Source organism: Megascapheus bottae, chromosome 4 (genome assembly GCF_031878675.1).
Source record: "Megascapheus bottae isolate mThoBot1 chromosome 4, mThoBot2.hap1, whole genome shotgun sequence".
Classification (NCBI taxonomy): Eukaryota; Metazoa; Chordata; class Mammalia; order Rodentia; family Geomyidae; genus Megascapheus; species Megascapheus bottae.
In genome coordinates, this window is record NC_143512.1 from 80,272,879 (window position 1) to 80,379,301 (window position 106,423).

General features: G+C 49.8%; 1 protein-coding gene across 1 annotated transcript; it reads right to left on the minus strand.

The window, feature by feature from the left end:
• Positions 1-15,236: 15,236 nt before the first annotated feature.
• Ankrd33b (ankyrin repeat domain 33B) lies at positions 15,237-65,821 on the minus strand. The gene is made up of 4 exons (XM_090331182.1): positions 65,447-65,821; positions 39,969-40,098; positions 31,893-32,033; positions 15,237-16,039 (listed from the first exon to the last, which is right to left on the minus strand). The coding sequence occupies exons 1-4, from the start codon at positions 65,756-65,758 to the stop codon at positions 15,255-15,257; spliced, it is 1,368 nt and encodes a 455-aa protein (XP_090187308.1). The 5' UTR covers positions 65,759-65,821; the 3' UTR covers positions 15,237-15,254.
• Positions 65,822-106,423: the final 40,602 nt, after the last annotated feature.

The window sequence follows — 106,423 nt, forward strand, 5'->3', positions numbered from 1 at the left end:
GGCCACGCTGGAGCTGTGAGTGGCATCCGCATGGCCCTCCCACTTGAGCACCGCCACCAGGTCCTGTGTGCCCGTGGCAAGAGGAGGGACAGATTAGGCTAGAGCCAGCGCGCCAGGTGCCCTCTTCCCTGACAGAAGCCCGACACCTGCATTTCCTGGGCAGTGTTTGGTTCCTGGTGGTGGGTGTACAAGAAGCAGGTGTGTTGCTGGGTACCCTGTGTGTGTTCCTTCTCCATGTCATGCCAGCGGGACCCAGGTGGCTTTGGCGACTTACCAAGTGAGCAGCCTTCATCTGAGCAAGCAGTGCCCATCCATTCCGTGTCCATCATGACATCCAGAAGCATCCATAGGCCCTTTGAGCTCTGCAGCCAGGGTGGGGGGCAGGGGGGAGGGGGGGCTGGCCACGTGTTCAGAGGTGCATGCTCTGTGTGTGCCCAGCTGGACGGGGCGCACAGCTGCTGACTCTGGATCACTGACTGCAAGGTGTTTTCCTGAATGAGTTGCTCAGCCGCTGATTTCAAGAATAATGAGGATGATTAAAAACTCCCACATGTCTTCTCTTGGTTTGTTTTTCTTACATCTTACTTGGGATACCAAATGGTTTCAGAAATACAAACATGCACACGTGGTGGATATTTTCAAAGCTCATTTCCCACACATAAAGGTGAACAGTTGGACACCTGGCAGCTCAAGTGTAATCATCTACTGAAATTGTCAGCGAGCAGGAAGCTTAATACAGTGGATTGAAGCGTTATTACTTGGACCGGCAGCTGGCCCGGTGCCAGGCAGGCCCTGGGGGGACAGATTTAAAAGAGAATTATTCCCAGTAAAATCCACAGCTTTTGATATGCAAGACATTTGCTTGTATCAGAACGTCTAGATCACAGGAAGAAGACAAGAAAACAATTACAGCTATTAACCTATGTTTTCTAACTCGGCTGCATAGGTCAGGACAGGCCAGGTTGGAGACTTCAGTCCCCCAAAGCCCTAGCCTTTACCAGCCTCCCCTCTCCCCATACACATCACCACAGAGGCTGTCATTTGTAGCCAAGCATCCATCCTGGCTCCCATACCAGACTGAAGACACGTCGAGGGTCTCACTCATTTTGTGTCAGTGCTCCGAGCTGGGATAAATGATAAGTGATGGCACTGGGCAATGCCAAACAAAGAAGGCGCAGGACAACCCCGGAGCTCCTCACCTCTCTAGACACACCTGCTCATCCACGCTGGTGCCGTCATAACAGAGGACCACACACTGGCTTGAAGAGCAAGAGAACTAAACTGAAGGTGTGACTCGAGTGGTAGAACACCTACCTAGTAAGAGCCAAGGTCCTAAGTTCGGATCCCAGTACCTCAAAAGTTGGAAATCACTGTGACAGCCCCCCACAACCTTCAGAGCCTCTAAGGCGGGAAACCTGGACCCTTCTCCAGCCTTCAGCTGTCACCAGATTGCTGTTCTTTGGCTGGTCACAGTAAAATCCACTCTGGCTGTGTGGCCAGCTCCTTCTGTGAGTATCTGTGGCTGTTGTTCCTCTTCTACCTGCCCCAGACAATGGATCCATTTGTGGCTATGCCACTCCAGTGTGACCCCATCTACGTAAATGGTCCGCAAAGACCTTGTTTGCAAATACAGCCCGTCCACAGGTCCTGTAGCTCAGGACTTGAACGTTAATCTTGGCAGGGACACTGTTCAGCCCAGAACACTGCTAGAACCATGTGCTGGAACACCAAAACCCTGGCCCCCAGCTTACACCATGTGCTTAGCTATTCATGTAAGTAGCTCTTCAGAAATGAACTGAGATTTCTTATAGGGCCCAGAAGGCAGAAAAGACCAAAAGGAGACCGGGAAGGATGGGTACCAGACACAGAGACTGCCTGCCCCAGGGCCCAATGGCTTGTGATATTCGGCCACACACTTCCATGGTTGGTGAATTACAAGTGTTTCTGCTTGTTTTCTGTATGACCGTGCTCCATCCGGGGTTTGTCCTGTTCACAGATGGGGAAACTCAACCTCAATACCCAGCGCCAAAAGTCACTGTGAGTGCCAGGCACTGCTGGCTCACCCCTGTAATCCTAGCGACTCAGGAGGCTGAGATAGGACGTTTGAAGCCAGTCCAGGCAGGAAAGTCTGTGAGACTTTTTTTTTTCTCTTGGTCCTGGGGCTTGAACTCTGGGCCTGGGCACTGTCCCTGAGCTCAAGGCCACCACCCTACCCCTTGAGCCATAGCGCCATTTCCAGTTTTCTAGTGGTCAATTGAAGATAAGAGTCTCCCCTTCTTTAGTGCCCTGGCTTGCTTTGAATCAAGATCCTCAGAGCTCAGCCTCCTGAGTCGCTAGGATTATAGGCAAGAGCCACTGTGCCCGGCGACTCTGTTAGACTTTTATCTCCAATTAACCACCAGAAAATCGGAAGTGAAGCTATGGCTCAAATGGTAGAACAACAACAACAACAAAAAGAAAGCTCAGGGACAACACCCAGGTCCCAAGTTTAAGCATCTGGTGGGAGAACTCAGCAGTTCCTTACACAGACAGATGGGCAGGGTCCCATGTGGCCCAGCAGACAACTAGTGGTTTATCTTGGTGTCTCACTTGATGGAAGAATGTCAGAGATGCTGTGGGGCTCTGCTCAACATCAAGGGGGGGGGCTGTGGACCCAGAGATAGGAACAGACCCTGAGCTGAGGGTGGGGTATAGTCAGCTGCCTCAAGCTCAAATACCGACTGCAAGTTGTGCAAACACACTCATGATTGAACAATCTTGCCTGCAGACCGGTCCTTGAGCTTCCACAATAGCCCAGTGACCCCCTGTGAATACAGGGGTGAGCCACAAGGTAGGGGAGCTCCAGCATGAGCAGATACCATGCAGCCGGGAAGGTCTGTAATTCATTATTTTCTAAACATCTCTTTCCTGCCTGCACAGCTGCCATGCTGGTGAAATGCTGCTTTTTACACAACTGAAAAGTAAACTTTTTTTCCCCTAAGACTTGGTACCCTGCTGGCCTCTGCAGGATCAAAACAAAACCCGAAACCCAGGGATTTCACAAAGATCCATCGCCATATGCCGCTGAAGTGCAGGGACGGTGGGTGGGAGACGCCATGGGAAGCTGTGAACCTCGGAGCCCTTGAAATTTCCTCAAAGCAGATGTGTTAGCCAGCGTCCCCTGCTTCAAAAACCACAGGATTTGAACACGTACAGTTATGAGCCACTGTGTAAGGTTTTGAGGCCATGTACACAACCAGAGTGCCACATGACCTAAGACTTATGCACAGTAGAGCCCTTCTCGCTTTGTATTAAGTATGTTATGATGTCTGCAAGTAGCAAAGTCACCATCACATTTCTCAGAATGCAGTCCTGCATTTGCATTCTTGCACCCAAAGTTTTGTCTCCTGCCAAGTGCCGTGGCTCATGCCTATAATCCCAGCTGTGAGGGAGGCTTAGGCAGGAAAATCCAAGGCCATTCTTGAAACCTCATCCAAAAAATAACAACGAAAGCAAAACAAAGCTGGAGGTGTGGCTCAAGCAATAGCGTGTCTGCCTTTAAGTGTGGAGCCTTGAGTTCAAACCCTAATACTGCCAAATGAAGAAGTTGGAAGAAACCATCTCCTGCATGAGTGCAAGCTTCAGGGCCCTGACCTGAGGGAAGGCGTGGCAGGGAGTCTCCTCTTGCCCAGGAGGTCTGCCTTGGATCTGATGAGGCCCACCTGCTGTGTGCAGGGTAACCTGCCATACTCAAAGCAACCAAAACACCCTCCCAGAATTACTCAAGACAGAGTTTAGTCAAGTATTGGGGCCCTGTGGCCTTGACAAGGAGACACATGCACTTACCCCACAGAGGGGTCTTGCAGCTCCTCTTTTCAGGGTCTGAAAATATCATGGATCCATTTTGACATCAATCACAAAGTGTCTGCGTGGCTTCCCCCACGTTGTGTCTGGCATGGAACTCACTCTTCCAAACAGACCCTTTCAAATTCAATTAAGGACATTCGTGACAAGAGGAAATTATTTTTTCCCTTGATCCTCCTTCCCCAAATCCTAAGTATTATTGTAAATTCAACTGCCATGCTTTTGTACATTAAAAAAAAATCCAATTTGTCAATGAGGAAAAAAAATGACTGTGGCCCAATGTGAGATAATGAATATAATCTCAAGGATTCGGTCTTTACTCAGAAGACCTAAATGTGCTTTTTTGGTTCCGGGTCTGTAGTCATGCTGTACTACCTCCATCACATAAAAGAGAAAGTCCAACAAAATGCCCAACAAGGACTCTGTTTTCCCCAAGGAAGTCACTGGAACTTGTGTGTGTTGCTCCAGAGAAATGGCGAGAACGTTGGCCATCTTGGTTTTCCATTGACTGACATGGGTGACATGGCTCCCAGGAGCACGTGGCAATGTTGGGGGAGGGGACTCAGTGGTCACATGGGTAAAACCTGGGGTGCAGTGAAATCACCCCTCCCCAGCATGCCATCAACACCCAGAACCCTGTTCTAGAAGACTTAATGTAGCTAAACCGTCAAAGGCAGCAGTCCCTCCACCTGGAATCTTGAGAACACATTTCTGCACAGGGAACACAGTATGTGTGAACTGCTCATGCAGCCCACGCTCACGCACATTCATGTTCTCCATCGCTGGAGTGGAAAATGCAAGTGGCTGTGGTGAAGATTTGCTTGGGGATGCACTGGCAAAAGTCTTCTGGGACTTGGGGGAGGCATGTGACTGTTCTTAGGGAAGCTAGGATGAGCACACAGACCTGAGGATCAGCTTCTTGAGCTGCCTTAAAGAACAGCCTAGAAACCTCTTCCCACAATGAACTGATTTCATGTCAAACCCAACAGGATGTGGCCTGGACAGGTCCCATAGAGCAAGCAGCTGACACTGGCCCTGAGGGTGGGGCCTTACTTTGTTCTTGGTTGCATCCTCTCCCTTGGTATGGGTTCTTCTGGTGCATCCTCTTGACAGGCCTCTTCTGTCACAGAAGGCTGAGGGCCATGGAACTCAAGGCACAAATTCCAATGCCTCCTCTCTGGCTTCTGTTCTCCTCCTCCCAGCTTGCAGCCCTGTGATGTTCAGTTAGCTCACTCTCAACTGGAATGCATCACAGCCTAGGAAAGACACCTTCCAGGACACCAGCCACATCCAGCCACACAGTCACTTCCTTTATTACAGAATTCTACTCTTCCACTCTGTGCCAATTTCTCCTCTTCCACCCCTCACCTGACAACCAGGGTCAATTCCGGAAGCCTGGGGCGAGCCTCCATCTTGCTAAAACTAGAAAGACACTCTAAACCACCACCACTGAAAACAAGCAAAATCAACACTGGGCACTGCTGGCGAATGCCTGTAAGATCTGATGGTTGAGGCTCAAAGCCAGCCCATGCAGGAAAGTCCATGAGACTGTTATCTCAAATTCACTAGCAGAAAGCTGGAACGGGAGCTGTGGCTCAAGGGGTAGAGTGCCTTCATCAACAAGGTCAGGAACAGAGGCCAGGACTGCTGAGCACACATATGCAACATGCACGTGCACATACATACCTCTCAGACAGTGTTTAAGGGTCACCACAAACCACACTTCTATCAAGCACGCTAAGGAAATGACCTTGAATGATTGTGACCACTCACTGAACACAGGCAACAGCTTTGAAAGGTGCTAGGCTCACCTAATAATTGATGAAGTCTTTCAGACACTTATTGTCTGGACTCACAGCTGAAGTTATCTCCTGCCTGGTACTGTCTTCAGCTTAATAATAGGTCATGTAACTGTCCTCACAAATGCTCTTAGCACACCAAAAGGATCCCCCAAGATCTTAACAACAAAACCCTGCGACTATTACCTTGTAAGCACAAAACTTACTATTTATATATGAGAACCAGCATCAGTTCGCTGAGCAGGTATTTCTCCAAGGACTTTAGGTAACCTGAACATAGTGAGATAATGATAAATGGGCGTCTATTTACTTTGTTTAAGCCACATAAACTTATGCTACCTTTCATTAATCATGAGGGCACTGAACTAGATATTTCCTACTGGAAAAAAAATTCTGGGTTCAAATCATTATTGCTGGTAGTATTCACCACCATCCCCATGGCTAACATGTGGCAAAGCTTACCTGGATCTGACCCCAAGCTCTATGCTTCTCACTACCGATATTTAGAGAACAGAATAAATAAAGGACTGTGGTGGTCTCTCGGGGGGTTTGCCTAGCCTAGCAAGACCTTGTGTTTGATTCCAAGCATCGAAAAAAAAAGGGGGAGAAAGAAAGACACCCTGAGCTCATCTGGTTGAAGTCATACCAAATAGGGCCTCAAGGTTTTGAGAAACAACTAAATCCGGAGATGTGTGGTCCTCAAGCCTGAAACCCATGGAAGGAAGAAGGCTTTGGAGACTGGACTTACTGTGGGGAGCCCAGCTTCAAGTTCGAGGCCACTGGCTGTGCAGCGCCAGGCCCCTTGGTGCAGACCATGGGGCAACAAAGCTGAAGGAAAGCGCATGTCTAGAATGGCCCAGGTCCGAGAACCCCGCTGGAACGAGCTCCTGACCTCCTCCCTCTTCTTAGAAGCTGCTGTGCGTCTGCAAAGGTGCTGGCTCTTCCCCATGGCTGTCACACCCTCCTCACAGAGGGCCCCCTCCCTGCCTCCGTTTTCCACCAGGACGGTGAGGTACAGCTCCATGCCCATGCTGCGTCTTCAAAGAGGCTGAAACCCAAGGATGCGCCTGGTCTCGCTGGTACACTGCTCCCTATCCGTCCAGCAAGGCAGCTTGGCATCCAGAGCCAGCTTGGTGCACCAAGCAGCTGACTATCCTAGGAAGTCCCGTCAAGAACAAGGGCACAGAATGGGAAGAACCGGGGTCTCCGTGACAGAGCCACCACCAAGATGGCGCCGGGCAACCATGGGGACTTTGCTTGGAATGACATAAACCCTGAAGCACTGAAGCCACTCTTCCCTTGATCACCATAGAACAGTAGTGACTACGGACTTTGAGGCCACTCTGAGCTACCTCCCAGCATGGCCACTCGGCAGCATTGCCATGTGTGTCACAGTGTCCCCTGCACACGGGGATGACAGTCTCAGTGCTGCCCTGGGTGACATGTTGTAACATGTCCAGCCCACAGTATGCAGATACACTAATGGCAAGGAGTGCCATCACTGGGGCTGTCCTGTGGTCAGCATCCCAGCAGGAGAGGCTTCTTCTTGAACAAAGGAGAGCTTGCTCCCTGCTGGCCTTCTCCAGCTGCCTCACTGCAGAACCCCGGTCAGCCACAATGCCAGCTTTGCTGAGGGAGCCTGCCAGGTTTGAATGATAGACGCTCTTCCAGGAGGAGGGGGAGAAAACTGTCCAGAGCCTAGACATCAAGGATGCCCCCCCAAAGGAGCACAGAGACCCAGTGGGAGAGCTCTGGCAATGGCATCTATCATTCCTGTGTCCCTCCAAGCCCACAGTAAGATTTGAGTCATTGCTTCTGAGAGCCACCAGCACCTCATCTCCTTCTGGCCCTACTGCTCTCTGTGCACCTTTCATACAACCTGACGTTTGGCTCAGTGCCAAGGACCCTGCTGTAGAAACTGGGGGCTCCTGGCTTTCCCCTCCTTCATCCCTGAGCCAGGAGGCTAGGAAAACAATTGGCCAAGCCCTAAGACAGCCCCATTCCCCTTGGGGCTAGGAGGTCCTGACCTATGCCACATCTCGTGGCTATGTCTTTGTTGATGACAACGGCTGGCCAGGGTGGATGCTAGCACCAGTCCAGCTCCATTGGAGAGCTTGGCATGGAGGGGCCAGGCCAGCAAAACCAGCTGGGTGAGGGTGGGCGGGGTGGACTAAGTAATGTCTGTTGCCTGGGAGACCAAGTTCATCAAGTGTGCAATAGATTGATCAATCATCCAGCCATCCATGCCGCTGGCTGGATTTCAGGGGGCATGGGAGGGACCTCTGAGAAGGCTTGCGGACAGCTTTTCAGTCATCCTCCAAACCAGGCGGAGTGACTTCCAGCAGCCATCCTTCCTGCCTCTAACCCTGTGGGGATGCTGTCCTTGGTCCTGAAGACATGGAGGCAGATGCATCAAACATCCCAAAGGGGTCCTGGGAATGAGGCCAAGGCCCCCTCTCCACCTGCTAAGAACAAGCCCTAGTCCAGAGCATGCAGGGGCTGGCCCAAACAGGAGTAGCCTGAGTCCTCTCACAGGGAGACTTCTCTGGAGGAATGAGACTCCAAAGGCCTTTCCAAACTCACCTCTTGGGCTGGGAGTGCCTGTCTAGTATGCACGAAGACCTGGGTTCAATTCCTTGGTACCACATACATAGAAAAAAAAAGCTGGAAATGGTCTATGGCTCAAGTAGTAAAGCTCTAGCCTTGAGAAAGTCCAAGGACAGTGCTCAGGCTAAATTCAAGCCCCAGGACTGGCAAAAACAACAACAACAACAAAAAACCTCATGTCTTCAGAGCTATCCTGATAGGCTGGAGGCTGTGACTGCAGAGAAGAGATGGGGACTCTGAGAAAAGATGGGAAGAGAGGATTATTAATCAAGGTGCTGTGCACAAAGTCTGTGCTCAGAGGGCCCCTCTACCCCCCTCTCCCCTGCCAGGAGCTGTCCAGGTTTAGAATCCATGTTCACTGATTCACTAACACCGCCAAGATCACAAAGAAAGAATTTGGTGGGACTCCAGTCTCCTCCAGACACTCCCCTCACTGGGCTGAGAGGGTGCCTGCTGTCCTTTGGCTTGTGCATCTTCACCCCATGCACCTTTCTAGAGCCTTAAAAGAGCAAGGCAGGATCTAATAAAACCAGCATTTGGGGCCTGGAGTTTGGTCTAATGGCAGAGTGCTTGCCTAGCATGCACGAAGACCCGGGTTAGATCCCTCAGGACCACATACCTAGAAAAAGCTGGCAGTGATGCTGTGGCTCAAGAGATAGGGCTCTAGCCTTGAGAAAGTCCAAGGACAGTGCTCAGGCCCTGAGTTCAAACCCCAGAACTGGCAAAACAAACCCCAGCATTTTGCTGAGCTGATTCCACAGGTTGCCAATGTCATTTAATCTCTTCCTAGTCAACGACCAATTCCCTGCCCACGTGCCCAGTCTGAAATGTTGTAGCTTTAGTGACAGATACCCTCACCACACCAAAGGGCACCAGGCCACTTTCCTGTCCCTTGGTGGAGGATGTGGCTGGCAGCTGCTCCTCCAAGGCTTGCTTCAGGCAGTCTCCAGCCTCTGGAAACCAAAGCCAGGAGTTATGTGAGACCAATGGAGAATAGTCAATACCAACACACAAAGATAGGCAGGTACACAGACACACATACAGACAGACAGACAGACAGACACACAGACACACAGACAGACGAGAGACACAGGATAGATAGAACACAATTCTAGAAAGGTACGTAAATAAGCGTGTGTGTGTGTGTGTGTGTGTGTGTGTGTGTGTGTGTGTGTGTGTGTGGTGTGCACACATCTATGTCCCTGTTCTGGGGCTTCAGCTCTGGGCTCTGTTCCTGAGCTTCTGTGTGCAGGACTAGAAACCTCCCACTCCAGCCACACATCCACTTCAGGCTTTTTTGGTGGTTTATTGGCGGTGAGAATCTCATGGATTCTGCCTGGACTGACTTTGAGCTGTGATCCTCAGATCTCAGCCTCCTGAGTAGCTAAGATTATGGGCGTGAACGACTGGCTCCTTGCTTTTAAGTTGCCAAGAAGAAAATAAAATGAATTCTTAAATTATTTTAAAAGTTCTCCAAGGGCATATTTTTAGCAGAGAACTTGAAGAACAATACACATACTATGTCTTTGGATTCAATGGTTTTTTTCATTTTTTTTTTTTTTTTTTTTTTTTTTGGCCCCGCTCGCTCCGGCCTTGCTCGCTCCGGCCCCGCTCGCTCCGGCCACCACTCGGTTGGGCTCCGCTTGCTTGCTTTCGCTCTCTGTCGCTTGTTGCAGTCTCGTCTCTGGCACTTCCGGCTTGGTTGTGTCTCGTCTCTGCCACTTCCGGCTTGGTTGTGTATGTGGGATACCGAGGAATCGAACCCGGGTCCTTGTGCATGCTAGGCAAGCACTTTAACCGCTAGGCCAAACTCCCGGGCCCTTTCATATATTTTTTATTGTAATGAATAGAAGGGTTACATTATATTCACCAGATAGAAGGTGCATTACTTCACATACATTGAGAATTCAATGTTTTTTAATGAAACAAACGTTTATTTTGTGTGTACGTATATATGCGTATATAAATAAAACTACTGCAACACCTGAAGGATGCTGATCTGCCTATGGTAAGATCCTTTCTGGAGAAGGTGGACTGTGGATGATTGGGAGAGTATTTCTGGCTAATTCCCAATTGTAATTTCTTTAGGAAATTTCTTTACGAAATTCAGTGAAAATGTGAGATGACAACTTGTACCTCTTCAATTCAAATAAGTCACACACACACACACCTGGAAATTTTGATGCCCCATAAACCTAAGTTAATCCAAATACCACACTTCTGTACCAAGAAAATTGTTTATTTTGCAAGTGGTTTAATTATTTCAGCATTAATTTTCCCATGTCTTTACATCATTTTTAGCTTATTTAAAATATGACACAAGTTGTGTGTTGTCAGAAGTTAAAAGGGAAAACACATTCTTTCTGCCGGAAAGGATCACATTTCACTGGAAGATTAAGAACCTTGTGAATATCAGGAATTGAAGCTGCTGTCAGGCGCAAGGATTCCACGGTCCCAAGGTAGCCCTGAGGTCTAAATAAGAAGTCTCTTGTATACTCTGTAACAAAATGCTCACCTCAAAATAAAACTACTCAGAAATATGCACAGTTGTGTTCATATTAAACAGCTCTAGAGCATCCAGAAGCTCCCTGGATCTTTATACAAGACAGAGCTCTACATTCAGAAAACAGCTTCCGCCATGATAACCAGTTTGGAACCAGGTCTGCTGTGTCCGTGTCTTGTCCCCTCTCCACACCGCACAATTGCCTTTGTGAAAAACACACGGGCAATGCTGCACAACTACCTGCCACTGGAACAGAAAAGTCCAGTCAGGTGGCCTCTGCTCCTGCAAATGGGACCCAAAAGACTCTTTGGTTAGCAGGGCCCCCTGTGGGGTGCAGTGTCCTTATGGAGTCTTCCCAAACGTGGATCTAGTACCCCCAAACTACTGCTGGGGACTGTCTGGATACAACAGGAGCCTCGGCCTTCTTGCTGGGCAGAGGGAGAAATGTGCTTTCAGCACCATTGTTCAGCTGAGTACTAGAAAAGAGGTCAAATCAGATGACGCTGGTGGCTCACGCCTGTAATCCCAGCTACTCTTGGCTGCCGAGATCAGAAGACCATGGTTCAAAGCCAGCCTGGACAGGAAAGTCCATGAGATGTGTGCCTCCAATTAGCCAGCTAAAAACTGGAGGTGCAATGCAGTTCAAGTGGTATCTGGAATAAAAAAGCCAAATAAGAGCAGGAGTCCCAATACTGGCTGTAAAAAGTGGTCAAATCAAACCTTTAAAAAAAAAACTTCAGAATTCTTTTTTAGCTGCTCATTTAGTGAAGAATCATGAATCGAAGGGTACAGAAATGCATAGCTGATTGGTGTTGTCCAGGCGCACAGTGTACTGATGGGCAAATCTGAGAAGCCGGCAGTGGCACTGAGAATCAGCCTTGTTCTAGGTCCTTTGTAGTCACCACCGTGGCCCTCCATGCAATGGCTCAGGACCCTTGCTGGATCCTGGGCTTTGCTGTCTCACAAGATGTCACCACAGTTTATTCTCTAGCAGTCAGCGCTCCTCCAGGGCTGACCAGTCCAGGGAGGGAACAAAGGGCCAGGCAGAACCCACGCAGTTAACCACCTTGAACACTGGAGATTGTCCTAAGTTGTCCAAAACACCAGAGAAGACCAACTGTGTTCTTCTGCAAGAGCAAGATCACAGCCGTGCAGCCTGGACGCTGCACGCGAGACAACGGGCCACAGAGCAAACTTCAACTGGGAACACGCGGTCATCTCCCTTCGTGGAGAGTGATGCGGGCAGAGCATGGCTTCTGTCCGCAGGGGGTGCCACCTTCACTGCGTGGCACTGGAGACTCACCCTGCCTCCTCAACAGCCGAGGACAGCGGGCTTTGGCCCTCAAGCCGAGAGGCCGGCCCGTTTCGTGGGCCTCAGCCTACCCCCCGAAGCCTGGTCCCACTGCCAGCGATGGGCAGGGCAGCCTGATCCAGCCCCTCAGCACCCACAAAATCCCACTGCCAACCCGGCATCCCACACTCCCTCGTCCTGAGAGCCCACAGGGATCCCCAACTCAGGGGCGCCCCGAGCTGAGATGGAGGAGGTCGGGCAGTCCTAACCTTCCTGCCGAGGTGTGTCCTCTTGTCAGCAGCCTGTGGGCAGATTTAAGAAGCCGAATCCAAGGTCCATGGCGTCCCTGGGTGAACCACGTGGGCTCCTCGCATCCTCCTCCCCACGAGGAGAAAAGCCACAAGGCTGGAGTAACTGCCAAGGACGGGCAGCCCACCTCTGCCCGCAGGGGCCTTCACATCGGAGAGGTCACCTGGAGCCGCAGAAGCAGCTTCACCCCCTCTTCCCCGACCCCCCCCCCCCGCAGGCCATTGCACTAAGAGGAGAGCCTCGCACATGCGCACAAGACAGGTAAGACACATCATCTTGGAAATGCTCTGTCCAGTTATATCATAATTTGCACAAACACTAAAAATGTATTAAAATATACTTCCACTTCGCCTCCAGCTATATTTATATAGAAATCCCTGAGAAGGTACCTGTCGGCGTGAACTTTTCACTATTTACAGAGAATAAACACAGGTGTGTGACGCGGCCCGGTACTCCCGTGCTCACAGCGGGGTGAGGGCTGGCGCTGTGCTGACACCCCGACTCCTCACAGAGCGGCTGGGGAAGCCTGCTGCTCACTCACTCCTGGGGGCTGGGGGGACACACACTAACTTTGGGGTATGCCTTGTTTATCGACTTTTTTCGACATTGGGGCAGCTGGTGCCGGTGACAAGCAAGCAAACCAAGAGAAGAAAATCAGCAAGGAAGAAGGGGGAGGAGAAAGTGCCAGGAAAAGGGTGTGGCTGCAGAAGGGACACTGCCAGTTCCGCTGCATGGAAAGGCGTCACTGTCCCCAGCTTCCTTCTCGAAGGACACAGCTACTGGAGACAAGACAGCATGCAAGAAAAGCACTCACAAAGGACTGCAGTGGGACTGCCAGGCGTCCTTCCACCTGGGGACCGTACAGCCACCACATGTCTGTCACTCCGCAAAGAGGCAATATTGCTTCAGCATGGACAGTGTGCCGGATACTCAACACAGCTTTGTCCAAGAGACCTGACTCAGCCCCAGAGGTGGGCAAACAGCCCGCCTTCCATCCGCCCTCCCCGGCCAGGCGTGCATTGCAGCATCCACTTGAAAGTATCTGGCCAGTCCTGGTTCCCCTGGACAAGGCAGGGAAAAGCAGCCAGCGCTGGCCGCCCCATCACGAGATGAACCCCACATCTCACAGGTGGCCGTGGGCTACATTCTAGAGCTTCCAAAGCCATCTTCATTTTCAAACTGTGCATGTGTGACAGACACACGAAGACCTAGTTGGAATGTCACAATGCCACAGGGACAGAAGTAGACAAAAACCTCCCTCCATCCCAGATCCCTACGGCAAGGCCTGCCAAAGTCCTGTGCCTTGGAAATTGTGTAGTTAGGCTGGGGAGGAGCTGACCCCAGGGTGATTATCAAAGGGGAGATCTTTGGATTTGAGCCTGGAAGAGAGGGCCGTGGTGAGAAAGACCACAATGGGAGGAGCTGCCTCAAACAAATCCGCATAAAGCCCAGTGCATGTCTCTCTGCCTGTGTCTCACATGCTCAGCCGGGTCCACCGGTTTACATATTTCCACTCCCTTCCTTGCCCCTTTGCATCTTTACACGTTAAAGCTGTCCAGATTGGATTTATCTAAGAGCACATATATTTTTAATTCTGTATTTCCACTAACCATTTCTTAAATTGATCCCATTTTATTATGATTTTTTCTCTTATATCTAAGTTTAGTATGTTGAAGGTTTTCTACCCAGTATGCCTATAGTTCCTTGCTTAAAATGGCTTTTATTTCTAGCAATAACTGTGTATGCACTTTTTCATTACTATTGTGGCAATAGTGTTTTTTTAAAAAACTAAGACTTAACTGGGCATGGTGGCTCATGCCTATAAGTCCAGCTACTTGGGAGGTAGAGAACAAGAGGATAAAGTTCAAGATCCCAGTTTTGTGTGTGTGTATGGGGGAATAGGTATACCATCACCCCAGACAAAAGTGAACTCCTATCTGAAAAATAATGCAAGCACAAGGGGCTTGGGGTGTGGCTCTGGCAATGGAGCATGCCAGGTGCTGAGTTTAAATGTTACTAACCACCAAAACAATGAAACAAAAGTAGATGCAATAACTCCTGATTCTTCCATTTCATTTGGTTATGTCACCATAAAACTCCAAGTCTTCACGAACTGGAAGCAAGCATTCCATGTCACTCAGTCAACTTAGTATCAAAACCCTTTTGCCCATGTGCAGCAACACAAGAGCAACGCCAAGACCACGCCAACACAAGTGTGAGAGAACCCAGCATTCCTGAGCGCTCAAGAGATTACAAACACTGAGGGCAGAAACAGTATCTTTTGCACATGTGCATGTGTGTTTGTGTGTGTGTGTGCAAGTCCCGGGAGTTGGTCAAGGCCTTAGCTCTACTTCCAGCTTGCTGGCGGTTAATTGGAGATAAAAATCTCAAGGACTTTCCTGTTCTGGTTGACTTTGAACTTCCAGATCCTCAGATTTCAGCCTCCTGAAGAGCTAGAATTCTGGTGTCTAGCCAGAAGCACTATCTTAAACCAAGGATCTTCAAAACACATGTAGTAAAGTTGTCTTCAATACAAAGAGCCCCGTGATGAGTAAAGACATGCTGAAAATTGTTCTAATGGTCACAAATACAAAAGTAGGCCCCCAAAATGCCCATCCTAAGCTTCTTTTTTTTTTTTAAGCTCTTAACTGAAGTTCTTTAAAAGGAGACTTCCAGGCAAATTTCTCCCATTGGTGTGGTTGCTGAGGGAACTTTTCTGTTTTTTTCAGGCAATGGAATTTGTGCTATTCCCAGTTCCCTCTAGGAAGCAGCCTGAGCACCCCAATTCCTGTGCAGCTTGTGTGTGGGGATCGGGACAGACACCCCCGCCGCCTGCGTCCCCCCTTCTTCTGGCATCGGAGCCCCCACCCCCACCTCGGCCCTGTCTGCGTCCCAGGCCCCTTCACGTCCTTCTCCTCCAGCGCGGCGCCCGCTGCGCCCTGGGCACCTCCAGGGCCGGGCGCGGCCTTGCCGCCTCCTCCGCCCTCCTCTTCTCCTCCTTGGCCTCCTTGTAGCGCCACTTGGGGATCTGCAAGTGGGCGCTGTCCTTGGTGCTGGCCGCGCGCTCGGGCTGGAAGGTGGGCGCGGGCGCCTTGCTGATGCGCACGCGGGGCACCACCGGCCCGGGACGCACGCTGCCCCGCCGCAGGAGCTGCAGAGGCCGGAGGCTGGGCTTCCTGGGGGCCGGGACGCTGGCAGGGGGGCCCGCCGGGGACGGGCCCGGCTGCGCAGCGCCCTCGCCCCGGTCCCCGTCGTCCTGGGCGCGGCCGCCCGCGCTCTCCCGGGCTGCCAGGATCTCCGGCACTGCCCACCGCCGTCTCCCCACGCGCGGGGGGCTGTCGGGGCACACGGTCTGGCAGGCGATGGCCACGGCGGGGCTGCGCAGGCCGGTGGTCATCCGGACCATGTAGTCCAGCGCGCCCCCGTCCTCCAGGCTCTGCGGGCGCGGAGCCAGCGCCGAGCGCAGGAACCGGCGGAGCCGCTGCAGGCAGGTTTTGGAGGCCGCCGGCTTCCTCGCAGCCTCCGTGGCCAGCGGCCATTCCGGCCGGTATTTGTCCCCGAGCTGCTCCGGGCAGGGCCTCTCCAGCAGCCTCTGCATGAGGCGGGCGGCCTCCACTCGGCCCGTGAACGTGGCCCACTCCTGGGGCGACAGGCCTCGCCGCGGGTCCCTGGCGTTGACATCCGCCCCTGGAAAACAGAAAAGGCAAAAAGTGATTGCGGGGTGGAATCTCCTCTCCTGTCCTTTCGGGTGCCAAGATGGAACTTCCCAAACCAGCTGCAGGGTGTGCCCTGGCTCAGACCTGCCAAAGCCCGCCGGCCACCCCAGTCCTGCAAGGCCTGCTGCGTTTGACACTTGGTGCCCAGCTCAGGTGGCTCACGGCTGTGAATCCTAGTTACCTAGGAGGCTGAGATCCGAGGGCCACGGCAAAGCCAGTCCAGGCAGGAAAGTCCCCGGGCTCTCCTCTCCACTTAACCAGCAAAAGGCCAGATGTGGAGACATGGATCCAGTGGTAGAGTGCTGGCCTTGATCAGAAATGCTCAGGGACAGTGCCAAGCCGTGAGTTCAAGATCCAGAACCATTACACCCACCACCACCCCTGTCTGAAGTCAGCACCTACACGAGCTTGGTTTTCTTTTTAAGAAGTAAGACTCCATCGTTTTCCAAAAGCAGAGGGATGACTAGGAACTGGAATGGTATCCCAAGTTCACACCAACAATGGCCCTAGAATGTTCTGAAAATCTAGCATTAATAACCACATGCTGTCATCTCTTTGTCATCTCACTGGAGGGGGACTGTGTCCCTGGCTGAAGGCCCTTTGTGCCTTCCCCCTGCATGTAACCTGCCTTTGCCAGCCAGGGAGCTACTGCTCGAGAGACAAAGGCCATGTCTTATCCAATACTGGCCCCAACAGAATGGGAGGTGGGGGGCGGGGGGGGAGACAGGGCTGCCTGAGGCTCTGAAACTGGGATGGGAGTGCAGGGCCCTGACTCAGTCTCCTCCTCTCAGCTCAGGGCTCTCTCCACCCCAGGCACGGCAGGCAGGACAGTTAGCTTGCAGTGTCAAGGTGGCTAGAGCAGTGCACCCAGGGATTTATTCAGATCCTTCCCTAGGCCCGAAGCCATTTCATCCTTGACCCATAGTCAAGGATGTTACCTTCCAATGCAGATGGGCCTTGTCCAATCAGCTGAAGGTCCTGAGGTCTAAGGCTAAGGTTTCCTGGAGAACACATTCTACCTCGAGGCTACAGCAGAAACTCCTGTCCACAGTCCTTTTCTACAGATTCTAGACATCAGCTTCAAGAGCTGAATCCTTAAGATTTATCTCTCTCAATATGTACATTCTAACTCTGCTTCTGAGAGCCTTTTCCAAGTCAGGCTTGGCTTTGACTTGGTGAGATCTGCCCAACTCTCAATGTGGTAATATAGAAATAAATACAGAAGTGAAACACAGTGGATCTTAGTCCAATCCCAGGCCCATAGAGAATTAAAAAATGGTTCCAAGACTGCAGATTCCATTAGCCATATCTCCACTGTCAAAGCCATGTGGAGAACTAGGGCCAGGGGCGTCGTAGGAATGGAGTCCAGGGAGCCAAACCCACACCAAACCCACTGCACACCAACAAGGGGTCTGACCCACAGCAGCTGAGAGCCGGGAGCTCGGCTGCCCTCCAGCCATCCTCGGGTGGTGACCAGCTGCCTCCAGCTGCCTCATGGTCCCAGAGGATCCGGCTCACCTGAGCTCACCCCAACTGCTCTTGCTCTTAATGCCCTGACATGTTAAAGAACAGAGGTAATTATTTGGAACTGGAAATCAGGAGAAACTCATGAGCTCCAGTCTAATTTATAAACTCAGGAGGCAGTGAAAATGTCATTGCAAAAAAACAGATGACACATTAAACTTTAATTAATTGCACATCACTTTAAAAAAGGGACAAACTACAGAATTAAAACCTTAATGAACACAGTGTGAAAGAGACATTTTTCAAATGTTCATGGAAAACAAAAGGAACAGCTGTCCACAGCTCAACACACTCTCCGCTCTCCTTCAAGACACACTCCCAAGACACAAACACACGCAATGGAGAAGGGACAGACTGCTCTAGCTACAGGACAGCCTCTCTCCTGGTCGTCCTGCCACAGTTTTGTCTTCACTCCCATAAGACACCTGGAGAAGGGCAACACTGACACACAAAGCAACCCGTGACAAGGCTCAGCTGTCCCCCAACCTGAGGCTTCACAGGTCCTTCCCACAAAATGGCCCAGTACTGGCCGATGGTCCATGCACACCTCCCATCTGTGTTGTGTCACTGCTGCTTCATCATTTGTAACATGTACTACAGTGGAAATGCTGGGTAAAGTGTTGTTATAATGTTTAGGAGTCTGTAGGTGTTTGGTATAGATGCATTGTTTAAAAAACAAAAGCAAATGGAAGCTGTGCATCAAGTGGTAGGGTGCAAGCCTTGAGCAAAAACAGCTCAGGGATAACACCCAGACCCCGAGTTCAAGTCCCAGTAACGGCATTCGTGCACACTCACAACCTTTTATGTGTGGGTAGAACCCAACCAGGACACAGAGGAGGCCTCCACTTGCTGATAACAGCCAAAAGGATTTGGGAAACAGAGTGTCTGAAATGCCACCACATCTATCAGCTCCCCAAGAGACTAGGTGTCCTCACCTCCAACTCAGTACTATTTCACCCATGCGACAGCTCAAGCTTGGGCTCTTGTCAATGGGTGCACACACTGCCATGTTGAGTGTAGTGAGTTGTATGCACAAAACCTCTTATTTCATTTTAAGCAGCAATGTATAAAGCCCTCAACCCTGCACCATGACCCAAGGCTGGCCGACGTGGCCACACAGGACCCCTGCACTGCCCGGGGGGGTATCTATTACCTGTCACCATATCCCTATCTCCACTTGATGGATGCCAGGGCCCCCTGTCCACTGCCACAACTGATACCAGAGCCAAAATGTCCCCTGCAGGGCAACATCACCAAAGCTGAATCACCAGACTCATAATGATAGCCACCCCACAGCCCGCTACCCAGCCCCCAGCGGCCAAAGACCCAGAGTTTGGTCAGAAGGCCCCTATAAAGATATTTGCACCCTGCCAATATTTGGCGCTGCTGCAGATTCCTGCCTGAACTGCAGAGCAGAGGCTGAAGGTCTGGTGACTACTGAAGATGGGGACAAACTAAAGAAAGGTGGATGACAAAGAGGAAGAACCCAGTGTGTAGGAGTGGTGGGAGAGGGGGGTTCACAGGATTGAGGCCAGTTCTGAACAGTGTCTGCCCACCTGGAGACTTCTAATGAAATGAAAGGAAGCGATGAACTGGGCACTGGTGGCTCAGAGCTGAGGATCCTGGTTTGAAGCCAGCCTGAGCAGAAAAATCCAAGACACTCTTATCTCCCGTTAACCGGCAAAATGCCACGAGGAAAGGTAAAGCTCGTGTGGTAAAGCACAAGCCTTAAGAAAGAAAAAAAGCCAAGCAAGAGCTTGAGGCCCTGAGTATACACACACACACACACAACACACACACACACACACAACACACACACAAAATACCACACAAGAGCCCTGAGGGCGTAAACTGGGGATCTCCCACCGCATGCTCAACCTTCTTTGCTTTAACTGTTTTTCACGTCAAGGCTGGATGTACATCAGGGCAGGCCTGGACCTGGATCCTCCTATTTACTCTTCCTGCACAACTGGATCACAGGTTGGGCCCAACTTGCTTTGGGCTGACACGAGAGTCTTGAGTTTACCCTGGGCTGGCCTTGTACTTCCTGTTCGGTCTCCAAGTAGCCAGGATTATAGACATGTAGACATGGGTCACTGTGGCTGGCTAATCATCTGCTTGTTCTCTCTCTCTCTCTCTCTCTCTCTCTCTCTCTCTCTCTCTCTCTCTCTCTCTCTCTCTCTCTCCCTCCCTCCCTCCCTCCCTCCCTCCCTCCCCCTCTCTCTCTCTCTCTCTCATTGGTCCTAGAGCTTGAACTCAGGGCCTGGGGGCTGTCCCTGAGCTTTTGTGCTCAGGGCTGGCACTCTGCCATTTGTGCCACAGCTTCTGGATTTTTTTAGCAGTTGATTACAAGTAAGAATCTCATGAACTTTCTTGCCCAGGCTGACTTCAAACCAGGATCCTCAGACCTCAGTCTCCTGGGTAGCTAGGATTACTTGCGCCCCGCTCGCCTGTCCTTTGAAGCCACTGCCAGGTGCAGATTTCTGTTTTAGGCAGCAGAAGGCATTCCAAGCGAGGGCTAAAGGTGAAAAAAATCAACCTTCCACCATGTGTTCCCAGCAGTGCTTTCCTTGGGAATTGGGTCCATGGTCCCTCCCCTCCCTTGTCTCCGTCAGCCCCTCCCCAGGCCACGGACCCTCCAAACCCAGTGCAGACTAGCAGGGACAGGCCACCTTGGGACACAGCGGAGGATCCGTGCACTGCTCCCCACTAAGGAGCACGCAGGTAAGCATGGCAGCCACCAGCCGCTTCTCAGGGCATGTCTCACCAAGAGCTTTTTGCCAGACCATTTCCCTCCCAGCCACGCCTCTTCCTGAGGGTCACCTGTCAGAAAGAGACGGCCTTGTCACCAAGTCCCTGTTACAGGAGTGAAATGTTTGACTTCAGAGTTTCATTTCCTGTTGGGAGCCAGAGTGGAATCAAACTGTACCTTGATTTGCATCAGACAATGGCTTTATTGTTTTATTGTTTTCTGGCCTTATTCTGTTTAAATGACCTGAGATTTACCATATGAATGTAACAGCTGGAAGTTCCCTGGGTTTCAAGAAGGGATATAAGCCTGGAGTTGAGAATAAAGGAGGCTGCAGTTTTTTACCTGGGCTGCAGACCTCCCGGACCCGATGTGTTTGTCTCTCTTCTATTTTTTCCAGTCCCTGCCCCCTATTTCAGGAACCCCAATTTGGGGCCGGTAGGCCCCGGCAAGTGGCGCGCGAACAGGGACCCTGAAAATCTGGGACGAAGGGACCCTGAAAATCTGGGACGAAGGTGGAGGACCCCGCTGTGGTGAGTGACGCATCGTAGGACTATTAGGAGAGGATTTTAAGAGAGTGAGAGAGCGGGAGGCTGTATTGTCCAGAGTAAAAATTATGGGTCAAGTTAATGGCCGCAGGCTATATGTACCGGTCCTAAGAGGCATACTTGAAGCCCACGGAACACGGGTGGGACAAGGGCAGCTTGAGAGCTTCCTACAGTTTGTCGAGGAGGCATGCCCATGGTTTCCAGAGGAGGAATCCCTAAATTTAGAAACCTGGCCGAGGATAGGGAAAGGAATTCAAGATTATTATAGTGAATATGGCCCTGAAAAGACCCCAGCAGAGGCTATTACTTTATGGAGTTTAGTAAATGAATGCTTAGATCTTCGACATGAGAATGTTGAACTTAATCTTGAATTAAAGAACCCTTCTGAGAAACCTGAGGCTGAGCCGTATGCCGCAGCCCGAGAGAATCTAAGTGAGATTTTGAGAAGGGAACAGCCAGCAGATAACGAGTATAAGAGTTCAGGTTTGGATAACAGGAAGGAAAGATATGATGAGGACCGGCTGGCTACGGTGGAGAAGAAGTTAGAAGAAATCCTCCATCTACTATCTAAGACGGGGATAGTGCAGAGATCCCCCCCAGAAGTAGGAAACAGATATGAATCCCCGGCCACAATCTCAGCGGAATCTAATCCTTACCCCCTATTGCCACCACCTCCGGCTGCAGCCTTGCAGCCCCAACCCCCTTCTCAACTTTTATGCATGTCTAAAGGTCCTAGCAACAAGTGCCTCCTAACCAGCACTACAACCAGGCACAGTGCATCTCAACTAAACTTAGCTCAGGCTGCTAAAAGGAGGGAAGATATTTCAGGGCCTCGATGCTTCCCCATTTTAGTTGATCATGATGAACAAGTATACCATCAACCTGTTCCTGTTAAACTATTATGGGACTTAAAGAGTGCCTGTTCCCAATATGGACCAACTGCCCCTTTTACTCAAGTAGCACTGGAGGCCACGTGTGCTGAGATTTTATGCCCAAATGACTGGAAGCAGCTTGCCAGAGCATGCCTTAGTGGGGGAGAGTACTTATTATGGGAGACAGAGTTCACTGCACAGTGTCGAGCTAAAATTGAAGCAAATAGGGCTGAGAACCTGCCTTACAGTCTTGATCAGTTGTTAGGAGAGGGAACCTATAAAAACACTAAAGATCAATTGGGCTATGCAATGGAAGCCTATATACAAATAAATGCAGCGGCAAAAGAGGCTTGGAAAAAATTACCAAATTCTAACCGTAGTAAAAATCTAGTTGAAATTAGACAGGGACCTGATGAACCTTATCAAGAATTTTTGTCTCGATTGATGGAGACTGCAGACCTCCTAGTACAAGATGAGAACGCAAGGAAGGCTATAGTTAGACATATGGCCTATGAAAATGCCAACGCCGCCTGTCGGGCGGCTATCAGACCCCATAGGAATAAGGGAGGAATCACGGACTTTATTTCACTGTGTGCTGATATTGGACCCTCCCATGTACAAGGCCTCACTTTAGCCTCCGCTCCTCAAGGAAAGACTGTTACTAAATTTATAAAATATAGAGGTCAGCGGCATTCTCAGGCTGCTAGACCCCCAGGGCGTTGCTTTTCTTGTGGACAAAAAGGACATTGGATGGCGCAGTGCCCACGCCAGGCCAAGTTAGAGAAAGAAACATCACCTGGCACATGTGCACGCTGTGGTAAAGGGAATCACTGGGCTAAATATTGCAAGTCAGCAACAAATCGCAATGGCTGCCCGTTTTCGGGAAACTGGAGAAGGGGCCAGCCCCCGGCCCCACAAAACCATGGGGCAGTCCCTCCCTCTTCTCAGCCACAAGTACATCTTCTAACAACCCCCCAAGATCAGTCTCCGGCCTCTTCCGTGCCACCCCAGGCAGCGCAGGATTGGACCTCTGTTCCTCCACCTGCTCAGTATTGACCCCAGAGATGGGGACACAAGCTCTCCCCACGGGGGTCTTCGGTCCCCTTCCCCCGGGAGTGGCTGGATTGCTGTTAGGGCGAAGTAGCTCAGCCCTTAAAGGGATACAAATTACACCTGGCATAATTGACCAGGATTTTACTGGAGAAATCAAGGTTATGGCCTCTGCCCCGAGACATGTAATATCTGATCCCAGCAGAACAAAAAATAGCACAGCTACTGCTTGTGCCTTTACCTCCCGGGGAGACTGCCAATTCCCCATGTGGACAGAGAGGATTTAGATCTTCTGATATCTATTGGGTACAAAGCATAAAACAAGAGAGGCCTGAGATGACTATATTTATACAAGAAAAGCCCTTTAAAGGAATATTAGACACAGGAGCGGATGTGTCTGTAATATCTAAAAAGCATTGGCCAGCCCAATGGCCCCTGACAACCTCTATGACTTCCCTACAGGGGGTTGGGCAAGCAACTGACCCACAGCAGAGCAGTGCGATCCTTGTTTGGAGAGATGAGGAAGGGCACTCTGGTCATTTTCAGCCATTTGTCCTGGATCATCTGCCAATTAATTTATGGGGTCGTGATGTCATGGAAAAAATGGGAGTGTATATGTTTAGTCCTAGTGCTGAAGTTACTAAGCAGCTGCTTGATCAAGGCCTCCTCCCTTCTGGGGGACTAGGCCCAGCATCACAGGGAGGGCCAGAGCCACTCCAACCCCAGTCTCGCCCACCGAGACAAGGATTAGGGTATTGTGGAGCGAGCTAATGGATTACTAAAACATCAAATTTTTAAGATAAAGAAAGGGGAATTGTATTCTGCTACCCCTGTGAATATACTTAATCATGCTTTATTTGTTTTAAATTTTTTGAATTTGGACTTAAATAAAACATGAATAATTTAGCCGCTGTTCAGCGATTCTGGGAAAAAAGAGAGCAGCGTGCTTTTGCCTTAGTAAAGTGGAAGGATCCCCTAACTGGTGCTTGGCATGGACCCGATCCTGTTCTAACCTGGGGTCGAGGGCATGTATGTGTTTTTTCACAAGGAGAAAATGACGCCCGCTGGCTGCCTGAATGCTGCGTTCGGATTGTGGAGAGTGACAGTGACCATCCAAGCAGCGACTCACTGGGCCTACACCCCCAACCCTCCAGTGGTGCATCCTGCGATGTGGGAAGGACCTGAGTTATTTGTGCATGTCAATTGGGACTGCTACTGATCCACTTGTTCCACACATTCATATGAGCTGTGTTTCTCCTCCTTTTGCTATTATGTAGGGACCTTTTAATATATTCATTGACTCTACACAATTTAATATGTGACAATTTTTTTTTTTACAAATTGTATGCTATTGAGATAAAGGATTGTTCTTTTTATTTTGTCTTTATCATCCCTCTTCTTAATAACCTTTTTTGTAAAAGATGCCCAGGTGAAAAGCAAAGGCCTCCAGAGGTAAGTAGAAGTCGGCCGACCCCCTGTATGTCTGTGTTTTATTTTTTTATTTTATTTTATTTTATTTTTTAAAAAGGTGCACTGTGGGCCTAAAATAGAGGTCTGGGTGGTCAAGGGACGCCTTGACCCCCCCCCTTCCCTTCTGAGTTTCTTGTCGATAACAAGGCTTACCTGAGAGTCCCACCAGCAAGACATGTCTAAATCTAAAAATAACTGTTTGGTGAAAACATTCATCTGAGCTCATGTTTTTTGTGTTAAGTGTATCTGATTGAGTCCAATTTTCTTGTTATATGTCAGTGTCTGATTATTTAAAAGTCTCCGCTTCTCTGTCTTGTTCGTGTTACATATTTTTCCTTGTCCAGTTTTGTCTTTAAAATTGGTACCATTTCTAAGTATGGATCCTTATGGTTTTTCTGTGCGTACTTAAGCACACATCCTTGTTATTTATTTGAACATTTCTGGGCCTAGTATGGCCGCTCCCGCGTGTCTGCAGTTGTAACAAGCCCTGGAAAAATAAATTCCAGCTCAGTTGCCTTGCAAAAAGTTTTGTTTTGAACCTGGTTCTCACCTGCAAGAGTAAAATTGGCAAAGCTCTCTTGACACAAACTTCCGGAAAATGAATGGCCAATATTAATTTGCGCGCTTTAAGATCTTTGAGTATGAATGTGTGTGAATGAGTGAGTGAACATGTTCAAGGTTAAATTATCAGCATGCTGTATAAAACAATGGATAAATTTATACTTAAACACAAAGGCAATTGGGTAAATCTAAGCTTAAAACTTCAAGAAAAGTATTAGGTTTGAATGTTTTACAATGTCTCAAAGGATTATTACATTGTGTTAAAGAGAAATTGGTAAAAAGTATTTTTCTAAAGATCCTGAAATCTGCATTAAAAAAAAATCTGGTTTTGTAATACACAGAGCTGTTTACATTGTAAACATTGTATCCTGTTTAGCCCAGAGGTATTAGGGAATTTGGGATTTATTACCTTTAGTTAAAGTTTGGAGACATGTATTAGAGATTTAAATGTAAAATTGTTCATTAATGTCAAAAACTTTGCCTATCTGTCTTTTCTTTCAGACTGACACTGGAAGTCTGATGATAACTTTTGGTGCACTGATGTTTGTAATTCTTGCATTAGGGAAAAACTGTTATTTGAGTTTAAACTGTTGATGGAGTTCTAGGCAGTAATAATCTAAACTGCAGAATAAAACAAAAAGTCTCTTCAAAGGCAAAGGGAGTGACCTGGGCCCTAGGGGGCCTGGAGGCAAAGGGAATTCCTTCAGCCTTAAAGGTTTTTCAAATGCAAATAAAGACCAAAGTGTTAAGAGTTTAAGTTAAAAAGTGCAAAAGTTTTAAAGAAAATTAGAAATGGTTTCTGAACAAAATTTAAAAGTAAAGTTGTCCTAAAGTTTTGTTTCTAAAAAAGAAACAAGAAAAATTAGGACTATCAAAATGGTTGCTTAATTGCTATTTCAGCTTACTCTTGTAAGTTACTTTATAGCAATCTCCAGCAGGCCCATGGAGAAGGACAGCAGATCCTCATTCAGATGTAAGTTTGGCCCTCACCAAGTTCCAGGTAAGATCATGCTTGGAGACTATTTCTGAGTTGACCACCTTGTTGCTTCTAATTGGAGTAAAGTGGCCTTTTGTAGGACTCATTGATCTGAAAGCAGCAGCTTTGAGCCTGCCCGGGCAAAGCAAAGTCCCTGTGAGACTGTGGTGTCTAATCTGCCAGCAGGATGCTGGGACAAAGTTGCTTTGGAACTCGAAGTGGCAGAGTGCTAGCTCTGAGCTGAAAAGCTGGGGGGAAGCACTCAAGCACCAAGCTCGGGACTCACAGTGGCAGGGTGCTAGCCTTGAGCTGGAGAGCTGAGAGACAGCGCCCAGACCCTGAGTTCAAATACAGCAACCAACAAAGTGAAATGCCAATGGGATGTTTATCCCTGTGTGGAGAGACACCACTGGGACAAAAAGCCAGTGCTTGGATGGCAGAGATGGTGTCAGATCTTAGAGTCACTTGTGCTTGGCCATTCAAATTAATCAGAGCCGGGAGATCATAGAATAGTTTGTAAGCATGCCTTATTAATGCCGTGCCTTTCATAACTGGGCAGGAACTTGTCAATCTTTTGTGATAGTGGGTAGTTTAAAGTCCTAATTGAGCGAATTTTTTATTTTGACACCAGCCACAAATTCAGGAAAAGTTTGTGGATCTGGGGCTTGTGTCTCTATTAATCTGTTTAGATCTGACAACTGAAGCATTGTTAAGGTTGCAGAGATTTAGTTCCCCAGACAATCAAGAAAACGCCTTTGCAAATGGGTGCTAAGTAAGCTACACTATTGTAGCCAAAGATGGTTTGTGCAGTTGTTAAATGTTAAATATGATCTCTAGTTTGGAGCAAATTATTGTTCCTGATATCTAATCCTTGCAACCCCTTGATAAAACAGGCTAGGCTTCTTAAGGTCCCTGGTCAAGCACAGAGACAACGCCCCTGACTCAGCTTGAAGAAGTCACAGAAGCTGAATCTCTGCCCATCAATCCCCTTTAGATGAAGGGACCAGAGTCATTTTTGGAAAGTGAAACAGGATAAATTAGAGGTATTGGAAAGAGTAGAAATTGCACTTGTGTTTCTTTTAAAATAAAAACGGGGGATATGTTGGGAGCCAGAGTGGAATCAAACTGTACCTTGATTTGCATCAGACAATGGCTTTATTGTTTTATTGTTTTCTGGCCTTATTCTGTTTAAATGACCTGAGATTTACCATATGAATGTAACACCTGGAAGTTCCCTGGTTTCAAGAAGGGAGAGAAGCCTGGAGTTGAGAATAAACGAGGCTGCAGTTTTTACCTGGGCTGCAGACCTCCCGGACCCCATGTGTTTGTCTCTCTTCTATTTTTTCCAGTCCCTGCCCCCTATTTCAGGAACCCCAATTTGCTGCCGGTAGGCCCCGGCAGTTTCCTGCTGACCGAAGTGCTATGTTCTCAGTTCACGGGGAATCCTCGATTTCTATGAGCAGAGAGCAACGTGGTAACACTAACGACCTGGTCTTTAAAGGAAATTTCCGTCAGGGTTCAGGGCTGCCTGGACCAGACAGGACGCCTACTCTTGCTCCCCTCCCCTTCATCTGCTTTCTTTTCAGAACCACAGGAAGAATCCAGGTTTCTGCTGCTTGCTTGCCTGCCTCACCTCAGCTAGGAAAGCAAACCCTCATGAGCAAGTCTGCAAGCTGGCACCCGTTGGTGGGGGGGAGGGGCGGGTCACAAGCAGCCTCCCAGTCACTTCCTAAAATAGACCTGTCAGTTTGGCTCATTAATATTCCCCCAGATTAGTGAAGCCTTGCAGCCCCGCCGGGGTCCTTATCAGCACAGCTGCCTGAGGAGGAACCCAAACTCCCCAAGCCCTCCCCCCAATCAGAACCTGGTTAGATTTTTCATTAAAATCCTAAATCCTGATAGGTATAACATGATTTTATTCTCCGTGGAAAATGTAGATAAGTGCTGAAATGTGCCTGTTATAGAGTGTGGGGAAATCGAAGCACTTTAGGGCGGCTCTGACTCCATCACGCATTATTTCAAAAGGGAAGCTCCGAGAAATACAATGAAGGTGTAACTCAGAAATTCCACTCTGGTGCAGGAAAGCACTCCAGAATGGAAGACTACCGCACCTGAAAAACTGGAATGAGAAGAAAGCAAAGAGATGATATCGTTTTACAGATAGATTTGATAAATATCACTGATACATACCAATCCTTGTGTCTTTTGCTTTTGAAATGATCATAAAATGATCATTCTGCAGATAAAAGAATTGTGAATAGAGACTACCCTAAGAAAAAATTCTCAAGACCCTACTTACAAGAACAAACTGGGTGGGGTAGTACATATCTGTGATCCTGATGATGCAAGAGGAAGAATTGTGGACAGCCCAAGCAACAAAGAGAAAAAGGTAGAGGGAGAGAAAGAGAGGCAGGGGAGAGAGGTCTGGGAGTGTGGCCTAGTGATAGAGTGCTTGCCTAACATGCAAGCCCTGGGTTTGATTCCTTAGTACCACATACACAGAAAAAGCTGGAAGTGGTGCTGTGGCTCAAGTGGTAAGCCTTAAGAAAGCTCAAGGACAGTGCACAGACTCAGCCCCCAGACTGGCAAAAAAAAGGGGATACCCTATCTGAAAAGTAATAAAGCAAAATGGACTGGAGCTCAAGTGGCAGAGTGCTTGCTCGCCTGGCAATAAACAATAAAATAAATGAATATTCATATAGTACAGAAATAAAATAAAACTCACTTCTCTGGGAAGAGCTGTAGGCTAACCTAGTGGTGTCCATAGCCAGTGAAAATACTCTAGAAGTTAAGTAAGTACTCTGACCACAGCCCAAGTGGGAGATTCAAATGCTCCCCGAAAAGCACCTGTCCATGCATATTTTAGGCAAGAACATGGAACAAGTGAGAAAGGGAAAAAATTAAAGGAAGATACTCTGCAACTTTTCCTATTTAAATTAGTTACATCAGTGGCTCTAAGCTGGAGGCAATGGCCCCAGGGGATGTGTGGCAGATTGAAGGCACTTTTGGTTGTCACTAGAAGACAAGAATCCTGTCCCCACGTGCCACCAGTATCAAAGTTAAGAATTCCTCAACAAGCAAGCCTAAAGATCTCCTCACAAGAGACTCTTCAAAGAGAAAAACATTACTGGTCGCACAAACTTGCCAAAAAATGATAAGAATAAACAACCCAAACTGATGTGCAAGAAGATTTTATCCACAGCAAGGGGGCAGGGGAGGGGGTTGGGGAGGGCGGGGAGAGGGAAAGCATTCCGCCTCCCCTCTCCATCCCCATCTCTTCCCCAGGCAGGGGTACCACCTGCCTCACTGGAGCAGAGGCTGAGTGGAGGATGGAAAGCAGATGGAGGGAGCTGGAGGCAGGGTCCTGGCTCTGGATTGTTTCTGTGACCTGGACCACTCAGTACCAAGTACCCTATAGGCGTCACAGCAGAGGAAAGCTCCAGGCGGATGGATTCCAGACGTTTGATGGGGACAACCCTACAGGGCCTGGGGAGGGGCAACAGGGCCCAGAGTGGATATGAAGCTCCCCGAAAAGCTACATGGCCACAATGCAGTGGAATTTGCAGTTCCTGAGGGGAAGACAGGAAGATGGAGCCCTGTCCCTGAGCAGAGCCATGGTCTCAGGGGATCTAAGATCCCACAAAAGCCATCGAGGCCTCAGACCTCTGACATGCAGGGAAGGAGCCACAGGGATTCTGTGATTAGACAGCCAGACCAGAGAAGAAGAAAAATACTTGGTGACTCAAATTAACTTGATAGTCCAAACACACTTGATACAATGGATATCATACTTTTTTTTTGGTGAAAAAGTATATTACTTCTGGAATACTTGCTCATTAAATACGTCTTTTGAAGTATGATGTAAAAATCAAGGTTAATAAATTCTTTAAATAAAAAATAACCTCTTGGGGCCGGGAGTTTGGCCTATTGGTTAAAGTGCTTGCCTAGCATGCATGAAGACCCGGGTTCGATTCCTCAGTACCACATACGTAGAAAAAAGCCAGAAATGGTGCTAAGGCTCAAGTGGTAGAGCTCTAGCCTTGAGAAAGTCCGAGGACAGTGCTCAGGCCCTGAGCTCAAACCCAGGACTGGCAAAAAAAAAATAACCTCTTAACAAATAAAAAAATATATTACTGTGGGGTGCCGATGGCTCATGCCTGTAATCCTAGTTACTCAGTAGACTGAGATCTGAGGATCATGGTTCAAAGCCAGGCAGGCAAGAAAGTCCCTGAGACTCTTATCTCCAATTAAACACACACACACACACACACACACACACACACACACACACAAGCTCAGGGACAGTGCCCAGGCCCTGTGTTCAAGTCTCCCCCCCACTTAAAAAGCACAATACTAAAAACCAACACCCAATTATACTAGGAAAAGCAGACAGTGTACTCATTACCTTACTTATGTAATTGTAACCCCTGTTCATCATCACCTTTACAATAAAGATATATTTATGTTTAAGCAGATGGTGCCTCTGCCAACACAAAGACATCACTTAACCACCATTTAATTAGCTTCTTACTGCAACAGAACAGGCACGCCCAACAAAGAGGAATTTTAACCAAGTCCTATCTTCCTGTAGGGGCTGGTGGCACACACCTGTAATCCCAGCTACTCAGGAGGCTGCAATCTGAGGAATGTTGTGGCTCAAGGGGAAGGGTGGTAGCCTTGAGCTGAAGAGCTCAGAGTTTAACTGAGCTGGTACCAAGGTGATCCCTGATCTCAGTTCCAAGTTTGGAAGGACAGTCACTTAGCAGTTTATGATTGAAATCTATGGCCCTGAGAGTCTGAAAGTCTTGTCCTAGCGCAGTTCAGGGGTGTGTGAGAGAAAGATCAGAGCTCCTACTTTTGTGGATGGGGATGGGAAAGGCTTTCTCCAAGATAACAAGGACAAAGAGGCAAAGGGTTGGTGCCTGTGACCCAGCTTCTGCCCCCTAAAATTTCCACTCTGTGACTCATCAGAGACACAGAAAACTGCTACACAGCACCTTGTCGAGGAGCTCCAACCCCAGCAAACTGAGAGCACTCTGCTGGTCACCCCATCACCAACCCCAGCAAACAGGGGACAGCGTGGCCTGGCGCCTCTCCATCCCACAGCTTGTTCTCTGAGAATACATTCCCCAGAGAACAAACGTGAGCCCTGTTGGGAAGCATCTGGGTGAGCGAGAGGGGGCCTTAGGCCGGGCAAGATGGCTTACACTTGTTCTAGTTACTAGGGAGACAGAGGTCAGGAGAAATGCAGTTCAAGGCTAGCACTGGCAAAAAGTTTGCACGATGCCATCTCTGGGTGTGGTGATGAATTTCTAATGCACCCTCTACTACAGGAATGGCCCAAACAAAAGAAGACTACGAGAAAATCAACGACAGGCTTGGCAGCAGGGGCTCATTCCTGTTATCCTAGCTACTCAGGAGGCTGAGATCTGAGGATCGTGGTTGGAGGCTGTTAGGTCCTCCTGGAAGAAATGACTTCTTCCCTTCTCCTGAACTGTGAGGAGTTTCCTTTTGGCAAACCTTACCGAAGCCAGCTTGGGCAGGAAAGTCTGTGAGACTCTTATCTCCAATTAACCACCAAAAAGCCAGAAGTGGCACTGTGGCTCAAGTGGTAGAGCACTAGCCTTGAGCAAAAAAGCTAAGGGGCAGTGCACAGGCCCTGAGTTCAATCCCCTGGACCAACATCAAATTTAAAAAATAAATAGATAAAGTAAAATAATAATGAGGTGTGGCTCTAGTGGAAGAGCACCGCCTAACAAGTATAAGGACGTAAGTTCAGACCCCAGAAACAGACCCCAAGGAAACAATGTGTGCCAGCAGCGACCAATCCAGTGAACCTCTACCCCGGCCCCCAGCCACTCCCAGACACAGCCTGAAACCGTTTGCTTTGGGCTAAAACCAGGCTCCTCTCAGCAGTGACACTATTCTTGTTGCGCCTGCCAACTCCGTTCCGTTAGGGGTCTGTTGTATTAGAGGGGTGGCTGTTTGCCAGTTTTACAACCACAGCTTCATGTTCCTAGGGTCTGGAGGCTGTGCGGGAGACACAAGATGGATGGACGGACAGATGGACATACCTGCCAGCATCAGAGCTCGGATGCATTCGGTTCGGCCCTGCATGGCGGCTTTCATGAGTGCTGTGAAGCCCAAGACATTCCTCCTCTCCAGGTCAACACCCGGGAAGTAGTTCAACAAGTAGTTGGTGATGGTGGCGTGGCCTGAAAGAGAATTGTCCATGCATGTGAGTTCATGTGTCTATGGAAAGTGCTCACTCTTGAAAGGGAAAGGGGAAGGAGAGGGAGGGGGAGGGGAGAGAGGGAGGACAAGGAGGGGGAGGGAGAGGAAGAGAGAGGGAAAGGAAGAGGGAGAACATGATAGAGAGGGGGGAGAGGAGAGAGGAGGGAGAGAGATGGAAGAGGGGGAGGGTGCAGGGGATGGGGAGAGGGAGGAGGAGAGGGAGATAGAGACAGTGAGAGAGAAAGAGAGAGTGACAGAGAGAGATGCTGTGTCATCCACCTGGCCTGCCATCTCCTGTGCCCACTTTCCTTTTGGCTCCCCAGGCAGAATTCTCCCAGCGCCTAGAAGTGGGGAAGGCCGAGGCTGCTGCCCTGCCAGCCCTTCCTGCACTGCTGTTTCAGGGGGGCCACGTGGAAAGCGTGGCCCTCTGTGCCACAGAGGCAGGCAGGGAGAGCAGGCAGTGGCCCAGGGCCTCAGTCTCCCCTCCCTTACCCTCCCTTCCAAGCCAGGCAAGGCGCTGTTGTCAGCTCCCAGCAGGGGCTGCTGAGGCAAACAGATGCTACTGAGCCGAGAAATGCAGCACGGGCATGTGCACATGCGCGCACGCGCGTACACACACACACACACACGCACACACACACACGCACGCACACACACACACACGCACACACACACACGCACGCACGCACGCACACACACACACACACCTCAGGACTGCAGACACCCAATCCCTGACATAAACCTCAGCAGGCAAGAGTAGTCCCTGGATGCTATCGCTTTCTCCCCTCCCTCCTGTCCTGCCTCCCACCGGCTGGATTCCCCTCACTCTTCTCACTTGGAGGATTTGAGAGCATGGCTTAAATGGCCGCCTTCACCCACAGAAAACCCATCCTCAAGACCTGCCTGTGTCCCAGCACTGATCCCCGAGTCTGTCCCCGAGGGGGGGTACACTGTCCCCTCCTCAGTCCTCCCACAGCTCCTCTAGCCCGCCCGGCCCCCTAGAGCACAGTCCTCGCCTCATGGCCCTGACCATGGGGCTGGACAACACCTGACAGGCTGCTTCACCACCCTGTGGTTTCCAGCCACAGATGCCAGCAGCAGCCCAACCCCCCCTCCTGCCACCACAGTGAGAGCCAGCCACGTGTGCAGGCACTGCCACGTGTGCAGGCGCTGCCACGTGTGCAGGCGCTGCCACGTGCCCCCTGAGAGCCCCACCAGGGTCCCGGCTTCTGGCAGGCTGGATGTCTGTGTGTGGACAGGAAAGCTCTGACAGCGCTGGGAGATAACCCCCCACGCCTCCCCACCCCCTCCACACCTCCCTCCTCCACACCTCCCCACCCCCCCATGCCTGAGGCCCCATGGTGGGGCTCTGGGAACATCTGGGCCTCCACTCTAGCCAAGACCCACTGCACTGAGTGTCCCCCGGGGGACACAGCTGTCCAGACAGGAACCCCAAACCATTTCTGAGGCGCACCTCACATCCTGCTGTGGGGCCACTGCCCAAACATTCCTTGAATCCTGAAACTGCCTTAGCACCAGCTCTCCAGATAAAAACAGACAAGAGTCAGCCCTGGGGCTCCTCTGCAGTGTCCACTGTGGACAGCCAGCTCCGCGAGCTCCGGAACTCAACCAGGGTGGGGAAGCAGCAGTACACGCCAGCAAAAGCAGGTGCCACGTGGCTGGGATTGCTGGCTGTGGAACACGTGGGTTCCCATTTGTAGCAGCGCTTTCTGGGGTCACCAACAGCCCTTGGCCTCCTCTGTGGAGAGGGGGTGAAGGCCGGAGGTCAATGGCTTAACTGTGGTGGGTGGAAGGGAGAGAATCCTTTGATCTGTTTGGCTCTCCACTGCCAGGGAGCTGTTTGCCAGGGTCTTCGTGGAACACACGGCAACTCATTCAGAGCCATTTCTTTAACATGGGTGCTAGCGTGTCACCCGGGTTTTCTGCAGTGTGCTCCCTGCGCTCTCTCCCTGGTAGCATTCGCAGGCAGGGAAAGGAACACTGGACAATGCACCAGCAGAAGGCCCACTGCCCAGATCCGCTGTGCATCACACACCGAGTTCAGGCGAACGTGCAGACTGCAGAGCCCAGCAGTACTCACCCTCTGAAGAAATCACTCCTGCCTTCCCCTGGCTGTCCAGAAGGTCAGGCTAAAACTCCACCACGAGGTGACCCCGTGCAGTGGGAGCGGAGGGAGGAAGAGAGCCTTCCAGGAAAGTACGAACACTATCATTTCTTCTCAAAGGAAACATCACACATTACAACACCCATAGGTGTAGTGCAATGCAGTCAAGCTGGAGCCCAGCTCAAACCAGACATTAGAGAATGAAATGGGTGCCTGAAATTCCAAGAGAAGCCTTTGGTTTGGTTTGGAGTTACTGCTCTAGCAAGGGTTGAACTCAGGGCCTCCAGCCTGCCAACAAGGCACTTTACTGCCCCCAGAGAGCCTTTATTTATTTTTTTGGAGAGGGCTGCATAGTTTTGGCCATGCCAGCCTAGACCATGATCCTCCTTCGTCAGGGTATACGTGAGCACTACCATTCCTGGCTTGCCTGTTGAGTTGGGATTTTCCTCACTTTTTGCCCAGGCTGGCTTTGAACACTGCCCCACCTCCAACCTCCTGAGTAACTGGATTCCAAGCATAAAGCCACCATGCACAGCCTTTAGAGAAACCTTTCTAGAAGACAGTCTCCTAGCACAGACCCCAAGGACACTGCATCTCCCAGTGACCCTTGTTCTGCCCAAGAAGGGGTACAGACCAGACCCCTGGATTTGGATGCACAGCTTACCGCTGTGCCCAAGGGCATGGGCTCAAGTTCAAGTCCGAGGGCCAGAGGGGAGTCACGTGTTCCTCATCTGTAAGATGGCGAAAAACCACAGGAGACGCCTGTGTTCAAGTTCCCAGACAGATCTGGTAGCAGAAAAAACACTCAATGATCCACACGGCTGCTTCTCCCACGGGGGAGGGGGTGCAGGCCCACAGGTCCTGCTAGCTGCGTATGGTGACTTCTCTCCAGAGGGGGCGGTGCTGGGGCAGAGTGGGGTGGACCAGTGGCATCTTCAGGGCAGTTCCTCCAAAGTGCTCAGCCCGCCAGTCCCGAGCAATCCCACGAAACACATCACCACATCCCACGGGGGCCTACTCTACAATAATCCCGGCCCCCGGTCCCAGAGGCCATCCAACACGGGCCTCTGCCCAGTTAACCCTGGCTACCCCGGAGACCGAAGCCAGTGTGGAAAGAAAAAGATACGAAGCTCCATCTCCCACTAGCCAGCGAAAGGCCAGGCTGGAGTTGTGGCTCAAGTGGTAAAGAGTGTCAGCCTTGAGTGAGCACGAGAATATCAGCAAGGAAAACAAACCAAACCAAACAACAAAGGAAAACCAAAACAAGGTAGGCTGGAGAAGACAGACTAAGGCAGTGGGGGGGGGGGGCATGTGGACTTGGGGTGAGTAGCCAGAGGAGCTTGGGGCCTCAGACGTGCACAGAGGTCTTCAGCCGTGGCCCTGGGCAGGGAGATGGGGCAGTTGGTGGCTGCACCGGGAATCAGAGAGGAGGGAGAATCCGGCGCCTCGGCTTCTAAGGAAGGGAGTGGTCAAAGGAGGAGGGAAGCCAGACCACTCTGGGCACTGTCCCATCCCCAGGCTGTCTTGGGGCGCGCATGGCCGTGTGAGAAGGGGGAGGTTGTGGTATCCAGACCTGAAGGGGCTCAGTCCCCCCATCTGCGGTTCCTGGAGGACCACCCCCAAACTCCACTGGGGAGCACGGCTATCACAGCCTCACAGCATCCGCTCTCCCACCTGCTCCGCACAAGGAGCCCCTCCACTCCCCACGCTTGCAAGTACCTCCTCTTCCTCCTCTCCCATTGAAACCTTAGGGGATCTGCTCCACAAGGCAAGACCCAGGGCCACAAAAGAAAACACAGAAGATGCCAAGGGCTGGAGTCCTGGCTCAGCAGTTCTGTACCACAGGCCAGGCCCAGCCCTGAGCTCAGAGACAAAAAAATCCGAAAAGGAGACGAGTCCTGTCTCTCCTAGGCTGGGGACCCCTCCCCTGCGCTGTGTGGCCATTGATAACTGCAGATCTTCTCCAGCCAGCCTGACAGCCCACAGCACCCCCTCCCTGTGACCCCAAAGCTCCCCTGTCAAGGGAAATTCGAGTGATGGATGTCTGCAGGGGCAGAGCCAGCAGTGGGTGCAGTGCGCTAACTTGGGCTCCCCTCACCCCCGTGACTCAGCCCTCCCCCTACAAAGATTGGGCCCAAACAACCTCACTGCTCCCAGGAGAAGCAATGCCAAGAACACAGCAGTTCCAGCAAAAAGCCCTCAGGACAGGGTCACCAGCTTAGGCACAGCCATGTGCAGAAGAAGTCAAGATGAACCAACCCATCCCAGCCCAGACATGAGCAATAAAAATGTCTGAGACTAGACTGGGGGTTGTTTGTTATGCAGCAGGCTCCAGCCGGCCCACATCTTGACCTGCGATGCCAGTTCCCAACTGCTCGGGCAGTGAGGCCAGAGATTGTCCTCAACACTGACCACTAACCACGCTAGTCACGAACACCCAGGCCACAGGACTGACCCTTCCCTTAGCCATTCCTTCCAAAGCGAGCTCTTCCCTGTTGTTCCGGCCAGGCCAGGACCCCTGACCTTACCGACCATGGTCCTCCATTCTCCACTTAGAAACCTCCAATGGCAGGCACTCAGCAGTCTCTGGATGAGAAGTCTCCAGCTTTTCCCGAATATAAAGCTCATTCACTGGATGTTTAATGATCAAGCCATAAGCCACATCACTTGAGATTATGCAGACATCACCATAGTTCGCAGTGGCTCGTTCACCCTTATCTAGGATGCTTCCTAAGGACAAGCAAAATGTGTATTCCTTCCTCAGGGATAAGCAGACCTGATCTAAGTGTGGGAAAATGTGATAGAATCTATAAACACTTCACTGCTTTGAGTCACACTGTAGTTCCCCAGAGCCAGCCAGTAGAGGGCGCTGCCAGCTTTGGAAATCATTACATTCCCCCATTGTGGTGCAGGCCAATAGAGGGAAAGAGCTACAGGTGGGGGTACGGGGTGAGCCCCTCCTTCCTGGGGGGAAGGGAGCCAGGTGCCTGGGTCCAAACACCATAGCCCTTAGGACGAGTGTTGAGGAGCTGTGGGCCCACCACCTTTTCATATCTTATCTAAAACACTAGAAGCAGAAAAAAGAACACACTTTAAAACACTGTACCCCAATGCTGTATAGCACAGACAGCTCCCAGCCACCAGTCAGTCCCCAACACCCAGGTATCTTGGCCAGGGATTCGTTTTGCCACAGGCTGGGGAAACAACCCTGGCTGGATGTCTTCAGAACTCTGCCAGAAGCTTCGGGAACTATTTTCCTATCTTATAAGAAGGGATCGAGGCTGGGACCAGCCCCTCTTCCTGAGCTGCAGTGTGGTGTGTAGCATGGGCCCACCAAGGAAAAGTGAGTGAGTTCCTGAGACACCGGGCCAGGTCCTGATGTCACTCAGCCACAATGTGATGCCACGCACTGCCACCTTCAGAACTCTGCTGCAAGACTGGCGGTGTCCTCACTGTGGGAGCCCAGAGGACCCGCAGACCAGAGGCTGGCGTGGGGATGGGCAACACTCCACTGACAACAAGAAACACTGTGGAGCTGGAACAAGAAACATTGTGAAGACAGCGCTTTGCCAGGACGGCCAAGACACTGGGCCCTTCGGGAAAACTGCACGTCCCCACGTCATTTCCTGAGGGCCACTCACAGCTGGGGGAACCTTCCATCCTGATGGGGATCTGTACTTCAACAGGCCGCCCATGGCTCACGCCTGTCATCCTAGCTACCCCGGGGTCTGTGCCTTGCTGCCTGAATGCTGGCTGAGGGCCCCTCTGGGCCACCAAGATCTGCTGCGTCCTCTCAGTGGGTTCCCAGACCAGCACCTTGGCATCCCAGAACCCTAGAGATGCGCCCATTCTTGGAGCAATCCCAGGGGAAACTCCATGCTCAGCCGACATTGTATTCAAATGCCACAAGGAAGGCAGCTGCGGCCAGCCTCAAGGGGGCTGTGCAAAGAGGGGGGGCCCGGGTCCAGAGACAGGCGAGGGGTGACCATCCTCCTGTTCCCGCAGGGAACAAACCAGAGAAGGCTTTCGTTCTGCACATTTGTAAACAGACTTGAATGCCCTTCCCTCCCCTACTGCATCGTAAGCAGTTCTGTCCCCTGTCCCCTAGTTTGATTGGTGGGGAGGGCATGGAGATACAAGCCAGGGTTAAAACCCTGGCACAGACAGGGTGGGGCTGCAGACAAGACGGCTACTTACAGGAAGCAGGGTAGGATAACAGAAGCCAGTGGAAAGGAAAACACTTTAAAACAAGAAGGAAGAAAACATTACAGCCATGATTTCTTTTGTAAAAGACTAGAGGGGATAATAATAATAATAATAATAATAATAATAATAATAATAATAGGCATCAAATCACTAAGAACAGTAGGGGGTCCTCTCATCGTCCCATCACTGGTTACGTCCTCTGAGCTGTGAGCCTTGGCCCACAGGAGGGGGGCCAGCCTCCCAATCAGGGTCTTGTCCAGCCCAGACAGCTGAGCCTGCATCCACGGGGTCTGCTCCTGGCCTGCCTGCCGCAGGCCAGTGGGTGCACGCCACCTCCCCCAGGTGCTGAGGGGCCTGTGGGGAATATGCAGGGAAAGGCCAGGGTACTGCACTGATGCTGCTTCTTGGGGTGATGATGGTGCAGGGTCAGGAGACAGATGCTGCCTCAGCAGGGGCGTCTGCGGGCAGGGAGAGAAGAGTCCAACCAGCAAGCCCGTGAGGAAACACCCTCACGCTTTCCTCCCCATTTGCCCAGATTTCTCATATAACAAAACCCAGCGGAGGAAGGAATGTATTTGCCAGTGTTCACAGCTCTGCTGAAAGAGGTAGGGAATGATACAAAGACACGCTGAGCAGAGAAAGGGACAGACAGAAGTGAGGAGAGTGGCAGGGACAGGCCGGTTCCAGAGGAAACTGGACTCCTGGTTGGAGGTCAAAGGCAAGAAGGAAGCTAATTCCTAAATGGAACTCAGCCTTTGCCTCCCAAGTGCTATGACTGTAGGCATAAGCCACCTTGCCTGTCCAGATACTGTTTTTAAATCGTATTTTCCACAGATTTGGAACCTGAAGATACAAACAGTGGACTGCAATCTTTGTTATGTCAAAGGGAAGGAAAGGAGGCAAGAGGAGAGGAAAGAAGAGACAAAAGGGAAGGAAAGGGTAGAAGGAAAGAACGGGGAGAAGCCAGGTACTGTAATTCTAGCTATTCAGGAGGCTGAGAGCTGAGGATCGAGGTTTGAAGCCAGCAAGGGCAGAAAAGTCCCTGTTAAGACTTTTATCGCCCAAAAAAAAAAAAAAGCTGGAAGTGGTGCTGTGGCTCAATTGGTAGAGCGCTAGCCTTGAGCACAAAGAGGTTCGAGGGCAGTGAAGGGGGGAGGGGGAGGAGAGGGGAGGGACAGTTCTACCACAGGGGAGTTCCAATATACTTGGCAATGACATCATGTCCTGGTCTCCTGAGATAGCCAGGACAGACCCATGCCACATCCACTTGCAGAACTAACTCGCTCACTCGTCTAGGCTCTCTAAAGCATTGCCTGTGTTGCTTTAAATCTGCAGGTGAGGTGCTCAAGGTACCGAGGGGCTCTCTAGCCTGGCATCTAGGAGGGCTGTGGAGGTCTGGGCGAGTGTGCAAGCTGGCTGCTCTGGACCACCCGTCTACCCCACACCGAGCTCTGCCCGATGGGTAACAGCTGACCATGGCACTCAGGCCATCACCTGCTCCTCGCACCTGTCACTAGGTCAAGGCCCATGTCCCTGGCCCCTGGCAACCTCGCTCAGAGCCACAGAGCCTGCAGCCCATGCTTACCTGCCTGTGCAGCCGTGATCAGAGCTGTGTTCCCCTCGCTGTCCTGCCAGTTGACGTCAACGTGGGGACACTCTGCCAAGGCCACCACAGCATCCACAAAGCCGTGGTAGCAGGCAACAATGAGGCCGGTCTAGAAATGAAGAAGGGAAGCAGGTCACAACAAAGGTCCTGAGACACCCCCCCCCCATGCCTCCAGAGCAGGGTGAGCAGCTGCGGGTTCTCCCTGGTGCCAGGGGAGGGCAGAGTCTGGGTGGCTGCCCTGGCTGGACAGCTCCACAACCAGAGGCGGAAGAGCTGCTGCAGGCAACATCTGCACACCACTGAGTATGTGCAGCGGTGACACTGATGGGCTGTGCCTCCAGACCCCAGGAGCTAGGTCCCAGGGGGCTCTGATGATGATGAGCGGACATGGAGACAAATGGCTTGTCTGTGGCTGCAGGCCGGGAGGTGAGGGGGGTCTCCTCAATCTAGGGGTCACCAAGGACGGCCAATGGCTGGCTGACCGGGCTGGATTAAAAGAGTGCAGCTCAACCCCCGCCACTGTGACTGCTCCAGAACCGTGGGGCAGTATGGCTGTTATCTGAAGCTAAGATAGTTGTTTCTCAGGCCCAAGAACAGAGCTGGAAAGATGATGTAGGAAGCCGTGTGTCAACGCTGACTCTCCTAAGACTGAGTAGAGGGACTGGCTTTGTGTATAATGACAGTGTCTTCTCTATTGGCTTCACGTCATTTACTTGGGTAGATTTCCACACCAACTCTAGGGGGTGATGGTGGCCACAAGCGTCTGTCTGCTTGGTTCAAGTCCAAGTACTTCATTCTTTGGGGACTGACCATCTCCAATCCAGCACTCTACGCCAGTCTCCTCCTTGAGCACAGCCATTGGTCCGGGGAAGAAGCATGCGGCCTAACAGAGCCAATGAGAAACAAGGCAGTCCGGGCGGCTGCTACACGCAGAGTTGCCTCGGCCGCGGTTGGCAGTGCGGCAAACAGGGAGGTGCAGGGCCCAGCCGCCATGGTGCCTCTAGAGGAAGATGGTGGCTGGAGCCATCCCCAGGGAGGATGACCCAGTGGAAAGATAAGACACCCAGCCCCGGGGGCCACTGGAGGAACAGCTGGATCCAGCCTCAGCTGCGTGGGTTCGAGATTCCTCATTCGTGTGAGGTGATAACCCCTACATCTCTTTTGCTCTCTTTCCTTAAAGGGTTCATAGCCACAGCTCCTTAGAAATGGGTTATCACCAAGCACAATAGGAACCTTCCTAACTTACTAATGCACTCACTTGTGTAGCTCTGCGACAAAGGATGGTTTATCAGTTCCGTCGAGTCCCCCAGGAGGGCGGCACCAAGAGGAATGAGATTAGAACCCACAGAAGGGCCTCAGAGAGAGAAGCCTGTGGGAAGCCTGTGGGGTGCATGGAGAATGCCTGATGCCAGTGGGCATCACCCTATCGTGTGTCTTTGTGGGGTGATGAGTGCCTCTGTGGACTTATCTTCCTGCTTCCTTACAGCCTGCGACCTGACCCTCAGGATGGGGTCTTATACCTATAACCAAAACCTGCCTCAAGCAAACCCCTATGGATAGCCCCTTAAAAGTGGAGGATGGAAGCTGGGAGAGGTGGCTCACGTCTATAATCCTAGCAACTCAGGAGGCTGAGATCTGAGGATCAAGGTTCAAAGCCAGCCCAGGCACTAAAGAACCTGAGACTCTTTATCTCCAATTAACCATCATAAACCCGTAAGTGGCACTGTGGCTCTAGAGGTAAGGCAGTAACCTTGAGTTGAAGAGCTCAGGGACAACGCCCAGGCCCGGGGCTAGGTCAGTAGTCTTGAGCTGAAGAGCTTAAGGACAGTATCAGGCTCAGAGTTCAAGCCCCATGATGACAAAAAAAAAAAAAATGGAGGATGGAAAGATTCCTTCAGTTTAATTATGTCTGTCCATTCAACTTGTTCCTTGCTCTCATGGGCAAAAACACTATCACGTGAGCCATTTTTCATCCATGTCATGGTGGCTGCGGGGTGGAATCTGCAGGAAAGGGGCAGAGACCCTCCCCCCGAACCCACCACACCTTGAGCTCCAACTGCCAGCCTACAGAACTACACAAAGAAATCTCCACTATTTATAAGCCACAGCTGGCATGACTTCTAGCCACGGCCTCAGACAGGTGGGTACAGGGAGATGACAAAAATCAACCCAGGACAAGTACCAGAGAGCCAGGGCCACTGTCGGTCAGTACCTCATAGCGGGTGTCAGGTTGAAGTTCAGAGCAGCCCACAGTGGGCCCAGATTATTAATGAGCAGATCTGGAAAAAGAATGTGTTTTTGAGCATATACCCTCTAGCCCTCGTAGGACCACAAGTTCCAGGCCAGCCTGGGTGACATTGTGAGACTCTTAAAATAAATTGATTTTTCATGGCAAACCCTCCCTGCTACTTCAGTAAGACTCTCAATTGCTCTTCTCAAGCAAACTCACAAATGTTCCCATTTTTAACATTCTAGAGAATAACCACTAATAGTTAACACTGACATTTGTACCACAGTATAATCAACTCGATAAAAAGCTACCAGAATCTTCTAGCTCAAGCATCCTTCAAAGTGGCTTGTCCTATGTTTACAGTGCTGTTTTGTGGTCCTATAATTCCAAAGAGAGCAGCAGGTGGAGGGTCTGGGGCTGAGATCTTCGTAAACTGGAGTTTTCTAACCCTACCCTGCCGGTCCACAGCTGACTCAAGCACGCTGGGACCCTTCCGGGGCCATGCATGGCTCTTCTCTGGATGAATTTTTACTCTAATTTTGTATGATTGACTGCCGTACCATAAATAAAACATATTGAATACAATGGAACCTCTCTCCTAATTACTCATTTTTTTCATATTTACTACAAAAAATCAGAATATGCATTCTTTGCAGGCCATCCACTCCCCCAGTCTAACAGACACTGTCATTTGCAAACTTCCTCAGTTGCCAATTAACAGAGCTTTGGAATAAAGACCTTTTGTCTCTTCCAGGATTATGCCCGTAATCCTAGCTACTCAAGAAGCTGAGATACGACGATCATGATTGGAAGCCAGAAGGAGCAGAAAAGTCAATGAAACACTCATCTCCGATTAAACACCAGAAAGCCGGAAGTGGAGCTGTGGCTCAAGTGGTAGACCACTGACTGGCCTTGAGCAAAAATGCCAAGCAAGCACTGAGACCTCCAATTTCAGGCCCCATATGACTGAAAAACAAAACCAAACAAAACCCTCCATGTCCTCTTGTGAAGCCACGCTGGAAATAATCCTAGGAAATCCTCTTCTGTGTGGGTCCCATACCTGCTACCCAGGCCAAGCCTATTCCCAGGGCGGGACCAGGGCATAGTTCTGCACACCAAATGCCCGCGCCATCCTCTACCTGTAGGTTTTCCATGATCAAAAACACTTCCGTTCATTGCCACACATCCCATGGGAAGCAGAATTGTCTGTCCCCAGGAGAAAGCCACTGAGGTACCTGGAGTAGCTGGGTGACAGCTGGCTGTGACCCCTGTGGGGTACAGAACCTGTGCTTCCTCCGATCTACTCAGGCTTCCTCCCATCTTGCCACACCCAGCACCTCTGCAGTCTCACTAGTCCAATGCGTAGAAACGGCACATTCTTTTAAAACTGCATTATCCAGATCGCTAGTAAGACCCAAGTCTGTCTAGATTTCCTCTTTGATTAGTGATTTATTGGTTCCCTCTACCCTTTTCCTATTTGGCTTCTTCTTCATTGATCAGTCCAGATTCAAGCACTGTCTAGAAGAAATATACTGGGAACCACAAATGTCACTGAAAATCTTCTATGAGCACACTAATAGAAACAAGAACAAGGTGGGTGCTGTGGTTCATGCCCCTAACCATAGATATTTATAAGGCAGCAAGTGGGAGCCTGGTGGCTCAAGGCATAGGCAGGAAGTTCCCAAGACCCCCCCTCATCTTGACCAATAAAAAGCTAGGCATATGGCCAGGAGTTTGGCCTAGTGGTAGAGTGCTTGCTTAGCATGCACAAAGATCTGGGTTCAATTCCTTGGTACCACATACATAGATAAAAGCCAGAAGTGGTGCTGAGGCTCAAGTGGTAGAGCTCTAGCCTTGAGAAAGTCCAAAGACAGTGCTCAGGCCCGGAGTTCAAGCCCAGGACTGGCAAAAAAAAAAAAAAAAAAAGCTAGGCACAGTGGGACACATCTATTTTCCTTTAGTGTTCATAGGAAAATCAAGACCCAGGCCAGTCTAGGCAAGAAGTGAAGCCCTATTTAAAAACCTCCCAAAAGAATAACAATAGTTAAATAAGAAAAAGAACAAGTTAATCCTAATAACATATATCTATATATATATAATATTATCATTTCAACATGCAATCAACACAAAATCCAATGCTACATTTTACTTTCTTTGCTGTGGCTGAGCTCTTGGATGGACCCAAAGGTCCTGATTCCCACAAAGGGACTTGTGGTTACTTTCTCTGCACTGTCCACTTCATTTCTTCATTTGCCACCCAATTTTCCTTTTGTTGTGGTGGTGCTGGGACTGGGGTTTGGACTGCAGGCCATGAACTTGCTAGGAAGATGCTCCCCACCACTTGAACAGTACCACCGTTTCATCAGGGTCTTACACTTCCGTCCCCAACAGGCCTCAGACTGTGGTCCTCCTCCCCTCCAGCCTTCCAGACGCCCACCATCATCTCCCTTCATTCCCCCTCAGACTGTCTGTGAACCCTGATCCTCCCATGTAGCTGGAATTATAGCCATGTACCTCCTTTTATTGGGGAGTGGTCGTAGTGGGGTTTTCACTGTCCCACTTGAGCCACGACTCCAGCTCTGCCTGGGGGTGGGATGGTAGCAGTATGAAACCTCTCAAGATTGTCAGGAAAATGCGGGGGGGGGGGGGGAGCTGGAGGGAAGGATAAGAAAGTGCACAAAAAAGCTAGGTGCCCACGGCTCATAATCCTAGCTACTGAGGAGGCTGAGATCTAAGGATCAAGGCTCAAAGCCAGCCTGGGCACAAAAGACCTTGAGGCTCTTATCTCCAGTTAACCACCAGAAAACCGGAAATGGTACTGCGAGACTCAACAGGGTAGATCACGAGAGCTTAGGGGTAGCGCCCAGGCCCAGAGGTCAAGTTCCACAACTGACAAAAAGAAAAGAAACACGCAAAAAATGCAGATGCCCCGGGCCATGTCCTCCATCCGCTCCTGTCTTTGGCTTTGCTCCAGCATGGGAAAGATAACCACAGACCTGGGTGCGAGCAGAGGCCAGGGAAAGATGGGGAAATACAAAAGGGGAGGAGTGGGGGAGAGAGAGAGGAGGAGGAAGGAGAGAGAGAGGAGGAGGGAGGGGAGAGGGAAGAGGCAGGAGGGGGAGAGGGGGAGGAGGGGGAGGAGGGGGAAGAACAGCAGGAGGGAACAGGCCAGGGCTCTAATCACTAGCACTGCTCCCCGCCACCCATTCCTTTTCCTCTACACAGGAGGCTCACACCCGCTGTGTCCTTCTCAGGATTCGGCTGCAGGAGCTCTGATTGGCTTTAGGTGATGAAATGTGGGTTCAGATGACAGGCTGCGTGCTTGCAAAGCGTCAGCTGGGAGAGACGGTGCATGACTGTGCCTGTGTTGAGCCTGTGATGCTCCAAGAAGACAGCTCAGTCTGGCTGGGGACGAGGTGCCATCAGGCCATGGAGCCATGGAGCATAAGCACCTCTTACTCGAGCTACTGAAATTAGGTGTGTTATCACAATACACGCAGCCCATCCCATGTGCATGTATGTGCATGTGTGAATAGTGCGTGTACTTACGACCGCCACGCGTCCACAGCTGCCACTCCAGAAGATCAGGCCTTTAACACTATGTCATTGCAACGAGCGCTGCGTGACTTGCACTCCTCAAAAAATGAGGAGGTGGGCTGCGAGTTTGGCCTAGTGGTAGCGTGCTTGCCTAGCATGCATGAAAGTCCTGGGTTCAAATCTTTGGTACCACCTACACAGAAAAAAGCTGGAAGTGGTGTTGTGATTCAAGTGACAGAACTTGAGAAAGCCCAAGGACAATGCCTAGGCCTTGAGTTCAAGTCCCAGCACTGGTAAAAAAAAAAAAGAGGACTGTAGTTATGATCTATTCATTTCTTTTATGTGTATCCGTCCTTAGGTTTGAACTCTTTTTTCTTTTGGTGCTTAAATCCAGTCGCAGACTTTCCTGCCCAGGCTGGCTTTGAACTGCGATCCTTGGATGGTGGTAGCTAGGACTACAGGTGTGAGCCACAGCTCCTGGTCCTTCCTCCTGCTTGTTTTTGTGCTGGTACCGACGCATGAGCTCTGGGACTCACACTGTCACTGGACTTTTTTGTTCAAGACTTTTACCGACCTGCGCCTGTTTTTCGGTGGCTCATTAGAGAGAGAGTCTCATGGACTTTCCTACCTGGACTGGCTTTGAACTGTGACCCTCAGATCTCAGCCTCCTGAATAGCTAGGTTTGTCAGTGCCCAACAATATTTCCTCCTTAGCTGGCAAAGCAGAAGTCAGGTCAAGGATCCAGTCCTGTCCCTCTGCTTCCCAGGCAGGACCCACACACCGTGTGTATTTGCTGACTGGAGCGAGCCAGGGCCTGCCAGCTGGGCCGACGCTGGGGGCCCTGGGGCCAGGCTGGCCCAGGCAGCAGGAGCTGCAGGCTTCGTCTTGCTTCTACATTCCAGCAAGGAAATGAAGCTTCCGAGGCCCCTCAGTGAGGCCAGCGTTTACCCCAGACATGGGGACAGCCCGGGCTAGCTCCCTGCCCCCCCCAATAAACCAGGGGGCCTGAGAGCACCTTCCAGGGATTCATTTTCAAATAGGAAGTAGGTGGAAAGATCTACATCTGCAACAACCCCAGAGTATCCTGGTTCGTTAGTACATTCCAGGCCACTGCCAGGTCACAGGACTGGGGATGAGGGACTCACAGGTGAGGACAGGAAAGGGCTCCCGAACAGGACAAGTGAAAATGTAGTAACTGCAGCAGAGAGAGGATGGGGCAGGATCCCTCTGTGGGTGACCTTCTTGTGCGTATGTACTCGCACCTGTGTATCTGTGTGTGTGTGTGTGTGTGTGTGTGTGTGTGTGTGTGTGTGTGTGTGTGTGTGGAAAGAGAGAGATGGGAGAAAGGAGGGGGAGAGGGAGGAAGGTAGGGAGAGAGCTCCATAATCTCTAATCTGTCTAATCTGTCCTTCACCTCTACCTGAAGGCAGTCATGCTAGCACCCCCTCATCAGCCGCTCAGTCTGGGGTTTCTACCTTAGATGTACACAGTTAATACAACATGTCAAGAAAACAGAACTTCAGTTCTGTTCCTTAAATAAACAGTACGTACTGAAATGGCACAACAGCACAGGCGGAAGCTTGGGCCCTGTCTCCATACCATTCTGTGTCACACACAGACCTTTTGTCCTCTGGTGGTACTGAGGTCTGAACTCTGGTCCTCTTGTTTTTGCTGTGTTGTGTTGGTGTTGTAATAGGGTCTCCCTTCCTGCCTGGGCCAGCGCCTAGGCTAAGATCTGCCCAGTGACTCTTCAGTGGTTAGCGTTGAGATCTCCTGGATTTTTCTGTCCTGCTAGGCTTCAAACAGTGATCCTCTACTCTCCCACGCAGGAGGATTCTAAGTGAAAGCCATGGGGCCTGGCTGCAATATGCCTCTCCTATTTACTCCTCAGCAACTAACGCCTTTCCCTCTGCTCCCACACTGAAGATGTCTAAAGACGGGAAACCCAACTAGGCCTGCTGGCTCAGATTCTCCTCAGCCTCTCCCTGCAGCCAGGGCAGGATACTATGGCATAAGAAGACCTCCTGACCTCCCTCAGACCTGCTGGGTCCAAAGGCTAGGGGAGGAGGGTTCTTAGCCTGAAATCATGGCTGAAAACTCCAGTACCTCTTAGGCAAATCTCCACTGTGCATGGCTAATGTTGGCAATGGCCACAGCCTGCAAGACAGCCCAGGGGTGTCTGTCTCCTGATACTGGCCCCTTTGCCCATACCTTCCCTATCACTGGCTCTGGCAGATACCAGCCACCCTGCCCCCCAGACAGTGGGCAGCCCCGCAGGGTGACCCAAGAAGGGAGCCAGCAGCCCACACCAGCGGTGAGGAGGGGCTTTAGAAGGGGACACATCGCCACCACCAAGTCCTCCTGCAGTGGCAGTCAAAGTCTTTTCTTTCATTAGTGTCTATTAACTGCACAAAGGAGTTTCACAGTCGTATTTCCATCAATGTGTTTTAACCATTATTTACCTTCATCCAGTTGTTCCTGAGCCACAGAAACTATGGGAGAAAATCAGTGAAAACGTCCCTCCTGCCACCAGGCTATCCATGGGTACTCAGGTGCCACATCACGTCCTGAGGGGCCAGCAGCAGAGCCACACACAGCCTCCTGGGGCCTGCACAGACCAGCACGTGTCTCACATCTGTCCTGAGAACCAGCTCACTGCGCTACGGTCACATAAACTTATGTGGAGGGAGGTGATTATCATTACTACTGTCCTAATAATCATAGATACGGGCTAGCTGTTACGCATGCTAGGTGCCGTTCAATATAATAAATTCCCCAAACAGCTATGAATAAAACTTCCCTGTGGGGCACTAAACACAACTCATCTGTCCTTAGAAGTCATGAGAACATGGGCTCCCCACCCCCAAAATGTTCTTTTTGAAATTAAGAGGAAAAAAAGCAAAAAAAAAAAAAAGTTCCTAAGGCACAGTCATGAGAAGAGTATTAAATAGTAATATAAAGTAGAAGCAGATATACTTTAACCAACAATTCTTCAAACAGAATCTAACAATGCATAGAAAAAAGCAACAAGAAAGGGACCAGGATCTCAACAGAGACCATTGCTAACCAATGAAGTGATCTAGGACCTCTATTTTTTTTTTCTTAGTAAAAAGTACCATTTAATCATCAGAAAGTACAAAGTTTAGGCAATAAAAATTCCAACGAAGCTTCCATCTCCCACTTAATCTCACAGGCTGTGTGAAAAACCACACAATGAAATGAGAGCTAGAATTCAAGGCCTGTGCTCTTATTTGCCGTTTCTACTCAAGGCTAAGTGCTCTATCTCTTGAGCCACAGCTCTACTTCCAGCTTTTTGGTGGTTCAGTGGAGATAAGCGTCTCACAGACTTTCCTGACCAGGGTGGCTTCAAACCTCCCTCCTCAGATCTCAGACCCCCAGTAGCTAGGATGACAGAGCCACGGGTGCCTCTACAGCTTTCTTAAAGACAATGTCCTCACAAATGTTGGTTTACAGACGTGACCCATGGTGCGATGACCTCAGTGTCACATCACACAATGTGACGGCAGACATTTGCCTCATGGGTTTAGAGTGAACAGGTGTAGTCACACCCACCTAGACTTAGAAGATTTCCATAGAAATGTGTCCCCTGGAGAAGGGTCCCCCTAACCTCCAAACATGGGCCCCCTCTACGCTGGTGCTGCAGCGTACCAGGCCTGGCTGGGCACTGAGCAGACAAAGATCAGCACTGAGGCCCTTCCTCTCAGGAAGCTCCCTGTGTGGCAGGAAGTAAACAATGATGATACTCAATCAGCCTGGGATGCCTGGGGGGTGGGGGGGAAGATGGCATGGAGTCAGGCTGAGCCTTTGTGCTCAAACTGCAGAAAGATGCCCCCGGGGCCAGGAGGCAACATGGAGTGGCAGCAGGGATTGAGTCCTGGAGTCTGATGTGTCCTGGCTAGGGGGGACACAGGAGGAGGGTCCTGATTACATCTCAGTGGGGAGCTGGATCCCCTTCGTTTCCATACACCTGGCTCCAGGTGGGTGAGGCCAGCCTTGCCCTTTTTCTCTAGGCTCAAAATATTCTTTAAATATACACCCCCTCCCTGCTTGCTTTAAGAAAAACAAGCTGCCAACTCATGTGTGATCAGAGATAGAAATGACACGAACAAGTCTGACTCAGAGCCATCAGAGCAAGCAGCCGCAACCCGCCATCTCGGCTCTCTTCAGGATGTCTGCTTTGCAGGTGTTTATTAATGTCTCCTCACGTGATTTTTTTTAATGTAAAACAATTTAAATTATAACCTTTTCCAAATGTGAAGGTACCTGATACAATGATTCATCAGAGGGATGCAAAGTAAACCCACAGAGATACCACATGCATCCACCAGAATGGCTAAAATGAAAGACATTGGCAATACCAAATGTTGGCGAGGGTGTGGAACTCTGGGTTTCCCCGTGAGAGGGGGTGGAGAGTGGGGTCACCACCCTGGAAACTGGTACATGCACATCTTTATGACCCAAGAGATCCCCTCCAGATCCGCCCCCAACAGAAACCACACGGATGCCTACAGGAAGGTCCGAGACTGTACAGAAGGCTTGATGTAGAGGAGTTCAGTTGCAAATAGCAAGTGTCTGAATAAGCTGCTATGATGACACACACCTATAATCCCAGCTCACGGGACGGTGGGGTGTAAAGTGGGAGACTCGCGAGTTCAAGACCAGCCTGGGCTACACAATGAGACCCTGCCTCAGAGAGAGACAGACAAGACAGTCCAAATCCTGCTAGATACAAACTTAGGAAAACTGCTGAGCAACAAAAGAATACGTGACACACACAATAACTCTGCTGTACCTCAAACACATTGTCTTGAACTGCCCACACACCAAAAAGTGTAAACACACACACAGCAAAGAAGTGCAACACTCTTAGCAAATGCACCAGGGCCAGAAATCTAACAACCAATGGAGGAATGCACATGTCTGCAACGTCATTCGACGTGAGTAAGCAGTTCCTATTAGCCAGTGTAATTAACGCTAAGGGATGCGGGCATTTTGTTGTCATGGTTTGCTTTTTGTTTTTTCCTAGCCTGGATCCATCTGCCCCTCTCGAGGGAAGAAGCAAGGATCCCAGACTTCTCAGGACAAAAGCGCTCCATGGCCAAACCCTGCTTGAAAAACCTATCCACAAGGCCGGGCGCGGTGGCTCAGGCCTGTAATCCTAGTTAACTGGGAGTCAGAGGTCAGAACATGTCAATTTCAAGGGCTGGGGAAGAGTTCATCCAGCCAGTGGCAGGCTGTGGTGGTGTAAGGCTGTCATCCCAGCAACGTGAGGAAGCACAAAGAAGGACCTAAAGCGAGACCCTGTCTTGAAAATAACCAGTGTGGCTCGAGGGGTAGATCCTAACCCTGTGAATAAGAGCTTGTCTGGAAACGGGGTCTCTGCAGGTAATATTTTAGGGAAGTGGGGGCAGACACAAGAAAGACAACATGAAAGTGGAGGGATCCACCTTGCACAGGGGCTCTTCGCGTTGTCAGCCCCAGATGTGGGGGGGGATGGGCTAGGCTTCCCTCTGCTGTCACTGGACTTGGGGACTAGTGTAAAACTGTAATGCCCATGTGCAGACCACCAGTGTGCTCGGGGAGAATTTGCACACCTCCCACCCAACACCAGTGCCTCCCTTCTCTGCGCCCAACCCCACCGGAATGGCCCTCACACACACTGACCCCCTCCCTGCCTTCTCTCCTCTGCCCCCTCTTCTCCTCTCCAACGCCACACTCCTTCACAGGACAGCAATCCAGCTCTCATGTTTCCTCCCCCTTAAAAATGGCACTTCCTGAATGCCCCTCCCTCCCTCTCTCTCTGTCTCTCTCCACTCAGTGGAAAAGTCCAGAAGTCCAGGCTGTGCCATGCAGCACACAGAACATAGCTGGCTCCAGGGCACACTGCCCCCCCCCACTTCAGTCCCACCTCCCGAGCCAGGCAGGCACCCTCAGCCCAAGTCCAGCTCCACACACTGCCTGCACTGGAGCAGGAGACTCTCCAGGACCAGGCACTCAGTGCCTGCTGGAGAGCCCTCCAGGTCCAGGAAGCTCAGGTCCAGGAAGCTCCCTCTGCCTTGGGGGAGGAGGGAGGTTCCAGCCACACCTCCATCACAGTTATCTAAGCGTGATCTTACTCTTCACCTGGCCAGCAGTCCTGTCCTATCCTCCACTCACCAGAGGATATCTCTAATCTTGCCACCTGGCCCTGGAGCCACCCTCCCATCCCCCGACCTGTGGTCAGCGAGGTCCCCAAGGGCGCCCAGTCTGGCAGGTCTGCATTCCTGGCATCATCCATCAGTGAACTCCCTTCCTGTTACCTCATTTTCTGCCAGGAAGTTGTTATTCTTAGAGTCCTGCCTCACCCCAGCTAATGGAAAAAACGCCCTGCGGAGACTTGAGCATCAGCTCTCAAGGTCTCCCAGAGACCTTGAATAGCCTATGAGGATGGAAGGATGGGTGGATGGGTGGATGGAAGGATGGAAGAATGGAGAATGGACAAAGGCATGAGAACCAGCAAGCCAAAAGGACTCAACCAAGGATGTATGTGTGTGCATGTGCATGCGTGCGTGTATAATATTTATTTAGCTTGAGAAGCACACACTCTTACTACTTGAGCCACACCTCTGCCCAGAATTTTGGAGTGTTCCTGCAACAGGCTGTCCTGGCTACAAGAACTCCTGGCAGCTGTGCTCAGAGCTTGGCTCACTGCAGAGACTCATATTCTACCACCCCAGTGTACCAGAACAAGCAACCACACTGAGGTTCAGAGCCAGCTCAGTGCCTGGGTCAAACACCCAACAAGAGAGTTCATAAGACTTTTTTTTTTTTTTTTTTTTTGCCAGTCCTGGGGCCTGAGCACTGTCCCTGGGCTTTCTCACGGCTAGAGCTCTACCACTTGAGCCATAGCACCACTTCCAGCTTTTTTCTGTGTATGTGATACCGAGGAATTGAACCCGGGTCTTCATGCATGCTAGACAAGCACTCTACCATTAGGCCAAACTCCTGACCCCCTAAGACTCTTATCTCCAATTAACCACCAAAAAGGCAGGAAGTGGGAGCTTCGGCTCAAGTAATAGATCACTAGTAAAGGACAGTGTCCAGGCCCTGAGTTCAAGTCTCAGGACCTTCACCAAAAGAAAAAAGAATATGGGAACAGGTGCTCCAGAGGAATCAGCTGCAGGACAGTGACAAGAGCCACCTTCTCGGAGGCCTGGGACAGCTGAAAAAAAAACAGAAGGGTAGCCTTCTTCATCAGAGACATGGCGCCACGTGCCCTCTTCGGGGCCTGGTGCCCTCTCCAGGCTGACTCTCGTGGGGACTGGCTCTTCCTGATCCAGGTAAAAAGTGACACTCTCTAAAATAACCAGAGCATAAAAAAGGCCAGAGATGTGGATCTCTAGTTCAAGCACCAGCACCACGAGGAAAAGAGGAAGGAGGGAGGAGGGAGGAGGAAGGAGGGAGGGGAGAAGAGGAGGGAAGGAGGAGGAGGAGGAGGAAGAGGAGGAGGTCTGTAGCTATACACACTTGACTGATGCACTGAATGTTCCTTTGCATGCAAAACCGTTTCCATCCTCAGTGATGTTTGTTTGGCTTTTATAAAAATATAATCTGACCTTGCCATGCAGGAGTAGACTCAAAGTACCTAATCATTTGCATGGCGCTTATCCTTCCGACTCCCAGAAATGTCCTCTTTTCATAAACAGGACAACATGACTGATTGGAAAATGAACAAATACTTTGCAAATCATGCCCAGCACACACACACACACACACACACACACACACACACACACACACACACACACACACACACTGCTCCAGCGTGTGGGCAGCTAACATCCTGGAAGAAACCCCCTTGGGTGAGGCACAGCTGGGTGGCACACAGCAGAGTCCGTTAGTTCCCCATCCATGCATCTCCCCAGCTCCAGGGACCTGACATTCATGAGAAGCATTTGCACACGCAGATGGTGCCTGGCGTTACCATGCCTCCAGCAGCCCCACTGCCTCTGATTCATCCCTTTCCGTTCTGTTATTCCACTACAGGTGCTCTCCGCCATTCTCAAACCAGAAGCAGGGAAGTTGCCCGGGCGTCCACCAGCACGATTCTAACTCCCCAAACCATGGTGGGAGCGCAGTGAGGGCTGTGTGACCCCCATCCACAAAGGCGGGAATGTAACAAGAGGAGCTCAGTTTTGCTTTTTCTAAAAGAAACCGAGTTAACAGCTAAAGTTTTGCCAAAAATAAACAACAATACATGGATCAAAGCTGAGTGAAAGAAGCTAAGATAACCTGCAACAAGGCAGGTTTATAACTCTCATTATTGATAATACGAATGTTACCTGTTTCAACTTCTAGACTCAAAAAGCCTACTTAGAGAGTCTAGAATATGGCATTCATTGCACCACAGGAAAAGAGATGGAAGAAGACAGCATAGGACCAGGGATGTAACGGTTGATGGAGGGCTTGCCTAGTAATCAGAAAGCTCTGGGTTCCATCCCTCGCATGGCAAAAAATATAAACATTTAAATAAATAATAAAAGATAGTATGAGAGGCAGATAGGAAGAAAACGGTGAAGAGTTAAAAACGTCCCACCTAGCATAGGAGGAGTTGAGAATTATAGTCTAGAACTGGTATTACAGGAACCAAAGCCGATGAGGCGTCCACCTGCAATCCCAGCATGTGCCAGGCAGCAGCTTGAGTCTGAAGCCAGCCTGGACTATGTACCAATCTCTAAGCCACACTGGACTACCTAGGAATACTCAGTCTCAAAAACTATGTATTCTAGGGGCTGGGAGTTTGGCCGAGCATGCACGAAGACCCGGGTTTAATTTCTCAGTACCACATACGTAGAAAAAGCTAGAAGTGGTGCTGAGGCTCAAGTGGTAGAGTTCTAGCCTTGAGAAAGCCCAAGGACAGCGCTCAGGCCCTGAGTTCAAGCCCTGGGACTGGCAAAAAATATTTTAAAAATATGTATTCTAACGTATATTCATGCATATACATGCATTTATACAAAGCCTTGGGATAATACATATGGAAAACTATGTTAGGTTTCTCATCAGCAGAGAAGTGCCACAGAAGAAAGTGTGGGTGGCTGAAAGCCGAGCGGGCTCACTGCGTGCACAGGCAGTGGCGGGAGTCTGGGCAGCCTCTGTCACCCTTCCTGCTCTCACTGCAAACCACTAGGCCTGGCAAAAAAAAATTATGCTAAATGGACTGGGAATGTGGCTTAATGGTAGAAGGCTATGCCTAGCATGTATGAAGCCCTAGGATCAATTCCTCAGTACCACATAAAGAAAAAATAAACAAAAGAAATTCAAAGAAGAAAAATTCAAAACTCATGCTAAAAAGCAATTGAAAATAAGCAGTCACAATGAGTTTATACAAAGACACATTTAAATATCAGCAGAAGTGTATTAAATACCAACGTGAAGTACGAACAGTATTTTACTAAAATGAGTAGTGAAGAGCTGGTAAATGTATGTAAAATATAGACAGCCACATTAGTAAGCAAAGTAATATGAATTAAAATATTAATGAGACACCATATGCTCTGCCATAAAGATTATATTTCAAGACTCCACAGGAAAACAGATCCCTCACTGGACCAGAGCCATAGCCGTATAGGAAAGCAGTATGTTTGGATCTTCATCTCCTACCCTAGGCCAGACTGAGTCACTAAATCCACAACCATAAAAGCACTGGCAGAAAATTCAGATGACCACTTCCATAAACTTGGCTATTAAAAAGCAATCTGAAGCATGGCAGCTAGGCCAGAGAACAGTGAGAAATAAATAAATCAGCAGGGTCCGGTGGCTCACGCCTGTAATCCTAGCTTACTCAGGAAGCTGAGATCTGAGGATCAAGGTTCAAAGCCAGCCTGGGCACTAAAGACCTTGAGATTCTTATCTCCAATTAACCACTAGAAAACAGGAAGTGGCAAGGCGGCTCAAGGGGCAGGATGGTAGCCTTGAGCTGAAGAGCTCTGGGACGGGGCCCAGACCCATAATTCCAGCCCCACAACCAACAAAAAAAGAAAAGAAAAGAAAGAAATCTGACCAGACACAAATTTTAAATTTCTCAGAGAAACAGGCACAAGCCACCAGGGACTTGCACTTTTAACTAGGAGACCCTTCCACTAAGATCTACAAAACTGACTCCAGAACTCCCCCCCAAAAAGCCATCTGAGTCCTCAGACTTCTAAGACAACAGGGCTTGAGAGCCTTACCAAGAACTTTCATTCTCCTTGCCTTCCCCAGGAAAACACTCTCTCTCTCTCTCTCTCTCTCTCTCTCTCTCTCTCTCTCTCTCTCTCTCTCTCTCTCTCTCTCTCTTTCTCTCCCTCTCTCTCTCTCTCTCTCTCTCTCTCTCTCTCTCTTTCTCTCTCTCTCTCTCTCTCTCTCTCTCTCTCTCTCTCTCTTTCTCTCTCTCTCTCTCTCTCTCTCTCTCTCTCTCTCTCTCTCTCTCTCTCACACACACACACACACACACACACACACACACACACACACGCGTAGGACTAATGAGAAGGGAAGAGCCAGGTGACACTACAGGCATGGTTAGCGATCAGGGTCATTACTGGAGTCCAGGACATTTCCTGTGTGGTTTCTCATAGCAGAATAGGATTGGTGGACTCAAACAGCACACAAGATTAAGTAAGATTAAGTGTGGAAACTCAGGACTGTACTATTGGGTCTTGAGGAAGGGGAACAGGAAAGCTCTGGGTAGCAACTTCACCTCTAGAACATAAAGATAGAAATGGCATCAAAATGTGTTAATGAAGAATTATGTGCCAGGGGACAGGGCAGAAGGAGACCAAAGTAAATAAGACCATGAGTTATGAAAACAATTAAGGTACCTCATTCTACAAAGGGAAATTATTCTACAATGCACGGAGTTGATCAGGATAAGCCAGGTTATGGTGCAGTAACAGGTGATCCCAACTAGAGGCTTATATAATAGATGGCTGCTTCCTGCTCATGCTGCATGTCCAGTATAGACTAACTTTAGCTCTTTTCTATATTGCTTTCCCTGCTAGGGCCTAGGGTTACCGAGGAGAATTCACCTGGAAGATTGTGAGTCTTGAAAGAGGGGAAAGATGGTGCTGTAAGTCAGGCACTAGTGGCTCATGCCTGTAATCCTAGCTACTCAGGAAACTGAGATCTGAGGATTGCAGTTCAAAGCCAGCTGGAGCCAGAAAGACTCTAAGTCTCTTATCTCCAGTTAACCACCAGAAAACCAGAAGTGAAGCTGTAGCTCAAAGTGGTAGAATACTCACTTTGAATGAAATTGTTCAGGGATAGCATCCAGGCCCCAAGTTCAAGCCCCATGACTGAAAAAAAAAAATTCTAGGAAAACATGACTTGGGTCACTTCCTGCTGAATTGTTCAGGACAAGTGACATGGCCACAGGTGGCATGATGGGGACAGAAGTCTGGTCCTGCCCCAGGGAGGAGCAGGTGACTTATTCTATAACAATCCTACTGCCTGGATCCAAACTCAAGACCCCAGTTTCATGAGAAAGAAATATGATTAGTGTGCAAAGACATGGCTGAATCACAGTGCTATTTCTGAAATATACACCAGAAATACCCCAATGTCCACGGAAAGTCACAAGTTATATACATAAAAATATCCAGGAAACAGAATGTACTGTCGCATTTGCCAATGTAGAAAGACACCCTGACTTTGTTGCTATGGAGACAAGAGAGTTACATGTACCATATTAGCTGTCTCAAAAGTTATACCTAAAACATGTAATTACATTGAGATGATGCTTCTCTTTATCTTTTGATTTTACCTTTATTATCTGAGCATTTTATCACAAGGATAAAATCTGAATAATCCAAGGACCAACAAACCATTTCAATATTTTAAAAACTGAATGTTTAGTGTGAAAGGATACAGCAAAATGGGCTGATCTAAACACAAAGACTTCAGAGTTGACATGAGCTATACTAAAGTATCCACTGCATTATTTATTCTTAGAGCAAGAGTGCGGAAACAACCAAAATATCCTCAGATTTGCAGACAGCTATGACACCCGAGAAGATGGGCTTCAAAATTGAGATTCTCATATGGACATCCTGAGGCACACCTGTAATCCCGCCCTTGCGAGGATCCCGAGTTCGACACCACTGTAGACTACCTACCTAAGACCCAGTTGCAAACTAAAAAGAAGAAGAAAATGAAGTATTTCTGATGCAGAAATAGTCTAAGACTATGCTATTTAATAAAAGCAGAACCCCAAAACTGTATTTGTAGATAAGCAGGAACACATGATCACAGATATTTCACAGCACAGATCAGCCAGGAAAACGCAAAGGCTAACTCTCATTAACAGGATAGTAAAGGTGGTCTATTTTGTGTTCCTCTTTTTACACTTCTCTTTTTTCCACCATTTACACCCAGTTCTGTTAGGAGTAAAATGATCTAATAAACAGGACCATTCACTGTGGTCAGAGCAAAAAAAAAAAAAAAAATCTAAGGATGATTGTTAGAGTACAATCCCTCACAGGGAAAACACAATACCTTCAAAACCAGGCACACCTCTTATAACAAAACCTTCATACACCCCAACGTCACTGCTCCCTGAAATCCAGCAAAGGAGACATGGTCCCAAGCCCCAGCCACGCTCATTCTAAGTTAAAAGCCCAGGTCCTCGCCTGACGACTCTTACCTCTTAATAACTACCATGAGGCCAAAAGCAGAGCTGTGGCTCAAGTGGTAGAGTGCCAGACTTGAGCCCAAAAGCTCATCTAGGCCTGGCATCCAGGCTGCGAATTCCAGCCCCAGTAAGCAGATTAGAGAAGGCCTGCCAGGGGCCTGGAAAGATCCATGACATCTGAATCTGCTACAGGAGATGGACAGTCAGTTCTAAATGATGCACCTCCCTCCTGCCCAGCCCAGGGCCCTCCTCCAGGTGCTCCTCCATCCTTGGGCCTCCAGCTCCAAGCCTCCTCCACCAGCGCTGTGCACTGGGATGAGAAGACACTGACGGAACGCCCCTTCCGGTGAGGGCCAAGGTGGAGCCACACAGTGGTCAGACCTGACCGAAGGACCATGAGGCCGTGCCATCCACCCCACACCCCACAGGTGTACCCTCTTCCTGAGGGCACCGCATGGCTTCCTTGCCAGCCACAGCCCAGGGCAGTCTGGCTAGTTCTGGGGTCTCTCTGCAGCTGAGGGGAGCCTGGGCGTCCACGCTGGCAGGCATATCCACTCCACCAGGGGGCATGGAGGGGCTAGCCCTTGGGGACCCCAGCGAACCAGCAGCCCTCCTGCCAGCTCCCCAGCTGCTCTGCCCCTGCCTTCTGACTGTTCTAGAACATTCTACACTTTCCCTCCAGCTCCATCTGCCTGGAATGCTCTTTCCTAGACTGGAGAACAGCATGACTTTCTCTAATTCTGGGTCTTTACTCAAAGCTGCCTCCCTCAGCACCGAGGAGAAACTTCCTCATCTATGCCAGGATGCTGTGGGGAGCGCTTCCCGCCCTCCAGGGAGTGATAGCACGACCTTGACCTAGACCTCAGGGCCAGCAAGACTTTGACCTAGACGCCAGGACCCATCCCCACCCAGCTGCACAAACCTGGGCAGAACGGCAGTGCCCTCTCTGCCCAGCCAAAGCTCCAGTGAGCATCTCTGCTCATCAAGCTCTGTGTTCCACTCAAAGGCAGGCAGCGTCATGGGGGAAAAACATGTAATGCAAATCAGTTATCGGTTGGAATAATATTTCTTTTTTGTTTGTTTTTTTGCTTTTTGTGCCAGTTCTGGGACTTGAACTCAGAGCCTGGATGCATCTCGAAGCTTTCCTGCTCAAGGCTAGCATTCTAGTAGTCAAGCTACAGCTCCACTTCCAGATTGGTGGGCTGTGGGGGGGACTACTTATTGGGGAAAAAAGTCTCATGAACTTTACTGCCGGACCAACTTTGAGCCATGATCCTCAGATCTCTGCCTCCTGAGTAGCTGGGAGGAGAGGCATGAGTCACGTGTACTAAGAAGTCCTAATACCTAACTTCATCTAAAATCTCCAAGAAGGAGCTGCTGACACACGGAGCCCCACAGCTGAGAGCCTTCTCCAGACTCTCACAAGGGCGCAAGAGCACGTATGGGCCCACTCATACACATGCACAGACACATGTGTGCATGCACACACAATATACATGCATGCGGGGACATCCCACCTCTGTGTTACTTCTCGACCTTATGTGAAACCTATTACCTTTATGCAGCTTAACCAGGTCTTTACATTCTTTTAATTCAAAAGAATTAGAGCCAAGCACCAGTGGCTCATGTTTATTGTCCTGGACAATAGATCTGAGGATCTTGGTTCAACATCCTACGGTGTCATGATTTAGGATTCCAGGGTCTCAAGAACCTGATAAACAGGCAAAGAAATGGCACCATATACGCCTTGATCGCTAAATGATGTCTAATTATTTTCATATATACAGCTTAAAACATATGTTGAAGAAATTCTAAGTACAATCTTAAATAACTCGTGGGTTAAAAAAATAATGTAAATTAGAATAAAAAGTATTCTTTATCAGACTTCAGGGGAATTTCCTGAAGTGAAGCTGCAAGAAGAATTATAAAAATTATAAGACAAAGCCTCAGGAAGGAAACCAAACAGGAGGGCTAAAAGTGATAAAATAGCAAAGATTACAGATCCAGATTAGATAAACAGCCCAAAATCATAGAGAAAATCAGTATATAATAATAATTAAGCAAAGGGTAAGAGGAAAATTCTGGAGCAATCTTATAACATCTGTAAAACTTAGGAGTAAGCTGCCTATAATCATAGCTACTCAGAAGGCTGAGATCTGAGGACCTGAGGATCAAAGCCAGCCTGGGTGTGAAAGTCCATGAGACTCTTATCTCCAATTAACCACCAGAAAATCAGAAGTGGCGCTGTGCTCAAAGTGGTAGCCTTGCGCTGAAGAGCTCAGGGACAGCGCCCATGTCTGAACTCCAGTCATGGAGTTAAAGCCCCATGATTTAGGAGTGTTTCTGGGGAGAGAGGGGGAGAGGGAAAGGGGGATAGAGAGGGAGAGAGAGAGAGGGAAAGAGAGAGGGGGGAGGGAAGGAAGTAGGGAGAGGGGGGAGAGGGAGAGAGGGAAAGAGAAAGAGAAACAGGTGGGGGTGGGGGGAGGGAGGGAGAGAAAGAGAGAGGAGGGGGGAGTTGCCACACCCAACTGGGGTAGTCAAGAGAAAATCTGAACCACTGAATGTCCATTAAAGAATGAGACCTTAGGGGCCGGGAGTTTGGCCTAGTGGTAGAGTGCTTGCCTAGCATGCATGAAGACCCGGGTTCGATTCCTCAGTACCACATACATAGAAAAAAGCCGGAAGTGGTGCTGAGGCTCAAATGGTACAGCTCTAGCCTTGAGAAAGTCCAGGGACAGTGCTCAGGCCCTGAGCTCAAGCCCAGGACTGGCAAAAAAAAAAAAAAAAAAAGAATGAGACCTTAGGGGCAAGTGACACATTGACACATGCCTATAATCACAGCATTCAGGGGGGGCTGAGGAAGAAGGATTGGGGGTTCAAGACTAACCCGGGGTAACACAATGAGACAAAACTGTAAATAAATGCTTGGGCTTCGCACGTGGCATCCTTTCCAAACAGAAGCCAATTTACACTCGAGCCTCTTCTGGGATGTGCTGCCAGTTCATCTTGGCTCTGACTGCAGGCATCAGTAACAATTAGGCCTTATGTTTATGAATAAGTAATGAGCGCCCAGAAAATGGGAAGGATTTCTTATCCTCGGGAGCTGTGACTGGGGAGCAAGCTCATGTTCAAGTTGCCTGCAGCTCCCCAGGGAACAGGCAAGACCCCCACCATCATGGTTTCTAATGAAAGAACCCCAACTCCCCCTCCTCCCAGTGGTCCTCTGTCCACTGTGGCTGGGGCCAGCCAGGACCAACTGGGCGAGGCACTGCAGGCATGGTAGCTTCCATACACAGTACAGCAGAGCTGTCCACCAGCTGCTGTAGGCTGATGGGAAGAGACCCAGCTGGAGGGCGCCAGGTCACAAGGTGGGGAGTGTGATGCCACGGACAGTGGATCCCTTACAAGGAGGACTGCAGGCACTTTGTCTTCTGCTTTGCTTTCACCCCCAAGAGATGAGCAGTTAGCTCTGCCACGAGCTGTCCAAAGGCCTTCGATGTCTTGGACTGGTAGGTCCAAAACCATGAACCAAAATAGCGCTTTTCTCCTTGCCAGGTAATGGCCTTGGGCATTTTGTTCTGGCATTGCAAAGCTGACCAGCACGTAGAGCACTGCTGTGTAAAAGCATGCCAGCCAGGCCCTGTGACTCTACTGTGATCCTAGCCACTCAGGAGGCCGAGATCTAAGGACTACAGGGCAGGAAAGTCCATGAGACTCTTACCTCAAATTAACCACCAGAAAGCCAGAAGTGGAGCTGCGGCTCAAATAGCAGAATTCTTTGAGCACAAAAGCTCAGGGACAGGGCCCCAGGATGGCTGTACACATACATACACACATACATACATACACGCACACACACACACACACACACACATGTTTTCAATGCACCAGTCAGGCAGCCATTGGTGGCTCTTGCCTTTAATCCTGGCTACTCAGGAAGCTGAGATGTGGAGGGTCACAGTTCAAAGCCAGTATAGGCAGAAAGTCCACGAGACTTGCTTTCAAAGTAGCAAAATACTGGACTTGGAACTCAAATGGTACAGTGCCAGCGGTGAGCCAAAAAGCCCAGCAAGAGCACAAGGTCCTTGGTAAAAGCTTCAGTCAATACTGGCACAAAAAGAAAGGAAGGAAGCAAACAAGCAAGCAAGCCTCTCTGCTGCAGGCTTGCAACATCAAGCTACGGTCAGAATAGAGAGAAACAGACACAGCCAGGTACCAGTGTCTCATGCCTGTAATCCTAACTACTCAGGAGCCTGAGATCTGAGGATCACGGTTCAAAGCCAGCCTGAGCAAGCAAGTCCATGAGATTCTTATCTTCAATTAATGATTCAGAAAGGCCAGAAGGGACAGCACCCACAGCCGGAGTTCAAGTCCCAGGACTGGCAAAAGAGAGGGGGAGGGGGAAGCGGGGAGGGGTAAGGGGAGGGGGAGGGGAGGGGGAGAGGGAGAAGGAGTGGGCAGACATTTACTGACTTCTCTGCCTAGAGCCCAGGCCACCCCAAGATTACCTGAGCAGACACCCTCAGTCCTACCCCAGTGTTCTCTCTATGCACTGTCCACCGCCCCTGTCCACTCTAGAGCTGACCCATCCATCACCACAGGCCTTGTCCCATGCTGGCCCTGGGAATGCTCAGCAGTCCTGGCCCACGTGAGCCCAGAGTTTCCGCACCAGCCAGAGGCCTCAGTGCTGCACTAAGGAGCCCGTTCTGTGCACACGCAGGCTGGGCCAGCTCACGAGCTGCGTGCAAGCTGCCCTCCACCACAGTTTACACAGCACAAACACGTCCTTCCTTCTCCCACGGCTGATTCGGGCTGCCCCAGCAGCAGAGGGGAGCTGGAGAGAGGGCAGTGCAAGGCAGGAAAAGAAGTTCATCCACTTCCAATTGTCTATCCACCCGGGAGGTAGGGAAGAACAGTTTTAAGCAGAAGCCCCTGACCTGTCACAGAATGCTTCCCTTCCTCAACTCACCAACGCAGTTGTCTCTCAACGCCAAAGCTTTGGGGCTTTCCTAACGTTTTTCTGTTGTCAGTTGTCTCTAAGTCTGAGGACCAGTGGGCCTTTGCACATGCTTGTCCACTGCCTAAGGGCACACACAGTCCCCAGTGAGGCCTCACACTCAGCCTCTCGCCCCCTGCTTACAATGTTAGTCCCTCCCACCAGATCCAGGCTGCTGGTGCAGGAGGGGATAAGCGAAGGAAAGGTTACAAGTGGCCCTAAAATAGAAATGCACAGGTGGTGAAGGACTGAGCAGGGGGGCCCCCAGGCACACCCCGGCCTGCGGCTGAGCCAGTTCCCTTTCCTATTTCTTGGCTACTCTGAGTCAGATGAGCAGCCTCACCAAATCAAATGACTGAAAGGTCTGTGGTCTCCTGCCCCCTCACTGCAGTCTCCTGCCCCCTCACTGCAGTCTCCTGGGAGGGCCAACATCCTGACCCTTTAGGACATCCAAGGCAGGGACTTCAGGATGACTCTTGAAGCCTCTAACCAGCAGTAAACACTCGATGGCATGGGTCCTTACCTGGCTCTTTCAGTGGCCAACCAGAATACAGGCTATTATTATTTTTTTTTCATCAGTAAGGTCTCAGGTTAGCAGGATGCAGACCCTGCTCCTTCTGAGCCACACAGAAGCACTCAGGATCCTGGCCTTTTGGCCCATGACTTGATTTTGAGCAGAGAAACAAAAGGGTGGTGATCAAGAGGAAAGAATGGCTTTTCCTGGCATGAGGAAGACATCAGATCTGAAAGAACCCTCGACTGTGCAAGGAGGATGTGGGTGAAGGAAAGACAGGAAAATGAACATGAAGCCTGGCTTGGTTGCTCATGCCTGTAATCCTAGCTACTCTGGGGCTGAGACCTGAGGATCACAGAGAAGAAAAATTTCAAGATTCTCATCTCCAATTAATCAGCAAAAAGCTAAAAGTGGAGCTGCGTCTCAAATAAGAGAGTCTTTAGCAAAAAAAAAAAAAAAAAAAGGAAACTGAGGCAGAGAGACTCATGTGACAGCCTTCTGTGCCTCTGTCAAGGAGGCAGGAGCTTTCAAAGGGGCCAGATGTGCTAACCGGCCGCTCCAGTGTCCAGGCCCTTCTTCGTCCTCTCTCAGCTATGTTAACTTTGGCCTATGAAGAAAGCAAATTAAAGCAAAAAGCAGGAGAGCTGAAAGTGGAGCACCGTGCTCTGGAAATGAATGACCAGGCTGCCCAGAACAGAGTCACCCTCCACTGCCTGTGCCCTTGTGGGGGGTCCCTGAGCCCCCACAGCTGCTGTGGAAAGGAGAGACTTTCTCATCTGAAACTCCTGCCTGAAAACTCACTAGGTTAAGCTGGAGGGGAGGGGGGACACAGCCCCACCCATCCAAGGACAAGGGAGGGGGCTACTGGCCTTGCCCACCAGGGGCCTGCCAGCTGGGGACATGCAGAGACCTGCAGGAGAGGGGAACCCTCCAGTGCCAGGCAGTGCCAGCAGTTGCAGAGGGCCAGGGACCCCCCCCCCCGCCCCTCACCCCTGCCTGACACCCGAGACAAGTAAGGCTCTGGGTTCAAGTTCAAGCGTGAGCCACCCTCCCCCCTTCCTATGCGCGCCACACACACACACACACACAGTGACCCAACCAGTCTCCAAGTCGGCGAGCCGGGCCGTGAGGACCGGGAAATGAGGTTTCCCTCGATTCTTTTCTCCTCCCCGGCGGCAGCGTGTGGCAGGTGGTGCCAACGCCAGCCCTCCTGGAACCGTCTGGAGAGAACTTTTCCGGAGCGCCTCGCGCGTCCCGAGGCCGCGAGCCCAGTGCGCCCCGGCGCGCGCCCCGTCGGGTCCGCGGGACGCAGGGGGGCCAGGACCCCCGGGGCCGCCCGGGAACGCGGCTCCCAGACCCCGCGGCCGCGCAGGGGAACAGGGACCGGACGCGGGGGAGGAGGCGTCACCCCGATTTTAGCGCTGGCGTCCGGGGGCCGATTCGGGGACCCCCCAGGGGACGATGGCAGCGGAGGTGCGTGGAGCCGCAGCCCTGCCCCGGTCGGCCAGCTTACCCGGCCGTTGCGATCCGTCTCCTGCACCTCCTCCAGCCGTGGCCCTCGCCGCACTAGCGCCCGCAGCAGCTCCACGTCGTTGGCGCCGGCTGCGCGCAGAAGGGCGGCCGCCTCCGGGACGGCCTCCGGGACGGCCGTGCCGCGGCCCGCGCCGCTCCGCTCCCCGCCGCCCGGGGGGTAGAAGGCGTCGTCCGCGGCGAGGCTCGGGGCGTCCTCGCGCCCGTCCTCGTCCTCGGGGTCGGCTGGCGCCGGCGGGGACGGACAGCGCGCCCCGCCGCCCTCGGGCCCGGACCCGGCCAGCAGCAGCACCATGCCGGCGTCGGGGGGCGGGGGAGGACGGGACGGGGACGTGGATCCCGACCACCGCTCCCCGCCCCGGCCTTCCCCTCCCGGCCGAGCTCGCTCGCCCGCCCGCGGCGCCGGGGGAGCAGGCGAAGCCCCCGGGTGGGCGGAGCCGCGGGGCTGGGGAGCGCGGGCGGGCGGGGCGGAGCGGGGCGGGGCCGGAACCGAGCGGAGCGGAGCCGGGCTTCCCCGTACTGGGGAGGGTGTGGGGGGGAGACGGTAACCCTGCGGATTTGCACCGCCGCGGGAAAGTGCGCGCCCGGGGAACCCAAGGCACGGAGTGCAACGTGCGGGGCAGGGGTGGCGCCGTGCGCCCCCCACCCCAACTCCGGCCGGCGGAGGAGCTGGGGCTCGGGGACGCCCGCCCCGGGGTCAGCCAGACGAAGGGCGGATTGACCTGCAGCCTCAGAATCCATGTTCTCCCCCTCCAAACGTGTGCAGCCCGACTCCGCTGCAGCTCGGCCGTCTGCAGACCCGGAGACCCGGGCGCACGGGGCGCGGGCGCGATCGCGCGTGGGGAGGCACCTGCCTGGGCCTGGCGCCCGCCGGACCGGGCATCCCTGCCGCGGAGGGGTCTCGAGCCCCCCCCCCCCGCCCCGGGCATTCCCCGGCAGGTGCGCCCCACGCGGGCCCGGAGCGCTGGTGCCCACAGCCCCGGGCGCCCCCGAGGCTCCGCTTCACCTGTCCGGGGCGGGATGGGGAGGGAGGGTTTCCCACCCGGAGCGCCTCGCGTGATCGATGGGGACGAGGCTGGACCGGCGAGGCTGGGTTCCCAAGCCCAGGGCCCCCCCCTCCCTCCCTCCCCTCCCCCGTCCTGACAGGCGCCCCCATCAGCCCCATGGAAAGTCCGCTGAGGCCCCCAGGATGCAGCCTGGCACGGAGGAGAACTGGGTCCAAAGCACCAGGGTGGCCTGGGTGGGATTGGACCTCGCTCGGTGTCCTCGAGGCCCTGGGGCCCCGCTTGGCATGGCGGGGCGGGCGCACCGGCCAGGTCCCCGGCTCAGAAACTGGCCATCCAGGCTGGGGCGCAGGCCCTGAGCCGTGACGAGTGGAGACAGACCTGCTCCCGAGTGCGCCCTGACCCTCACCGCCCAGCAAATGACCCCCCTACCCCTCACTGTGGGTAAACCTGGCCACCGAGGTAGGAATTCCCGCTGGGAACTTCCCCTCCCTAGGTGGACAGTTTTAGTTTCCACAAGCCTGCTAAATGAATGCCATGGAGGGGTGGGGGGGATTTGCAAGCCGAGTGCCCTCGAAGGGTGGGAGTGTGAGCTCCTCTCTGAGTCCTAGCCAGGCAGAGCCCAGGGGTCTGGGTGGAAGCCAGGACCTGGGGTGAGGGGCGGGGTTCATTCTGAGGGCCCTCAGGGCATAGGGCATGGCCTAGCCCATCAGTGAAGGTTCTTTCTGTCTTCAAGCTTTGCTTCTTTCCTTCCTCTTTCCTTTCTTAGAAAGGCTGGTCCAGATAGAAATAGACAAGAATGGGCACTGGGGATACCTCTGCCTTGTCCTGGGGGCTGTTTGGTCCCCAAAGCTGAAGGAAAAGAGGAAGAGGAAAAAAGACACAAAATAAAGCCAACTCCAAAGAAATCAGCCTTCTTCTGGACTTAAAATTTTACACCCCTCGATGATGTGAGTTATTCCACAAATGTGTTAACACGTGTATTTATTCTTATCCTGGGACTTGAACTCGGGCTTGGGTGGCGTCCCTGAGCTGCAGGCTGGTGTTCTACCCTTTGGGCCGCAGCTCCCAGCTTTGGGCTGATTAATTGAAGATAAGTCTTAGAGACTTTTCTACCCAGTCTGGCTTCCAGCTGGGACTCAGCCCTCAGCCTCCTGAGTAGCTAGGATGGATGGGTTCACTTTCTAACCAGAGAATCAGCCCGGGGGAAATGAATGGCTTCCTTGGGGAGCAGACTAACTTGGCAGCTACTCAGCAGTGAGCGTGAGCATGCTGTGACCACAGATAAACCTGTTTCCAGCTGTGGCTTCACTGCTGCCAACACTTTCACGTTCTGCCTGTGTGCCTCTGTGGGTCTGCTGGATGTGCCAGTAGGCGTTCTCCTGAGCACCTTGGTAGAGGTATTTCTTTAGAACATCCTACCACAATTGGCTTGAGGCTTCTTAAACCACAAAGTGTTTTCCTTGCTAGATTCGAAATGGTAACCTCTGCTCCTGCAATGATCAGGAGCCAGTGAAGACAGTGCAGTCCTCACACTTCCAGCAGTGACATAACCAGATTCCAGCGGAGATTCTCGGGAGCCACCCTGGCAAAACAAACTGAAATCAGATAATCGACATTCCTTTTGTCGTTGTTTTGGAGTTGTAGATTTAACCTCCCCAGACTGGTCACTGAAAGAAAGAAACTTAATGCAGCCAAAAGGAGAAAAATAATTTTTTTAAAAAGCCAAATGGAGACAAAACATCAATTGTTGGGAAAACATTCATTGGGCTGTCTGTTACAAGAGGCTTGGTTCATAGCCAAGTAAAGATTGCTTGCAAATCAAAAGGAAAATACAGAGTGGTCTCCTGGTGAGTTAATAAAAGTCACTAAAATGGAAAAGCTCTATTTGGGGCAAGGAGAATGCAATCTATGCTAGTTTGGCCTGGCTGGTTCTCTTAGGGGAGGAGAAGGAGAGAAAGGGGGAGGTAGGGAAAGGGAGAGGAGAGGGAGAGAGAGAGAGAGAGAGAGAGAGAGAGAGAGAGAGAGAGAGAGAGAGAGAGAGAGAGAGGGAGGGAGGGAGAGCTCCTTAAGTAACCCCTCTGTACATCAACTTTATAATAGTAAGTAAAACATTTTATTTAAATTAAAAAAAAAAACCCAGCGTGGTCAAAGGATGGAGCTTGGAGAAGCTCAGAGCCCTGAGTTTGCAGCCAGCTTCTGCAGCTGTCCCTGAGAAGCAGAAGTGAGTGGAGAATGGACTTTTTTTTTCAGTCATCATTTTCTCAACTTGCTTAAGAAAACCATGGGGAATTGTTGTGGAATTTTTGCAGATTTCCCTGAGTTGTTTACAGTGACAGCAGAATACCTAGAGGCTTCTGCAGTCTAGCCAGAATCCCCAAGCCAGGTTTCTGCCATCTGCCCAGAAATACAAAGGAAACTCTGGCAGATAGTCCCCACCTCTTCTGCCAACAAGGTTAGCTGTGGTTTGACCCTGACTCAACTGGATTAATGGCAAGTGGATCCTCTTAACAGAACAGAGCCCTGGACTGCCTGAGAACTGAAGTGCTCTCTGCCTTTGTGGTGGGTAGCAGAAGATAGAGATCCATGTGTGGACTTAACTGCCAATTCTCCCACACTTGTGTTTAATGATTTTTGCGAAAGTATCTCCTTTTGTAACCAAGTGTCACTTTTTTCTTTTCTAATACTAGGGCTTGAACTCAGAACCCTCACTTGGCTTTCTTGTTCTCCATGGGCACTCTACCACTTGAGTCACACCTCCAGCCTGGCTTTTTGCTGGTTAATTGGAGATTGAGTCATAGGGTCTTTTCTGCTGGCACTGGGTTTGAACTGTGATCTTCTAGGTCTCAACCTCATGAGACAGGATTCTCACGATGTAGATGAGGCTGGCCTTGAATGTTTGTCCTCCCACCTTAGCCTCTACCATTCCTGGCTTAGGACTCACTCTGATTCTTTTATTGCCAGCATCAAAGAGGAGAACTTCTTAGGTGTTTGATAAATCCTGGTTAGATAGAGGAAGGCAGTGCTGGCCTGCTAACCTCCCCCTGCCCCATCCCTGCACCCCAGTCCCTGCCCCTCACCCCTGAATTCTCAAGATCACCTTCATAGCAGCTGGTTGAGGATCTTGAAGGGCACCACTTACACCTAGGTTCATAAATCAAAGGCCAGACTAAATGGGAGCCTCACATCCTCAGTGAAGGAGCTGCTCTTCAAAAGACCTTCTGGTATACCGCTAAGTTCAAATGTCCTCTTTCAAAACAAACAAAAAAGGTTTTGAGTGAGTGGGGCCCACCCCTGCCACCTCTTAACTCATTATATAAATAAGGCCGCATCCCCAGATCGTGGGGTGGGAGCTAACCGGAATTTGGGAAGGACTATTTCATCCCAAATATCCCTCTGTTCCAGGGAGGGACATAGGATAGAAAAAGATGAATGCATGAAAAAAAATAAACAAGGGGAGCAAGTGAGAGCGTCCAGAGTTACATTTGAGATTGTAAGAGCCAGAAACGGTCCTCTGGTGCCAATGGCTCATGCCTGCAATCCCAGCTACTCAGGCAGCTGAGATCTGAGGATTGGGGGTTCAAAGCCAGTCCTGACAAGTGGTCTGTTCTGCACTGATTTGTCACTTGTGTATGCATTCTAGATGGCCACCTCAGCCACCAGGCATTCTAGGAAGGCACTCAGCCTGCTCCTGCTTGCAGTCACTTGGAGGAGGGGCTCCCTGTCCCCCCCACACAACCCACTGCCAGAAACCACTGCAGGAGAGAGAAGATGGCAGAGAAGAGTTCAGAGGGGGGCAAGAAGAAGCTGGAAATGGAGGCATGTGGTCCAGTTACATCACTGGAAATCACGTGGAATTGGGATTGAATGAGGCCAGCAGCATCTTTTTAAGAGGCAGGAGACAGTGGGAAGGGGCTCAGTTGTTTCCCACCTAGAGTTTTCTCGGGGCCACCAGAGAGACTGGACACTGGGCCTGGGAAAGGAGACAAAGGCCCTGGGAGACTTGATTCAGACGCACAAGCTCTGACCAGGCAAGCAGGACAAACCGGGAACTGGAAAGAACTGAAAGGAAGCAGAGGTTGACTTTCATACAAATATAAAAATTTAAGATTTGAATCAAATGACTGAAAGAATTGGGCAGGTGTTCCATCCAGTAGTTAAACAGAATCGGAAAACCAGATGTGTTTATCAATCGGGAATATTGAAATAAACAGGCAAATGAAGGCAAAACTGGTTTTCCAAGATGGCTGACAAGGAAGAAGTCAACCGATCCCCTTCTGGACAGCATGGGATTTGCATACCTAGAAACAAGTGTCATTTGGCCTTGCTATGTTACTGTACTGTGGAGAATTGTGTCCATTAAATCTTCCCCTGATAACATGTGAATGTGACTTAAAAGAAAATAAGGAAGGTCTTTACAGATGTGAATGAGTTAGCAGTAAGTACGGGGTTATAGTGTGCCCTCACTCTGCTACCACAGGGACATCTGAGTGTGTACCTGTGATTCCCACACTCTGGAGGGTAAGGTAGAAAACCGAAAGTTTGAAGTCTACCTAGGCTTTATAGCAAGAACTCCCTCTCTCTCTCTCTCTCTCTCTCTCTCTCTCTCTCTCTCTCTCTCTCTCTCTCTCTCTCTCTCTCTCTCTCCCTCCCTCCTCCTCCCTCCCTCCCTCCCTCCCTCTCCTCCCTCTCTCTCTCTCTCTCTCTCTCTCTCTCTCTCTCTCTCTCTCTCTCTCTCTCTCTTTCTCTCTGCCAGTCCTGGGGCTTGAACTCAGGGCCTGAGCACTGTCCCTGATCTTCTTTTTGCACTCTATCACTTGAGCCATTGCACCATTTCTGGCTTTTTCTGTGTGTTCGGTACTGATGAATCGAACTCAGGGCTTCATGCTTGCTAGGCAAGCACTCTACCACATCCCCAACCCCAAGACCTTGTTTTGTTGTTGTTGTTGTTGCTACTGTTGTTGTTTTTTGGTTTTGGGGTTGTTTTTTTTTGGCCAGTCCTGGGCTTGAGCTCAGGGCCTGAGCACTGTCCTTGGGCTTTCTCAAGGCTAGGGCTCTACTACTTGAGTCTCAGCACCACCTCTGGCTTTTTCTATGTATATGGTACCAAGGAATCTAATCCGGGTCTTTGTGCATGCTAGGCAAGCACTCTACCACTAGGCCAAACTCGTGGTCCCTCCTAGCCCCAACTTTTTAACAATAATTCTTGTGATATATGAATCTGTGCAAATGGATGGGGCCTTTTTTTTAGTATAGGTTGTGTAATTATGCCAGAAATTCTTGATTTAAATAATGCTTCAGTCAAAATATTTTAAGAAAGATTTCTGTATGTTTAGAATTTGTTTCTTGCACAGCAAAGTGTTCTCTGCTGTATGTGAGACTGGGTAGAGTTAGAATATGATACCAGAAACCTACAGACTGACTCAGCTTTTACAGCTCATCACCAAGATGGGGACAACAGCCACAAAAGCCAATCTCTCATGGCAGAGAAATGCCTGTGAAAATCTACATCATGACTGCTTGCCAGCGCTCCCTTTGGACAAGAATCAGAGAAAAAAATTCAAATTATTATCTAAGCCACTTCAAGTTTCTCCTTCCTTCCTTCCTTCCATCCTTCTTTCTTTCCTTCCTTCCTTCCTTCAAATAATGATAGATTGAATTAGCTTAGGATGTGACACTCAAGTATTTTACTAAAGATGGATTTAATCCCTTTCTATACCTTAGGATGAAGATACCAATAAAGAGAACTGAGCATTGTGTGGTGTTCAGGCAGGATTGATCAAGAGTGCACTGGAAAACTGTGGCCTTCTCGGGCAATGTGGATCCTCACAAAGTGGGTGTCCTCCCAGCTGTGTGGAACTCCTGTAAAGCAAACTAAACAATTAGAGGGAAAAAACATTGCTGAGTCCCCCCACCACCCCTTCCCAGTCAGGGTGCTTCTGAAATGCTGAACTTTGTAGAAATTCCTTGAAATCCCAGGGAAAACAGGCATTTCTGGAGCAGCTTCATGGTGGGGAGGGGGAATCGTTCTGAAAATGTGTACAAGTCACCGGTTCCATGAAAGGCCGGCCCACCCCACGACTGGATTTGCTGCATAAGCTAACCACCTCCGGGGTGGGGGTTGTGCTGATTGTGGAGTATGGGATGTGGCACAAGACTCGGGTGAGGAGATTGTTGGCAGGAAGAAGCCAGTACAGACGGGCGCGCCTTTGAAGGAGGTCAAATCAGCTCTCCAGTGTCCTCCTCTTCTCCTCCTGCTTTCTGTCCACATGAGACGGAGCCTCTTTCTCCCATCACGGTGCCCTACTTCACCAAGGCTCAGAACAATCAGAGCCAAGGACCACTTGAACTTCTGAAAACTTGGAGCAGAAGCTGTCTTTCTTCTGTAAGTTGTCTCTGACAGCTATTTGATCGCAGTGAGGAGAAAAGCAGCTGATACTGTTGTTAAAGGGTAATAAACACTTCTGCCAGATGGATGAGACAGGAGTTCTATTTTGGAAACACTAAGGAAAAAAGGCATGCAGCTTAAAACTATTTAAAAATTATATTTCCCTGCAAAGCTGATCATTATTAGACTTTCATCCTCGATAAAGAAGTAAATGCAAGATCCCAAGCTCACTTAATATTTATGTGAACCAACAATTTAAAACATATATTTTATTGTTAGGTAGTTATACAAAGAGGCTACAGTTCCATAAGTCAGGTTACAGATACAATACTTCTTAATCAATGCCAACTTCTTCCATTATTTATTATTCATCCCAATTTCTCCCCCTCCTATCCCTACCCTCAAATTGCATGGTTTGTTTTTTATATAATGTACATTGGATATAATGACTGCATTTGCTCACTCTTCATCCCTCCATTTGTGTCCCCATCATTGCCTCCCTCCCCAAAAAACACAAATTTCAGCGATCCTGGTATTCTTTCTTCATCCTGTTGTACTGGTTCTGAGGTTTGAACTCAGGGCCTGGGTGCTGTCTCTGAGATTTCTTTGCTCAAGGCTAATGCTCTGCCTCTTGAGCTACACATCCACCTCTGGCTTTTTGGAGGTTAATTGGAGATAAGAGTCTCACAGACTTTCTTGGGCTGGCTTCAGACCATGATTCTTAGCTCTCAGCCTCTTGAGTAGGTAGGATTAAGACGTGAGCCATCAGCGCCTGGTTCCTGGAATTCATTCTGATTAACAGTGTTATGCCTTTGGACTGCTCCCCTAAGTATATCATCCACCAGTTCATCTGCGGGTATAAGCATAGTGCACAGTGTATGCTATGTTATCATGCATGATTGTCTTTTATAGCTAGATGCCCTAGATGGGAGAAAAAAATTTTAAGTGTATCTTGAAAGACAGAAAAAAATTATTGGTAATCACCAATATGTAGGTATGCCATTTGTTTTGAAATTGTAATCACTCAGGGAAATGCTGTGATTTAGTGCTTCAAAGTATGGTATTCTGAAGTTGAAGGGTATTCTTCAGGAATTTCTGGAAGCAGGGAAACTTCTTGGAGTCTTTGTCAAGAGAGCCAACCTAAAATAATGAGAACGCCACAGAATGCTCACATTTGACAAGAAGAGGAATGTGATGACTGAAAAAAAATCACTTTATCTTTCACTTTTATAGCGCTTGTCTATAATTGAGATGATTTCCACTTGCCTCCACCTTCTTGCCAGTGTTTCAAAGCATTTTTTTTTCTGGTGATGAGAACACTGGGGCTCACTCCTCAGCTCCAGGAGCTGGGCACATTTTACAGATATTACCTGATTAGTCCTGATTCTATCCCCAGGTACCTGACAGACATTCTCCTGCCTTTTAAAAAATGATTGCAACTCAAATAGAAAATGACATCAGCTCCTGCAGCTCTCTTCTTTTCAATTCTTCATGTAAATACATATAACCTGGATTAGCCTACCTTCTCTACTGCCAAAAACAGACCTCCTGCTGTAGCAAAACAGGAATTTGTTAAACAGATATTGAATAACTCACAGAATTTCCTGGAGAGACAGACATTCTGGCTCACAGCCTGGACATCTCAAGTCATTGATGCAGGGGGATTGTTATTTTTTAAATCTTCTAGTTTCCAGAAACAGTTTTAGATTGAAAGATAAGTAGATAGTACAAAGAGTTTCCTACATGCCCTGTCCCCAACTTACCCTATTATTAATATTTCGCATCCCTGGTACATTTTTGTTACATAATTAATGGAAGAAAATGATTCATTATTGTAGTAGTTCATTTTCCATTGATGTAAAGTGTCTGTGGTATGCTATAGAAAAAAGAGGGTTTGTTGCTGTTGGGGTTTTTTTGCTGCTTTTTGTTTTTATTTTGTGCCTGTCCTGCAGCTTGAACCCAGGGCCTGGGTGCTATCTCTGAGCTTCCTTTTGGCTCAAGGATGCCCCTCTATTACTTGAGCCACACCTCCACTTCCATTTTTTGAAAGGTAATTGGAAATAAAAATCTCAAGGACTTTCCTGTCCAGGGTAGCTTTGAATCATGTTCCTCAGATCTTGTCCTTCTGAGTAGCTAGGATTACTTCTGCCAGCCACTGTTGCCTGGCAGAAAGAAGGTCTTCTAAGCTCACAATTTTGAGTGATGGAAGCCCTGTGAGTGAGATCAACATGGTAAACAAGATGGCTGGGGGGAACAGGCTCGATCTTTTTAGACAGCTTCCTTGAGAGAAGTCACTCAGGGGGCTCATATGAGCTACCTTAATTCCTTCCAAGAGTGACACCTCCAACGACCTAAAGACCTAATGACCTAAAGATCCCACCAACACAGCCTCCCTGGGCCCAAGCAAGCCTTGAAGAACAAAGTTATATCCAAGGCCCAGAAATTATTATTAGGTAAAGTCCATAGGTTATTCAGATTTCCTTAGTGTGTCCTTAATAGCTATTTTCTCTTGCAGGATCCTACCTTCCAGGTATCTGTGATGTCTTCTGACATTCCTCTGGGCTACGACAGTTTCTTGCTTTCCTTGTTGATTGCTTTGACAACGTTAAAGCTAGATGTATTGTAGGATTCTATTCTATCAGAATAATGCTTAATGTTTTGAATTATGATGGGGTTATAGATATGTGGAAAGGAAGATCGAGAGTTCATTATACTCTAGCAAGAAATCGCAATCTCAACATGTTGCATTCTGAGGGTAATGGGGAGGCGGTGATGCCAATGGCCCTATTTGCCTTCTCCTTTGTGCACTGTCTAGGGCAGTGGTTACCCGCTGTGGAAGGGTAGTTTATTCTTTTTCTCCAGTAAGAGATCACATAGTGTGAGAGACAGCACCCTCTTCAGAGACTGCCTGGCGGCTTTCCTCTCACATGGCTTCTTGAGCAATTCTTTCTGGGTTTCTTCTAACCATAGATTGGCATCACAGTTCCACAGCCTGTGGGTGTCTCCCACCAGTCCCCACACTATGCTGTCCTTCCTCACTGGTTCCCTCCCTGGGGATGCGTTTTGTAGCTGAGCCTCCGAGCTTGTCAAGGAAGCCTGCCCATCATGGCCAGCAGAGCTGGGCAGCTGGACAGGCTCCGTGAGGTGGGGCTCTGGGTGTCTCGGTCGCGTGAAAACAGGCTTGCCTGACTTACAGGTGAAATCACCTGGGGACATGGCAGGGGCGGGGGGAGGGCTGTCCAGCCAGCAAGCTAGAATGTAAGTCAGCTCTGTCCCCGATGACATGTCCTTAATAGATTCCCCCCCCCCATGGAAACATTATGCAAAGTTTGACCTGTTTCAAAAGAATGTGCTTCCATCACAGCAGCCTAAGCTGATGGTCACATGTGTCCTCTCCCTCCATTCCACCAGGCTCTTGTTAAAGAAGTCCTGTGCGCAGGCCTGAAGAGACCCCCATGGAAGTGGCCAATGTGAAAGCAATAAGGAATCGAACTGCCCTTCACAACGCCACCTCAGCAACAGCCCCATTCTCCCCTGCGCCCAGGCGAGGTGGGTGCAGGGAGCTGCCGTGAAGGTCATTCGTCTCTCTAGCAATGAGTTTATTCCTGTCTTAGAACCCACGTGTCCTACTGGGAGTGGCTCTAAGTCAGATGCCCACTGCCCGCAATGCCAGCACTGCTCACCTTGGGGAAACCACCAGGGCCAAGCTCAGAGGCCCAGAAAGAGTGTCCGGAGGAGCCCAAAGCTCTTGTCCCCCCCTACCCCAGGGCAATGCCATGGGGCACAGAACATTCCCAACCCACCCAGAAATGCGGGGTGAAGGAGTGATTCTTGCCTTATTCCCCCAGGTCAAGCAAGGCACCAGGCGCACACGAACAAGCTGGACCACATGCCTGTCTGCAGGCTGATGATACTATCTAGGCCTGGCCAAGGACACGGGCCTGGGCCCCCAAAAGACCACAACCCACTTTTTAAAAACATGTTCTGCTTCCTTGTTAAGCCCCATATAAACCCAGCCCCAAATCCAGCCCCTCACACAACTACCAAACTGGAGGAAAGGTCTGTGCCCCACGCTGACAATAAATAGTACCAGCCTGTTGAAGATCCAGTCCAGCCTATTCCTTTCCCATTCGCCTCCATTCTCCTAACAGTGGGCTCCTGCCATCTGTTCACACACCTATGTGTACACACGTGTGCTTTTACACAGTTGTGTGCCTCCATTCTCACACATGCATTCATATACTGACACAATATACTGACACGCATACACACTAATAGACTTGTTCTCCCTCCCTCCTCTCTCTCTCTCTCTCTCTCTCTCTCTCTCTCTCTCTCTCTCTCTCTCCTCTCTCTCTCTCTCTCTCCCTCTCCTCTCCTCTCCTTTCCCCTCCCCTCCCCTGCCCTCTCCTTTCCCCTCCTCCCTCCTCTCCTTTCCCCTTTTCTCTCCTCTCCTCCCCTCCCCTTCCCTGCTGCCCCCTCCTCTCCTCTCCTCTCTCTCTCTCCCTCTCAAATCTGCTATCCAGAATCATAGACAGCCAGGAGGAATCAAGTACCCATTGTCCACTCTACCAAGTCCAGTCACGGCCTCCTCACGGCCACCCCTGGTTCCATGCCCGCTGCCTTGGTCGTGTAGAGTCTGGTCCTCCCTCCCCAGCTGTCCATCTGTGGAACTATCACTCAGCTCATTAGACAATGAAGAAAAAAAGAAGGCAGGCAGGGAGTCAGCACCCCATCTCCCATTGGCCCCCACAAGTGTTCCTTGGCCTGGCTCTGAGCCCACTGCCCTCCTATTTCTGAGTCCCTCTGTGTCCTCCATTTTCTCCTCTTGGAATTTCCTCATTCTAGGCCTCACTGTCAAAATCCCACCCTTCTCTCCACGCAGCACCTGGTCCCAGGCCCCACGTCAAGGGCCAAGAAAGGGTCTTCACCCTCAGGAGCTAACAGCAGGACAACGGTCCAAACTCCACAGGGAACAAGTGGGGACTTCAGTGTTTTTCCATTGACTCTGGCCTTTGCTCTTGTCCTTCCTGGTGCCCTTGTGGCAGCTGTCCATTTGGGGGTGGGGGAAGACAGCAGAGCTTCCCTGGCAGAGGGTGATGGAGACTCATGCATTCACGGGAGACAGGCTGAAGCAGGGCAGACAGAGAGAAGGCCCTGGGTTACATAAAGTGTTTATGTAAAGAAGAAAGGAGAGAAAACTTGGCAGAGATGGCTGCCTCCCACCTTTCAGCTGCAGCCTGGTGTGAGCTCATCACTGAGTGACATTGAGTGACCTTGTCCTTCAGGAGGCCAGCGGCATCACACCTGCCACTGAGGCGAGGCGTGAGTGCAGATGCGTGAGAAAGCGAGAGGGGGGATGGGGGTGAGAATGGGGTGTGGAGGGGTACGAGTCGGTGTGGGGAGGATAACCTGTGGCTGTGGCTGCATGTGGAAATAAGTCTCCCCTGCATGTTTTAACAATGCTCGTCAGTAGAAGGTACTGTCAAGTTCATTTCAGGAAGCTGAGACGAAGGGAAATGAAGATTGTCACCTGCCTGTTCCCGGCGAATTGTCAAGCAGAAAACGAGACAAGCTAAGAAGTATATTCTAAAATATGAGAGCCCAATCTGCTTTTATTAAAACCTGACAAGCAAGAATTATACAGCTAATATATTTAAACTTTCTTTAAAAGCCACCCCCACTTTTCTTCACCCCCCCCCCCAAAAAAAACCCTGGGAACACTGGAGAAGCCACAGGTTCCTCGGGATCCGGGGACAGCGGACTGTACCTGCTTCCTGCTTCCTGCTTAGGAAGAGGCCAGGCCTGGGGGCTGAAAGCCAGAGCATAGGATAGGCTGGGGAGGGGTCTGGCCCACTAAATGGGCACAGGTTGACAGGGGCTTCTAGAAGTGGGGGATCTGTTCAGACCTGCATTATTTATAACAGTGACCATATGAGTGCATGAATGAGTTCCAAGTCAAAGATGCATGCCCCATTAATTACATAACACTAACTTACATTACATAAATTCACCATGTGATTCCCACACCACATGTAATATTATTATACGTGGATCCATTCGACAGTGCACTGATTATACTACGGGTGGCTTTTGTGTGTACGAGGTGCTAGTGCCCAAACTGAGGACTTCACACATTGCTAGGCTCTGTCATCGAGCTACACCTTAGCCTGTACACTATTATTGTCTTATGTGATGCTATAAATTTTATGACATAAAGTATAAAGGTAAATTACACTTCAGGAAACTGACTTTGAAGGAAAAGGAGGGAGAGCGCAGGCCATCACAGGGCAATGCCCTGGGGAGACCCAGCGTCTTGCCCTGGTCCTATGCCCCTGTTCCCCCCGCCACGTGGGGGCTGGGGAGGGCCTGAGTTTTCCTCTGTTCCCTGTGTCCAGACCCTGGAAAGCAAGGACACCGGCAAGCATCTGCCTGTGGTGTCCCAGTTCTGCCACCTCCCTCCGCCACTTGTGACAGGGACATCCTGAGCCTGTACTGGAGAGGACAGTCGCAGCTGCTAATCTCCAGAAGACAAAGGAGGGCAGGGGACAAACAAGGCTGTGGCTTCCCTCATGCCCACGTCCTGGGGTATCCGTGGGAACTTATCATAGTGACAAACATAACCAGGCTCTGCTTTCCTCAGCACCAGCTACATCTCTCCTTCTGCCTGAGGGGGGCTCGTAATGGCTCGCAAAAGCTACGCAGGAGGCAGAGGCCCCTCCACAGTCCAGAGCTTTCGAAGGAGGAGGGTTTTCTCATGCCCGGGAGACTTTGGAGGGGCGCATCTCAAACACACAAAGCGAAAACCATTTCCGTGATTCTCTGCTGAGATTCAGGCACCGGTCTCTTCAGGGCCCTAGATTCAATGCAGCTTGCTCACCACAGAGCGAAGCAACCAGAAACTTGCCTTCAGGGTGGTCTGTACATCTGTGAGTGCCTGTGTGGGTGTGCTCGCATACACAGGTGTGTATGTACATGCGTGTGTGTACACAAGTGCATACATCTGTAGTGCATGCGTGTGCATGCAGGGTGTGTGTGTGTGTGTGTGTGTGTGTGTGTGTGTGTGTGTGTGTGCAGGTGCATATGTGACGCTCACTTGCTCTCTGTTGAAGTCACCTTTCCCGGTCATCTCCAATGGTCTGCTTTTTTTGTGCCCCTGCACACAAAGGAGGGGAGGCTGTGCCAACCCCTAGGCCTCCAGACTCATAGGAGGAAAGCCAAGGCCTGTCCTGGAGTGTGGCTGACCCCACTTCCCCCAGAGCTGCTGCCAGCACCTCAGCGTGTGCCTCTGAAGGACTGGGGAAGGAATTGGGAAGAAGACAGCTTAGAAGAAGAAAGAGCGAGGAGAGAGACAGATCCCGCTGAGTTCATCCTGGCGGTGAGTGGGACGAGGTTCTAAAATGGCTTACTTAACAAACCAACTCGCTCCCAAAGACTCCTTGCTTTTTATAGCATGTCAGCTCCGGTTCCAAATTAGCAACGCTAATCTCCTCCGCTCCAGTTCTGAGGGACAGGGCGTCTAAGCTGCCTGTGAGGAGGCGAGGCTGGGATTGTCCCTGACAGCCAGGGGAGGGGGGGCTGCTGAGCATGCTGAGCCTGCAGAAAAGACAGGCTGAGGTTGACAGAGGGGCTGGACACGGCCACTGAGGCTCTAGCACTCACTGCCCTCAGGTCACCCGGCGCGTCCTTGCTGTCCCTAGAAGGGCCCCCTTCCACCTGGAGTTTAGTTCTTGCTCCTCTGTGCAAGCAGGACAGGCTGCCCCCCAGCTTCCCAGCACCATCTGGTCATGAGCCACTCATTGTCCAGGCCAACAGGAAGGTTCATGAAACGTCCTCTGATGGCTGGCTTTGTCCGGGCCATACGCGTTGTCCTGACCTGCACCTGGCCAGGACTTTGAGATGGTGCTGTCCCCACTGCTGCCCACAGGGTTGGACAGTCAGGTGGCGGGTTAAGCTGAGGCCACTTGAATAGACCATCACAAATGAGTGGCTTAAAAACCACAGAAATTGGGGCTGGGAGTTTGGCCTAGTGGTAGAGTGCTTGCCTAGCATGCACGAAGACCCAGGTTCGATTCCTTGGTACCACATACATAGAAAAAAGCCGGAAGTGATGCTGTGGGCTCAAGTGGCAGAGCTCTAGCTTTGAGAAAGTCCAAGGACAGTGCTCAGACCCTGAGCCCAAGCCCAGGACTGGCAAAAAAAAAAAAAAAAAAAAAAACCCACAACACCTGTAATCCTAGCTACTTCAAGAGGCTGAGATCTGAAGATCACAGTCCAGGGACAGTGCCCAGGCCCTTAGCTCAAGCCCCAGAAAGGATAACTAATAATAGTAATAATAACAAACAGCAGGGTTTTTGTTTTTTTTTTGCCAGTTCTGGAGCTTGAACTCATGCATGCACTGTCCTTGAGCTTTCTCAAGGCTAGCACTGTACCACTTGAACCACAGCACCACTTCTGGCTTTTTCTATGTATGAGGGGTGCTGAGGAATCGAACCCGGGTCTTCGTGCAAGCTAGGCAAGCACTTTACCACTAGGCCACACTCCCAGCCCCCCAACAGAGATTTTTTTATCCCTGTTCTGAAGATGTGAGGAATCAAGTATCCACCGCAGTGGTTCTCTGTGGAAGAATTGTTCCTGGATTCTCCCTGTGGCTGGTGAGTGATGATCCTCCATGTTCACTGACTGGATAGCACGTTGCTTACGGGCTCCTGTCTCTGCCTCTGCCATCCCAGGCCCTTTTCCTCTGTGTCTCTGGTGTTACAGGACTGCCTTACTGGGAGTCTTACAAGGTGAGAGACAGGAATTTAGTTCCAGTCTTCTGCATATGGATATCCTTTCCCAGCACTGTTTGTTAGAAGAGGCTATGATCCTCTAACATATATGTTTTTGGCTTCTTTGTTTAAAAAAGCAATCAGTTGTCTATATGTGTGTGGGTTCATTTCTGGGTCTTAAATTCAATTTTGTTTCTGAGGAATCAACTTTTTATTTTGTTGATTTTTTTTTTTTTTTGCCATTCCTGGGGCTTGAACGCAGGACCTAAGCACTGTCCTTGGGTTTTTCTCAAGGCCTAGTACTCTACCACTTGAGCCACAGCACCACTTCCTGCTTTTTCTATGTGGTACCCAGGAATCGAACCTGGGTCTTCATGCATGCTAGGCAAGCACTCTACCAGGAGGCCAAACTCCTGGCCCCTATAACTTACTTCTTAGAACTGCCTTTCTTGTGTCCCCAAAATTCTGGTAGATTATGTTTTCATTTTGATTGGTTTCTAGCAACTTTTGAGTTTCCTCTTTTATCTTTACATTGACTCATCCATCATGAAACAATTCAGTCTCCATGAATGTGATATTTTCTATAGTTTCTTTTGCTGCTAACTTCTGATTTTATTCTGTTATGATCCAACAGGATACAGGAGGTTATTTCAGTTTTCTTGTACTTGTACTTACTTTTTTTTTTAACCTAGAATGTTGTTTGGAGAATGTTCCACAAGCTGCTGAAAAGAATGTGTATTGTGAAAGCTCCTGGATGAGATAGTGACGCATGGGTATGCAACTGGTCAATGATGTCATTTAAATCTGAGGTTTCTTTGTTGAACTTTGGCCTAAATGATCTGTCATTGTGAGTGGGACATCAAAGTATCTGACTGTCATTTTGTTTATCATTCATGTGTGCTTTAAGTCCAGTAGTGTTTGTCTAAGTTAGCTGTGCTAACATTTGGTACATATATATTAAAAATTGTTATGTTTACAAGTGACCTTGTCTCTTCTAACTTGATTTGAAATCTACCTTTTCAGATGAGTATAACTACCCCTGCCTGCTTTTAGAGTCTGCTTGGAAGTCGTTGTTCTAAGCCAGTGTTTTTTTGGTCAGGCCAATATGCTTCTTTTTTTTTAATTTTTACATCATTTTTTAAATGACAAGTTTAACAAACAGGTGTTCAAGGAGGGAATCTCTATTCAATGTGCTTCTTATACACAATAGATTTATTTTACTTTTTGTTGGTTGTGAGGCTTACAGGGCCTGGGCGCTGTGCCTGAGCTCTTTTGCTTAAAGCTAGTGTTCTACCCCTTCGAGCCACAGTGTTATTTCTGGGTTTTGAGTGGTTTACTGGAGATAAGAGTCTTAGAAGGACTTTTCTACCTGGGCTGGCTTCAAACTACAATCCTCATTTCTCAGCCTCTTGTGTAGCCAGGATCATGGGTTTCTCTTTTGATTAAAGAACTGACTCCCTTGAGAGGTATATGTTATTTTCTGTCACTCCCCACCCCTAATTTTTTTTAAGTTTTGTATCTCTTTTTATTCCTCTTATATTTATGTACTCATCTAGCACAGTGCACTTTCTTTCAACTTTTCCAATGTTTATACTGATCTTAGACATAAACACATAGAATGTCTTGAAGTATCTTTTGTAGTCCTGGTTTAGTGGTAATAAATTGTTTTAGCTTTTGTTTAGCCTGGAATCTTTTCATTTGCCCCCTCTGTCATGAATGAATTGTTGGATATTCTCTTCTGGGCTGTCAGTGCTCTACTACATAGTCCTAAACTCTCTCTGCTTATAAGGTTCTGTTGAACTGTTTTCTTTTTTTCCCCTTGATGGTAGTTTATCTACTTCCCGCCTCTTCCTTACTGTGCCTTGCACCCGTCTAACAGGGACCCTCAATCTCAGATTCTACCTTTGTGGACCCATCTTCCCAAAAGCGCTTGCCATTTTGTCCTGGGCCACTGACCCAGACATTAACAAATACACAGTTTGGGGAACAAAAGATCTTAAGCCAAGCCATCTCAGTGCCAGTTTTAAAGAAAGAAAACACAGAAGGCCTTCTAATTGCTGTGTCTTAGAGAGGAAATTCCCAGCTCTTCTTTGTGTGAGCACAAAGTTCTTTCTTTTGGAGGTTTCAGATTTATTAATTTTGATTTCCAGCAGTTTCTGTTTTTCTGCCTATGTTTTTATGTATACACACATGTATGCATGTACATATACATATATGCATACATGTATGTTTGAATTGGCATCTTCATCTAAGATTATCTTTACCTAAAATTCTGTCCCTGTCTTTGGTCTTTGGAAACAAAGTGAAGATGGCTGCCAGCCATCTGACTAGTTTGTTTGTTTTTACAGAAGCCACCACTGCATACACATCTTCTCCCAGTGTTGAAAATTCCTCGCCATTTATTTTCAGTGGTTGCATAATTGACCCTCCGGTGGACATTCAGTTTCTGATTCAATCTACAGTTGTGAGGCAATGGTGTGACTCAGTGTTTTCTTCCAAAATTGCTGTGCCTGCAGGATCTTTCCCTCATGAGCTCATCATCCTGGAGACCCAGGATCTCCCCGGGGAGACCGGACCCTTCCCAGCCCGGGGGTCAGAGCTCACTCCACCCTTCCCAGCCCCAGGGTCAGAGTGCACTGAGCCCTGCTAGAACCCTTCACCTCCCACACCTCAGATGTCAACCTGACCCCAGTCCACATGAAGCCAAGGGAGCTTTCAGCAGTTTTCCTTCTCTCCAGTGGAGAATCTTACAGAGAGACCGGGGGACAATGCCTCTGAACTTCAGTGAGCGCGCACACACACACACACACACACACACACACACACACACACACACACACAGAGCCTCTGTGACTGGGTTCACCAAGGGCTTTACAAAGGCCCTGATAAGCACCAAGAGCCCAGCAAGTGCCCTGCCACAGGGACCAGAGAGCAGCTGGTCCCTGGTCTGCCCAGGCAGACAGCCACTTTCCCGCAGGGCTCCCATTGCCTGTTGCCACCCACAGCTGGCTTAACTGCCAGCAATTTCGGGTCTCAGGGTTGTGGAGTCTGGAAGGCAAGTGTGGCCGGGCTGGTGCCCTAGGGAGCCCACAGGAGAGGGTCTGTCCCTGCCGCCTGCCGCCATTTGCTAGACACCCTTCTGCTCTGTGTCCCTTGGCTTATAGACATTTCCCAGTTCTCCTGGGCATTGTCACAGGCCCCAAGGCCCCGCCCTGCTCAACAGGACATCATCTCCCCTAATCACGGGGGGGGGGGGTCAGCCCTGTCTCCAGGTGTTAAATTCAGTGGGATTAGGACTTGAATCTATGGACTTGGGGGTGCAGCCCCCCCATGCTACTGCGCAGGGACGGCACCTGCTCCTTACCCTCCCCGTGGTTTCCTTGAGGTCCCCATGACATGGCGACGTGAGGGGGCAGATCTGTACTTGTTCACTTTCGCCCTCCCTGCACTGGTTCACTCAGACACGCGCAGAGAATCACCCCAGGCGGCCACGCCGGCAGGAACCAGACAGTGGACACGAGAAACGCTGTCTTGTCCTCCGCGTTTGTCTTCCCTCTGGAAGGGCAGAGACGTGAGCAGATGGACTTCCGTCTGCCCCCTCCAGACACAGCGTTAGTGAAGAGTCAGGATGGCGTTTGCGCATCTATTCACGTCTCTCAACCCCTCCCTCGTGACCCCCTTTCTCGCCCAGTCATCAGAGAACAACACAGCGACTCAGACATCCACGTGGAAATTTGGCTCCCTCTCAAGTCGCAGCTGGGCAGACATGTTTCCAGTCACTGCAGGTCACAGGTCTCCCTTGAACACGTGGGGGTACAGAGCTGGCACTGGCCATCTGCTTCACCCCACTGTGGGACTACAGGCACAAAGCATGAAGCACCGTGTCCACTGGTCCACTCATGCTTATTGTGCAGAGGAAGGGGCCGCAGGCTCAGAAGTTCTGTCTGCTGCTGGACATCAGCCTAACCAACCCCAACCACGACGGCACAGGCTGTAAATATTCCTGGCCTTGCTTTCATTGCTGGGCAATGAAACCTGGGATCCAGGTTTGTCCTTGTCCTTGTCAGATTAGCTCTTCATAGCCACCAAGCTGGCTTCCTCTTGGTTTTATAAGGGCTGCTGTAGCTCCAGACATTACATGTGCCCTCAACACAGTATGAAATAAGAGGAAAGGAGGCTGTGGTCACTCCTGAGCTTTATACCAAGAAAAGCAGAGTTTGCGGAAATCTATTACATTTTGGTCTCATTTAATGGGCTTCTGCAGGAAAATGAATCTTGCTACAATGCAAAGAGATTTCCCTGGCAAGGAGGAGAGAAGAGATGGAGACTGAGTGTGTCACTAATGAATCTACTTCCTAAACCTCTGAAGGCCCTGAATACAGTTCTACAGGAGAGGGGCTGGCACTTAAATTCTAACAATTCTAATAAATAATGTATTCTTGGAAGTAAATCCATCCATTTGTCAGATGGCCAGAGCCAGGCTCTCTTGTCACAGGGCGGTCCATCACGCTGACATTCTGCTCCTTTTGTGAAGACAGAGAGCCAAGAGAGTGGGAAGGAGCCAGCCTACACCCAAACCTATTATTTTCCAAAACGAGCTATCTTTACAAGGCTGTCTGATGCGTTCTAGAGGAGCAGGATCATCCCTGTGTCTTGGTATTCATTTTGTAAGTACTGCTTGTGCCGAGAAATAAATACCCCTGCGTCTAGAAGGAAACGGTATGCCTAGATTTCCCCTGTGGATGAATGATTCCCTGGGCTATCTCAGGAATAAATGCTTAAATGATGTATTTCCTTTGCCCAAGCCCATGCCTTTAAAGCCACCTCAAAGTGCCTGATTGCTTATTTGCTTCCCAAGCCCAGCTCTGCACAGCTCTACTCTTCCTAGAACTCAGGGCTGCCCCCAGAGCATTTCCTATTTTAATAAAAGAACAGGGCTCAGAGGCTCACACCTGTAATCCCAGCTACTGGGGAGGCTAAGACAAGGTTTGAAGCCACAGGCAGGAAAACTGGTGAGATTTGTATCTCCAGTTGACCAGTGGAAGCCAGAAGTGGAGCTGTGGTTCGAGACCTAGTACAGGAACACACACACACACACGCACACACACACACACACACACACACACACACGCACACTGGAAATGCATTGCAAACAATGTCTGCAGATTTTGCAGAGTCGGCTCCTGGCGTGTCCCCTGGCCGGCTGTTCGAGTGGACTGAGGCCTGCACAGCTGCGGGAGAGAAAGGCAGGCCATGAGCTGGAGACTTGCAGAGGAACAGAATCCCACTGGGGGCAGAAGAAACAGGTTCTAGGCAGGCAGAACCATCACCACCCCCACCCCCAGCCCATGGATTCCTATCGTAGTAGCCAAGCATTTTACTGCACCACCAGCAGGCTGGGACCAGCCACCCCTCCAGGGCCCAGGCATCCTGCAAGTAGGGCGAGAATGGGTCAGGCCAGTGTGGTGCTATGCCCTGATGGAGCCCAGAGGGGCTGTGGCTTCCAGGAACTCGGGGTTCCTCTGGGGAACAGGCACACTTTTATGCAATTCCAGACTCATTCCAAGACCGAGCCACTGGGCCCTTCGCTGGCCCCTCTGGAATGCGGCCCGGGCCCTGCCTGGAGGGCCAGGTGAAGTTCCTGAGGGCATGGCACACGCCTGTCCCACACCCCTCTCTCCTGCTGTGACCCAGGGGTCTGACCCCTGGCAGATCTGAATTGGAAAGGTTTTAATCAAGGTTCTCATAACCACGATGTCTTTTATTCAGTTATTCATTCCCTGTCACCCCACAAACACCTATTAACTCCCCACTATATGTCATATTGAGCACCAGGAGGCTTCGCTTCTGGGACCCAAAGTGATTTTCAGATCCTCTCCCTCCCCCTTGGCTGTCCCAGTTCCCCTCCCCCACCCCTCACCCCCTAGGGCGTTTCTGGGGAACCGCCAACCCCTGGGCTTTAATACCAGGGGATGATCTGGTCACCTAGATTCCCCACACAATCCGAGTCTAGCCTAAGTCGTGTTTTCATCAAAGTCATTTCAAGCTTTTAGAACAGCTTCCAGCCTCCCTGGGGACGGCTGCTGTCCCTGTCCGAGTGCGGCTGGCTGGCTCGTGTGGTATCTAATGCAGTGAGCCACCAGAGGCAGAGCCCGGCCTGGGGACAACGGACTCCTTAGTACTCGGTGATGCGCCGGAAGAGCAAGGCCCAGGGAAGGCTGCGTGGGACCTGAGGGGCAGCTTGGGGGCCCTTATCACCTTCATTCCCAGGACCCCAACCCCTGCCCTGCAGGTGGGGAGACCCAGAAGCTCTGCCCCCTCAAGTAGGAGATAGGAGGCTCTGTGAACCATCTGGGACCCACGTGCCCCCTCCAGCTGCCTAGCTGGTACTTGGCCAGTCAACCCTACAGTCCCTCACTGCAGGCTTGGCTGTGTGTCACTCACATCTCCTCCCAGTTACGGCATATTCTTCTGCTCTCCTGCGTGCTGGACAGGCGCTCTACCACTCGAGCTACACCCTCAGCCTCTCATTTTTATTGTGGTTGTTTTTTTTTTTTTTGAGATATGGTCTTAGTAATTTCTTGCCAGAGCTACCCTCCAAGTGAGCCCCACCCCCACTCTACCCCTCGGTCTCCTGGAGCAGGTGGTATGAGGACACCCAGGCACAAACACACTCCTAAGAACTCAGCATCTGGATGGCCACAGGCCCAGCTGAGGACAAGCCACTGTGTGTGCTGAGGGAAGAGTGGCTGTGTAGAATGGGCGTTCCTCTGCTGGGGTGACTAAATCAAGAGTCAAGACAACATCTCACTGTGTGACGACCAAGCATGCAATAACTCAAAAAGAGGCCAAGAATGGGGCCGGGAGTTTGGCCTAGTGGTAGAGTGCTTGCCTAGCATGCACGAAGACCCAGGTTCGATTCCTTGGTTACCACATACATAGAAGAAAAAGCTGGAAGTGGTGCTGAGGCTCAAGTGGTAGAGCTCTAGCCTTGAGAAAGTCCAAGGACAGTGCTCAGGCCCTGAGTTCAAGCCCACGACTGGCAAAAAAAAAGGGGGGGGCCAACAACTTTTCTCAACGTGCTGCCCCTTCCTTAGTCTCCTTTCTTGGCCTTTCTTGGCCTACCCTCCCTCCCTGCCTCCCCGTCTTTCTTCCCTGTGGCACTAAGCTTGAACCCCTAGCTTCAAGCTTCGTACTTGCTAGGCAAGAGCTCTGCCCCTGAGCCACAACTCTAGCTTCGGATCTCTGGCCTCAAACCTTACCTGACAAGCACTTGCCAGTAGCTTTGCTCATGGGAAAGCACAAAAGCCTCAGCACAAACATGGAAACATTAACACATAGTTTACATCCTCCTAAAATGCCAACTGGCTGAACCCATTTTCTTGTTGTGAAACTCACGAATGCCGAGTCAAGGAGTGAAATGGTGACAAGACACACGAGTGGGGGCGAACCTGCAGGCCTGTGAACAGCCTGCCCCAGCATCCTCTCAGCAGCATCCTCCAAGCCCCTGCCCGCTCTGACCTGCCAGGCTTGCGTTCCAGGAGGATATGCACATTTAGAACTGGGTAGGCCGGGCATTGGCTAGGAGCCCCTCAGGTCCTGCTTGAGGCTGTCCAGGGCTGTCCCCAGCAAGGAACATTTGCTCAAGTTACTTAACCTCTTCCCTGCAAACCTGGAGGTAATTATGACATTTGCCCCTTTTGTTCTGGAGAGCCTTGTTATTACGTACTGAAATCTCTTGAGTGCTTGATACCAAAGGGTTCTGCCTGCTGGGGTGACACTTGTCTGTAAAGCCAGTAGCTATGGGGGGAGAATGGTGGCCTTCTGGTCCCTACAAGTCCCATAGGCCCCAAGACCTCAACTCGGTTTTGGACCTGGTGCTCAGCTGAGTGGGATACAGGAAGGATGGGTATGTGGCCTCTGGCCTCTTGGACTCTTCTAGAAGCTTGCTTTACCCCAAACTGATTTTTTTCCTCCTCATTCTAGGTCAGCAAATGACACCCATGTCCCTAGTTTTTAACGGAGTTGTCTGATTATTGTTGAGTTCAAAGAATGCTTTTGGATCTTTGACTCTTCCTAGATGTATCATTGACAGATGTTTTCTCCTACTCCCTGAGCTGTCTTTTTTACTTTCCTGATGATTGGAAAAAAAGCTTTATGAGAAAGAGAAATAAGACTTACCTATTTCTTCCTTATTTTGTTATTTGTACTTTTGGTGCCTTTTCATAGCCACCGAAACTCCAACATCGTGAAGCTTTACATTTACATTTTTGCTCCAGTTTGGGTTAACGTTTTATCAATATGAGGTAAGGGTCAAAATCCACTTTGTTTTTATCTTCTCCGTGCAGAAACTTAGCTAAAGCACAACGACTTGATCACAAAAATGTTCCTTTCCCATGACATGGACTTGGCATTCTCACTGAGATTCAGTGGACCATCAGTAGACATGCAGCTCTAATTATCTTTCTCTATTCCACTGGTCCACATGCCCACTCAACACCAATACCCCTGCGTGACTGCTTTGCTGTGTCCTAGGGTTTAAACTCAGGAAGTGTGAGCTCTGATACTGCTTCTTCTTTTTCAAGATTGTTTGGAGAGATTCTAGATGAACCACTCACTATTTATGCCAGATAAGTGCTGGAACTTTTTCAGAATAACAATTACTTGTGCCATTGTTCAGTGAACTGATTTTTTTCTTATATTTCTTATATTGTTATTTATTTACTTAGACTCCATTTCAGTCGACTGACATCCTGTGTAAAATTATGCTCATCATCTTCTACAGATAGAAATATTAAGGACAGATAAAAAGAGAAAAAAATGAGTTTGCAAAGGGTTATAAACAAAATAAGCACACAGGTAGAAGAGACTTGGATTCTTGGGCTGCAAATGCTTGCTGGACTAAGCAAGCTTACACTCCAAGAAATAATTAATCTGAGTCTACACATCCCAGATTAACAAGTTAATCTGAATCCACAGACACTAGAGATTTCAAAAAGCAAATGACTCTGAGATTTGTTCTCCAGGAACTTCTCCCTTCCCCACTCCCATCTGCCGCATTATGCCAGCTGGCAGACGCAAGGGCCACCTACAGTGGTTATAAGTGGGTTTTGTGCCATTGTCCTAACCTTTGCTTCTCAGAGCTCCAGCCAAATCTGGAATGCGCTGTACTGGGAGTGTGTGCTGGGCCGGGTCTCAGAGTTGACAGTTTCTAGCAGGGTCAAGAGGCATGCCTCTGTGTGTTCTCAGCGAGGTGTTCACTGTGGTGGCTTGCTGGAAAGATGCCATGGTCAGTTACAACCCTGGCGGTGAGTTATGGCGGGAGTGGTTTCAGAGATAAAGAAGGGGGAAAGATAAGAATCTACAGTGGTCAGGCCAAGCTCCTGGTGCTTCTCTCTGCCAGGGACACCCAGGAAAGTCTCAGCATCCTAAGCCTTTTTATATCATCAGTTCAGGGCAGCACTGGAGTTTGAACTCAGAGCCGCATGTTCGGAAAGTAGACGTTCTACCACCTGAGCAACACCCCCGGCCCTTTTTTGCACTGGTTATTTCTTAGATAAAGGTGTCACTTCCTGCCTGGATCTTGCCTAATTTACATTTCCAAATATTACTGGGATGATAGGCATGCATCACTATGCCCAGCTTCTTCATTAGAAGTGGAGCCTCAGCTCAATGGCTTCCCTCATTCATCATAATCAGTAGAAACCTTGGGCTCTCCTAGCAGAGATCTGCAATAGAGCAAAATCTTGATACATAAGGCCATATAGTATGAAGCTAATTGAAAGGACCTCCAGGATAGTGAAACAAAAGCCATATAACGAATGATTGTTGTCCTTAATGTACTATGTTGTCTCTCATCTCCTTTGCTGTCCCTTGGTTATCTCATATTGTTATAGTATCTCACTTTGTTATCTGATATATTGAATTTATTTGTATTTGGTTATTTGAAATTTGATAGGGAAGGGGGGGAAACCAAGACGGGTAGGAGGTGTGGGAGGGGAGGGAAATGGGGACCAAGACATGTGAAAAGGTATCAATGTATGTGAATTAATGCACCTTCTATCTGGCAAATATCATGTAACCCTTTTACCAATTACAATAAAAAAATGCAAAAAATAAAAATAAAAATAAAAGATCCCCCCCCCAAAAAAGAAGTGGAGCCTCAGGGACGTGAAGTGGAGCCTCAGGGACGTCTCGTCTGGAATGGCCTGGGATTGCGTTCCTCTCAATCTCAGCCTCTCATGTGGCTTGGATGGCAGGCACATGGTACCATGCCCAGCTATGATTGAGATGGAGTTTCATAAACTTTTCTGCCAGGGCTGTCTTCCAATCACAGTCCTCCTGTTCTCAGTTTCCCAAGTAATTAGGATCGCAGGTGTGAACTACTGGCGTCCATTTTCAAGACCAAGGCTTTTATTAAGGGTCATTCACAAGGACATCTCATGCTCAGCAATCAGCTACCACAGCAGTACCAGTAAGTGGCAGCTGTGGTGACATTTGTACCAACTGTCCTGGCAAGTAAGTGGGTGGAGGGGGACGGTCCACGGCTCTACACACACACGAGAACCACCCATCGCAGAGGGAAAACACTCCTGAGCGCGCTTCCCCGAGGCTGGAAGGCCTTCCTGAGACGGGCAGACCTGCTCTGCTGGCTCTGCCCTGTGTTTTGGCATTGTTTACTGGGTCCCCAGTAACAGATGTGTCTAGAAGTCTTGGAGCTTGGACAGTCACTGCTGGTTCTGTGAAAGGGGGAGATCAGGGGTATGGAATCCCCCAAGGCTAATCTTCCCACCTCTCCTCTGTGGCCCTAAGATAAACTTGTCTTGGCTCACGCCTGTAATCCTAGCTACTCAGGAGGCTGAGATCTGTCAGGATCGAGGCTCAAAGCCAGTCCAAGCACTAAAGTCCGAGAGACACTCGCCAATTAACTACTAGAAAATGGGAAGTAGGGCTGTGGCTCAAGGGGTAGGGTGGTAGTCTTGAGCTGAACAGCTCAGGGCAGTGCCCAGGCCCAGAGTTCAAGCCCCAAGACCCCCCCCACACACACAAAAAGATAAATGTCACCCCTTCTAGTCTATGGGCAAGAGCCTCTTCCTTTCAGCAGGAAAGAAAGGATGAGGACTGGGTCGTAGAAAAGGTCTATGTTTAGTTTTTTGAGGAACCTCCAAACTGCTTTCCAGAGTGGTTGTACTAGTTTACATTCCCATCAACAATGCAGTAGGGTTCCCCTTTCTTCATATCCCCTCCAGCATTTCCTATTGTCTGAATTCAGAATATTGGCCATTCTGATTGAGGTAAGGTGGTAGCTCAGGTTTTTTGTTGTTTGTTTTGTTTTGTTTTGCCTGAGCAGTCCTGAGACTGAACTCAAGGCCTGAGCAATGTCCTTGGGCTTTCTCAAGGCTAGAGCTCTACCACTTGAGCCACAGCACCACATCTGGATTTTTCTATGTATGTAGTACCAAGGAGTTGAACCTGGGTCTTTGTGCATGGTAAGCAAGCACTCTACCACTAGGCCAAACTCTTGGCCCCTCAGGGTTGTTTTTATTTGTATTTCCTTTATGACCATGGATGATGAGCACTTGGAGAAAATTTAGAAATTCTTATGTGTGTGAGCATGTGTGTGTTCGTTGTACAAGGGAGTATGACTGTTTTTATTGTTTGAGACAAGGGCTCACTACATAGGGGAGACTGGCCTGTGACTTAGGACGCATCTACCTACCTCACCTTCCTGAATGCTGGAATTGTAAGAATGTGTCACCATACCCAACCTCAGAACTAAGTTTTTGTATGTAGGAGAGCCTGCACTGGCTTGAAATGGGGTCTCAGAATTTATGTCTTTCCTAAAACCTTCTCTTTCCTTTTCTTCTCTTCCCTTGTAGTTCTTCCCTCCCTCCTTTTCTCCCTCCCAGTGAAGCCAGTGGGCTGAGCCATGCAATCTGCTCTGTGCTAACCTGGGTTGTGCTTAACCCGCTTTCTCTTTAATCCCCGAGTTGGGAATGGACAAGACTTAGCTATTCTGATTTTGTTAGGCTGGCAGATGGTTTTGGATAATCACATAGACAGTCCCTTGAACACACCCATTAAAATGATTGTCATTGGACATGCTTGATGGGATTGATGAGAATTCACACAGAGGCAGAGGCTTGGATGTTGAAGGATGTCTCTGTGGACATCTTCATTTGAACAGTTGTGACAATGCCGCACATACCCAAGCAGCAGAGGGCAGTTTAAGCATCTTACTGAAGAAGGGAAGGTTTTGGCAGACACTTCAAAGCTGTTTTAGCCTATCTGCTGGGAGGCCAGCATGTCAGGCCATCTCATATTCTGGTACCCTGGACCCCAAACCTACCTGTGCTAAAGCTGGAGATGATCTGGGCATCTTACACCACAGGCCTCCACTAGCCAGCCAATCTCTGCTCTGGGAAGGGTGGGGAGAGGCTGGAGAGGAGTGGGGGTTCTGTCCCAGCCTCTGCCCTTCCCTGCTCAGACTTGGGGGTTCCGTCACTTCATGGCTGTTTTTTCTCAGCAGCCTTCCCCTCCTTCTGCCCTGACACTGGTGTGGCAGCTATTTCGTGGTAGGTGGGGAGGCAGCCTCTCCCAGCAAGGCCCGCACGCTGAGACAGAGGGCCCCACCGAGGCAGCCTTCGTTATCATTATATAATTGTGTTATTATTATAATCATGCTGCACACATCATTTCCTGCCCACTATGGGCGCGCAGTACACAAGGTAGGTACATCAGTGCGTTCTGTGGATGAGGCAAAAGCCAAGTCATCCATTCTATAAAAAGACGACAGTATTAAAATACAGCATAAATTGGGTTATATAACGACAATGGCGCAGAAACCCGATCTGGAAGAAGCCGGGCACCTAGCACCTGACTCCCTTGCCTCCTTCCTGGAGCACCCTGATGGAAGCTGTCCGGCTTGGGTTTGCAGAGCAGGCGTCCGGCTGCCTGTTGCAGCCTTCCCCACACCTTCTGCTGCCTTCGGAGAGCAGTGTATAATCCCTCTAGCTGTGTGGCCTAATTACTTGTCAGATGCGCTGTCTCCCAAGGGAGCTGCACCTCTGCACCCCCAGCCCTCCAGCCCCCCAGCCCCTCCCCCAGTAGCCTCCATACAGCAGAAGCTGCCCCGTCCAGGACGGGGGATGGTGAATAGGCTGACCTGGGAAGGAGAAGGCCTGCGTCCTAGCCCACCAAGATAGAGCTATTACCCCAACTTCTACACACACATTCTGAACTGTGCAAGGGGACGGAAGGACAGGAGGAGATTCTCAAAGGTCACAAATTAAATGCAGCTGGAAATTACTCTGGAGACAGAAAATACTCTATAGATTGGGTTCAATCAGTCTCGATCCATTCAAAACCTGAGCCTGAGGACTTGATTTGAAGATGCAATCAAGTCATCCTGGAAGAGAATGGGCCTTTACCCAGTGGGTGATGTCCTTAGGAAAAGGGAAATTCACACAGAGATGCAGGGAGAAAAGGCTGCGTGACCTGGAAGGAAGCAGCTACAAATCAAAGGCCCTGAAGACTGCTGCAGCCACCTCACCAGAAGAGGAAAGAGCCCGGGAGCCTGCAGACAGGTCACAGCCTGTCTGAAGCTTTGGATTGGGATTTTTAGCCCACAGATGGGTGAGGAAATCTGGATCTGTTCTGAGGCACCTGCTGTGTGGTCGTTTGTGGCAGACCCACAAAAACACTGCACTCCAACCAAGGCTTTAAGAATCTGTAACTTTAAGAATCTGTACTATTTTTAGCCCAGTTTGAGGCCATGAACTCTTAGAAACCTATTCATCCTGAGCCCGCTTCCTAGCTCACTGGGGTTAGTGGACACCCTGAGGGGAGTCCCCCATTCCACTCAACCGACCAGGGGAATCTCAGTCCTGAGAGACCCCAGCAGGAGCAAACCCTGTGCGCAAGACAAATGCAGCTTCTCAGGCTGTCTCGCCAAAGCCTGGTGGTTGGTTGGTTGGTTGCCAGGCAAGCACTCTAGCCCAGTTGCATACCACCCTTCATTATTTTTATGTTTTAACTTTTGAAAGCATCTCATTCAATTGCCCAGGCTTTGCTCCAACTTGTGATCATCCTTCCTGACTCAGCCCCCCAGGTACCTGGGATTAATTATAGTCCTGTGTCACCACACCATGCCCTGGTCCCTGAAGAGTGGTGTGGCCCACCCACTTCAGCTGTGGGAGAGAGGAAGACCCCAGCCTGGAAGATAGATGGAGGCAGGACTTCCTGTCCCTCCCTGAGGATAGGCCTGCAAGATGGCCTGTTGATGACCCCATGCTGTGTTCTGTCAGTCGGTGTTGTTGACTGGTCAGAATCAGTCAGCTTTTCATCACCATATCACTCATTTCTTCAAGCAAGCATTCAGAAATACATCAAATTATGCAGAGTGCTTCCAGAATGAGATTTCAAAAGGAAAAGCCCACCCAAGATAAATAAGACCACCTCCAGGGAGACTAATGGGCACCAATCACAAATAAACACGGATTTTTCCATGTACTGGAACTTGAACTCAAGGCCTCACAAAAGTCAGGCAAACCAATTAGGGCAGAAAAATGCTCAAAATCCTTTCTCAAGCTGTAGCTGAGTGTAGTGGCTTGTGCCTGTCATACCAGCAACACAGAGAAGGCCAAAACGTGTCAGGTGTCAGCTCAGGCGTGCCTCTGTTGGGGAGACCTGGCCAGGAGGACTGGTTGTACACTTCAACATATCACAAAGGACGCACATCAGATTATTTCATTGGTCATTCCTTGTGTCTTTCCTTGCTCTGGAATGACAAGCTCACAGCTCTGCCGCTTCTGAGTTTGCTACACCCATGTGTCCATGCACTATTGATCCTGTTTAAAAGGTTCATAGATGAGTGACATTTTCTTTCCTTTTTTTTTTTGGCCAGTCTTGGGGCTTGAACTCAGGGCCTGAGCACTGTCCCTGGGCTTTCTCAAGGCTAGAGCTCTGCCACTTGAGCCACAGTGCCACTCTGGCATTTTCTATGTAAGTGGTACCGAGGAATTGACCCCGGGTCTTTGTGCATGCTAGGCAAGCACTCTACCACTAGGCCAAACTCCTAGCCAGGGGGGACATTTTCTAAAAAGAAATATAATCATTTCTGGGCATTGGTGGTTCACACCTGTAATCCTAGCTACTCAGGAGTCTAAGATCTGAGGACTGTGGTTCAAAGCCAGTCCATGAGACTCCAATTAACCACCAGAAAACCAGAAGTGGTGCTGTGGCTCAAGATGGTACAGCACAGCACCCAGGCCTGGCGTTCAAGCCCTATGACAGACTAAAGGAATAAATGCAAACATTACCAGACTTTTGAAACTGTCACCCCTCTGTACACTGCCTTCATAACAACAAATCAGGGGCTGGGAATGTGGCCTAGGGGTAGAGTGCTTGCCTAGCATGCATGAAGCCCTGAGTTCAATTCCTCACTACCACATAAACAGCAAGAGGTGGATGTGGTGCTGTGGCTCAAGTGGTAAAGTGCTGCTCTTGAGCACAAAGAAGCTCAGGGACAGTGTCCAGGCCTTGAGTTCAAACCCTGAGACTGGCAAACAAATAAGCAGTAATAATTTAAATTTTTTTGAATTTGTAGGTAGCAAGCATTTATTTATGCAAATCTGTTATCTTTCAGTCTGCTTCATGATGTGTGCTGGGCAGATGGTTGGTTGCTTGCAGAAACAAGATGTAGTAGAGTCATTCTGCCTCTCTATTTGCACTCAAAATGGTGCAAACTTCTGCTTTAGAAAATAGAGTCACTCAGAGAAAGGCCCAGCAGGAAGGGGGCGTTGTACCCTCTGTGGAACAGCTGAGCAGAACGCAGCCCTGTGCCTACATTTTAGAATTGCATCATTCCTGTGTGAGGGGACAAGTCTACCATGTGGCTATGACATGACATTTATGTCACTGTCACCGTTCTTAAAGGCCACTCAGGTGCGAATGACAGCCACATGGGAAAGGCTCGGAAAGTCTCAAGGTTCCTCCTTTGAAGGGGAGAGGGGTCCCAGTGAGCTACCAAACAGCAGGGCCCTGCTGTCACACCCCTTCTACTTCCTTCCTTCCCCATCCCTACTCCACGTCTCCACGGGAGCTGATTGTGTGCACCACAGGGAAAGCCTGGAGCTGTTTATGACAGGTGTCAGCCACAAGGGACAGGTCCCAGGATGTTATGACAAAGTATCATAAACCAGCTGAAATAAACAATAGAAATATATCATTTGGGGCTGGGAGTTTGGCCTAGTAGTAGAGTACTTGCCTAGCATCATGAAGACCCAGGTTTGATTCCATGGTACTACATGCACAGAAAAGGCTGGAAGTGGTGCTGTGGCTCAAGCGGTAGAGATTTAGCCTTGAGAAAGCCCAAGGACAATGCTCGGGCCCTGAGTTAAGCTGAAGGACTGGCAAAAATAAAATAAAAATTATCATTTCACTGTTCTCAAGGCTGGAATCTCAAGACCAAGGTGTCAGCAGGGTTCTGCCCTCTCCTCATCCCAGACCCTCCTGGATTTCTGGTAGCTGGGGCATTCCTTCACTTATAGCCACATGGCTCTGTCTCCACCTTACCACACGTGGAAGTCTCTGTGTGTCTATGTCTCTGCCTCCCATCCCTGACCTGCTGGGTTAGATCCATCCTCTTCCACTGTGGCCTCACCTTAGCTTAATCCAGTCTTTCTCCAAATAAGGTTGCAGTATTTGAGGCCCTGGGAGTTGGGACCTCAATTTATATTTGGGGGAACAGAGGTACACAATTCAACCCAACACACCAACCTTTATCACACCAGTTCTGGAATGTTCCTTAACCAACCTTTGATCCTCAGGTACTATTTTATCTATGCAACCAACCATTCAACCCATTTTCTGTGGCTGCTATATAACATACTAGGCAGTTTTACATGAGAAATACATTTGGGGTTCATAGTTTTAGGGTCTTCACTTTGTCTTCTCTGGCTCAGGTTTTCCTCAATGTTTTCCCCCTGAGTCTCTTGGCTTCCTGCACAGCAGGCCTGATTGAAAAGAATCTTACGGGAAGAGTCAAGTCTACCTTCACTCCACAGCAGAAATGACTTTCTGCGACAAGTTCCTTCCTGATAAATTCTGACATGAGGCTCAACCAACTAACACTGTGAGCAAGACAGATTAACTCTGCATACTTCCTGCCCTTTTCTAATCTGGAAGCTCATGTCAGTATTCTGAAGATGGATTGGGGCTCATTTCTGGGTTTCTTTTTTTTTCCTGCCGTGCCATGTTGATTAAATTTCCTTTCTCTGTGTTTTACCACTACTCATCTCTTTAAGTGGTATATTGGGATGAGTGGTGTAGCCTGGATGGCTGGGATTCCCAGAGCCAAGGCTTTTGACCCCAAACTTTGGCAACATAATGTTCTCACAGCTTTGGAGGCCCGAAGTACAATTAAGGTGGTAGGTCACCCTCTCATTAGAGGCTCAGGGAGAAATGTCTTGCTGTCTTTTCAAGCTCTGGGGGTTGCCAACCTGCCTTGGCTTGTGGTCGCATCCCTAGATCATCTCGTCTGTCACATCTCCCTCTACTTCCCTCTCTTCCAGGATAATCTAAGGTACTATTATCTCCATCTCAAGAGGTTTAACTTAGTCACATCTACAAACTCTTTGCCATGTAACAAACAACTACAGTTTCCAAGGATTAAATCCTGCTGTCTCAGGAAGGAAGTGGTCAGTTTAGAACAGAGGGGCCAGGTAAAGCCCAGGCTGACCTGAGAGCCCAGGGGAGTACCTGTACCTACCTTACCCCCACCGTACCCCACTGAGCTCCTCGGGCTGTAATCCAACAACCAAGTGCCAGGGGATTCACACTCTTGCCGTGTGGCTCTCGAGTGAGTTCACTTCATGTGAGCCTGGACTGGCCAGGCTCAAGATGGTCCACGCTAATCCAGTTTGAGTCCCTCACCTGCTAGTCTGACAGGAAACACAGAGCTGACTCAGCACACACCCATCTGTGTGGCTTCCACAATCAGCCCCCACCCATGATATCCCATCTTCCTGCAGCTCAGATGACGCTGGATTTGAATCCTCCCCACTCTAAGTGGGTGCCAGGACCCGTGGCGTGTGTCACCAGGACTGGGAAGCAGGTCAGCACAGATTCTCAGTTGATCTTGCTTCAAGACATCCCCCTCCCTGCCTCTGATCCCCCTCCTCCTTCCCACCCTCCCTCTCCCCCGCAACAAGGCCCATCCAGTGAGAGAAGGCTCTGGTGGGAAGAATCATTATAGACTCTACCTCCCAAAGGAGCAGTGGATCATCTGAGAGCCAAGCAGAGCTAGCTGGTTTATTTATCCTCTGAGAATTTCGGATAACACTGTAAAGTGGAATGAGCTGTGATTCTTATCTAGGGTGGGGTGAGTGAGCTTGTATTTAACAAACTTGAGAAACTCTTCTCCCACTGGTCTTGGAGCTATGGCTCTCCCAAAGTCTTTCCCAGCCTCCCTCTGGCTCTCCGCCTAGTAATCTCTAAAATCCAGCGGATTTGGGCCCTCCCAGGGGAGAACACCTGCTGTTTGTCTGCCAGGTCTCTCTTCCCTGTCCTTCAGGAAACCTCTCTTCCTATAGGAGAGGCTCCTCTCTCAGGTCAGCCTTTGTAAAGTACAGCCGTGGTAATGAGTCTAACACTGACAAGAGACTGGAACTAGACCGATCAGGGACCCATCTCCTGGTATCTTCAGTGTTCTGCCTGTCACCCAGGTTCCATCAAGTTAAGCTCTTGCACTTGACCTTCAAGCTGCAGACTCCTGAACAGCTATCCCAAGTTCTGGGCCCTTCCACGCATGTGCTGGGCTCTTCAGGATGTTTTATTTCCTTTCAGCACTTCAGCACCTGTGCATTTGCCAGGGTCCTATCCCATTTTATTTTGATAGGTTTTTTATTTGATTTTTCTCTATGTAAGCTGTGACCATTTCAGAGAAACAATGGGCCTTATAATTCTGTGTCCAGTCCATCTCAGAATTATAGGATATATGGACAAGGAGAAAGGAAAATTAAAATTAATAAATATTAAAGAGTCAGGCTGAGGCATTAGAACTGGGAAGTAAAAACTGAAAAGCTATTAGCTCCTCTCCTATTATACAAACAAACGGAGACCAAATGGGTCTCCTTCATTGAGAAGCTAGAACACGATAAACTTGTGAGAAGTAAACTGGTAAACACACAGGAGATTGGCAGACATGTCTGGCAAAGAGTAGCTCTAAAATCACCTCCTGTCCCTGTGCTTTGGGCAAACCTAGACCATAGCTCCATGTTTTAAAATTGTAAACAACATTATCTTACCCACTAAAATTCACTAAGGATTAGGATGCATTCAGCTAGCCATGGCCAAGACCCACCATTTTGGGCCCTTTTATTCCCCTTTCCTGCGTGGGAGTAGGGAATGTTTCTCCCTTTTTTCCAATATCTCCCTGCTTTTATCCAGTTTTACTCCTTGCTAAAACTTCTACCTTTGGAGACTCACCCTTGAAATTCTTGTGTGTGGATCACAACTTCCTGAACTTTGCATGGAAACTGGGAACCCGGGGGGACCCCTCACCCAACATCTGACTACAGAACATGCTAAATCATGGTGCAGAGGAGAGGGGGCCCCGACCCACGCCTCCTGGATCATGCGATACCTTAACAAACAGAGAGGAAGCACTCACAGTCCCCCCCTCCACCACTGGCGTTTGCACTCCATGTCGCCAGCACGTGGACTCAGTGGCTGTCAGGACCTGCCTTGTGCCTCCCCCACCTCTGGAGCATGGGGGAAATGTGCCCCTCTCTGTGTGCCCAGGGAGCCCAGAAGACATACGACACCTGATGCCCAGGAAGCAGCCCAGTGTGTCGTTCGTGTCATTCATATTCCCTTTCCTCCCCCACTTCCTCTCCCCATCCTTCTCCTCTCCTGTCATTTCTAAACATGCTGTCCCTGTCTCTCCGCAGAGGGAGTCATCTGATTCTGCAGCCACAGGGGCATGTGGGGAAGATCTGACCAGATGCAATTACCTATAAAACTCCCGTCCCTATGACTTCATCACCCACTCCATTCACGCCAGCCTGGAGATGATTTGATCCTCTGGAGGGATTGTCTCCCGGAGCAGCAGGGGTGAAACCCCTCGATACATGCCTCCCCCGCCCCCACGCCCCCAGTCATGGTGTTCAACCTGGGTCTGGAAGTGAGCAGACTGGGAAATCGGCCCACATCTCTTGCCCCAAGTGAAAGATTGCATTGAGAGTCACATTCATCTCCAGACAGGGTTACCTGGGAAACCTCAGCAGTGAGCATCACACGCTGATCACCAGGACCTGCTGAAAGGCCAGATGTGTGTCAGCAGGTCCTCTGTCAACTACATGTGTGCTCTCACATCCCCCAGTCAGGTCACGGCGCAGGGACGAAGTCTTTAGGTGGACACAACACTGCACATTTAAAATGGCTCATGGTCTTGACAATATGGATGAGCAAAATGGCTCAGGGACAGCACCCAGGCTCTGAGTTCAAGCCCCAGGACTGGCATATGCACACACGTGCACACACACACACACACACATACACACACACCCCAGAGGTGAGCCACTCAGTACCCAGCAGTGAGCTCTTCTCTGACCAAAGCTTTCATCCAGGATGGGTATGGAGAACTTAGCATCTCCTTTCTTCACCTCATGTCCCCATAGCCAAAGCCTTCCCTGTCACTCCTTCCTAGGAGAACGATCAAGTGACTGCCACCCCATTTTCCCTTGGCTCTTTGAGTGTTGTGATTATCATCTCAGCCCTTCCGGCCCACCCATTATTGGGTCTCAGCATAGCTTCCGAGCAGTGGCGTGATTGTCGCTCTGTGCTGGGACACCTTGTCTTCTTCATCCAGTGTGCACGGGGGTGGGGGGGGGTGGCGAGGGGACAGGTGGGTAGCCCTGGGTGTGGAGAGCCCATAGCCCCCACCCCCGGACAGATGGCACTCTGCATCTTGGTAGGTAGCACTGCGAAAGCCTTCCAGAGGGTCAAGGCTAAGTGCACAAAGCAGGCTCCACAAACAACAGCCCTGAAGCTATGAATTTTTAAAAAAATATTTTTTAAGTAACTGGAGAAATAAGAGTCATAATACTTTATAGCATGGTGAAATCACATGAATTTATAAGTTTGGTTTTTGTCAAAACAAGTTCGATCATAACAGCTGCATGGGTTGTTTCCAGTCTATCCGTGACAGCTTTGGTGCTACCACCGTAGGTTAGCAGTCACGACAGAGATCACATGCCCGGCAAAGCTGACTACAATCTGCTACCTGATGTGCTAAGGGAAAGCTTGCTGGACCCTGGCATTGATTCTGAACCAAACCACCCAGTGTCACATCCTAAATCCTCACTCTAGTACTAACCAGCTATGTAACCGTTGCTTCCCCCCTGCCTCCCTTTCCACATCTCTAAGATGGAGGTCACAGTCCTAACCTATTCCAAGATAGTTTGTGAAGATTAGGAAGCTTATTTTTAAGCTCTTAGATCACAGATGGGCTCTAATCAGTTTTCTGTCACAATGACAAAATGCTCGAGATAATCGACTTATAAAGGGAAAAGAGCTACAGTCCATGCTTGAGCAGATCCATGCTAACCGCCTACAGTGCAGAGACAGTACACTATGGCAGAAGGCTACAACACAGCACAATGGTTCACACAATGAGGGGAAGCAAAGGCCGACAAAGGGGATTGTGGACCCGGTCTCTTTCCAGGCCATGACCCTAATATCCTAACAACCTCCCCACAGTGGCACCTCTCAAGGATTCTACCACCCTAAGGCCCTGTCTTTGGGAGACATTTGAGATCCATACTGTGGTAGGTCCTATGACTTTGGGATCATTGCTCTAATCTTAGGCCTCCCTAAATCTATAACCTCTCACCACCTTTTTTTTTTTTTTTTTTTTTTTTTTTTTTTTTTGCCAGTCCTGGGCTTGAGCTCAGGGCCTGAGCCCTGTCCTTGGATTTTTTTCTCAAGGCTAGAGCTCTACCACTTGAGCCTCAGCACCACTTCCGGCTTTTTTCTAGTATATGTGGTACCTAGGAATCGAACCCAGGTCTTCATGCATGCGAGGCAAGCACTTTAACCACTAGGCCAAACTCCCGGCCAACCTCCCACCATCTTGATCACCAAAGTCAACTGGGTAAAAGCCCACGAGCTTGTTTCCACCTGCCCCACAGAAGTTCCTTAACACTGACTTATCATTTTCTCAACTTCTCCTGGATGCTCCATATGCAAACAGATCCAGGAAGCCTTAGCTCAGAGTTTTCATATCCCAGATGGGCTCAAATTTGTTCTGTTGGAGGGGGAAAAAAAAAAAAACTGTATTCCCTAGCAGATGCAGCAAGGACTGCTTTGTGAGTCACATCTGCCACCTTCCTACTTTACAGCATGAAAAGGACTTTTCTGCAAGTTCTATGCATCTTGATTTGAAAATGTGAAAACAGAATCATGAGACAGTTTTCCCACCAGGCTGAAATCTCTTCCTGTGTGTGTGTGTGGTCTATGAGACTCATGTCCCCTCCTGTTCGAGTTGTGATGGGGCGCAGGCTGTTCTGCCAGCCTCTGCTTCCCAGGTCAGCGTGGACATGTGAATAAACACACTTCTGGGGTGCAAACGGAGGCATGGACACACTTCTGTGTCTAGGCCTTAGGACACTGCATGGCTGCTCCTGCTCGTTATCCCCATACACCACGGCCATGTGGAGGCTGGTAAGATCGAGAGATGGACTTACCAGACCCCTGAAGGACTATGTGGAGCAGAGCAGCCCCGTCACTGAGGGCCTCCTCTGGGTCCGGGAGGACACTCTCATATGTGAATGGCTGCTTTGTTACAGGAGCCAATGGCCCCTCGTTAGTCCATTGCCCCCCGATAGTTACACGTGAAGATGCAGGTGGATCAGGAGTTTTGCACTCCTGAGTCCCAACCTTACCTGCAGAAGCCTTGCCTGACATCCTGGGCTTTGTCCTCCTCCCGTGGAAAGCGTGTCACATGGACACGTGGTCACTCCAGCCATCTGAATTGCCCACCTCGAGCCCACTTGCCTATCCGTATGAATCTGATGAGGACAGAGCAGACACAGTGGTTTGAACAGGGAAAGCGTCATATACAAACTCAATAGCTGACTGCTGGGGACTTGGCAGGACCCTAAAGACAAGTTGGACACAAGAGTACATGAACTAAGAAAGTACTCCCGAGACTGGGAAGGAACCAAAAGAGACCCCAGGAGGAGGCCAAGGGTTATGGGGGCTTGCAGGTGCCAGAAATTGGCCCATATCACTCACTAGAATGTTCTATGACCAGCAGAGGGGCTGCCCACATAATAGACACACAATTCTCTTTCCTTCTTTTCTACAATGGGATTCCTTGTGATAGTTCTCTTTTTGTCAAAAAATATTTTACAAATAAGATTATTTACAATGTACTGCTGTTCTGAGATAATTTCTCTTTCGCCATTTCCAGCACTTAGATCTGCTCGTGGTAAGATTCGTCAGACTTTCAAGTTTTTAAGTAGAAGCCTGGTGTGGTGGCTCACACCTATAATCGTAGCTACTCAGGAGGTTGAGATCTGAGGATCAAGGTTCAAATCCAGCCCAGGCACAAAAGGACCTGAGACTCTTATCTCCAATTAACCTCTAGAAAATGAGGAAGTGTGGCTTGGCTCAAGGGTAGGGTGGTAGCCTTGAGCTGAAGAGCTAGGGGACAGCACCCAGGCCGAGTTCAAGCCCCATGACCCCCCTCCAAAAAATATGAAGTTTTAAAATAGAGCTGCTTGAGAAAATAAATTCAACAAGGATGGTGGTAAACAGAATTCATCTCTATGGGGAAGGATGGCCAGGATGGTAGGTAAGCAGAACTACAGAGGGTGGGAATCATAGTTGAAGGGGTGGCCTACGAGCCATCTACTTAGATCACTGTGTATTTCTGCATGTGTATAACATACTTTTCCTCAAATTCATCCATTCTATTACTCCTCCCCACCTTTTAAATAGTATTCAGATGGTTTAATCATGCTATTTTCTTTTTTTTAATGGTAATATTGGGGCTTAGTCTCAAGGTATGGGTGCCGTCTTTGGGCTTTTTCCACACAAGGCTGGCACTCTACCATTTGAGTTCTATCTATCTCCATTTCTGACTTTTTGGTAGTTCATTGGAGATAAGAACCTTGCAGTCGGGGCCGGGAGTTTGGCCTAGTGGTTAAAGTACTTGCCTAGCATGCATGGAGACCCGGGTTCGATTCCTCAGTACCACATACATACGAAAAAGCTGGAAGTGGTGCTGAGGCTCAAGTGGTAGAGCTCTAGCCTTGAGAAAGTCCAAGGACAGTGCTCAGGCCCTGAGCTCAAGCCCAGGACTGGCAAAAAAAAAAAAAAAAAAAGAACCTTGCAGTCTTTCCTGTCTGAGTAGCTAGAATTACAGGCATGCACCACCAGTGACTTATCCTTATGCTATTTACATATCTTTCATATATTATGTGTTCTGATCACATTTAACCTCCCAATACTCACTCTTTCCCTTCTCTCTTCACACTGGTTCCCTTTTACATTCTTATATTCTTCCCCTTCCCCTTCCCCTCCCCCTCTTCTTCTTCTTTCATCATCATCACCACCACCACCAGCACCACCACTTTAGGTGCTAGATTCCACTAAGAGCAAAAACATCTGGTATTTGTTCAGCTTGACCTACCTTGTTCAATGAAGCATGCAATTGGCAGAGACATCAGAACATATTTATGTATAAACCAGTCGTCATCTTTGCTCATCTCTTCTCTTTTGAGAGTCTCTCA

Bases quoted from the DNA above. Each gene is read 5' to 3' on its own strand.
- Ankrd33b (XM_090331182.1), bottom strand. From the start codon at position 65,758: ATGGTGCTGCTGCTGGCCGGGTCCGGGCCCGAGGGCGGCGGGGCGCGC. The intron at 40,099-65,446 runs GTAAGCTGGCCG...CTTCATTTCTAG, and splicing joins AGACGGATCGCAACGGCCGG to ACCGGCCTCATTGTTGCCTG. The intron at 16,040-31,892 runs GTATGTCCATCT...TCTGTTTTCCAG, and splicing joins CCGAGCTCTGATGCTGGCAG to GGGCGGATGTCAACGCCAGG.